The 144,179-nt window shown below is 40.8% G+C and overlaps 4 protein-coding genes and 1 long non-coding RNA gene across 7 annotated transcripts; 4 read left to right on the top strand and 1 right to left on the bottom strand.

Moving 5' to 3' along the window:
• The first annotated feature begins 11,808 nt into the window (after positions 1-11,808).
• LOC127628419 (uncharacterized) lies at positions 11,809-12,758 on the top strand. Its single transcript, XR_007968663.1, has 3 exons — positions 11,809-11,896; positions 12,030-12,202; positions 12,328-12,758. It is a non-coding gene; the product is annotated as an uncharacterized LOC127628419 (long non-coding RNA).
• Positions 12,759-30,721: 17,963 nt separating this feature from the next.
• Positions 30,722-44,857, top strand: LOC127628964 (sodium-dependent lysophosphatidylcholine symporter 1-like). 2 transcript variants are annotated; one of them, XM_052105962.1, is made up of 14 exons: positions 30,722-30,849; positions 31,181-31,296; positions 33,125-33,249; positions 37,727-37,859; positions 38,211-38,289; positions 38,849-39,021; positions 39,474-39,564; positions 39,737-39,858; positions 41,471-41,554; positions 41,693-41,776; positions 41,966-42,078; positions 42,726-42,869; positions 43,108-43,284; positions 43,864-44,857. In XM_052105962.1, the coding sequence occupies exons 2-14, from the start codon at positions 31,228-31,230 to the stop codon at positions 43,901-43,903; spliced, it is 1,434 nt and encodes a 477-aa protein (XP_051961922.1). In that variant the 5' UTR covers positions 30,722-30,849; positions 31,181-31,227; the 3' UTR covers positions 43,904-44,857. The 2 variants fall into 2 exon arrangements, with proteins under 2 accessions (XP_051961922.1, XP_051961921.1); XM_052105961.1 differs by having other exon boundaries at positions 30,738-30,849; positions 31,177-31,296.
• Positions 44,858-52,833: 7,976 nt separating this feature from the next.
• On the top strand, positions 52,834-59,412 carry LOC127628613 (peptidyl-prolyl cis-trans isomerase FKBP1A-like). The gene is made up of 4 exons (XM_052105388.1): positions 52,834-52,952; positions 53,073-53,120; positions 56,910-57,022; positions 57,462-59,412. The coding sequence occupies exons 1-4, from the start codon at positions 52,916-52,918 to the stop codon at positions 57,588-57,590; spliced, it is 327 nt and encodes a 108-aa protein (XP_051961348.1). The 5' UTR covers positions 52,834-52,915; the 3' UTR covers positions 57,591-59,412.
• Positions 59,413-67,286: 7,874 nt separating this feature from the next.
• Positions 67,287-89,387, top strand: LOC127628612 (syntenin-1-like). The gene is made up of 9 exons (XM_052105387.1): positions 67,287-67,452; positions 79,511-79,562; positions 79,649-79,745; positions 82,016-82,116; positions 85,280-85,438; positions 87,293-87,468; positions 87,779-87,950; positions 88,148-88,239; positions 88,484-89,387. The coding sequence occupies exons 2-9, from the start codon at positions 79,512-79,514 to the stop codon at positions 88,536-88,538; spliced, it is 903 nt and encodes a 300-aa protein (XP_051961347.1). The 5' UTR covers positions 67,287-67,452; position 79,511; the 3' UTR covers positions 88,539-89,387.
• A 1,885-nt stretch (positions 89,388-91,272) lies between these two features.
• LOC127628610 (syntaphilin-like) lies at positions 91,273-119,440 on the bottom strand. 2 transcript variants are annotated; one of them, XM_052105386.1, is made up of 5 exons: positions 119,295-119,440; positions 100,668-100,822; positions 95,862-95,969; positions 95,601-95,750; positions 91,273-94,906 (listed from the first exon to the last, which is right to left on the bottom strand). In XM_052105386.1, the coding sequence occupies exons 2-5, from the start codon at positions 100,709-100,711 to the stop codon at positions 93,259-93,261; spliced, it is 1,950 nt and encodes a 649-aa protein (XP_051961346.1). In that variant the 5' UTR covers positions 100,712-100,822; positions 119,295-119,440; the 3' UTR covers positions 91,273-93,258. The 2 variants fall into 2 exon arrangements, with proteins under 2 accessions (XP_051961346.1, XP_051961345.1); XM_052105385.1 differs by lacking the exons at positions 100,668-100,822; positions 119,295-119,440 and adding an exon at positions 97,480-97,644.
• Positions 119,441-144,179: the final 24,739 nt, after the last annotated feature.

Genomic DNA, 144,179 nt, shown 5'->3' with positions numbered 1-144,179 from the left:
GGGGCCAACGATATCAAACATTTTCAACAACAGTGGTGTTGGAACAATGTCAGCGGGGCTTGAAGTTGGTTTCATATTTCCTATTAATGTCTTCACATCCTGTAGGCTAACAGGAGTAAAAGACGACCAAGATAACACCATTGAGCATTCAGTAAAACACACAGTGATTAGGGGGCTTTGACACTGGCCCTAATGTCGTGTACTTTGTTTACAAAAAATGACAAAAAGTTGTTACAGTCTTCATGTGTGTACACAGGCACAAGAGGAGCTGAAGGTGCAGTTAGATTTTCGATGGTGTCAAACAAGACTTTATGATTTTTCTTATTTCCTGACATAAGTTTGGAAAAATAAGCTGAGCGAGCCTGCTGTATCAACTCATTCAGATCCAGTATCATATATTTTAAATGGAGTCTGTGTACTTCTAATTTAGTTGTTTTCCACAGACGCTCTGTCTTACTGACATTTTCTCTTAAAACTACAAATGTTATTATTCATCCACGGGAGGGCTTTTTTATGTGACCCTGAAATGTTTTTAACAGGCGCTACCGTATCCAAAACTAACCGACAGTGGTTGTTGAAACTTTGCACAAATGAATCAACATTCTCACAATCAGCAAAAGGGCGAGAGTCAAAGGAGGCAGAGAAATCACTAAGTGTTGTCTCACTAATGATGCGTTTTTGTGTTATAACATTGCAGACAGTAGGCATCATGATAAGTGACAAATTAAACGATATACAACAATGGTCACTAATATTTAAATCCTCCACACTCAATGTATCTATGGTTAGGCCACAAGAGAAGACCAGATCTAACGTGTGACCTTTTTTATGTGTGGGGCCAGAAATATGCTGTACAAAATTGAACGAGTCCATGGTAGTCAACAATTCAGCTGCAATCAAACAAGTGGGATCATCAATATGCAGATTAAAGTCCCCAAGGACTAAAACGCGATCTAGTTTTATAATAGACGTTAAAAACTCAGAGAAATCATCAAGAAATGTGCGTGCAGGACCCGGAGGTCGGTAAACTAAAACACAGTAATAGGGGTGTGTTTTCCCAACCTTACACATCTGCATCTCAAATGAGTCGAAAGAAGCTGTGTCCGTCAAACTGCAGCAAAAATAGTCACGAAAGACCAGCGCAAGACCGCCTCCACGTCGCGCGAGCCGAGGAGTCCCAAACACGGAGCAGTCCGGAGGGCATAGTTCTTTAAGATGGAAGTGTTCGTTCTCCCTCTGCCAAGTCTCCGTAATGAACATAAAATCCAAGTTCTCATTTGTGAAATGGTCATTTAGAGTAAAAGCCTTGTTCGCAATGGAGCGGCGTTAATAAGTGCAATCCTGATAGAGCGCGTGCGTGACGAGGGCTGTCCTGGGACGGGCTGGATGGCATGATCCGTCCGACAGGTAACCGGGCACAGGGTACGATGACGGGGCACACGATGGCAAGCAGGCCGGGTGGGAAAGATCCGGTCAGAGGTGCTCCACACAGGTGACGACGCACAAGCCGCGTCCCGATCTGACTCGCAGACCGGAACCGGCCTCAGGCACCGCTCACTCCCGGGAGCTCTGGATCCGTTTGGCCCAGGCGAAAATCCACGGGATCGCCACTTTCTCCTCCTGACTTGAACCCCAGCCCTGGATCCTCGTTTCCTTCTCCTGCCGCGGCGCCGGGTAAGCAGCAGGTATTCTGACGGTGGCGCTTGGCATTCCAGTTTTGGAGGGAGAAACTCATAACATCTGTCCCAGGTGTACAAGTTCTGCATATGTTCCTTAATGCAGAACAGTGCGGCCCGATCATATTGTATAATTGCAGAGACATAGCTGGTAGTTGATAGGGTTGACACAAGTAAAATCACGATGAGGATTACAAATGTACGTGAGAGCAGAAAAGTGACAGACGCGTCGCCAAGCACAGGCGCCATCTTGCCACTATACACTTGAAACAAACAGGATGACAAAAAAAGAGGCTACTTTTGAGGGGAAAATACTATTTTTGAGCATCACAAGCTTATTATGAGACACAAACCATCACAATTCTAGTAAAATATAGCTGAAAATGAGTTTTCCCAGCTAATTTCAAGATCACTCTTATCTTGTAAGGCTTAAATATAATGTCTTATTTCAAGAAATCTTACCAAGAGAATTTTCACTTGTTCCATTGGCAGATTTTTTTGCTTATTACAAGCAAAAATATCTTGTATTAATTTTTTTTTGCTTATTTTTGGAGAGGCCGTTTTTCCAGTGTACGCTATGGGAAAACTCCGTTTCTCGAGAAATATTGAAGTCTTTATGTAAAACGCATTGCAGCTGCACAGCAGACAGCAATGAGTGAGGCAGCTCGGTCATTGGCTGTGCTGCAGCAACTTGCTCGAACCAATGACGGGGCGACTCTGAACTTCGCGCTCGCGCACTCAGAGCCCGCCAAGATCGGCGTGGCTTAGGGCTATATATTAGGCGCCCCGTCATGAGAGTTCTTTAGATTTAATCTCCTTCAGCAAAGACCTGTTCTTCGCTGGATCCTACGGATTGTTGGAGTCTTTCGCCCGCCGTCGAAAATCCTAAAGCAGGACCACTAAAGAGGATGCCGGCGCCTTCAGCCGCCTTCGAAGCCTTCTGCTACGCCATCCGGCGCGCAACGCTATATCCTTTTACTGCAAGCGCTTGCCTCTGCGACGCTTTTTAGTAAAGAGTAATTTTCAAGGCGTTGTTGAAAATGCCTTCAGCCTGCGCCTCGTGCAGAGGCCCTCTTCCTGATGGGGATCGTCACATCATTTGCACTCGCTGCCTGGGACCCGACCACGCAGAAGCTGCTCTCATTCAGGGCGGATGCCCCGAATGTGACTCCCTGGGCCTCGCCGAGCTGCGCGCTCGCTTTGCCGCTTTCGCCGCAAACGAGCCTGCTTCCACCGTGCTGCCGCCCCCTCCGTTCGAGCCGCGCAAGAAAAAGCGCCGCTCACAGAGGCTGCCAGAGCACGTAGACTTCGGTGACGTCACGCCGGCCCAGTCCCCGCGTGCTTCACCGCTACCTGAGATCTCCCCGCCGCCAGTCCATTTTATGAAGGCGGACCAGCACCCCTCCAGCAGAGCGGTGGGTCTCGTCTCGTTCGGCACGTCAGGGGACGACGATGAAAAGGATGACAGCCTCTCTATTGACGCTGCATCCGACGACTGGCCGGGCTCGAGTTTCGACCCCGCGCCATCGACATCAGCGGACACGAGCACGGGCACCAGCATGGACTCTGAGATCGTCCGCATCCTGTCCAAAGCCGTGGAAGACCTCGGGCTCGACTGGTCTTCTCTGGAAGAACCCGCCCGCAGCCGGCTGGACGAGTGGTTCCTGCAGAGGCGCCGGCAGGCCCCTCGACAGAGACCCTCTCCTTTCTTCCACGAAGTGCACGACGAACTCACGAAGTCGTGGAAAGCCCCGCACTCTTCTCGCCTGAAGCCTTCTTTTTCTTCCTCGCTCTCCTCAGTGGACTGCGCAAGAGAAAGAGGCTACGAGGGAACTCCGCCCCTCGAGGAGGCTGTGGCCAACCATCTGTGCCCACCCTCCACCGCCGGATGGAAAGCCAAAGCTTCTCATCCCTCGAAGCCCTGCAGATCCACCTCAGCTCTCGCCGGTCGCGCATACGCCGCCTCCGGCCAAGCTGCGTCAGCGCTTCATTCAATGGCGGTTTTACAAGTTTACCAGGCCAAACTTCTCTGCACCATGGACAAGTCTGGACCTGAACCTGAGGCTTTCAAGGACCTGCACAGCGCCACTGACGTAGCCCTGTGAGCCACGAAGGCCACCGCCCAATCCATCGGCCGGGCCATGGCTAACTTGACTGTCCTTGAGCGCTGTTCGGATCAGCGGTAAAAGAATTTGCTGAACGCTTCACTGAGGCCTGGAAGGATTCGCAAGCTATGCGTCACTTCCTGCCCAAGCGCTCCAGCTCGTCTCACCAGAGACCGCCTCAGCAGCAGCAGCGAGCCAGGGCGGCCCCTCCCGTCTCCCAAAAGCCAAAGAGCAGACCTGAAACGGACGCTCGACGCCGCTCGCATTCCGCTGGCCGAAGAAAGCCGCCTGAGCAACGAGGTCCTCGGCCCAAGATCGTGCTGAACCCGGAGCCTCGTAAGTCTTCCTAGCAATGGGAAGAAAAAGAGAGAGTACGTGTCTCGCAAAGGCCGGACCACTCTCTCTAAAACATGTAAAACATTACCCAGTCCCCTTACAGGTGGTTGGAAATGTCTGTACAGCAGTCAATGGGCCAGTCACAGAACTCGCTCACCTGCAATCAAACGCCGTTTTAACGGCGACACACAGAAATCACGAAAAGAGTCATTTTCTGCCTGTGTCACTAAGGGTTCACATGTCCACACTAAAGTGCGCATTCCCACTTACCAATACTGTCCAAACAGTGCCAAGTACTTCCCCAGCTCAGGCTGGACGTCCAATAAATGTAGATCGTGTGCCTATTGTCATGTATGCACCACTACACACAAGCACTGTTCCCACAGTTATAAACACTTCCCCAGTAAAAGCGGGAAATACTATAAATGTAGCGCACGTGCCTGCTGTCCTGCATGCACCCCTACACACAAAGTTCTCTGTCTCATGCTGCAAACATCAAAGATGCGATGCGCGAGCCAAGAGACTCCCCGCTAAAAGCGGGAAGCTTCATGAATGTGGCGCCCGTGCCTATTACGATGTATGCACCCCCACCCGAAAACTCTGTCCATACAGTTTCAAGCATTTCTCCGACTCATGCTGCAAGCATTTCGGAGATAGCGCGCGTGCCTGTACTCTCACACGCACCTCTGCACTCGGCACTCAACACGGCTGCTCAGCGCGCACCTGCGCCTCTGAGAGCTGTAAACTCAGTGTTAGCACAAGGCAATTTGCCGGTGGGGCCCATACGTCACTGCGACATGCCCCCAGCCAGCATTCAGCCCATATCTGTGCGAGCAAAAGCCTGGGAAAAAATCCCCGACATGCCGAAATGGGTTTTGAACATAATAAAACACGGTTACTCACTTCAATTCGCTCGCAGACCACCCCGCTTTTCAGCGGTGGTCGAGACGAAAGTGAGGAAAGATGTGTCACATGTTCTACGCACCGAGGTGCTCAAACTGATAGAGAAGGGTGCTATAGAAACTGTTCCTCCCTCTATGAGCGAGGTGGGTTTTTACAGCCGCTATTTTCTCGTCCCGAAAAAAGGACGGTGGCCTCCGCCCCATCCTAGATCTCAGACATCTGAACAAAGCTTTAATGATTCGCTCGTTCAGAATGTTAACAACCAAACATATCCTCGCGCAAGTTCGCCCCGGGGATTGGTTTCTATCAGTGGATTTGAAAGACGCTTACTTTCACATTCCGATAGCGCCTCATCACAGGCCTTTTCTGAGATTCGCTTTCGAGGGACAGTCATACCAGTACACAGTACTACCATTCGGCCTATCATTGGCCCCCCGTACATTCACGAAATGTATGGACGCGGCACTTTCCCCCCTGAGACAGCGGGGAGTGCGAATACTGAATTACCCTCGACGATTGGCTAATCATAGCACAATCAGAGGGTCAGTTAACGACGCACAGATCTTGGATTATCAGCCATCTAGAATGCCTGGGTCTGAGAATCAATTTTGCAAAGAGCGTGCTATCCCCCAGCCAGAATATCTCTTTTCTGGGAATAGTGCTAGACTCAGTGCAGATGACAGCGCGCCTCTCATCAGAGCACACGCCCCCGTCAAACGATTTCAAAGAATGCTCGGTCTCATGGCCTCGGCATCGGCGATACTCCAGCTAGGATTGTTGCACATGCGTCCTCTCCAGCGCTGGCTCAAGAGCCGTGTCCCCACTCACGCGTGGCGCTCGGGCCACTTTTTGATCAGAGCGAATCACGGCTGTATAAAAGCCCTGACGCCCTGGAAAGCCGTCAACTGGTATCAAACCGGCGTGAGTCTGGGCGTAAATACGCGGAGAAAAATGATCACGACAGATGCCTCCAAAATAGGATGGGGGGCCCTTTACGAGGGCAGGCCTGTCTCCGGCTTTTGGTCAAACCCGGAAAAGCGCCTACATATAAACTGTCTGGAAATGAAAGCGGTCGCCTTGGCTCTCAGAGCCCTGCTTCCGTACCTGAAAAACGAACACGTCCTGGTCCGAACGGACAACATGACGGTAGTTTCGTATATAAATCGCCAGGGTGGACTCAGGTCGAGCTCCCTGCACTCTATGGCCAGGGAGCTCATCTTATGGTCACAACACCACCTGCGCTCGCTGAGAGCAGCGCATGTGCCAGGCGCCCTGAACCAGGGAGCGGACATGCTGTCCAGAGACAAGGTTCTCCCAGGAGAATGGTCTCTCCACCCCCTGACGGTTCAGTGGTTATGGCAAACCTTTGGCGAGGCAGAGGTCGACCTCTTCGCCTCCAGAGAAAACGCGCACTGCCCCCTTTTCTTCTCAAAGAGCACGGACGCGCTCGCCCAAGTCTGGCCGAGCCGCCCCTTGTATGCTTTTCCCCCGATCGCGATGCTACCTCAGGTCATCAGTCGGATCAGGGAAGTGAAATGTGCAGTGCTCCTGGTAGCCCCACTCTGGAACAACCAGACGTGGTTTCCAGAACTGATGCAGATGATGCAATCTGCCCCATGGCCGATTCCGTTGAGGCTAGACCTCCTCAGGCAGGCCAACGGGATGATTCTTCATCCCCGCCCCGATCTGTGGGCCCTCCATGCATGGCCCCTCAACGGGTTCCCGAGAACCTCCCCAGTGGAGTTTTGAGAACCATCACTGAGGCGCGAGCGCCCTCTACGAGGCGCTTATATGCCCAAAAGTGGAAAGTGTTCAGTGACTGGTGTGATACCAAGAGCTTGAACCCCAAATCGTGCGAGATACCAAGTGTACTCGCCTTTTTGCAAGAGCTGCTGGAGGCGGGCCGCACACCCTCCACGCTCAAAGTCTATGTGGCTGCCATAGCGGCGTCACACAATCCTGATAAAGGACGTTCATTAGGGAAAACGACCTAATCATTCGTTTCCTAAGAGGCACTAGGAGGATGAACCCTCCTCGCCCCCTCTCGGTGCCGATCTGGGACCTGGCCACGGTCCTGGACGCACTCAAGAGTGCCCCGTTCGAACCTCTCCGAACCGTGCACCTTAAACAGCTCTCGCTCAAAACTGCGCTCTTGCTGGCGCTCGCCTCAGTCAAGAGAGTGGGCGACCTGCACGCGCTGTCATCAAGCGCTGCTTGCCTGGAATTTGGACCTAACGACTGCAGAGTTGTCCTTAGGCCAAAGCACGGGTATATTCCTAAAGTGCTCTCCACACCCTTCAGAGTACAGGTGATATCTCTGGCAGCGCTATCGTCCCCAGCAGACGAAAGCGACGCTAATTTACTCTGCCCGGTCAGGGTGCTCAGAGTATATTTGGAACGTTCTGCCCTGTTCAGACAGACGGAACAATTATTTGTATGCTTTGGCGGCTGCACTAAAGGTCTCGCAGTCTCAAAGCAAAGAATATCGCGCTGGATAGTGGATGCTATAGCGCTAGCTTATGAAGCCAAGGGCCTTCAATGCCCCTTAGGCGTCAGAGCTCACTCTACGAGGAGCATGGCCTCCTCGTGGGCGTGGTCGAGTGGGATACCCATTGAAGATATTTGTGCGGCGGCGGGCTGGGCCTCGCCTTCGACATTTATCAGGTTTTATAACCTACAGGTCCCCTCATTGCATTCCAACATTCTATCAGCCTGACTGTAGAATGGACTGGAGTATGTATATGCTGAGCATTATCTCCTCCCTTATAAGGTCCATCTCTGACCGACTTAGAGGATTTTTTATGCATATCAGTACATAGAAAAATGCATTCCAACATTCTATCAGCCTGACTGTAGAATGGACTGGAGAATGTATATGCTGAGCATTATCTCCTCCATTATAAGGTCCGTCTCTGACTGACTTAGAGGATTTTTTATGCATATCAGTACATAGAAAAAATGCATTCCAACATTCTATCAGCCTGACTGTAGAATGGACTGGAGTATGTATATGCTGAGCATTATCTCCTCCCTTATAAGGTCCGTCTCTGACCGACTTAGAGGATTTTTTTATGCATATCAGTACATAGAAAACTCAGTACATAAGATATGTGCTTGTGTTTGTACTATGAGCGCCCCACCGTGGACCACCTTGGAAGGGCGCTCTATACTATCCCATTATGTAGCTTGCCGTTGGTCGGCTCGTGGAATAATCACTTTGCTTTAAGGCTCAGGCATCTGCCTCTGGCTTTATAGAGCGAAGTCAGCACGCACAGCATTTTACATGGTGTTCCCATAGCGTAAGCTACTTACGCAATAGGAGAGACCTCTCGATAGGGAACGACTCGGTTACTAACGTAACCTCGGTTCCCTGAGAGGAGGGAACGAGTATTGCGTAAGCTGCCGTGCTAGTGCTTGGTCAGTTTCGCTTCAGTCGATTGAACCTAAAGAACTCTCATGACGGGGCGCCTAATATATAGCCCTAAGCCACGCCCATCTTGGCGGGCTCTGAGCGCGCGAGCGCGAAGCGCGCGCCCATTGGTCGCGCGTTCAGAGTCGCCCCGTCATTGGTTCGAGCAAGTTGCTGCAGCACAGCCAATGACCGAGCTGCCTCGCTCATTGCTGTCTGCTGTGCAGCTGCAATGCGTTTTACATAAAGACTTCAATATTTCTCGAGAAACGGAGTTTTCCAATAGCGTAAGCTACTTACGCGATACTCGTTCCCTTCTCTCAGGGAACCGAGGTTACGTTAGTAACCGAGTCGTTTTGTCCATGTGTCGATGAAGTAGATAATCGGCCAATCAGGACTCGTTTTAGGGTGCGAATAGCCGTGTACAGAAGAGGGAGTGCTGAATGGCAAAAAAAAAAAAGATAATCTTGTAGCAGAGCACAAGTATTGTCCATGCCCTGATCATGCAGGAGATCAGTACTCGGCATCAGGTGCGATGACGTGTGCAAAAGAGGAGGTGCTATTCTGTACACCGAAGAATCCCATGAAGGTAATCATACAGTTGAATAATTAGGCTAATATCTTTAAGAATGACAAATTGTGAACGAAATTGCAGAAATGTGCTTCAGATGTAACATATTTCGTTTTAGAAACAAGTGTTTTTTTCTCTCTCTTTTAATCGCAGGTTAATATTCATGTGTTAACAGTAGAACGAGAAGAAATCCCCTCGATATTATCACTTTTTTGAGGTAAAAAAGTTTGAGGTAAATATTTTTCCATTGTCACTTATTTATATTCAAATATGTTCATAATCAAAATGATGAGGGTTTCTTCAAACACATCATTGAATAAAGCTAAAGTTATTTGATAAAAATACATTTAATGAAACATCTGTGCATGTACAGCTAGGCATTTTGTAAACTGTGTGTTTGAAGGTTATTAAATGTTAAGTAATCTGTCTTATCAAAAACTTGGTCAACCAACCCTAATCATACGTTTTCTGCACATGATATTAGTCCACTATTATTTGTAAATCTTATATCAAAATAATAATTATACTAATAACTTTTAACTAAAATTAAAATTGTTATAATCTTTCTCTGGTTTATTATCTTCACCTAAATAGATTGTAACATGTAAATACCCTGACAGAATCAATGTAGAGCAAGAAACTGAGCATTTATTTAGATGTTAAATGTCTGTAAAATTAAATAGAAAATAACAAAGAATTAAATCTGTTCCAACCAACCTCAATCTCTCTTACTCAGTCAATTTTTAATTTTTTGTCTATAGAATATGGATCCCGCATCATACCGTGGTATTGTGACCTACAAAACAGGTGGTGGTTACCCTCAGGGATTGTCCAAGGATCAAAAGTCAAATTTTCTAAAACAAAGTTGCTCTTTATGACATTGAAGGTGAGTAAACTTAATCAAAAAACTCTGTTAAAACTGTATTATTATTTTGTAAACTTTTTACAGAATAACAATATAGCAGTATATTAGGATAAAATTTTTATGGATACATTAGTCTTTCATGAAGGCCTACTATTTTAATTTAATTAATCATTATTATGTTGTTCTTTATAATTTACCAGGTTTATTCAAAGGACCTGATGGAGATGTTAAGTTTACCATCGCACTACTGCAAAATTTTGCATGATTATTTATAAAATTGATTGTGGTACTAATTCTACATTGTACAGTACAATCAAACATATTTAACAATTTAGGGAATCTAGTTTCATGACACTTGGGGAAAAAAACATTACTTTTTACTTACAAAAACAGGATAAAAAGAAAAAATTAAAAGAGTATTACATAAACCTTTAACATTATATAGCACAAAGTTACACTTTAAGATTCTTTTTATTCATAAAAAATGTGGTTATAGATAAATATTGAATTGCACAGATTCAATATTTTGTCATTGGAAATTAAGTTATAGTTGCATTTGGTCATACAATTTACCACTTTGTCTTAAACATAGCTAAATATTATATGTAGATGTCTGGAATCAGCACTGTCCCCTCCCACTTTGTTCATAAATAAGACCTGCCAAAAAGAGTATACTGAGTAGTGTTGTATTGGAGTAAAGTGGTAACACAGCAAACAGTGCCCAACTCATGCAAGTTTAAACCGTTATTATCAGTTTAAGCATAAAGACATGATAGCAAATGTGTCTTGTCCAGTTTGGACTTAAACAATTTAACATGATGAATAAATTAAGTGGTGGCTCAGCTGTTAAGGCTCTGGGTTACTTGACAGTGCTGGTTCAAGCCCCAGCACTGTCAAGATGCCACTATTGGGCCCTTGACCCTAACTGCTCCAGGGGTGCTGTTTTCATGGCTGACGCTGCTACTCTGACCCCAGCTTGGGTGAAAAAAATAATTTCAAAAAACTAAAATGTATGTAAAATAAGTGACCATAATAAAGGCTTCTTCTTCACATACTACTACTAATAATAATATTTAATTTATTAAACTTATCTTGCAGATGGAGAGCTCTACTATACTAGATATAAAGGCACTTCACATAAACTCAAAGTGAAGGTTGTTTGTGGTGCAGAGGATGCAAACAAACTTTTTTTGGAGTTCCATGCAAGCAACATTGGTGCACATTGTGGACAGAAAAAACCCCAAAGATGCCATATCAAAAGATTTTGCTGGCCAGGGATGTCAATAGATCTTGACAAATGGGTAAATACACTATTAATTTGTTTTATAAAAATTAATAAAAATTGTATTCTATCTTGTAAATGTAAACTGTTCTCCTTTTTATTCAGGTGGCTGAATGTGTGTCATGTCAGACTGCCAAAGCATCAATTAAAGAGGGAGTACAATTTACACCTATACATGTACACTGTTTCTCTCTGTTTCTTTCTTTCTGTCTGCACCACCACCAATTGACATTCATAATGCTCTAATAAATTATAAATACATTTCATATTCCTTTCAAGGTTACACAGCCCTTTAAACTTTTGGGTATGGATCTGATTGGGAAACTCTCACTCACAGACAGTGGCCATCAGTACATATGTGTAATGATTGATTACTTGACCAAATGGCCACAGGCATATCCACTTCAATCTAAGTCGGCAGAGGAGGTCACAAACTGCATTATTAATTTTTTTTTATCAGTTTGAGGCACCAAAACGTATACTCACAGATCAAGGGAGGGAGTTTGTTAATCAGGTAAGTTGAAATTGTACACTGCTCTACAATAACAGCCTATAAAAGTGGTAAATGCAACTACAAATTGTTTTTCATTTTTAAATAATTGTACCAGAATTAATCATACAATTTTGTTTTGTAATGACAGATCAACAAAAATGTTTTTCAGAATTCTCAGAATCAAAAGGAGTTTGTGTTCACCTTATCATCCGCAGACAAATGGTCTTGTTGAAAGAATGAATGGGACAATACAGAGGTACTGTACTGTAATTATACATCCGATTTTATACATCGGTACTTTGCTGTATTGGCATTTGAACCAAAATGAAACTAATGTTATATTTACACTATGGATGTAAAATCATTGTAATGTATTAAAAATGTTATAGGGCTCTCTGCAAATTATTTTAAAAAAAAACCCAAAGAAATGGGATAAACATCTTGATGCTGTCATGTTCGGACTGGGGACCAAAAAACAGATGACCACAAAGTTTTCCCCCATTTTACATGATGTTTGGTCAGTGAGGCATGATACCCATCTGAGGTCCCTGAATATTAAAGGGTGGGCATGCATTGTCTTTTGTTGTTTTGTTTCTTTGTCTTGCATTCAGTGTGAAATTATCAACATGAACTTGAGATGCAGATATTTAAAATTAGAAATCAAGTAAATAAATTGTATTTTTTCAGATCGACAACACTGTTGAAGCTGTCATGGGGATTGAAGAAATGACTGAGAGTGTCCTAAAACTTGATGAAGTTATTCAAACTACCCTGACCCACACTGCTCAGGTCCAGAAACAAATGAACAAAAAAGACAAAAAATCACAAAAAAATTAAATTCTCTGTGGGTGACAGGGTGTGGAGGTTGAATGTTCGGAGCCAGCAGAGAAAAGGAGGAAAACTGGATCCAGATTTTCTAGGCCCTTACACTGTTAAAACCATAGAAGGAAATAGTTCTGATCTGGCAGATGAGAGAGGGGTAATTTAAAAAAAAAAATATTGACCACATGAGGCTGTATATTGAGGAGACTCCACGCATTCCTCACAAGATTGTATCTGGGATGTCCACAGCAACACCTGTATCACAAAACATCTCTCCTGCATCACCTGCAAATGTGTTATCACCCACCACCTCAGCATCATCAGTGCCATCACCCACCACCTCAGCATCATCAGTGCCATCACCCACCACCACAGCATCATCAGTGCCATCACCCACCACCACAGCATTATCAGTGCCAACACCCACCACCACAGCATCATCAGTGCCATCACCCACCACCACAGCATCATCAGTGCCATCATCCACCACCACAGCATCATCAGTGCCATCACCCACCACCACAGCATTATCAGTGCCAACACCCACCACCACAGCATTATCAGTGCCATCACCCACCACCACAGCATTATCAGTGCCATCACCCACCACCTCTGACATGGCTGCAATATCTTTCACCACTGCTGCATCTGTGTCATCCCCTACCGCCTCTGTAGCATCTGCAACACCTGTAAATTCAGTTGCAACCTTGCCATCACCCACCATCTCTGCCACAGCACAATCACCTATAACCTTAGCAAAATCTGTGCTTTCTCACTTCAGCTTAACAGCAGTTGTGGTATCAACCACCACCACCACCACCACCACAGCAACAGCAGTACAGGACAACCTCAACAGCAGTACCTCAGCAACAGTATTAACAGTTGTTAACCAATGTAAGTTAGAAATCTTATTTGGTCACATATGCTGACTGATAGTGCTTTAAAATGTTTATTTTTGACATCCATCATTACAGGTATCCAAGAGGCTTGGTCAGGAAAAAATGTATATGTGTTGCTGTCCAGAATTGGACCATACAAAATCTTCTTTGCAGACATTAATATAACTGATCCAAATAATGAGCTTGAAAGTTTAAAAGTTTTTTTAAATGTCAGTGATTTAAATCATAGACAAGGATCATCATAGTATCAAATGTTGACTTTAACTGTTAATCCCTCATTGTCTTGCTTAAGGTCATAAATGCATACATGTCTCTTCTTGTAAAGAGATTCAATGCACATTCAGAAGTACAAGCATTCCAATTTGACACATTTGAAATGACAAAAATCTGGAATGGAAAAAGATCAAAACTAAAGGCTAGTTTATTCAGGTTAATGTATGTTGCAATTTTGAAATGTAGTACAGAAATGTTATAATACTTTTTCTGAATTTCAGGTTGATCCCACAATGTACAAATATCTCATTGGCATTGTGAATGACCATCACCACTGGATAGTTGTGGTAAAAAAAAAAACATTTGACTTTACATGTAAATAAGACACTTGCAGATATTGAATTATTAATAAGATTATATAACCTTTTATAGTTTTTCTAAAACCAAGTGATGTACATTGAATTACTTTAAATTTGAATTTACTTTGAATGAATATAATTATTTTCTTTAACATAATAAAAGAATAAAGTATCCTTATCTCCTAAATTTTCGTTTCTACATTTAAAAGATTATGCTGCCATCCCAAAGGAGGGCTTTGTTCCTTGATCCCATGGGAGAAATTTCTTCCAATCTAAAAAGGTGTCAGGATGTAACAAGGTACCAGAAGTTGTTAGACTACAAAATGTGCTTTTAATGTGCTAAATTGATTTAAAATAAATAAATAAGTTGTGTTTCAATGACAGAATAATGATGATTTTTATTTGTTAAGGGCTTTTTTGCGACACAAGGGATGCCATGTGTCAAGGTGGTCTTGCCGTACGCTGCCTCACCCAAAGCAAAAAGATGGCACATCATGTGGTGTCTTTGCTTTTGAAAGTAAGTGATGTAAAATATATTTTTTATGCTATCCTCCTAAACTGACAATGTCCTCAAGCATGATCTTGGAAAACACAATGAAGACGATTTATGGAACATATGGTTGATGTGTAACTTATGTTTGATTTCTCTATATTATAAAATTTATTTATTGCTTCTTTTATTGCTTTGCTCTTTTTCAGTTTGCAGAATGTGTACTCCGAGAGGAGCCAATTGTTTTTCTTAATACAGCAGAGGAATTCTTCTCTTCTACAAAACAGTGGTATGTTTCATGTAATGTATTTACATAATATTTGTTATTACACTTTGATTTTCAAGTCTGCATAGGATTCTTTAGAAACATAACTTGCTAATTTTAATTTTAAAAGGATGCAAAATTGAAATTCTAAATTTTCTTTAGATGACCTGAGCCAGCTGTGCCATGCCTGTGGAGAAGAAAGTGGAGATTACAGGTGAAACTCGAAAAATTAGAATATCGTGCAAAAGTTCATTAATTTCAGTAATTCAACTTAAAAGGTGAAACTAATATATTATATAGACTCATTACAAGCAAAGTAAGATATTTCAAGCCTTTATTTGATATATTTTTGATGATTATGGCTTACAGCTTATGAAAACCCCAAATTCAGAATCTCAGAAAATTAGAATATTGTGAAAAGGTTCAGTATTGTAGGCTCAAAGTGTCACACTCTAATCAGCTAAACACCTGCAAAGGGTTCCTGAGCCTTTAAATGGTCTCTCAGTCTGGTTCAGTTGAATTCACAATCATGGGGAAGACTGCTGACCTGACAGTTGTGCAGAAAACCATCATTGACACCCTCCACAAGGAGGGAAAGCCTCAAAAGGTAATTGCAAAAGAAGTTGGAAGTTCTCAAAGTGCTGTATCAAAGCACATTAATAGAAAGTTAAGTGGAAGGGAAAAGTGTGGAAGAAAAAGGTGCATAAGCTGCAGGGATGACCGTGAGCCTGGAGAGGATTGTCAGGAAAAGGCCATTCAAATGTGTGGGGAGCTTCACAAGGAGTGGACTGAGGCTGGAGTTACTGCATCAAGAGCCACCACACACAGACGGGTCCTGGACATGGGCTTCAAATGTCAAACGTCTTACCTGGGCTAAAGAAAAAAGAACTGGTCTGTTGCTCAGTGGTCCAAAGTCCTCTTTTCTGATGAGAGCAAATTTTGCATCTCATTTGGAAACCAAGGTCCCAGAGTCTGGAGGAAGAATGGAGAGGCACACAATCCAAGATGCTTGAAGTCCAGTGTGAAGTTTCCACAGTCTGTGTTGGTTTGGGGAGCCATGTCATCGGCTGGTGTTGGTCCACTGTGCTTTATTATGTTTCCAGAGTCAACGCAGCCGTCTACCGGGACATTTTAGAGCACTTCATGCTTCCTTCAGCAGACAAGCTTTATGGAGATGCTGACTTCATTTTCCAGCAGGACTTGGCACCTGCCCACACTGCCAAAAGTACCAAAACCTGGTTCAATGACCATGGTATTACTGTGCTTGATTGGCCAGCAAACTCGCTTGACCTGAACCCCATAGAGAATCTATGGGGCATTGCCAAGAGAAAGATGAGAGACATGAGACCAAACAATGCAGAAGAGCTTAAGGCCGCTATTGAAGCATCTTGGTCTTCCATAACACCTCAGCAGTGCCACAGGCTGATAGCATCCATGCCACGCCGCATTGAGGCAGTAATTAATGCAAAAGGGGCCCAAACCAAGTACTAAGTACATATGCATGATTATACTTTTCAGAGGGCCGACATTTCTGTATTTAAAATCCTTTTTTTATTGATTTCATGTAATATTCTAATTTTCTGAGATTCTGAATTTGGGGTTTTCATAAGCTGTAAGCCATAATCATCAAAATTATATCAAATAAAGGCTTGAAATATCTTACTTTGCTTGTAATGAGTCTATATAATATATTAGTTTCACCTTTTAAGTTGAATTACTGAAATGAATGAACTTTTGCACGATATTCTAATTTTTCGAGTTTCACCTGTATAACTGGGTAAGTAGTTACAAACTGTTCAGTGTTTATCTTTAGGTCTCAATCACTGAAGGTGTGGTGGTCACTTATTTTTGCTGGTATTATAATTTATAAAGTATTATTGTTATTATTAGGGTTTATTATTTTATTTTTATTTTCATAGTTTTGGGTGCTTAGCATGCTTAAAGAATTAAGAAAGTTGGAACACATATCTAGTTAACACATTGGGGGTGGGGGGATTTTCAGTGCCACCTTTTAACTAAAGTAGTGGGGTCAGTTTCACTTACTTGGTACATAGATTGTTCTCATCAAGCTGGACAACATTCAACAGGATTCATGTGACTGGCAACACATTTTGGCAACATTATGCCAAGACATTGTAGATGCGATGGCAAGGCAAAATACCTTAATAGCTTAGAATATATATATATATATATATATATATATATATATATATATATATATATATATATATATATACATACATACATACATATACATACATACATACATATAAGCATCCCAGGGTGATACCGCAATAAGTTGTTTGAGAAAATGTCAAGAGTACATTTCTGCAAATTCTAGGCAAAGGGTGGCCACTTTGAAGATGCTAAAATATAACACCGCTTTTATTTAGTTTGGATTTTGTTTAGTCACAACATAATTACCATAGTTCTATTTATGTTATTCCATAGTTTTGATGACTTACTATTATTCTAAAATGTGAAAAATTATAATAAAAATGAGTGTTTCAAAACTTAAAAAAGAACCCATGGTGCTTGGGACCATCACAGCTATATTTCAGTATTGTTCACTCATTTCATCTAGAGCAATTTTACCAACTCTGTCCTTTTTATTGCTGAAAGATAATAAGTTCTTGCTTAATTTTAGATTGCCTGTGACCCATGCAACTGTTGGTACCACCAATCATGCGTCGAGGGGAAATCAAATGTGCATTTTCTGTGTCCTGCCTGTTAAAATTCTGATGACATGAAGAACACATACAAAGAGGCTTGTGTAAATGACATAAAAAAAGAAAAAGAAAACAGAAAGAAATACTTTTTTTTGGTTTTTTCTTGTTAATTTAATACCCTTGTTTTTTTTAATATTTATTTAATAAGTTACATTGTTCAAACACTGGCTGCTAATTGGATATTTGTACATATTTTGTTTCTTCTGATGTTTATTTAATTGGAATGCTTGGGTAGAAAATACCCTCTACAGTGCCATTGGCTAAATTTGTTTGTTTGTATTTCTCTCTATCTCTCTCTCTCTCTCTCTCTCTCTCTCTCTCTCACTCTCCCTCTCTCTCTTCAATATATTTATATATATATATATATATTTATAATATGCTATTGTTAATAAAAGCATTCTACGTGTTGATAAGTATTCTGTTTCTCCTGAAAGTGGGATAATGTTAAATGTTTGGGCATAAAATAAGTGTTTAAGTTAATAGAATCCAGTGTGTTATGAGACATAGAGTGCTTCTTGTGTCAATGCACTGTACCAATTTGTATGGCTTTTTGAGCATCCATGCAGAATAATGAGGGAGGTAGAATCCAGGCAGAGGTGTAAAAATTGCCCTGCCTAAATAATACCCCCCTGAATTAAATAGGTGTTTAAGTCAATAGAATCAAAAGTGTTCTGAGACATAGAGTGCTTCTTGTGTCAATGCACTGTACCTATTTCTATGACTTTTTTAGCATAAATACAGAATACTGAGGGAGGTAGAATCCAGGCAGAGGTGTAAATAATGTTCCTACCTATATAATACCCCCCTAAATAATATATGTGTTTAAGTCAATAGAATCACATTTGTTATGGGACATACAGGATGACCTTTTGGGCATCCATGCAGAATAATGAGGGAGGTAGAATCCAGGCAGAGGTGTAAAAATTGTCCTGCGTAGATAATACCCCCCTGGATAATAAGTGTTTATGTCAATAAAATCACATTTGTTATTGGACATACAGTGCTTCTTGTGTCAATGGACCATACCTATTTTTATGATTATTTGGGCATCCATGCAGAATAATGAGGGAGGCAGGATCTAGGTGGGCTTAATTTCTTTATGATTACATAAGTGAATAAACCTCTGCCACACGACATATATGGTTTATTTATGCATGGTCTCTAAATTTTTTTTATTTATTTGCTTAAACAACAAAGTGTGAGTATTTGTTGAATGCCATATATAACAAATTCATATTATTCAAAAAAATACATAAGTTGAAACAATTTTGTAAAAGCATTGGTTTCCATCATCTTTTACAAAGACACACCCCTTCCCTTAGGTTCGAATCCAGCCAGGATCGCATTCCGATGTTATTCTGTATCTCTGTCCACTACTTTCCTGCATGCATTATCTGTCTTATCAATTACTGTTTTATCAGTGAAGGTTAAATATTTAAAGTATATATATTTATATAAACTATATATATATATATATATATATATTAGGGCTGTCAATCGATTACAATTTGTAATCAAATTAATTACATGGTGTCCCGATTAATTAATCTGGGATGCAGATGTTAATGATGATATTTACATTTGTTCAGTGAGATGTTTTGTTCACCTGCCATCCTACGGGCCAACATGAAATTATATATATAAAAAAAATATCACAAATTTAATTCAAATAACATATTTACTGTTTTAGGTGCTTCATGTTATAAGTGCAACATACAGGGTTTTTTGGGAGAACGTAACATCAATTATTAGTTGGAAATTACAAAGTATATTCAATATCATTAAACTTAACATTATTCATTTGTACTGCAAACATAGCTAAATAATTACAACAAATGCATGATACTCTTATGCTTTCAATCCTTAATGTAAACATTGTCAGATTCAGACTTTTCTTATTTGCATGTCCTGAGAACATAGTGAGAGTGGAAAACTCTATCTATCTGCAGCTGGACAGATCTCCACACTACTATTAGTGACCCGTTCTCAATACCAGCCTTTCCAGAACTGAGTGTCCTTCCTTCCATGAGTGAAATGGATAAACCCCAGGTCAATAGTCTTTAAAGACGTGTCATCTGAAATATAACATAAAAAATACAGTGAGAATTAGGTCAATCAATAAGCCTCATGTGTTAGTTTGACTATTGAGGGATAATTAGACATGTTTGGATAGTTTTCTGTCTTCTACTCACTTCACTCCATGGCCCTTTATTCCACTGTTGAAAGACAAATTTTTCAGGCTGAAATGTACTGATCAATTCCTTGTTCTGGCCAAGCAACTGAAAATAGATCTGACTACCACAGTCCCAACGTGGGGCATACCTGCACCAGACAAGAAATCAAATGTGCTGTTCACATTTGCATTTTGTCTAATGTGTACATCAGACTTGTACAATAGGGTTGGCAGTGTTTGCTACTGGCATTTTCAGATTTCATCTTAAACTTCAACATTTGTCTTTAGCAGCCTGCTGAAGTAAATGTGACAAACACAATTTCAGGATATTCCTGTAAACAAGCATCTGACAATAGCATAAATGCAGAATCTATATATGAACCACCTATTACTTTGGGATTACAACCACAATTCCAGTTCAGGGCATATCTGGACCAGATGAGCAGGTCACCAAAATAAATTAACCAATCCGAAATGAACCACCTATGGCTGAGAAATGAGACTGCATTCTGAAATGAGACCAGTCTGATATTTTGATATCAGGTTGTAAGTGATCCATGAAAGCAGGACTGTAGCCTTCTTCCTGCAAGTTAATTAGCTGTTGCTTTAAACATAACCTGAGAATAAAGTTTATGCAAAATTATGTACAGACAGAAATCTTAAATTGGGTTAGCTTGCTAACTGATTACATTTCAATGGGCTTTTTACTGAAATGCAAATTAAAAGGGTTTAACATTTTCAGAATAATCTGAAATATAAAATGTACACATATGACGTAACAAAGTATATATGCCTGTGTTACTGTGAATTTAGTTTTTTTAATAGATGTCTCTATGGCCCAGCAGTCATCACCATCCTCTACAATCTGCCATCAACAGAATGAATGTATTACACAAGAAAGGATACATTACCTGAAGCTGTGAAGCTTTTTTTTTTTTTTTTTTTTATCTAACAAGGGTTTATTAACATCTAACAGTTTAAACCCTTACAGCATGTTGTTGGTGCATCTCAATCACTTACACTGAATTAACCCTGCTGAGAAAAACAAAAACAAAATCTAGCTGGTTTCCACTAGTCAGGCTGGTCTGGTTTGATTTTTAGAGTGTTTCTGGGCACTTGTCAGCTGGTCAGGCTGTGAGACCTGCTGAAGACCAGCTTGGCCAGAATGGGAGATCAGATTAAACCAGATAAGACCAGATCATTGTGATCAATAATACTGAATCAACACCAAAAACAAAGGATACTGTACTGCTGGTACAGAAAAGGGCCCTTCCCAAAGGGTGTCTGTTTGTCTTTGGAGATTGCATAGCTACAGAATGACTGTTAAGAGTGTAGCTGAACTCAAGGAAAAACATTATCAGTAGGGGGTTTTCACATTCTTGGCCATGTGGTGTAGAGTCATCCACAAAAATTTCTGATTGCATAGTTTCTGCTTAAATTCTTGTGGGAGAAAATTCCATATTAATTGGCCATTTTTTAGATTCAAGTCAAGTCTATTAAATAGAGTCATTCATTTAAATAGAGTCACAGTCACCTTCTGCTACCTGTGAGATTACTGAGCAAGTTACGGTGTTTCATACACATTAGGTAAAACAACTCTTGCCGGGAGTCTGGAGGCATTTAGTTGGAATCTTTCGGCCACGTCCCAAATGGCATTCTTCATGTGGAGATTGAGGGCTTACGAGGGTTCTCGCGAGCGCCCCCGATGTTCCTCGAAGCTCTCACTGCTCCGGGCTCTCGGCACTCCGCGCCCCAACAGTCCTTGCGACAGACCAATCAGAAGGACTCTAGTTTCTGAGACTATATATAATCTGATGTGTAGAACTTATTCAAAACTGTGTTTTATTTAATTTTCCAGAATATTAATTTCACCATTATGGAATTACTCTAATTTAATGTATTGTTATTGTTGTTTCAAAGAGGATTTTAGAATTATTGTGAGTCTCTAAAATATTAAGACAGGAAAGAATAATTTAATGCACATGGCTGTAGCTTGTAAGATTGCTTGTATTTATTGATATAGCAACATTAGGTCTAACAGTTCTATTTATACCTGCAGAAGTGTGGCTGTGTGTATTTTATAACTATTTTTGCGACATGTTCGTTCTGTACATTTTACTGTGTTCAAAGATTTAACCATCCATGTGTCTGAATAATGTTTATCTGTTCTCTAAAGATATAAAACAACAAGATTTTGTTGCTGTAGTCATATGTGCACTTTGATTTTCAGAGGTTCTTTATTATCTGCTTTATTGTCAGTGTGTTGTTTGAAATTATTTAATAAAAAACAATATTCAATAGTTAGTTTAAAGTGTGTTCAGTTACCCTATAGATCAATGCCATTACTTTTTTAAATAATAATTTGTAAAACTGCATGTAAATAAAATGTGATGTAAATAATACGTTATCCGATTGAAGTCTTAAGTCTGTCCCAAATGCTCACATTTACCAATCATGCCCCTCAAGGACTTGCTGAGTGACCCATCGGTCTGCACTCTCTAAAGTCATCAAAGTCTGCACTCAGAGTAAGGCCGCAAGGGTGGAGGGTGCTATTTGAGCCAGTTTTCAAGATCTACCTCAAGAATTTAGTTCTGCATTGTGTGAAAAGCAGCGCTATAAACTCTGAAACAGGATACTAATGCAATACCTAGACGGTATGAAACGAGATGTAATTACGTTTGCTGTTAAACATGGTAGGTGGTGGTAGGTTTCCGTGTTTAGAATAGTAACTGGAAACAAGTTCGAGATATGGTCAGTTTGGGAGAAGTAAACCGAATTTCCCCATACAAGCGTGGGTAAAGTTGCAGCGGAGTGTCGGATAGGCTAAATATGAAATGGTTTGACTATTTTGTTTTACACATTTTACTGTATTTAGTCAAGCCATTTCATATTATTTAATAAAATGTTGTTTTATAGACTAATGCATTTTAAATGGGGTTTCTTGACTATATATTAACTAATATATTTGTTGTTGAACGATCCTCAGTGTATTGAACTGAACTCTTGAACCCCACATGTTACACGTAGTTTTGCCCCCTAATTGTAGGCCTATGACATTTTAGCTACATCGTCGTATCAAAATAACGTCATGATTCATTTTTGTAATAACATTAATGTTTATCCGACACTCTGCTGCAACTTTGCCCACGCTTGTATGAGGGAAATTCGGGCTACTTCTCGCAAATGTAGGCTACCATATCTCAAACTTTTCCGTGTTCCCTCTCGAGAGGTCTCTCCTATTGATATATTAGGCGCCCCGTCATGAGAGTTCTTTAGATTTAATCTCCTTCAGCAAAGACCTTCTCTTCGCTGGATCCTCCGGATTATTGGAGTCTTTTCGCCCGCCGTCGACAAGCCTACAGCAGGACTGCTATGAGGACGCCGGTGCCTTCAGCCGCCTTCAAAGCCTTCTGCTACGCCATCCGGCGCGCATCACCTAGATATCCTTTTACTAAGCTACTTTGCAAGTGTTCGCCTCTGCGACGCTTTTTTGTCATTTAGTAAAAGAGCAAATTCGAGGCGTTGTTTCGACCTGCGCCTCGTGCAGAGGCCCTCTTCCTGACGGGGACCGTCACATTTTCTGCGCTCACTGCCTGGGACCTGACCACGCAGAAGCTGCTCTCACTCGAGGCGGATGCCCCGAATGTGACTCCCTGGGCCTCACCGAGCTGCGCTCTCGCTTTGCCGCCTTCGCCGCGAACGAGCCTGCTACCACCGTGCTGCCATCCCCTCTGTTCGAGCTGCGCAAGAAAAAGCGCCGCTCATGGAGGCCGCCAGAGCACGCGGACTTCAGTGACGTCACGCCGGGCCAGTCCCCGTGTGCTTCACCACCACCCGAGGAATCCCTGCCGCCAGTTCAATTCACGCAGGCAGACCAGCACCCCTCCGGAGCGGTGGGTCTCGTCTCGTTTGGCGCGTCAGGGGATGACAGTGAAAAGGATGACAGCCTTTCCATTGACGCTGCATCCGACGACTGGCCGGGCTCGACCTTCGACCCCGCGCTGTCGACATTAGTGGACACGAGCAGGGGCACCAGCATGGACTCAGAGATCGTCCGCATCCTGTCCAAAGCCATGGAAGACCTCGGGCTCGACTGGTCTTCTCCGGAAGAACACGCCCGCAGCCGGCTGGACGAGTGGTTCCTGCAAGGCATTACCCAATCCCCTTACAGGCGGCTGGAAATGTCTGTACAGCAGTCAATGGGCCAGTCACAGAACTCGCTCACCTGCAATCAAACGCCGTTTTAACGGCAACACACAGAAATCACAAAAAGAGTCATTTTCTGCCTGTGTCACTAAGGGGTCACGTGTCCACACTAAAGTGCGCATTCCCACATATCAATACTGTCCAAACAGTGCCGAATACTTTCCCAGCTCAAGCTGGACGCCCCATAAATGTGGATCGTGTGCCTATTGTCATGTATGCACCACTACACACAAGCACTGTTCCCACAGTTATAAACACTTCCCCAGTAAAAGCGGGAAATACTATAAAGGTAGCGCGCGTGCCTGCTGTCATGCATGCACACCTACACACTATTACAATGTATGCACCCCCACCCGTAAACACTATCTATGAAGTTTCAAACATTTCTCCAGCTCATGCTGCGAGCATTACGGAGATAGTGCGCATGCCTGTAATCTCACACGCACCCCTGCACTCGGCACTCAACAAAGCTGCTCAGCGCGCTCCCGCGCCTCTGAGAGCTGTAAGCTCAGTGTTAGCACAAGGCAATTCGCCGGCAGGGCCCGCATCCAGCCAGCATTCAGCCCATATCTGTGCGAGCAAAAGCCTGGGAAAAAAATCCCCGACATGCCGAAATGGGTTTTGAACATAATAAAACATGGTTACTCGCTTCAATTCCCTTGCAGACCACCCCGCTTTTCAGCGGTGGTCGAGACGAAAGTGAGGAAAGATGTTTCACATGTTCTACGCACCAAGGTGCTCAAACTGATAGAGAAGGGCACTATAGAAACGGTTCCTCCCTCTATGAGCGAGGCGGGTTTTTACAGCCGCTACTTTCTTGTCCCGAAAAAGGACGGTGGCCTCCGCCCCATCCTAGATCTCAGACATCTGAACAAAGCTTTAACCAGACGTGGTTTCCAGAACTAATGCAGATGATGCAATCTGCCCCATGGCCGATTCCGTTGAGGCTAGACCTCCTCAGGCAGGCCAACGGGATGATTCTTCATCCCCGCCCCGATCTGTGGGCCCTTCATGCATGGCCCCTCAACAGGTTCCAGAGAACCTCCCCAGCGGAGTGTTGAGAACCATCACTGAGGCGTGAGCGCCCTCTACGAGGCGCTTATATGCCCAAAAGTGGAAAGTGTTCAGTGACTGGTGTGATACCAAGAGCTTGAACCCCAAATCATGCGAGATACCAAGTGTACTCGCCTTTTTGCAAGAGCTGCTGGAGGCGGGCCGCACACCCTCCACGCTCAAAGTCTATGTGGCTGCCATAGCAGCGTCACACAATCCTGATAAAGAAAGCTCATTAGGGAAAAACAACCTAATCATTCGTTTCCTAAGAGGCGCTAGGAGGATGAACCCTCCTTGCCCCCCGTCGGTACCGATCTGGGACCTGGCCACTGTCCTGGACGCACTCAAGAGTGCCCCGTTCGAACCTCTCCGAACCGTGCACCTTAAACAGCTCTCGCTCAAAACTGCGCTCTTGCTGGCACTCGCCTCAGTCAAGAGAGTGGGCGACCTGCACGCGCTGTCATCAAGCGCTGCTTGCTTGGAATTTGGACCTAACGACTGCAGAGTTGTCCTTAGGCCAAAGCACGGGTATATTCCTAAAGTGCTCTCCACACCCTTCAGAGTACAAGTGATATCTCTGGCAGCGCTATCGTCTCCAGCAGACGAAAGCGACGCTAATTTACTCTGCCCGGTCAGGGCGCTCAGAGTATACTTGGAGCGTTCTGCCTCGTTCAGACAGGCGGAACAATTATTCAGTATGCTTTGGCGGCCGCACTAAAGGTCTCGCAGTTTCAAAGCAAAGAATATCGCGCTGGATAGTAGATGCTATAGCGCTGGCTTATGAAGCCAAGGGCCTTCAATGCCCCTTAGGCGTCAGAGCTCACTCTACGAGGAGCATGGGGATACCCATTGAGGATATTTGTGCAGCAGCAGGCTGGGCCTCGCCTTCGACATTTATCAGGTTTTACAACCTACAGGTCCCCTCATTGCATTCCAACATTCTATCAGCCTGACTGTAGTATGGACTGGAGTACGTATATGCTGAGCATTATCTCCTCCCTTATAAGGTCCGTCTCTGACTGACTTAGAGGGTTTTTTATGCATATCAGTAAATAGAAAAATCAGTACATAAGATATGTGCTTGTGTTTTTACAATGAGCGCCCACCATGGGCCACCTTGGGGCAAAGGCTCTGTATTATCCCATTATATAGCTCAGCCATTGGCCGGCTCGTTGAATAATCACTTTGCTTTAAGGCTCAGGCATCTGCCTCTGGCTTTATAGAGCGAAGTCAGCACGCATGGCGTTTTGCATGGTGTTCCCATAGCGTAGCGACTTACGCAATAGGAGAGACCTCTCGAGAGGAGCGACTCGGTTACTAACGTAACCTCGGTTCCCTGAGAGGAGGGAGCGAGTATTGCGTAAGCTGCCGTGCTTGTAGCTTGGTCAGTCGCTTCAGTCGATTGAACCTAAAGAACTCTCATGACGGGAGCCTAATATATAGCCTTAGCCACGCCCATCTTGGCGGGCTCTGATAGCGCGGCCGGCGCTCATTGGTTGCTGCGTTCAGAGTCGCCCGTCATTGGTTCGAGCAAGTTGCCGCAGCACAGCCAATGACCGAGCTGCCTCGCTCATTGCTGCCTGCTGTGCAGCTGGAATGCGTTTTACATAAAGACTTCAATATTTCTCGAGAACGGAGTTTTCCCATAGTGTAAGCTACTTACGCAATACTCGTTCCCTCCTCTCAGGGAACCAAGGTTACGTTAGTAACCGAAAAACGCACAAAGTACATTTCTGAGTGCTAAGACACCACAAACCACAAAGTGACACCACTAGACAAAGAGGATGTGCTATCTAACGACTCGGTTAGCAGTCGCATCGAGGTAGCATCGCGATCGCGGGAAAAGCATACAAGGGGCGGCTCGGCCAGACTTGGGCGAGCGCGTCCGTGCTCTTTGAGAAGAAAAGAGGGCAGTGCGCATTTTCCCTGGAGGCGAAGAGGTCGACCTCTGCCTCGCCAAAGGTTTGCCATAACCACTGAACCGTCAGGGGGTGGAGAGACCATTCTCCTGGGAGAACTTTGTCTCTGGACAGCATGTCCGCTCCCTGGTTCAGGACGCCTGGCACATGCGGTTGTGCTGTGACCATAAGATGAGCTCCCTGGCCATAGAGTGCAGGGAGCTCGACCTGAGTCCACCCTGGCGATTTATATACGATACTACCGTCATGTTGTCCGTTCGGACCAGGACGTGTTCGCTTTTCAGAGTACGGAAGCAGGGCTCTGAGAGCCAAGGCGACCGCTTTCATTTCCAGACAGTTTATATGTAGGCGCTTTTCCGGGTTTTACCAAAAACCGGAGACAGGCCTGCCCTCGTAAAGGGCCCCCCATCCTATTTTGGAGGCATCTGTCGTGATCATTTTTCTCCGTGTGTTCACACCCAGACTCACGCCGGTTTGATACCAGTCGACGGCCTTCCAGGGCGTCAGGGCTTTTATACAGCCGTGATTCGCTCTGATTAAAAAGTGGCCCGAGCGCCACGCGTGAGTGGGGACACGGCTCTTGAGCCAGCGTTGGAGAGGACGCATGTGCAACAATCCTAGCTGGATGCCGAGCTGATGCCGAGGCCATGAGACCGAGCATCCTTTGAAATCGTTTGACGGGGGCGCGCACGCCCGCTCTGAATGATGTTGCAAGGTGCCGAATAGCGAGCGCGCGCTCTGATGAGAGGCGCGCCGTCATCTGCACTGAGTCTAGCACTATTCCCACAAAAGAGATATTCTGGCTGGGGGATAGCACGCTCTTTGCAAAATTGATTCTCAGACCCAGGCATTCTAGATGGCTGATAATCCAAGATCTGTGCGTCGTTAACTGACTCTCTGATTGTGCTAGGATTAGCCAATCGTCGAGGTAATTCAGTATTCGCACTCCCGCTGTCTCAGGGGAAAGTGCTGTGTCCATACATTTCGTGGAATGTACGGGGGCCAATGATAGGCGAATGGTAGTACTGTGTACTGGTATGATTGTCCCTCGAGCGAATCTCAGAAATGGCCTGTGATGAGGTGCTATCGGAATGTGAAAGTAAGCGTCTTTCAAATCCACTGATAGAAACCAATCCCGGGCGAAATTGCGCGAGGATATGTTTGGTCGTTAACATTCTGAACGAGCGAATCATTAAAGCTTTGTTCAGATGTCTGAGATCTAGGATGGGGCGGAGGCCACCGTCCTTTTCGAGCGAGAAAGTAGCGGCTGTAAAAACCGCCTCAGCTCATAGAGGGAGGAACAGTTTCTATAGCCCTTCTCTATCAGTTTGAGCACCTCGGTGCGTAGAACATGTGAAACATCTTTCCTCACTTTCGTCTCGACCACCGCTGAAAAGCGGGGTGGTCTGCGAGGGAATTGAAGCGAGTAACCGTGTTTTATTATGTTCAAAACCCATTTCGGCATGTCGGGGATTTTTTCCCAGGCTTTTGCTCACACAGATATGGGCTGAATGCTGGCTGGGGGCATGTCGCAGTGACGTATGGGCCCTGCCGGCGAATTGTCTTGTGCTAACACTGAGCTTACAGCTCTCAGAGGCGCGGGAGTGCCCTGAGCAGCTTTGTTGAGTGCCGAGTGCAGGGGTGCGTGTGAGATTACAGGCACGCGCGCTATCTTCGTAATGCTCGCAGCATGAGCTGGAGAAATGTTTGAAACTTTATAGATAGTGTTTACGGGTGGGGGTGCATACATTGTAATAGGCACGCGCGCCACTTTCATAAAGCTTCCCGTTCTTAGTGGGGAGTTTCTTGGCTCGCGTGTCGCATCTGTGATGCTCGCGGCATGAGCCAGAGAACTGTTTGAAACTGTATGGGCAGCGCTTATGGGTGGGGGTGCATATACCGTAGTAGGCACGCGCGCCATTTTCATAAAGCCTCCCGCTCGCGGCGGGGTTTTTTTGGGCATGCATACAGTGTGTGTGTGTAGGGGTGCATGCATGACAGCAGGCACGCACGCTACCTTTATAGTATTTCCCGCTTTTACTGGGGAAGTGTTTATAACTGTGCGAACAGTGCTTGTGTGTAGTGGTGCATACATGACAATAGGCACACAATCCACATTTATGGGGCGTCCAGCTTGAGCTGGGGAAGTATTCGGCACTGTTTGGACAGTATTGATATGTGGGAATGCGCACTTTAGTGTGGACACGTGACCCCTTAGTGGCCCGGCGTGACGTCACTGAAGTCCGCGTGCTCTGGCGGCCTCCGTGAGCGGCGCTTTTTCTTGCGCGGCTCGAACAGAGGGGATGGCAGCACGGTGGTAGCAGGCTCGTTCGCGGCGAAGGCGGCAAAGCGAGCACGCAGCTCGATGAGGCCCAGGGAGTCACATTCGGGGCATCCGCCTCGATGAGAGCAGCTTCTGCGTGGTCAGGTCCCAGGCAGCGAGTGCAGAAAATGTGACGGTCCCCGTCAGGAAGAGGGCCTCTGCACGAGGCGCAGGTCGAAGGCATTTGAAACAATGCCTCGAATTTGCTCTTTTACTAAATGACAAAAAAGCGTCGCAGAGGCGAACACTTGCAAAGTAGCTTAGTAAAAGGATATCAAGGTGATGCGCGCCGGATGGCGTAGCAGAAGGCTTTGAAGGCGGCTGAAGGCGCCGGCGTCCTCGTAGCAGTCCTGCTGTAGGCTTGTCGACGGCGGGCGAAAAGACTCCAATAATCCGGAGGATCCAGCGAAGAGAAGGTCTTTGCTGAAGGAGATTAAATCTAAAGAACTCTCATGACGGGGCGCCTAATATACAGCCTTAGCCACGCCCATCTTGGCGGGCTCTGAGCGCGTGAGCGCGAAGCGCGTGAGCGCGAAGCGCGCTCATTGGTTGCGCGTTCAGAGTCGCCCCGTCATTGGTTCGAGCAAGTTGCTGCAGCACAGCCAATGACCGAGCTGCCTCGCTCATTGCTGTCTGCTGTGCAGCTGCAATGCGTTTTACATAAAGACTTCAATATTTCTCGAGAAACGGAGTTTTCCCATAGCGTAAGCTACTTACGCAATAGGAGAGACCTCTCGAGAGGGAACTGGTGTAGCCTATTAGGGCTGTTCAGATAGAACGCGAAGTTGTGCTTAAAAAGCTTGACGACTCAACAAATAGATCAGAACGCTGGTGTTGCAGGAAATCGCGCTTTTTAAGGTGCAGTCGGTTTATTATTATTATTTATTTGTCTTGGACGTACAGTGACACCAAGTGCTGTAGATTGAGCATATTTCAAAATAAAAATTTTCAGTTACAGATGCCATTGTAGAAATGCACTATTCAAATTCGGCCCATGATTAATTTAATCCATGGGTGAAAGTATCTAATAACAGGGCAGTTACTGAGATTAAGCCGGTAGTATTCGGTTGGTCACGTGATTTTAACTTGGCAGCCACCATGAGGGGACCCGCTCCATAGGTAAAACAGCTTAGTTTGCTGAAATGAGTCCTCGGTGCTCATTATTTTATACAACATTACAAATGCTTTAGGAGTAAAACTTTTGAAATGAGGAAAAAATGACCTTTAGTGCCCCTTTAAAAGTTGACTTAATTAAAAAAAAATATATCATTTTTTACCTGACATGGCATGTAAAAATGCTGCACTTCTGCGAAAGACGCATAAAAAAAGGAAACAAGACTCATTTTTACACAGAAACACAATGGAAAAGAGCATGATAAAAAATACACCATTGACATTTTAAATATTTAACAGAGACAGCTTATTTATAGTAATGAAATAATAGATCATTTAAGAAAAGAATTTAACTGCGATCACACCAGATGCAATGTACTTTCACTTTCTCTAAAACCCGCTCTCTATATTGTGCATCAAGGATCGTAGGTTGCCTCATAGACGCCTACATGTTTTGTTCTAACAGAAATGAGAGAAAATTAGCACCACGCCCATTTTGGTACTATAAGAATTAGTAGAAAATAATGGGCAGCTCATCTACTCGATTACTGGGGTCGAACGATGGCCGAGAACAGTGGGAACATGCTGGACAACCAAACATATGAAAATATAGTCTGTGCGACGGAAAATGACAACAATCAGACGGTATATTATATATTTTTTTTTGTAGCGAATTATTTGTGAACTTCCGTGGTTTGTTTTGATGCTGTTATATTGGAGACTATAGTGCAACTTACAATGGCTCAGTATTGATGAAGCTGTGAAAGATCATGCAAATGTTGGAAATTTAAAATAGTTATTATAGGAGCTATTATTTTCATTTAGGAGCTGGTGTCATAGACAGTTGACAGTTTTTTATGCATGTTAATATGTTAAACAAAAGGTGCTTTTAAAGTTAACGTAGAAATATAACATGAAAGAGGAAAAATAATTTTCATGCCACACTGATGTTTTGCTGTTGATTTGTTTAAGAAAGCTCCAGGCATCCCTTTGTCCAAGAAACTGTGCTATGCCATTGGAGGAATGCCTTATCAAATGACTTCAAATGCCAAGGGCTTCTTCATGCAGATCTTTTTGCTGGATGTTGTGAAGGTGGGTGTGACAGTCTTTAAAGTGTGGTCTTTAGCGGTTGTTGTTTAACACCACAATTATTTGTAGGATTAGTCTATGATGAGGGCAGATGCAGGGCTGGATTGGTAATCTGGTATACTGGGCATTTTCCCAGTGGGCCGATGCACTTTGGGGCCGATCAGAGGCAGACTGGCCATCGAGAGAACCGAAACGGGCCGAATGTGCCGGGATAAGATGTAATGACCCCTCCAAACATCTTTTGGGCCAGTTTTTCTTCCTAGTCCACCTCTGGGCAGGTTATTTACATTGACCATAATATTGTGGAAGTTCGGAGGAAATTTTGCATTAAAAATTTGCATGGAAATGCATTTGGTTTTCTAACCACACATTAATTTGTGTTGTGATCCAGGAAATTACCCTATACGACTGTTACTTGTTTAAATATTTTTTGCAAAATGCACATGGATTTAATTACATCAGATGCATCAGCTTTTTAATTGTGTACATGTTCCACATGGTATTCTTATTCTTATAATTGTACATATGCGATGAATATAATCCAATTTGCTGTAACACTTCATTGAGCTTCACTTTCCTTTAAAATGTAGAAAACTGAGAGTTATAATACGAACAGTTTTTACACAACATCTTGATTTCCCCCCAGCCAAACAGTAGAAAGTGCATTAAAATATTTTCCAATCATTATCAATATTTTTGTTAATGATAAATCAAAAATGTATTAATATTCGTTAACAATTTGATCGATTAAGCGTATCGATCGTCGATTAATTAATTTCATATATCTTAAGTATCTCAAGATATAAGTTACTACTAACATTATTTCATTAACAGTAATTAAACAATTACCAAATTCAAACTAAACAGTCTAAATGTGTTTAAATACACTGAACTGAGCATGTAATACTCTCATTACTTAAGTGTATTCATTTAAATTATATCTAAACAATGGGCTATTTGCACATATTACTTGGAGTCCTCCATGTGCGTTTTGCTATATTAACGTTAACGATTAATCAATTGGTAATTTCCACAACGATCGATTATGAAAATGTCTGAAAATTGACATCCCTATTTGCTGAAATTTCTTTGCGCATTAATGTTCTTTGTGTAATGAACCATTTGTGTGTAACTATAAGGAGCAATCACTGTGTTGGTTGTAGTTATAAAAACATTGCACTTTCACAACTGAGCGATTATAAAACAAGGCTCCATCGTGGTCTAGCTCAACTCTTCTCCAATTTGCATGTTATGTTTCAAGCCACATTCAACACTACTTTTCTAAACTGTTAGCACAGGAAGTAAAAAAACAGGCCTGTTAAAGATCCTGTGAAAGTTAATGCATTGACTATAACAGATTGTCAGAACTTTCTCTCTTTCTTTTAGCTACTTTTTGTAGTACAATGATGGTAAACAAAATTGGGACTGTAAACTTGATCACATTCCACAAGAAGTATTTCTAATAAGGTTCAAATGGGAAAGGAGGACGTGGGAACTGCGGATGGCTGCGGCTGCTCCTTTGGGTGGATGGTAGTGGCAAGGACTCCACGACAGTGCATACCTCCTCCTTCCCGGGTTTCGGGAACAATGTAACCAGGTTCAAATGGGAAAGGAGGGGGCGAACAATCAAAATAATATTTAAGTTAAACAAAGACACACAACACAAACGCACACATGGCAGCACTTATCCCTCTCCTCGGCTGATTGGCCCAATTGGGGGCCGGGTGTGCATAGTCACGGCCCAGCCCCGCCCTCCTCCTCGTCACAGTATTTTAAAAAGAAATCAGTGAATGTCTACATTTTCATTTTCCAAGTAAATGTGTTTGTTCAGATGGGGCCCTTTTCTGCATCCATCATTCTCTTCCTTGGTCGAGCTTGGGATGCCATTACTGATCCGCTTATTGGATATGCCGTGAGCAAGAGTGGCCGGACCAGAATAGGCAAACTCATTCCCTGGTGAGTGACAGTAGAAGGCTGAACCTATGACTATGAAAACATTGGCGCTCATGAGAGTTGGGAAAGTATACCAATTAATATCAGACTAGGTGTGAAGCACATCCTAAAATCTCATTAAGATTTCACAGTTAGGCCAGAGGTATCTTACACTCATGTCAGGGGGTATCATATAATTATTTTAGTGAAAAATGCGTTAGATGTACTGTAAACATTTTGTTTAGCATTCAAGTAGAGTAAAATTTGGACTTACATTTCAGTTTAAATTGTAGACTTTTCAGTTTAAAGTAAAGGATCTATGGAAGGTGCAGCTCTATTTGGCTTAACAAATTTAGATAGATGAATGGGTCATTTCTGCCACAGCAATTTCGACCAACTCTGTTTTTACCTACAATATAACAATAATCCATCTTAATTATGAAATATACTTTTATTTAATTTTTTGGAGTTGCATTCAAAATATACTTGGCTCAAAAATCTGAGTGTGCACATTTTTCATTTTTTCCATAGGGGAGATGATTTTACATATTTTAAGCTCTGAGGTTGTTTATCAATTGTATATGCTTCTGTTGAACCATCATTCAGCAATATTTTAACTGTAAGAGCAAATTTGTGGTCAATAACTACACTAGCCATGATGCTACCGAGAAATATCTGCCACACAAAGTGCGATAAAAGAGCTTTGCAGTGGCCGCCCATTTCCAGTGCCGTAATTTTTAACGTAAAGAGCCCAGTGCAAAGCACCAGTTGGGCCACATGTCATTTTCGCCTGCTATCACCCTTTGGCCTGGTTGATTTGGCTCCCCCTCTGGCCCCCGGCCCCAGTGTGACTGCACCCTGCACTGCCTATAGTTACACCACTGCCCCACTCTCTCAATCTACTTATACTGTTAGGGTTACCTTGTCTTGTTTTACCGTTGCCCCTTTGTTTTCCATTTTTGTCCCTTTTGTAGCTCCACAGTCTTGTTTTCCCTCGTGTTCACTGTTCATTGTTGTCACCTGCCCTTGTTAATTTGCCTTTTGGTTTCTGTTAATCACCTTGTCATCTAGTTTGTGTTCTGTTTGTTCATTGGCCCCTTTGTCCCATGTTTTTGTATTTATATCCTGTTTTTTTGGTTCAGTCCTTGTCTATCGTTGAATGTTGTTAGCCCGGTGTGTGTTCCCTGCCTGTATTTTCTGTGTTATGTTTATTTCCCCATTGAGGGTTTTCCTTTGTGTTTTTGAGTTTCAATAAAGTAAGCTTGCACTTAAATCCGCTCTCCTCATCTGCCTTCGCTGTCTGCATTCGTAACAGAATGATAGAACCATCTATGGATCTAGCAGCTTACCTCATGGAACTGACCCAGGCGGAGTTGACCATCCGCGAGTTCTCCCACTTCTTTTCCGCTGTTGCCTTCCACACCGGCTTCGACGACGCATCCCTAAAGACCATCTACCAGCTCGGGCTACCAACACACCGGCTGAGGGAATTGCCGAACTCTGGAGACCTCACGTGGAGGGAATATGTGAGTTTAGTCTTGGAAGAACTCGCTGCCGGGGAACCACCTCTCTCGATCCCGGTTTCCGCCTCTGGGCTTTCCGTGCCTGCCACGGCCAACGAGCCAGCGTTGCCAGCTTCGTCCGCCCGGCGGAGGAGGAGAAGAGGAAAGGCTTTTGCTCCCCAGTCTCCGCCTGCCATGGCCAGCGAACCAGAGCCCACGCCTGCCACGGCCAGCGAGCCAGTAGCCTCCGACGTCAGTGAGCCAGCGCCTGTAGCCTCCGATGTCAGTGAGCCAGCGCCTGTAGCCTCCGACGTCAGTGAGCCAGCGCCTGTAGCCTCCGACGTCAGTGAGCCAGCGCCTGTAGCCTCCGACGTCAGTGAGCCAGCGCCTGTAGCCTCGACCGTCCCTGAGCCAGCGCCTGTGGTCTTGTCCGTCCCAGTGCCAGTAGCCATGACCGTCCAAGAGCCAGCGCCAGTAGCCATGACCGTCCAAGAGCCAGCACCAGTAGCCATGACCGTCCAAAAGCCAGCGCCAGTGGTCGTGCCCGTCCAAGAGTCAGCTCCTCCCGAGCCTCCCGAGCTTTCCAGAGCTCCGCCTCCCGAGCTTTCCAGAGCTCCGCCTTCCGAGCCTTCCGAGCTTTCCAGAGCTCCGCCTTCCGAGCTTTCCAGAGCTCCGCCTTCCGAGCTCCGCCTCCCGAGCTTTCCAGAGCTCCGCCTCCGGAGCTTTCCAAAGCTCCGCCTTCCGAGCTTTCCAGAGCTCCGCCTTCCGAGCCTTCCGAGCTTTCCAGAGCTCCGCCTTCCGAGCTTTCCAGAGCTCCGCCTTCCGAGCTCCGCCTCCCGAGCTTTCCAGAGCTCCGCCTCCGGAGCTTTCCAGAGCTCCGCCTTCCGAGCTTCCTAGAGCTCCGCCTTCCGAGCCTCCCGAGCTTTCCAGAGCTCCGCCTTTCAAGCTTTCCAGGGCTCTGCCTCTCAAGCCTCTCGAGCCATCCAGGGCTCTGCCTCTCAAGCCTCTCGAGCCATCCAGGGCTCTGCCTCTCAAGCCTCTCGAGCCATCCAGGGCTCTGCCTCTCAAGCCTCTCGAGCCATCCTGGGCTCTGCCTCTCAAGCCTCTCGAGCCATCCAGGGCTCTGCCTCTCAAGCCTCTCGAGCCATCCAGGGCTCTGCCTCTCAAGCCTCTCGAGCCATCCAGGGCTCTGCCTCTCAAGCCTCTCGAGCCATCCAGGGCTCTGCCTCTCAAGCCTCTCGAGCCATCCAGGGCTCTGCCTCTCAAGCCTCTCGAGCCATCCAGGGCTCTGCCTCTCAAGCCTCTCGAGCCTTTCAGGGCTCCGCCTCTCAAGCCTCTCGAGCTTCCCGAGCCTCCCAGGGCTCTGCCTCTCGAGCTTCTCGAGCCTTTCAGAACTCCGCCTCTCGAGCCTTCCAGGGCTCCGCCCCTCAAGTCTCTCGAGCCTCCCAGGGCTCTGCCCCTCAAGCCTCTCGAGCCTTCCAGGGCCCCGCCTCTCAAGCCTCTCGAGCCTTCCAGGGCTCCGCCTCCAGAGCCTCTCGAGTCTTCCACGGCCCTTCTCCCCGAGCCCCCTACGGCTCCACCTCCAGAGCCCCCTACGGCTCCGCCTCCCGAGCCTCCTACGGCTCTGCTCCCAGAGACTCCAGAGCTTTCTAGGGCTCCGCCTCTCGAGCCTCCTACGGCTCCGCCTCTTGAGCCTTCCTCAGTTCCGTCTCCTGAGCCTTCCTCAGCTCCGTCCTCAGAGCCTTCCAGGCCTCCTGACCCGACCCCTGTCCTGTGGCCTCCTCCCAGGCCCCCTGACCCTGTTCCTGACCTGTGGCCTCCTCCCAGGCCTCCTGACCCGGTCCCTATCTTGTGGCCTCCTTCCAGGCCCCCTGACCCAGTTCCCGTCCTGTGGCCTCCTCCCAGGCCTCCTGACCCGGCCCCTGTCCTGTGGCCTCCTCCCAGGCCTCCTGACCCGGCCCCTGTCCTGTGGCCTCCTCCCAGGCCTCCTGACCCGGCCCCTATCCTTGCCCTGTGGCCAGCTCCCATGCCTCCTGAACCTATCCTTGCCCTGTGGCCAGCTCCCAGGCCTCCTGAACCTATCCTTGCCCGGTGGCCAGCTCCCAGACCACCTGAACCTGTCCTTGCCCTTTGTGCCCCCCAGGACTTCCTGCCTGTCCTCTGTGCCCCCTAGGACTTCCTGCCTGCCCTCTGTGCCCCCTTGGACTTCCTGCCTGCCCTCTGTGCCCCATTGGACTTCCTGCCTGCCCTCTGTGCCCCCGGTGCCGTCATTTTGGTTCCTTTTTGTCTTTTGGTGTTTTTTCTTTTAGGATCGTCTGGGATCCGATCCTTAGAGGGGGGGCTATGTTAGGGTTACCTTGTCTTGTTTTACCGTTGCCCCTTTGTTTTCCATTTTTGTCCCTTTGTTACTCCATAGTTTTCACTTTTGTCCCTTTTGTAGCTCCACAGTCTTGTTTTCCCTCGTGTTCACTGTTCATTGTTTTCACCTGCCCTTGTTAATTTGCCTTTTGGTTTCTGTTAATCACCTTGTCATCTAGTTTGTGTTCTGTTTGTTCATTGGCCCCTTTGTCCCTGGTTTTTTGGTTCAGTCCTTGTCTATCGTTGAATGTTGTTAGCCCGGTGTGTGTGTTCCCTGCCTGTATTTTCTGTGTTATGTTTATTTCCCCACTGAGGGTTTTCCTTTGTGTTTTTGAGTTTCAATAAAGTAAGCTTGCACTTAGATCCGCTCTCCTCGTCTGCCTTCGCTGTCTGCATTCGTAACATATACAGTATATTTGAGTATACTGTATCTGAATATTTTACAATACATTTAAATTATATTGTTCTATAACTCTTTTATGAAGGATTTTATAAGACCCCTATGGAAAAATGAATAGGAAAAATACTTCTGGAACCAATATAGCTGAAAAAGTGGGCAGTCATTTTTATTTAGCTGTATTTGAATGTGCATTATTATGTATCGCATGTGTTCTCTCTGCTCAACTATGCTCTTTACACAGGATTGTGTTCTCAATGCCATTTGGGGTCCTATCCTACATCATGCTCTGGTATACTCCACAAGACACTATGTCCCCTGCATTCAGTTTCTCCTGGTACTTCACATGGTGCTGTCTGTTTGACACCTTCATGAGTGTAAGACCACTGTCACCAGTGTCAATACATGCCCACAGTTACCAATTTCACACATCCAACGTAAAAAATGCTCAACTATCATGAAAATCTCCTGCATTGGGGGACATCCATACAGAAGTAAATTTTTTAATAAATTTTTTTTATTACTGCTTTGGGTATTTTTACTTTCGAGTTAGACAGAATTTGCATTAATTTTAGGTTGCATACAAATATACAGTGTCGCTGTGGTGCAAATTTCTTTCCAGTGAAGTAGTCATTGTGAAATGTACTTAACATGTTTTCAGTATTTGTTCTTATCAATGGTTATGGTTCATACATGATTCCAAAATGTTTTCTCTCTCTCTCATTCAGTGCTACCATGTGCCATATTCTTCCCTAAACATGTTTCTCGGGGGGAATGAAAGAGATCGAGACTCGGCCACTGGCTACAGTAAGAAATGCTTATTACTAACATTCAGATCCTCTAAACCACTGTTTCTCAACTGGGTTTTCCTTTAGAACCCAGATTTTATTTTGGCCATCAAGTGATGACCAGAAACAGCACCAAACCACCAGTTAAGAACCTCTGCTCTATACAGTTTTACAATATTTTCCTAAACACAAATAATTGAGTAACTACTGTAAATATAAGTCCAGTAGTGCAATAATACAGTGGTAGATTAGAAGTAGTTCCAGTAAATACACTTCCTTTATAAATAAACATTCCATACTCCTGGAAAAAGTACTATCTTCCAGCAATAATAAAAATATTGAGCTGATGACAACCCCTGTTAAAACCATTGTTGGCCACACTTTAGCTTCATCATCAGTGAAAGAAACTTCCTCTCTCTAGTCTTTTTTATTATTTGGAAGAGGTACAGTGAAAAGCAGAGGCAGAGATAAAGCAAACACTTGTATGTATAGGATGTAACCTTAACTGTAGTCTATTTCCTGTATGAAAGAGGAAAAGAGAAACAATAGTCCAGAGCTGTGTTCTCTCACGATCTCAGGGATGGGAATGGAAGTGTTTGCTACACTGGCGGGGGCCACCATTCAGGGTCAGATAGTTGGAGTGTACCACGCCAGAAGATCGCATGCCTGCAGCTTGCAAAATGAGACCAAAGTGCCTGCTGGAAACCTCACGGTCTCACTTGACGACATTTCTGAAACCCTACTGAACACAGTGAGGCTTCGAGGACTTGCAACACTGTTTCAAGCACATTAACCAGAGTGGATTTTTGTATACTTTTGGAATACCAACACATAATAGCTGTTGATTCTGTAGATGTTTTCTAATTTTGGTTAAATTTCATACTTTAATACAGTCAAAATAATAAATACAAGATGTTTTGAGCACACTTATGGCATTTGTCTGGAACTGTAGTCTACTGTAGCTTACTGTAAACTTGTGCAGCCAAATATATAGGCCAAAATACACACCATATATCTAATTTTGGAATACATCTATGATGTAACAAGTTGTTTTACCCTAAAGTCAGAGTGCTAAACTTGATGAAAACACATTTACTAAATTTACTTTCAAGTTTTCTTATTTTATACTTGCCTATTTTTATGGATGCTGCACCATTTTAACTGAATATATATTGCCATTCATTTTGTCTTTTAATTCCGTAGAGAAGAGCCTATTTGACTGCTGCACTAGTATTAGGAATGCTGTACTTACTGTGCTGTCTTGTGCTTTTTATTGGAGTGAAGGAGCAATTGGGTAAGTTCAAATGTATTAATACCATATAGTTTCTGCCATTTCATTACCTTTCAGCATTGGCTAATAGCAATTTTTAAATACATACATACAGTAGATTAAATTTGTTCAGTCAATGCACTGTATGCAGTGTTCTATTTTACAAAATTTTTGGTGTGCCTACTTCTCACCCTAGCTCCTCTAAGTAAATTGGACCGAATAAATATTTCATATTTAACTGGAATGAAGATGGTGGTGTGTCACATTCCATATGTGTGGCTTGTATTTGGCTTCCTCTTTGCTTCACTTGCCTTCCAGGTAAGATATCTGATCTTTTAGAATTATCAATATATATTAAAGTGTTTTGGGATGTTAAACCCAAATACAACAGAAGAGGTTTATATTTAAATGTATACATTTTGGCAGACAATTTTATCCAAAGCGACTTACAGTCGCTTACTTTTTTGTGTTTCCTGGTAATTGAACCCATGATCTCGGCATCTCTAGTGCCATGCACTACCAGTTGAGCTACATGAACACAGGGTTTGAAAGTTGCTTGCTTTTATTACCAAAGAAATTGCCAAAAGATCAATTATATATCATAGTTTTGATATGACTGGTGTATTAGTCAGTCCAGTTTTGGGTAGATTATTTCTGAATTTTAATTTGTTACTAATTACAAATGACACAACTAAAATCCAAAACTAATCTAATTAAGCCCCCCCCCCAAGTCTATCAAAGTCAAGAATAATAAGTCATATAATTAATAAGTAATCATGTAATCCTAAACAATTTATTGTAATCTGATTACACACAATCAGCCCCCGCCCATTTTATTACGTAATCCAGATTATTTTGTATGTTGTAGTTTGTATTTTTACCAATCACTAATCAAAAAGTTTTTTTACATCTGAAAGTCACATGTGGTGCCTGTTTATTTTCACTTTCCACAAGTGGAGATTTAGAGTAAATGACTCACCCACAACTATTATATTGCTTCTGAAGATATGGATTTAAACACTGGAGTCCAGTACCATCGCTACCTATTTGCATATTACGCAGTCTGCATTAGGCACCAACTCCCTAATTAAAAGAATGGTAAATCTCAGAATTGTATTCAAGTACCCCCATTGTCACCTCATGTACCCCTAGGGGTACGCGTACCCCAGTTGGGGAAACACTATCTTAGAGGGACACAGTTGATTGCCTCATGCTCGCACTTTCTCACCGCGCCTTCACACCGTCATATGGATTACTTTTATGTTTCATCAATGTGATTTTTGGAGTTAAAAAACTGATCACCATTCATTTGCATTATAATGACCTACAGAGCTGAGATATTTTTCTAAACATTTTTTATTTGTGTTCTGTTGAATAAATAAATTCATATACCTCTGGGATTATGATGAGAGAATTTTCATTTTTTGGGGTGAGCTATCACTTTAAGAATAAATTGAATGGCATGGGTAGATCTTTGCCCATTACACTGAGTTGAATGTAAACACCTTAACCAGTGTTCTTACCGGCTTATCCAATGTGTGGACATGTTGTGCAACATACCTCTTCACAGTTTAACATAAAAATTATTAATTGAAATTAATAAAATCTTAAAAGCCATACATAAACTTTCTTCTAGTTTTGTTCTGCTCTAAATATTTAATCATCAATAATCAACAAAAAATCATATTGCTCTTGTGAAAAGCTTGTGTTGAGTACAACTTTCTTGCAAGAACTTGATATTCGATTTGTGCGCAAATAATTCTTTTGAACTCTAGTGATTAACCAGTAGGTTTTTAAACTCCATATCTTGTAATCTGAAGTGCCTGGAAATGTAATGGAAATGTATTGTTAAAAAGGGAGGGGACCCTGCAAATTGTTTTCCAAAATATGTTGCCAGCAGTAGTCCTGATAATGAAGATGTTTGTTGCAGATGGCTCAGGGAAATTTTGCCTTGTTCTGTACTCATGCAGCAGATATGGGAGCATATTTCCAGCACCTTGTTCTCATATTACTGGTGAGAGATCCATTATTTTGAAATTACATTTATTTTTACAAATAGCCTTTTAAAATATTTTCCATTTCAAGAAACTATTAACAATGTTTTGAGGGCTTTTTAGTTACATACATTACAATCTTCTCTGCTTTTGTGCAGACAGCAGCCACATTGTCCATTCCATTATGGCAGACACTCTTGGTCAAATTAGGCAAGAAGACCACCATATTCATCGGCCTATCAGTGAGCACCACTCCTTAAACCTTTTTCCTGATTTATTTGTGGATACAATGAAAAATAATTGGAATGCTATTAGAAGTGTAGCTGTATATTGTTAACATTAAATGCAGCCTACTAGCATGCAATGTAAATGCAAATACTTGCATAACATCGTTGCCTTTGTTTCATCACTCTTTCTCCTCTTCTATGCAGTCTTACATCCCAGCTTTAATTGTAATATCCCTAGTGAGGAATAATTTACCCGTCTTCATCATTATGTCTGTGTTAGCTGGCACCAGCCTGTCAGCCCTCTATCTGCTCCCTTGGTAATTTAACCCTCATCTAATATATCTCCATTGTTCAAACATCACTCCACCAACACATACTCCACCCAAGCAAATGCACTTCTCTTGCAATTATGAAACATTACTCAAGCCAGATAGTAGTCTTTTGGGAATAAATTGTATGACGTTTGGCAACACTCAATTCAGAATGAATGATGTAATACTGAAACGCGACTCGGAACAAGAAAGCATATCCTATGCTTTAATGCACAAATCTTGAAAATATAATTCATATTAAAGTTAGATGGTTCATATATGGCATATACTGTATGTTGATATATTTCCTAATCATTCTACCCTGTTAAATATAAAACAGCTTAAAACAGCCTAGGATGGTTTGCTGGTCATAGCTGATTTAACATGTTCTTAACTTAAACCAACCAACAGACCAGACTTACTAGGCTGGGAGACCACTTAAGACCAGCAAACCAAAGTTTATGGAAAAACTTGTTTAAAAAAAAAAAAAAAAAGTTTATGCTTTTCCCAACTTAGCAGGGTAAAGAGAGTTTTAATCTCCTCATTAATTCACCCAAACACTCAATACTTAAATACACAACAATAATAGTTCAAAAACAAATATAATACAAAAAATCCATGTCATACTACCATATATTGTTTATATATTTTAGGTCCATGTTGCCAGATGTGGTGGATGACTTCAAGGTCAAGAATCCTTCTTGTCAGGATCTAGAACCGTTGTTTTACTCATGTTATGTTTTCTTCAACAAATTTGGAGGAGGATTATCTGTTGGAGTCTCTACATTGGTACTACAGTAAGAGCTTCCTCCAATCCAATTGTTTTATAGCTGGTGATACATCCAGAATAATTCAAAACATTGAATAAAATGCGGAATGAGAACACTGGCAGTGGAAAGGATGTTATTGCAAATGCCATTGTTTTCCTTTTCAAACATCTCCTGTGCATCATCTCTTTTTAAGATGCTAAAAGTTACTGCTTTTGTGATTTCACACTGCTTTATGCAATGTTGTCTTCCCTTCTGCTTATCTCAGTTTTGTAGGGTACAAACCTGGAGCCTGTAGGCACAATCCTGAGGTTATATACTCACTGCGGATGCTCTTCGCTCCTGTGCCCATATGTCTGCTGCTGGTGGGCATAGTGATCTTTTACTTCTATCCTATCAATGAAGAGCGACGACTGCAAATCCAGAAAGCATTAAGAAAAGCAGGGTGAGTTTTTGTGTATTGTATATCCCATGAATATGTCATATCATGTGCATGACATGCTTGATTTTTTCTGTATGTAGTTTACAGAAAGAACATGTGCTATTACAGAGGTTATTGTTTATGGTCGAATCCCTGAAATGTTATACATTCCATTAGCCATCAACAAATAAAATAAATACAATTTTGATTCCAAATCATGATAATAATAATAAGAAGAAGAATAAAGAGTTTTCAGCTGTTAATTCAAAGCTAAGTCTCTATTACTGCAAGGAATTTGGTCTGGGATAGATGCTTTTAAGTTGTTGGAAGACCAGATATTAAATTAGATGAAAAGAGAGAATGAAAGAGAAGCAATGTTAATAAAAACTATGAAATTATTTATTTTTGTCTGTGGCCACTACTTCCTTTTTTTTATAGAAATAAATTCTTTAAAAAAAAAGTCTTTACACCCATGTTCGCCACAACGCATGGCCTATGATGTCTTCATCCACACACACTGTAATCCAGTTTTACATAAGATGCTTAATAAGTTGCAATAGCTGTTTTAAATGTGCCTTCATTCTCTTGTCTTGATACATGCAGGGCAGAAAACAGCATAAAAGAAGAAGAACTGAGCCTGTGAAGTAATCCGTATTTCACATACGGGTTGCACTATATTTATAACATTTACACATTCTGCAACTGAATCATCAATCATGTTTTTTGTTTTTCATCTCTGTGTAAAGATTTTGTCTTGTACAGTGTTTTTCAATCCTTCTCTGTGCAGTTCCTCAACACTGCATATTTACGAGTTTTCAAGCCCACCACACCCAATTTAGGCTATGGGGCACTCTATAAATAAGCTGATAAATTGAACGAGGGAGGCTTCCAGTGCAGGGTTTACAAACAGTAATAGTTACTTAAAGGGGTCATATCACGATAAATCAAATTTTCCTTTTATATTTTGATATACAAATTTGATGTACTATGGATACATAACAGTAATTTTAAGCTGGAAGTCTTCCTTCCCTGTCAAAAAAAGTCCATCTACTGAGGCTTAATTGCAAAAATGGCACATGTGGAAAACGTTGGCTTTCTGATGTCAGAATCCTGAATACATGAACAAATACAATGACCGCCCACATTTACACATAAATGACGTCTGTTTGGTGGTCTGAAATTTGGCCACTTGGTCTTGGTGAGGTTATAAGAAGTACGATAGATACTTTTATTTCTAAACACCAGAAAAACGGTTCCTGGCTCTGTGTTGCAACTGCCGATTTGCCTATCCTTCTGACGAAAACCAACATTAGAAGCGAGCTGACGTCTGTTTTCAAAGCAGATTGTTTTGTTAACCTGTATTATCCTAGGCAAATGCAGCCTAAGAAGCTGTTATTGAAGAATAATTTCACATGCCATGAGAGCATTTAGAAATAGAGGGTGAAAAATTTAAGAAATTGAAATTGAGATTGAGATGAAGAGGTCAAACGAATTAAATTACATAATAAAATGTATCATATGACTCGTTTATAAAGTATTTGTAACAGCACTTATACAACAGTTGTGATAATGATGTGCAATTGTATAAATAAAAACCGCATTGTGTAAATGTATGCATCTGCATTGTCTTTGGGCAATTGGGACCCTCACTATTAGCACCACTGTCAAGCTCCTGAAGTTTGCAGATGCCACTAGTCATTGGCCTCATCCTGTGACGAGTCTGCATACTGCTGTCTGGTGCCCCTCCCCCTCACCATCCTGAACAGCACTGTTAAAGCAGTGGTGAATCAGGTTCCTTGGCTCCGCCATCTTTCAGGACCTGAAGTGGGCCACCCACATAGCCTCCATTGTGAAGAAGGCACAGCAGGGTTTGTACTTCCTTTTCCAGGATTTAGAGGGTGTATTAAAACCTTTTTTATTTTATATACAATTTAATTTACCTATATGACCTTGAGATTGAGCTTGCAATTTGACTTATTGAATTTTCTTATGAATATTTTCTCAAGAATAAAACTTTAAAGCTGTCCATTTAAAAAAAAAAAAAAAAAAAAAAAGATGAAATTGCAAGTATAAACACTAGATGCCTGCAGAGAGCAATTTATTCATCCCTGGTGAAGAGAAGATGATTGAAGAAGATTTTGTCACAAGTTCTGCATTTAGAAATATATTTAAACATTATCAAAGACTACTTTTGTCAAAGTTCAACATTTTGTTTGAGGTTATTTTTGTCAGTTTTTGCATACCTGAAATGAGTAGAATAAAAAGTAATGATCTAATTTATTACTGGTTGTAACAAGATGATGTGTGTGTGTGTGTGTGTGTGTGTGTGTGTGTGTGTGTGTGTGTGTGTGTGTGTGTTCAGTATTATAGATGTGTTATGGTCTCACCAATTTATTTAGGTGTGTGTGCTCTGTTTTGTGGCTGATTTATTTTTTAATTTACACATTTTAAAATAATAGTTCTGTTTTATAGTCTGACAAGTTAGGTTTTGTGTATGTGTATGTATGTGTTTTGCACTCTTGATGTTTGGTGGTCTCACCGCTTAATGTCTGTGTGTTTCTGCATTGTGGCTGTTTTTTTTTTTAATTTAATATAATAAATAATGAAAAATGTTTCCCATTTTCCCCTAAGGCGGTCACTTCTGAGCAGTACAAGTGTAACTTTTTCTCCTTCTACCACTTACACTGATCGAATCAACTCAAATTATTTGTGTGTGTTCAGATACCAAATGGACGAGACGTCACCAAGTCTCGTACCCGTCAGATAAAGGAAACCAGTTTTATTGAATAAACAACATTTATTTCGGTCAAAAATGACCGAACAGTGCATGAGGGTTAAGCTCTATGTATTTGTAACAGCACTTATACAACAGTTGTATTAGTGATTATGATGTACAAGTGTATAAATAAAAACAGCAGGCTGTAAATATATGCACATCCATTGTCTTCCGTTGCAGAGCAAAAAACGTCACCTAAGTATACTTGTTATGCTGATAGTTTCTTTCCCCATCAAGGTAGAGACCTCTAGCGGCATGTAGTCTAATGTTCCATTAACATGCGATGGCTGAAATTCACGCAAGCTACGAGGTGGGTTGGAGGTGGAGGGATTTTTCTTGTAAGTGTGCTGCTCTGTTCACCCACACTACAACACTACAGATGATGTGAGTGCTCAGAGCATGTTATGTAACAACTACTTCACAATGATCTGGTGGCTTGGGAATTTAAATATAGGAAAGCCACGAAGAAACATTTTTACAGATTTTCAAGAGAAGTGAAAATCTGCCAAAAACTGCCTGCCTTTTCCTGTCATGCTACATAACAGATACCATAAACATAACTGATGGCAATGAAACATTTACATTTTATGGCATGTTATATCATTATATATTTGCAAGGTTGTAGACATGGGACGGAAATCCTGCATTACATAATAATGGCGAATTCCTTGCTTCTGTACAACAGTACAAGTCCTAGAAACTGATTGGCAAAGCAGCGTTACAACAGCACTGGGATGTTTCACTATTTGTATCACTCGGCTTGTCTGTGTTTGTGGATTTCCAAATAATGATGGGGATTTTGATTTCTTTCACTTAATTATTCAGTAAGCATTTGTGCAGATTTCATCTCTACACCAGTATGGGTTGGGGAGTAACGGAATACATGTAACGGGATTACATATTTAAAATACAAAATATAAGTAACTGTATTCCACTACAGTGACAATTTAAATCATTGGTATTTAGAATACAGTTACATTCAAAAAGTATTTTGATTATTGAAGAGATTACTTTGCATTTTATTGTAATTTGTTTCATTTCATATTTAGTCCTTTCAGATGGAAGACATTTATATAAATGATGCGATCCAAAGTGCATTAAACAGCGGTGAAACACTTTCTTATAATGTGTTACATTCATACCAGCAGACAGCAGTGGCGTAGCCACGAGGGGGCCTGGGCTTACATGTCTGGCCCCCTCAGATTTCTGATTCCTTAAAAATAAAAATAAAAATTGTTGATTTGTTAGGATTGATAGATTGACCAATCAAAATGCTGCGCGGTAAAATGCGGCTGTTTTCAAACTTGATTTGTTTATGTCACGTGTTGTGCGTAACGTACGGCACCTGAGGCTTCTCAGGACACAGAAACACAACGGCCTATTTCATCACAGGAGTGTAGCGGTGAGACTTCCACACAGATCGGCACAATGCCCAATGACTTGTCTGCAATTGATGAACCGCCTTCACAACCAGTGATGACCACATTTCCTTACACTGAGTTTGCCGGAACGAATTGTTGCTTTTCCCCAAAATGGTACAGTGAATTCACATGACTTGAATATAGTTCAACAAATAATGCTGTGTTTTGCAAAGCATGTCGGCATTTTCCCGATCCATGCGCAGAAAAAGCGTTCATCTGCGATGGATTCACAGACTGGAAACACCTTCGCAGGTCATGCATCAGACACCAAGCCAGCAAATCTCATTCTCTTTCCATTTGTAAATATGAGGCATATAAAGCAACCCATAAAACCCAGGGTACTGTTTTAAACCAGCTCTTTCGGGATGACCGCACATTTGTGGAGAAAAACCGTGAACACGTGAAAGTGGTCATTGACATTGTTATGTTCTGTGCATAACAAGGCATTGCTTTACGTGGCCACAGGGAAAATGAAGAGGCCTTATTAAGGGCAATTTTTTGGAACTGTTTAGCTTAATTGCCAAGCATGACCCAAACGTGCAAAATCGTCTCCAGGAAATACCAAAAAACGGCAGACTAATGAGTGCAGAAATTCAGAACGAGTTACTTGAATGTGCAGCCTCACTACTTCTACGAAAGATCAAATCTGAGTTGCATGAGACACCATACACCTATTACGCAATTATGGCTGATGAATGCAAGGACATTTCAAAACGCGAGCTGGTGGCTGTGTGTGTAAGATACATTCATGCAGGCAAAGTTAAAGAGAGAGCGGTTGGATTAGTTGAAACGAGAGATATGAGCGCTAATGGGATTTCTTCTAAGATTTTGCAAGTCATTGAGCCATTACAGTTGGATCCATCAATTCGCGTTGGCTTTGGCTTTGATAGGGCTTCTTTTATGTCCGGTAACAAGGGTGGTGTGCACTTGATTCTAAAGCGTACTTTTCCAAATGCCTTTTATGTGCATTGCATCTCGCACAGGCTGAATTTAGTTCTCTGCACCACAACGAAGGTATCTGGCCATGTCAATACTTTTTTTGATACTGTGAACTCTTTGCACACTTTCATGACTGGTGCGCACAGGCATGCCCATTTTTTAGAGATCCAGAAGGAGCTTTATCCTCACAGAAGGTGTCTTGAACTTGAACGATCTACAGATACAAGGTGGAGCTCGAAATCTGGCTCCATCGGCAAAGTACTGACGTTATTTGATGTAATTTTAGAAATGCTGGCGGAGTTCTCCGAAACAAGTGGCCAAACGAAACTGGAAGCTGATTCACTCATGCATCAAATTCAGACAAAAAAATTTGTATTTCTGTTGGTGACATTTGGGAAATGATTTGATACCAGTGAAGTTGCTACCAGGGCTTTACAGAGCAGCACAATATCAGTCACCGACTGCCTATCGCTGATCAAAAATCTAAGGGATATGTATACACAGTTCAGAGAAAATGTGCAAAATGATTTCGACAAAGTTTTAAAGTTGACTGATGAACTGATGGAAAAGAATTCAATTTCCAACTGGGATGTCACCAGCACCAGAGTAAGAAAGCTACCGGCCTGACTGAAAGAGTCTCTGGCTTCATGTAGTTTAGGCAAAACCACAGCCATAAAGGAGAATGCTGATCTCAACAAACTATGGGTTGATATTTTAGACCGTCAAATCGCCGAACTGAACAGCCGCTTTCAAGAGGATCAATGCGGATTAATGCGTGCAGCAGCTGCGTGTTTGCCCGGCTCAGATTTTTTTTCAAAAGGCCAGCTACTGAGGATGCCCTGCGAACACTATGGCGTTTCATTTGAAGAAGCCGAACTACGCATTTTCTTTCAACTTCTGTGCAGGAAAATAGACGATGGCCACTCTTTCTCTTCCCTCATGTAGGTTTTGGACACCTGCCCCTCTGATGTCTTCCCAAACATAAGTAGAATCTTAAAGATAATGGTCACACTGCCAATGACTTCTTGTAGTGTCGAAAGACTTTTCTCAAGAGTAGGAAGAGTCAAATCATCTTTGAGATCACACATGACAACTTTGTGTTTAAATAATCTTTCCCTGCTGTCTTTTGAACGGGAACTGGTGGATTCTTTGGACTATGATGACGTCATTGACATTTTTAATAATCGCCCCCGTAGACTCCGCCTTGTCATGTAAAAGGTAATCCCATGGTTTGAATAGCTGCTGAACTATGTTTTTGTTTTGCTGCTAAAAACAGTGAAGTAAAAATGCTTTAATTTTATGCTGTATATTTGCTTTTCAATCTTTCCATGCTATTTTTCGAGGTAATAAACACAGCTATGTTGTAGGGTGTTATGTCTGTTCTGCTGAAACGGTGAAGTAAATATGCTGTTTTAAATGAGTGCAGGTGTTAAGCTGTTTTATTTATAGGTGTTAAGCTTATATATATATATATATATATATATATATATATATATATATATATATATATATATATACACTCACCTAAAGGATTATTAGGAACACCATACTAATACTGTGTTTGACCCCTTTCAGCCTTCAGAACTGCCTTAATTCTACGTGGCATTGATTCAACAAGGTGCTGAAAGCATTCTTTAGAAATGTTGGCCCATATTGATAGGATAGCATCTTGCAGTTAATGGAGATTTGTGGGATGCACATCCAGGGCACGAAGCTCCCATTCCACCACATCCCAAAAATGCTCTATTGGGTTGAGATCTGGTGACTGTGGGGGCCATTTTAGTACAGTGAACTCATTGTCATGTTCAAGAAACCAATTTGAAATGATTCAAGCTTTGTGACATGGTGCATTATCTTGCTGGAAGTAGCCATCAGAGGATGGGTACATGGTGGCCATAAAGGGATGGACATGGTCAGAAACAATGCTCAGGTAGGCCGTGGCATTTAAACGATGCCCAATTGGCACTAAGGGGCCTAAAGTGTGCCAAGAAAACATCCCCACACCATTACACCACCACCACCAGCCTACACAGTGGTAACAAGGCATGATGGATCCATGTTCTCATTCTGTTTACGCCAAATTCTGACTCTACCATCTGAATGTCTCAACAGAAATCGAGACTCATCAGACCAGGCAACATTTTTCCAGTCTTCAACTGTCCAATTTTGGTGAGCTCTTGCAAATTGTAGCCTCTTTTTCCTATTTGTAGTGGAGATGAGTGGTACCCGGTGGGGTCTTCTGCTGTTGTAGCCCATCCGCCTCAAGGTTGTGCGTGTTGTGGCTTCACAAATGCTTTGCTGCATACCTCGGTTGTAACGAGTGGTTATTTCAGGCAAAGTTGCTCTTCTATCAGCTTGAATCAGTCGGCCCATTCTCCTCTGACCTCTAGCATCAACAAGGCATTTTCAGCCCACAGGACTGCCGCATACTGGATGTTTTTCCTTTTCACACCATTCTTTGTAAACCCTAGAAATGGTTGTGCGTGAAAATCCCAGTAACTGAGCAGATTGTGAAATACTCAGACCGCCCGCCTGGCCCCAACAACCATGCCACGCTCAAAATTGCTTAAATCACCTTTCTTTCCCATTCTGACATTCAGTTTGGAGTTCAGGAGATTGTCTTGACCAGGACCACACCCCTAAATGCATTGAAGCAACTGCCATGTGATTGGTTGATTAGATAATTGCATTAATGAGAAATTGAACAGGTGTTCCTAATAATCCTTTAGGTGAGTGTATATATATATATATATATATATATATATATATATATATATATATATATATATATATATATATATATATGTATGTTGCCCCTCATTTAAAGATGGGACCCCCCAAAAATAAAATTCTGGCTACGCCCCTGGAAGACAGTGAAGTAAGTTTGAAGTATGTTTGAAGCAAATTGTCAGCTTTACACTAAGCTAAAATTATATTTCTAGCCATTTTATATCCATGTTACCAGGCCAGATCAAATTTTTTTATCAAGAAAATTCATGTTAGATCATAAATAATTTTTTTAAGACCTTTGATATTAGGGAAAAATCTTATTACTGATAATCATTTTTGTATTGTTTTCCTGTAAAAATATCTCTTAAATCCTTAAAACAAGATCAGTTTGAGTTATCTTGTTTTAGAAACAACACTGCATAAGATATTTAGGTTTTTCAGATAATGTATTTTTAACATGTGTATTTTGTCTTACTATACTGACAGAGTTTTTATAGTCAAAACAAGTGAAAAAATCTACCAGTGCTGAAGAAGTAATCCAAAGTATTTAGAATACGTTACTGACCTGGAGTAATCTAATGGAATACGTTACAAATGACATTTTACAGCATATATTCTGTAATCTGTAGTGGAATACATTTAAAAAGTAATCCTCCCAGTCCCAACCCTGTATATTTATATTTTTGAAGTCAAAGAATAACGGCCCACTTTGGCTATGCCATGCTGATAAGATTTGTTCAAAAACACAGATTCTAGTGATAGCAGTGCAGAGAGTAGAGTTGAAATATTTATGAATTAAAAGTCAGACCATTTTTTGAAATGTAAGAACTATATTAAAATAGTAGTTAAATATTATTTGAATATAAATTCTTTGTAATATAGAATTTTAAAACACTGCAAAAGCTTTTGTATGGAGGACAAAACATGCAAAAATAATAAATAAATACATAATTAAATAAATGTAATAATAAGAAAATAAATGAAGGAATAAATGTCTTGATAAAACAAACATAATTAGTTTTTAATGAAAGTTATTCCTGAATTTATTTTTGTATGACTTTTTTTCCTTTATTTATTATTTTCTCTTTTTATTTATTATTTTCTCTTTTTATTTTTATTCTTAAAAACATTTTTTATTCTTTCATTTGTTTTAGTTTTTTTTCTCCCTCATTTCCATGTTGCACACAGAAAAGTAAAAATAAATGCATGTATAAATAAATAAATATATATGGGAATATATAAATATGGAAATAAATATATGTGGGAATAAATAAATATAAAAAATAAATTAACACATAAATAAAAAAATATGCAAAATAAATGAATAAATAATTAAAAGTTCAAAAGAATAAAAAATAAAGTTAAAAATAAATATAGAAAATAATAAAGGAATAAAGTTATACAATTATAAATTCAGGAATACATTTAATTAAAAACGAATTATATTTGTTGTATTATTACATTTATTTATTTATTATTTATGCAGGTTTGGGCCTCCATACTTTTGAAGATGACTGTTTAGCATACAACGCAGTAGGCCTACTTATATTTTTCATTCTTCGTTGGCCATTGCGAAACGGGTCCCATTGGTCATCATCTGTAATATGGCTTTTGTTAGTTAGTGATGGCATTGGATCCTCTCCCCCCTCTTGAGTTTCCAATGGGTTCGCTCAGCGCGCCTTCTCGCTGCGGTCATGTGACCCGACAGCATCACTTTCTTCTGCCTCAAACAGCTGCTGAGAGACACGATACAGAGGGGCTCTTCTGAAGGATACACGAGCGGGACAAAATGGGAGTGGAGATCGAGACCATAACCCCCGGCGATGGTAAAATCATCCTAAACAGCATCTACCTTTAAAAACAAAACAACAAATTTTGTCACTCACGTGTTTACCAGCATTTGATCAATCTCATGTTCCCTGTTTCTCATCGCGCTGCTTTTACAGGAAGGACTTTTCCCAAAAAAGGACAGACATGCGTGGTGCATTATGTTGGTGAGTTGAATGTATGTTTTTTGCTCGTTTTTTTTTTTTAGGTCAGTTTGCTGATAGTTTAAAACTGCACTGTTCGCATATTGTTAGTAGTTAGTAGGAGTATATATTTAGTATTATAAGTATTAGTATGCATCATTCCTATCAACGTCCAAATACTTTGAGTTTACGAGGTTATTAATAATGACGACGTGTCTTACAAGAGAAGAAATGCGGTAAAGATAAATACAAATTATATATAGGAATAAAAAGAAGGCAATCATGCACCATTTGTTGTGTATTGGGTGCACGCGCGCATTTGTCCTCAGACATGATTTCCATTTGACAGCTGAGACAGAACAGAGATTTAAAAAACCCTGGTCTGACGCTGGATCGCGAGGTGGGCGGCGTCGGATAGCCGGATTATCTCTGTCTGGATTTAGTCGACCCCTGGGATGTCCCCATCTAACAATTTGGTTCCCATAACGTTCTGGGAAGGTTAGTTTACGGATGTACCAAACAACGTTCAAAAACAACGTTTCTTGATTCTTGAACGTTAGGAGTTGGGTCCAAAAACAAAATCAAATAGGGGTTGTTAGTTATTGTCTTTTAATCGTTCAAGTCAAGAAGTCGCTCTCAGCGCTCAGTAGTTTTTTCGTAATTTAAAAGGTTTTACTCCTATATAAATTAATACAATTTTTGAAACATAAGTATAAAATTATGACTTTGTGAATTATAAAATTATGAAAGTGACTCCTGTAACCATATCAGTACCCTTATAAAAGATGTTTTTGTTTTACATGAAGAGAGTCATGAAGAGGGCCGCTGTGTTTGAATCACATGAACAGCCGCATGCTACTCGCTTAATCTCAGTAACCACCCTGTTATTGGACACTAGATTAAATTAATTGTAGCTGACTGTGAATAGTGAATTTCTAAAATGGCTTTAGTAACTGAAAATGTATGTGTTTGTTTAATTGATGCTGCATCCACACCCCTAGGTGTCAGTGTATGTCCAAGATGACAAATTCAAAAAATTGCTGAGTGCACCTTCAAGTAAGTAACTAAAGAAATTGAAAAGTTAGAACGTCAGTTTACAAATTCGGACTTAATAAACCATCTCTCTATGCAAGAACTGACATTCTTCTTTATTACCAGGGTTGGGAGGGTCCAATTACATCGATATGAAAGTAATTTAATAAGATTACTTTTGGATTACCACAAGGGCAAATATGTAAATAAGTCAAGATAAAATCAATATGATCTAAAACTTTAAATTATGCCTTGAATGCAAACAGAACATGTTTGAGTAATAATATGAGTTCTGTTGTAGCTGTTATTATACTGTATCTGATTTCTATGTTTATGTTTCTTTAGGGATCACAGTGATCTTACAATTGGTATTGTTTGCATTAACTATGTTATTAACATTTAAATATACATTTTACTGCCTGAGTGAGTAATTTATTAATTTGTGTCCACATATCAAAATATCAAAGCTAGAGTTATGAAAAAGAAACTGTTAGGAAGACGCATGTACCTATTCAATGATATAATCTCCATATGAGTTGTCAATAGCAGACTTCAGAGAACAACATCCAATAGAGCATTTAGTCCAACAGTGTGCTAATTCCATCAAAGTTTGATTTCGTAAGTTGATTTTCAAACCTCTACGAAGCTAGAAGCACAAGTATGTACCAAATATGGTGAAGATAAAGAGGAAGTTATGACATCATGCATACCTTAGTGCCCACATGACAAGGACTTCCCCATCCCAGACCATAGTAGGTTAAATGACTTATCAAGCATAAAACTAATCACTTATTGTAAATAAATAGATGATTACAAATGGTTTGTCTAATATTTCCAAATGATTATTGTCAGTTCTGTAGCAGTTCTGTAGCTGTAGATGAGCTGTACACCTGCTATCATCTTCACCTGCCAATAATCTGCTTTCTGCCTCATATGATTGGAATCCACATGAGATTATTAAAACACACTGCTATAACAACTCGATTATGATTGGAAGTAAAATAAGTGCACAAGATAATGTTTATTTTATAATGTTTACTATTCTGTATTTAGGCGCTAATCTAATAGCTAATGCTATTTGCGGCCAGAATCACAAGACATGGTCTTGGAAAGTGATTAATATAACTAAGAGTTTTAAAGTTATCCTCCTCAAATTTGAAATAAAATCAGACTTGTGACTTCACTCCATTATGTTTCAGTGCATCAACAAGATCAGTGTCATATATTATTTCATATATATTTATGGAAAAAAAATAACTGATCATTTTATAATAAATGTGAGCTTTTCTAACAATTTCTTTTCATGATTTTTATTGATTTGTACTTTTTAATAACAAACTTCCAAGTGTCTCCTTTCAAAAGTGACCACAATTATGCCTGTAAAACAATGTGGGGTTGAACTACAGCCATTGTATTTTGAGTATGGCCTTTTAGGCTTGTGCTGAAAACAAGAGGGTGCTCGGAATCAGGTTAAGGAGGATTTTAAAGGAGAAATATGTTTTGATATATAGTTTTAAAGAATAGATCAAAACAGATTTAAACTTTTAGTGTTTCTTTTCAATTACAGTACTTATACCTAATTGAACATGTTACATTTGCAAGAATGTTTCCCTCACCCAGACATTTGAACTGTTCTCAATAATTGATCAAAATCAGATACATTCTTCATTGAACTTTCTTTCCTAAGAACTTAAAACACTTTTTCAATTAATTTGGTATTGATGTGTACAATTTGGATTTGTTAATAATGATCAGGGATGCAAAATCATGAGAGGTGAAAAATGAGAGAAAGTCTAGGAGTATGTTTCAGTTAATTTTTGTATTGTTGTTGTATTCCAAAATAAATTCTTAAATGATGATTTAAGTACTGTTTACCTGGGGGATTGGTCATTATTTCAGCTTCAATACGGAATGGACATACAGGACGTCCTGGCTAATATAGTACAGTTCACATTTGCAACCATGCAAACTAGGGATTACTATGTTGTACCAGCAATGATGTGCAAATTGTGTCAGTATTGGCAGCTATTCCTGCTCCAGCCAAATGATGAGGGCCACGGATTTCTTTTGAGCACTAAGGCTAACCCATATTTATATGAACTCATTTTAGGTTACCTAGCTAATGTGATTTCTCTGTGGCTCTTATTACCTTCAAATTCTCAGGTCTTTGGATAATGAGAGAATCTTCACAGCTAGAAGGCATAAATTCTGCTGAACTTCAATGTTGTTTCCCTTTTCTCTTTTAAAGAGTGAATAATAACGAAATTTCCAAGAAAATAATGCATGTTTTTCCATGGCCATCACGATGAAGCAGCTGTTTGCCTTGAGAGCAGAGTGCTGATGTGAGACAGGTGTTATTTGCGACAGTAGGAGATGCTCCTGACTCAAATGAGTCATGAGAGAGAACCCGAAGAGAACGCACATCTACACATCTCCCTCTCTAATCAAACAGCAGTTTCACTTTATGTCAGGAAAATTCACAATTTCTTTTGACAGAAATTAAAACTTGTAATCCTGACAGTAATCTAATTTTTTAAATGTAACTGTAATCTGATTACGATGGGGTTTTATGCAACTGTAATGGATTACGCCTTTTATTTACCAATTTCAGGTGCACATCTCATATCCTGACAATTTACTGGTATAAAACATGGGTTAGAGGGATAGAAAATCCCCCCAGATATATCAAATAAAATATAAAAACAATAATGACATTTATCTGATGCTCAAACCTTATTTCCAGGTTTTTCTGGCCTTGTCCTTTTTCTCTCTAATCTTCAGGCTCTCTGACAGATGGACGGAAGTTTGACTCTTCCCGTGACCGTGACAAGCCATTTAAGTTCAAGATCGGTAAACAGGAAGTGATCCGTGGCTGGGAGGAAGGTATTGTGCAAGTGAGTGATACTCTAAGGTAGTGCTTTTTAACATTCATTATTTATACAGACAAAACATACTTTTACATTTGAAATGTATACTTGAGAATTCTCTCTTTGAGAGAGAATTTTGTTAGATACCTCAAGCCTAGATTAATGTACCGGTAGTTATACAGTATTTCAATAATACTGTGTTGTCCACACAGTAAAATGAAATAAGAATGAATTGTTTGCCTTGCTGACATTATTGCAAAAGCCAATGACACCAGATAACAATAGAGCTTAATACATCTAACAACACATTACAGGATTAACTTGAATCACGTTTGAATTTCATTAGTATTTTTTCTATAATTAAATATTTTGCAGTGTAACAAATTCAGTGCCAGGCTTCAAAATGTGTTTGGTACTGATAATATAATGGAAACATTTGACCTCTTTATGTTTGTGTATCATTAAGATGAGTGTGGGCCAACGTGCAAAGCTGACCTGTTCACCTGACTATGCCTATGGTAATAAAGGCCATCCTGGGATTATTCCTCCAAATGCAACCCTTATCTTCGATGTGGAGCTTCTCAGTTTGGAGTAATTTAATATTCTTCACTGCCTTTTGTTAATTTTTTTTATTATTTTTCAATGTTTCAAGTGTCAAAATGTTAAGTCCTATAATAAAGAACTGACCGCAGTATAGAGACACTAGAACTAAATCAGTTTTCTCTTTCTGTCAGGCCATATTTGCAGTCATTCTTTTCAGAACTAGCCTTATTCAGCATTAGCATCCATACAGTTTTCCTCCTTTTTTAGACATTTAAAGAGAAGCCAGAAAGATCTGTACTTGATTTGTATAGGAGTCCTCCCATATCCTATTTCTTATTCTTGAGCCTCTTTTCATTACAATTTTGTACATTTCTTTCGTCAATGATAAAAGAACACCAAAAACTTTGCAATGTCCTAAATCTTAAAGGATTTCTGCATGCCAAAATGATAATTCTCTCATTATTTACTCACTCTCAAGTTGTCTTAAAGTCGTATGACTTACTTTCTTCTGCAGAACATGAACACAGATATTTTGAAGTATGTATGAGGTGTTTTTGTCCATACAATGTTTCAAGCATAAAAGTAATGCAAGTGAATAATCCATACCTTCTGAAGCGATATGATACCTTTGGGTGAAAAACAAAACAAAAATTCAGTCCTTATTCACCAAAACTCTTCAATCTTCACTGCAGCCCAAATCCTAAGTACATTAGAAAACAAGTCATATGAGTTTGATATGGCATGAGGATGAGTATATTATGAGAATTTTCCTTTTTGGGTGAACTATTCCTTCAAACCTGAACCTTTGAATGAACCCTTAATATTTCTATAATTTTAGGGCTTAGCTATTATAGTTATAAATTACAACATAAGTTACGACTCAGTAATAGTATTTTATCACACTGTGACTTGTGGTGGCTTGAGACCAAGTACTAATGTGACAGAAATTAATTTGACAGAAATGAATGTTAACACATTTATTTCAGAATCCTATTTTCTAAAAACAAACTAACATGTATTTATTTTAAAGATGTTATGTTTGGGGATATACAAATTACAATATTTGTTGCATTTAATAAAGCAGTAACATTTGAAATATATCATACTAGATTGGAATAAGTATGACATTTTCACCCATATTTGATTTGTTAGGTTTAAACAGAAAGACAATGCTCACTGGTTTTGATTAGTATAATGAAGCAAAACTTGTGCCTCCTTGTGTGTTTGACACCTGCCAGAGTACCACTGGTTTTGTACTTTTAAAAAGTGTACATATTAACTGAGAAAGTGCTGTCAAATCAACTGAAATTATGATAGTCCAGGCTCATATTAAGTGATAACATACTACATAAAGTGAGAGTACCGAACAATAATTTGTGTTTTTAATTTTATTTTTGCTGTATTTTAACTAAAAGTATTTGGAAGTGTTTTTACACATTTGACACAGCAGCAATGCATGCATGGCATTCTTAGTGCTTGTAAGGATTTTGTGATGCTTTCACCTGACAGACTGAAAGACAAAAAGGGGCTGTGGGAGGATTCTTTGTATATTGTTGCCTACCCTTCCATATTTTCAATACTCTAATTGCCACTGTAGAACGTGCTGCCTAGATAACTGATGTGATTGTATTGGATGCAGAGACAGAGACAGTGGCAGTGCTGTTTTTATGGGTATGAAAATTAAGTTTTAATTTAAAGGAAATTCGCAGACATAAATACATGAGTCTATAAGGACTGTTTCTGTGATCACAGGTTATGTATTTAATCTATGGCTTTAATATTTCTTTACTGCACTGTATATGTATGTATTGACATGCAGAGGCAAAATCAATAAACATACAATTTGTTGTTACAATAAAGTGCTTTTAACATGCTTTGGGAAATGCTGCTTGCTTTCATTTCATTTTGTCATGCTAAATAATTACCTCAACTGTTGTTTTTATGACTGTTTTTGTTTACCAATAATAATTTTTTTGCCCACATACAATTCACTATAATAAAGTATATGAAAGTTTAAAGGGATAGTTCACCCAAATATAAAAATGATCTCATAATTTACTCACCCTCATGCCATCCCAGATCTGCATGACTTTCTTTCTTCAGTAGAACACAAAAGAAGACTTTTAGGAGAATAATTAAGCTGTGTAGGTCCATACAATGCAAGTGAATATTTACCAGAGATTTGAAGCTCCAAAAAGCAGATAAAGACAACTTTAAAGTAATTAATTCGACTCCAGTAGTTTAATCAATGTCTTCTCAAGTGCTCCAGTCGGTTTTGAGTGAGAACAGACCAACATATAGCTCTTGTTTTCACTGTAAATTTTGCCATAGCAGTCTGTTTGCATGATCATGATTTCAAGCTCGATTACGCTTCCAAGCTTGAAAACATGATCGGCAAGGAGACTACTGTCAATATTTAGAGTGAAAAAGAAGTTACATTTTGGTCTGCTCTCAACCAAAACCGATTGGATTGATTCAGATGACATTGATCAACACACTTGAGTCATATGGATTACTTTTATACCATCTTTATTTGATATTTGGACTTTCAGTGTTCTGGTCACCATTCTCTTTCATTGAATGGACCTACAGAAGTGAAATATTCCTTTAAAAATCTTAATTTGTGTTCTGCAGAAGAAAGTCATACACATAGGATGGCAGGTGAGTAAATGATGAAAGAATTTTCATTTTTGGGTGAACTATCCCTTTAAGAGCGTTATACATTTTAATTAAATAGTATGTCTGCAATATACAGTTGAAGTCAGAAGTTTACATACACTTAGGTTGAAGTCCATCCATCCATCCATCGTCAACCGCTTATCCTGTGTACAGGGTCGCGGGGGGCTGGAGCCTATCCCAGCTTTTATTAACCACTCCACAGATTTCATATTAGCAAACTATGTGACAGGGCGGAGGGCTTCCTGCTGCCTTCCTTATTCCTGGAACCTTTTACAGTGTCCTACACCATAACACTGGAAACATATTGGCTTGCCATCATCTGTAAACCTTGACTGAATCTTGGGTTGTCGATGATCCATATGTTCTGACTTAGTGCACTAAAAAGTGAGTTTCTTGACAGCTTGCGTTAGCTCTCCTATAGCTTTCCTTGTTCTGCTACAATTTTTAACACTTCTTCATTAGTGGAGGAGGTGGAGGAGACCCTTACCAGCCGCTGAAACGCGGCAGGGTCTGAGACCACGAATGGGGAGGGGCTCACTGCTGACCGGGCGGGGGTGTACGTCATGCCAGGAGCTTATCAAGATTATTAGGCTAATCAAGCCTAATACAAAAATGTAACTGTTTGGCCATAATGAGCATCGTTATGTTTGGAGGAAAAAGAACACCATTCCAACTGTGAAGCATGTGGGTGGCAGCATCATGTTGTGAGGGTGCTTTGCTGCATGAGGGACTGGTGCACTTCATGAAATAGATGGCATTATGAGGAAGGAAAATTATGTGGATATATTGAAGCAACATCTCAAGACATCAGCCAGGAAGTTAAAGCTCAGTCAAAAATGGTTCTTCAAAATGGATAATAACCCCAAGCATACCTCCAAAGTTGTGGCAAAATGGCTTAAGGACAACAAAGTCAAGGTATTTCAGTGGCCATCACAAAGCCCTGACCTCAAAAAAGCGTGTGCGAGCAACGAGGCCTACAAACCTGACTCAGTTTCACCAGTTTTGTCTGGAGGAATGGACCAACATTCCAGCAATTTATTGTGAGTATCTTGTGGAAGGCTACCCAAAACGTTTGAGACAAATTAAACAATTTAAAAGCAATGCTGCTAAATACTAACAAAGTAAACTTCTGACCCACTGGGAATGTGATAAAAGAAATAAAAGCTGAACTAAATAATTATCTCTACTATTATTCTGACATTTCACATTCTTAAATAAAGTAGTGGTCCTAACTGACATACGACAGGGAATTTGTTCTAAGATTAAATTACAGAAATTGTGAAGAACTGAGTTTAAATGTATTTGGCTAAAGTGTATGTAAACTTCTGACTTCAGTGTATGTATAACCAATGTGTGTTTCAGTAATAAAACCTCTTTTATTGTACTTTTTTCTGAAGCCTCCATAATCCAGAACAGCATGAACCAGATTAAGACAGAAACAGCTAAAACGTGCAGGTAATACTTTAAATATTTACATTAGTCAGTCAGACCTGTAATAGTTGAAAAACTTGTTCAGTTCTTTATAAACCCTTTAACAATTTGCCATAGTAACCTAATTTCGACAATACACCATTAGTTACTATAGTAATTGTTATTACAATAAAACTTTGATGAGCTGAATTGATGGACTTAAGAAATTCTTCCTGCTAAAAAGTGCCCCAAAAACAATCTAAAACCAGAAGAAAAAAATATATATCATTCTAGGAGACCATCTAAGACCAAACCATCTTAGGCTGGTTTGAGATTTTATTTTTATTTATTTTTTCAGCAGAATCTGCTTAAAGGAGATCCCAGTCTATGCATAAACATTTTACAGTAGGAAGTAACTAGAGTAATCATGGCATTTAGGTTAAAACTGTTCCCTCTCGAGAGGTCTCTCCTAAGGGAGGACCCTTACCAGCCGCTGAAACGCGGCAGGATCTGAGACCACGAATGGGGAGGGGCTCACTGCTAACTTCTCCGCACCATGGACGAGTCGGGACCTGAACCTGAGGCTTTCAAGGACTTGCGCAGCGCCACTGACGTAGCCCTGCGAGCCACAAAGGCCACCGCCCAATCCATCGGCTGGGCCATGGCTAACCTGACTGTCCTTGAGCGCCATCTGTGGCTGACGCTAACAGAGATGAAGGATGCGGATAAGGCGCCATTTCTTGACGCGCCTATCGCTCCAAGCGGCCTGTTCGGACCGGCGGTAAAAGAGTTTGCTGAACGCTTCACTGAAGCTTGGAAGGATTCGCAGGCTATGCGTCACTTCCTGCCCAAGCGCTCCAGCTTGTCTCAGAGCCGCCAGAGACCGCCTCAGCAGCAGCAGCGAGCCAGGGCGGCGCCTCCTGTCTCCCAGCCAAAGAGCAGACCTGAAACGGTCGCTCGACGCCGCTTGCATTCCGCTAACCGAAGGAAGCTGCCTGAGCAACGGGGTCCTCGGCCTAAGATCGTGCTGAACCCGGAGCCTCGTAAGTCTTCCTAGCAATAGGAAGAAAAAGAGAGAGTGCGTGTCTCGCAAAAGCTGGACCACTCTCTCTAAAATGTGTGAAACATTACCCAGTCCCCTTGTGTGTACAGCAGTCAATGGGCCAGTCACAGAACTCGCTCACCTGCAATCAAATGCCGTTTTAACGGCAACACACAGAAATCACAAAAAGAGTCATTTTCTGCCTGTGTCACCAGGGGGTCACGTGTCCACACTAAAGTGCGCATTCCCACGTATCAATACTGTCCAAACAGTGCCGAATACTTCCCCAGCTCCAGCTGGATGCACCATATATGTAGATCGTGTGCCTATTGTCATGTATGCACCACTACACGCAAGCACTGTTCCCACAGTTATAAACACTTCCCCAGTAAAAGCGGAAATACTATAAAGGTAGCGGCGTGCCTGCTGTCCTGCATGCACCCCTACACACAAACACTGTATGCATAGCCAAAAAACCCGCCATGAAGCGGAGGCTTTATGAAAGTGGCGCGCGTGCCTACTACGGTATATGCACCCCCACCCATAAGCACTGCCCATACAGTTTCAAACAGTTCTCTGTCTCATGCCGCAAGCATCACAGATGCGACGCACGAGCCAAGAAACTCCCCGCTAAGAGCGGGAAGCTTTATGAAAGTGGCGTGCGTGCATATTACAATGTATGCACCCCCACCCGAAAACACTGTCCATACAGTTTCAAACATTTCTCCAGCTCATGCTGCGAGCATTTCGGAGATAGCGCGCATGCCTGTAATCTCACACGCACCCCTGCACTCGGCACTCAACAAGGCTGCTCAGCGCTGCCACGCTTCTGACAGCTGTAAGCTCAGTGTTAGCACAAGGCAATTTGTCGGTGGGGCCCATACGTCACTGCGACACGCCTCCAGCCAGCATTCAGCCCATATCTGTGCGAGCAAAAGCCTGGGAAAAAATCCCGACATGCCGAAATGGGTTTTGAACATAATAAAACACGGTTACTCGCTTCAGTTCGCCAAGAGACCACCCCGCTTTTCAGCGGTGGTCGAGACGAAAGTGAGGAGAGATGTGTCACATGTTCTACGACTGAGGTGCTCAAACTAATAGAGAAGGGCTTATAGAAACTGTTCCTCCCTCTATGAGCGAGGCAGGTTTTTACAGCTGCTATTTTCTCGTCCCGAAAAAGGACGGTGGCCTCCGCCCCATCCTAGATCTTAGACATCTGAACAAAGCTTTAATGATTCGCTCGTTCAGAATGTTAACGACCAAACATATCCTCGCGCAAGTTCGCCCCCTTGGATTGGTTTCTATCAGTGGATTTGAAAGACGCTTACTTTCACATTCCGATAGCGCCTCATCACAGGCCTTTTCTGAGATTCGCTTTCGAGGGACAGTCATACCAGTACACAGTACTACCATTCGGCCTATCATTGGCCCCCCGTACATTCACGAAATGTATGGACGCAGCACTTTTCCCCCTGAGACAGCGGGGAGTGCGAATACTGAATTACCTCGACGATTGGCTAATCATAGCACAATCAGAGAGTCAGTTAACGACGCACAGAGCTTGGATTATCAGCCATCTAGAATGCCTGGGTCTGAGAATCAATTTTGCAAAGAGCGTGCTATCCCCCAGCCAGAATATCTCTTTTCTGGAAATAGTGCTAGACTCAGTGCAGATGACGGCGCGACTCTCATCAGAGCGCGCGCGCCCCCGTCAAAGGATGCTCGGTCTCATGGCCTCGGCATCAGCTGTACTCCAGCTAGGATTGTTGCACATGCGTCCTCTCCAACGCTGGCTCAAGAGCCGTGTCCCCACTCACGCGTGGCGCTCGGGCCACTTTTTAATCAGAGCAAATCACGGCTGTATAAAAGCCCTGACGCCCTGGAAAGCCGTCGACTGGTATCGAACCGGCGTGAGTCTGGGCGTGAACACACGGAGAAAAATGATCACGACAGATGCCTCCAAAATAGGATGGGGGGCCCTTTACGAGGGCAGGCCTGTCTCCGGCTTTTGGTCAAACCCGGAAAAGCACCTACATATAAACTGTCTGGAAATGAAAGCGGTTGGTTTTGGCTCTCAGAGCTAGGCTTCCGTACCTGAAAAACGAACACGTCCTGGTCCAAACGGACAACATGACGGTAGTATCGTATATAAATCGCCAGGGTGGACTCAGGTCGAGCTCCCTGCACTCCATGGCCAGGGAGCTCATCTCATGGTCACAGCACCACTTGCGCTCGCTGAGAGCAGCGCATGTGCCAGGCGTCCTGAACCAGGGAGCGGACATGCTGTCCAGAGACAAGGTTCTCCCAGGAGAATGGTCTCTCCACCCCCTGTCGGTTCAGTGGTTATGGCAAACCTTTGGCAAGGCGGAGGTCGACCTCTTCGCCTCCAGGGAAAATGCGCACTGCCCCCTTTTCTTCTCAAAGAGCACGGACTGGCCGAGTCTGGCCGAGCCGCCCCTTGTATGCTTTTCCCCCGATCGCGATGCTACCTCAGGTCATCAGTCGGATCAGGGAAGTGAAATGTGCAGTGCTCCTGGTAGCCCCTCTCTGGAAAAACCAGACGTGGTTTCCAGAACTGATGCAGATGATGCAATCTGCCCCATGGCCGATTCCGCTGAGGCTAGACCTCCTCAGGCAGGCCAACGGGATGATTCTTCATCCCCGCCCCGATCTGTGGGCCCTCCATGCATGGCCCCTCAACGGGTTCCCGAGAACCTCCCCAGTGGAGTTTTGAGAACCATCACGGAGGCGCGAGCGCCCTCTACGAGACGCTTATATGCCCAAAAGTGGAAAGTGTTCAGTGACTGGTGTGATACCAAGAGCTTGAACCCCATATCGTGCGAGATACCAAGTGTTCTCGCCTTTTTGCAAGAGCTGCTGGAGGCGGGCCGCACACCCTCCACGCTCAAAGTCTATGTGGCTGCCATAGCGGCGTCACACAATCCTGATAAAGGACGTTCATTAGGGAAAAACGACCTAATCATTCGTTCCTAAGAGGCGCAAGGAGGATGAACCCCCCTCGCCCCCCCTCGGTGCCGATCTGGGACCTGGCCACGGTCCTGGACGCACTCAAGAGTGCACCGTTCGAACCTCTCCGAACCGTGCACCTTAAACAGCTCTCGCTCAAAACTGCGCTCTTGCTGGCGCTCGCCTCAGTCAAGAGAGTGGGCGACCTGCACGCGCTGTCATCAAGTGCTGCTTGCCTGGAATTTGGACCTAACGACTGCAGAGTTGTCCTTAGGCCAAAGCACGTGTATATTCCTAAAGTGCTCTCCACACCCTTCAGAGTACAGGTGATATCTCTGGCAGCGCTATCGTCCCCAGTGGACGAAAGCGACGCTAATTTACTCTGCCCGGTCAGGGCGCTCAGAGTATATTTGGAACGTTCTGCCCCGTTCAGACAGACGGAACAATTATTCGTATGCTTTGGCGGTCGCACTAAAGGTCTCGCAGTTTCAAAGCAAAGAATATCGCGCTGGATAGTGGATGCTATAGCGCTGGCTTATGAAGCCAAGGGCCTTCAATGCCCCTTAGGCGTCAGAGCTCACTCTACGAGGAGCATGGCCTCCTCGTGGGCGTGGTCGAGTGGGATACCCATTGAAGATATTTGTGCGGCGGCAGGCTGGGCCTCGCCTTCGACATTTATCAGGTTTTTATAACCTACAGGTCCCCTCATTGCATTCCAACATTCTATCAGCCTGACTGTAGAATGGACTGGAGTATACTGAGCATTATCTTCTCCCTTATAGGTCTGTCTCTGACTGACTTAGAGGATTTTTATGCATATCAATACATAGAAAAATCAGTACATAAGTTATGTGCTTGTGTTTTTACAATGAGCGCCCCACCATGGACCTCCTTGGGGCAAAGCCGCTTTGTATTTTCCCATTATATAGCTCGCAGTTGGCCGGCTTGTTGGATAATCACATTGCTTTAAGGCTCAGGCATCCGCCTCTGGCTTTATAGAGCGAAGTCAGCTCGCACGGCGTTTTGCATGGTGTTCCCATAGCGTAAGCTACTTACGCAATAGGAGAGACCTCTCGAGAGGGAACGACTCGGTTACTAACGTAACCTCGGTTCCCTGAGAGGAGGGAACGAGTATTGCGTAAGCTGCCGTGCTTGTGCTTGGTCAGTTCGCTTCAGTCGATTGAACCTAAAGAACTCTCATGACGGGGCGCCTAATATATAGCCTTAGCCACGCTAATCTTGGCGGGCTCTGAGCGCGCGGGCGCGAAGCGCGCGCTCATTGGTCGCGCGTTCAGAATCGCCCCGTCATTGGTTCGAGCAAGTTGCCGCAGCATAGCCAATGACCGAGCTGCCTCGCTCATTGCTGTCTGCTGTGCAGCTGCAATGCGTTTTACATAAAGACTTCAATATTTCTCGAGAAACGGAGTTTTCCCATAGTGTAAGCTACTTACGCAATACTCGTTCCCTCCTCTCAGGGAACCGAGTCGTTTTCCATAATATTTTATTTTTATTTTTTATGTTTAATGTAGAAGTGAAGTTAATGAGTAATGAGAGTATAAATAGAATATGAGTGTATAGTTTCAGCTCAGCCTCCTACATCAATGAGAGGTGGTGACTAGCGGTAAGAAACAAGTTGAAGTTATGAGTAGGAAGTGAATTGAGCTGCGCACACACATCTCCCCTCCTCTTGCGCCGTAATCACTTCAGTTCCAGCGCAAAAGTAAAAGGGACCTGTACACTGTGCTGGGCTTGTTTACGTTCATTCGCATTACATTTAGCTAATTTCTTCAGAAGTCGCACCTTTGAAAGCAGAAAGGTAAGCTGTGACTCTCTCAAAGCGGAGTATTGTTGTCTTGAGTATCGTCTGGGTGATTTTATTATTTAGTCAGTCAGGTGAATGAGACCTGACGGGACTCGCTAACCGAAGCTAAACTTAACCAGGCTGTTGCTAACACGCACGAAGAACAAAGACCTGATAGCGTTTACTTCTCTGAGCTTGTGTTTTAGTTATATCTAATTCATATTTATGTTTTAGGAATACTTTGAGCTGTATCACCCGGTTAGTATGTAAAAGAGACAGGAGTATAACTTGATGTGTATAATTAGCACGATTGTGCGGTTGCTAACGGAGTTAACGTTAGTAGCTCGAGAGCTAAGCAAAACTAATACAGACTGTTTTAGTAAATCTGATTTTATAGTGCATTAATTTAGATACATTTTGGATAAAACCTCGAGATATACAGTACTGTGCAAACGTTTTAGGCACATAAAATGTTTCACAAAAGCATTTGTCTTAAGATGGTTATTTATGTCTTCAGCTTTAGTATGTCAATAGATGTGTAAATGATAGACTTCCAAAACATTACTTTTGCAAATAGAAAATATTAGAATAGAAGAACAGGGAGCCTTGCAACAGATGTCATGGCCCACACAAAGCCCCCCCACTGAACATTGTGTCAGTTTGAGATTACAGAGATAGAAGTAATTTAGACAGCCGAAATAGATAGAAGAAGAACTGTGGCAAATTCGCCAACCAAGAAAAACTGTGTCCGGGTGACATGGGAGAATTGGTGCTATTGAGTTATTTATTTTTTTATGTTTAATGGATTTGTATGATGTTAATTGATTAATGAGAACCATATTTTTTTTTTTAAAGAAATCCTCACTTTGAAAGTGCCTAAAACGATTGCACATCACTGTATGTATGTATATATATATATATATATATATATATATATACACAAAATATATGCTAAATATGTTTTTTCCTCATATGGTATAATAACATCAGTAATCACAAAAAAGAAAAATCAAACAACTGTTTTGTTTTCCTGAGAAACAAGGGCTTTACCTTCTGTTTTAACTGGGCTGTATATCTATGCCATGGGCTGTTCTAACAACAAATTCATAATAGATTGCATGACTTAATTATTGATTACAGAAAAACAGATATCAACTAATAACAAACTAAAATCAAAAACTTAATGAATGCAAAGTATCAGAACATTTAAGATCCTATAGCCTATTTTGTTTTCTGGGGGTTATTGATATCTTTACAATACTATCAATTATGTCACAAGGAGAAAATTACTTCAATGTATTTAGATTATCACTTTCAATGCCTTTGAATGCTCTCAAAATCTGCAGGGTGGATATTGCCACATGGATCCTTTGCTGGATTCTTGCTGGACTCAGTCTATAGTTACAGACTGTTGTCATGGGAGAGTCGTTTATTATGCTCAGCGCTCATTCAGCCTGCCTGAAAATTAGCTTTGCCCATTTCTCCCCCATACCAAAGGCCCCTCACCCTCTTAACCAGACAGTTATTCACTGTCTCTGTGCATTTGAAATGTTCTAAAGTTTGAATAGAATCCACTTTAAAGAATCGTTGTTGTCTTAACCAGATTTAAAACAATGTAAAATCATTCTGTTGCTCCTACAAATCTTATTTCATGTCAGATGACATTCTTCAATAATGAGATTCCCAGTTGTCCTGTTTCCTAGTTTGATTTATGGACACACTCTGTGCTGTCAATTGTGTGGTTCCATATAGAGCTGAACTTCAAAATAATGTAGGCACACGTGTGAGAAGATTGCTTACTGTCTGTTTCCGTCATTTGGAGACATCTCTGCTTTATTGAAGTGCTCTTGACAGGATATAATGGGGCTTCAGTATGATACAGACATTTTTATGGGATGTAAACAGTGTTTGTCTGGAAGTAGCCTGTCAAATAGTATTTTTAGTGCCTCTTTCTGACATCATGTTGCTTATGGTTGAATACTCAGAGAACGACATATTTCAGTGCATGTGTTTGCTCTCTCATATTAGGGTCTATGTGTGGTGCAAAAATATGTGTTGTCTGCTTGAGCTTTTCTGTGTACACCAGTGTGGGAGTTTAAGGATTAATACGATTTTGTGCTCATATCTGTCTGAGAGTGTTTCGCATATTTGTACGATATGAGATGTGTGGGAGCATGAATGCTTTAACTGTTGTAAATCTGTTTTGTTTTTCCTCTCATCTGACTTTATGAAAAAACTAGCTCCTGTTTTCATCCATTTTCTCTCTGCCTTATCATATCAGATAGCTTATGCCACTCTTTAATCTGGTTGTAAACCTGTATGCTCACGTATGTTGTGTATTATAAAGACTTGACGAACTACCAAGGCTGTTTGTTTTATTCAATAGCTAATCTTCACTAAATTATTCACTTCCTGTTTAATCTTTGTATTTGTTAGAGCTGATCTGGTTGGTACATAGAAGGTCTCTTTAGGGAAGTAAAGCAGTCTGCCACAGTCCTGACTGTGATGACCCAATATTTCCCAACAATTTGGCCGAAGCATATATTCCAAAATTTTTAATGTAGCCAACATTTACACTTCCGTTTCTTATTAGAAGCATTAATACGTCAGCTTTTAAGGGCTGATGATATGATCCCCTGTAGTAGAGGTTGACCGATAGTGGATTTTGCCGATATGATAGGTGAATAAGGCCTATAACCGGATTTTATAGCTAATTTATTTATTTAATGTAAAAAAATACATATCTTTCTTTACTATGATGGGCACATAAGTTCAAAATGAATACAGTTCCAGATGCAGTTTGTGCAACCAAAATCCCAATAATAACAGGAAAAAAATATCTGGTGCATAATGCAGGACTTTTAACTATGAAGAAAGCCTGCAATACAATGGGGACTCTTTTATTTTGCAATGTCTGTGCTCCTAGCTTACACAGATAGATGAGGGAAACGAAATATGCACTCTTACAATCACCTACAATGTATTACAAATATAAACACAATAAACTAAAAGAGCAGAAATTCATTAACAGTAGATTATCAATAATCAATAGTAAACCATCAGTTTTTGCTTGTTTTAAATGTCAGATATTCCAGAATTATTAAAAACTACATTAAATTTTCTCTAGCGACACCAGTTGTCAAAAATTAACACGACCATTAACGTGAACTTTATGATTAAAATACTGCATATCTATTTAAAGGTGCACTCAGTATTTTTTCCTAATTTAAAAAGATTATATTCTAAAGAAATGAATAGTAATTTTGAAATATATGTTTAAAATCATGATCATTCACATAAGACGAGGACTCTAGTCGGATCAGTTACCTTATAAAAGCTGTTCTATTCTACATGGAGAGGGTTCCCTCATGGGCAGCCATGTTAGGATCACATGACTACCGAATATTACTCTCTTAGGGTATGTTCACACTTGTAGTTTGGTTCTCTTGGTCTGGACCAAAAAATAAAATTATTAATTTAGTCCTGGCATTTCTAACACTGAACAAAGTATAAGGTCACAACCTGATTGGACAGCTTTTATGACGTATATTTTGCGACGGAATTTGTTGAACATCCAAAACAATGCTGGCAGCTAGGCAAAATGCGCTCATTGGTATTTTTACCATCTGAGAACAAACAAAGAGCTAATAAAATGTGTAATGGACCACCAGGAATTCCTCTGTTGCACACACAAACGAAGATATGCTTTAAGTTATCAAATCACATGATTTTTAGGGTCGCATCTTGTGACATCACATCTTGTTATTGGTCTGTTTAGATGTCTTTGGTCCATGCTGCATACATTTATCGGTCGAATGGCACCAGAGTTAATTTGGAAGCGGACCGAGACCCCACTATACAGGGAGTCTCGGTCCGCTTGTTTGGTGCGCACCAAGGTTAGGATGGCAGCATTCACACTTGTTCAAATGAACCACACTAACAGAGCAATCACACCAGAGTTCGTTTTAATCTAAACAAACCTGCCAAGTGTGAACACACCCTAAATCTCAGTATCTGCCCTGTTATTGGACACTTTCACTCATGGATTAAATGAATCATGTCCAACTAGTGAACTGCTGTTCACCTCTAGAGAATGCTGTTAAATGGTAGAACCAATGAGTCCGTAACTCGTTGAATCACTCCAGCACTGGAAACAAAGGAATAATAATAAAAAAAAAACATCTTCGTTCAGTTTTGCCAGTAACCGATACTTCCAAAAAGCAAGAAGCAAACTGTTGTATTGGTCGATTACCCTGTAGGTCAGTCTATGCTGTAGTCGAGACATTGACATTTGAGGTGTCACTATATACTTAATGCTCGTCCTGTTGAGCAGGGTTTCTGTCTTTTACTGAATCTGATGTTGGTTTCTCGTGTTGTGACGTTTACAGTAAACTGATGATGTTTTCTAGTTCTACCTCAGCCGGCTCAACAGGCGTGGTATTGTTGGCTGAAACATTTAGTACGTCATGTTATCACTGTCATGTGATTGTGACTAATCATAACTCATATGCCTGTATTATTGCTCTTTTTGGCCTTTCCTCTAGTACCTTTTATAGCCCAAGTCTTAGCCCATTTTCCATTCATTGTCCTCCTTTGTCTTTTATTTTAGGAACTTGCATTCAGAGCCCTTGTGCTCTCTGTTAATTATAAACTCTATTCCTGATGGCCTGCTTTTATTATTGTGTTATTACAAATGAGTTGATAGAGCAAACGCTGGACATAAGATCACATAAATATCCAAATTGTGATACATCACTCTGAAATGTATTTGTTTCACTGGATGTTTGTTGTTGAATTCACAGTTCAGATGAGAAATGTAGGAAATTTAGAAGCCGGACCATGCTTAATAATAATAATAATAATACCTTTTATTTATAATGCGCTTTTCTTGCACTCAAAGCTCTTGAGTGTAATTGTCTCTTCATGCTGTGTACATTTGATGCTGCTATTGTTTTGTACCCCAACATAACTCTGATGGGTTTGTGTGTTGATTTTTCGCCTTATTGAGTGCTTTTCATAGGGGTTTTGCAAGAGCCCCTTCTGTTGCTAGGTTATAGTTACTGCTTTGCCTTAAAGCAGGGCTCCAGTCTAACATTTGAGAGCGGTAGTACCGGTGCCACCAAGTTCTTGGTCGCAAAGGATGGAGGGGTTCCTATCGAGACGCGATACCACGATATTCATACACAAATTATTTTAAATAACAATAAGAGCAGATGTTACAACTAGGGATAATAATAAAAATCAATAATTTGGTATTTGAATATTTAAGCTCATAAAAAATTATATTTGAATATTCTATTATTTAAATTAAGGTAATTAATGAGAGACGTTGTAAAAATGTTTTTGTCATAAATGTAAAAAAAACAAGCTACTAATTATAATCAAAACAATCATGTCGATATAAGTATAAACACTTGGCATATAATAGTTATCATGTTTATATTGTATCTCATGTCATGTTTTTGTTGAGAAAAACAAGCATATCCACATGCTCAGTAAACTATTGTCATTTATACACACCAGTTTAAATGATGGACTGTCCCTTACCTCAGCTAGCATAGTCTTTCTCTGATGCCATATTGGTGTTTACAGTAGCGTTGCTGAAATTACTTTGCTATGGGGACACTGCTTTTTGAAGAGCTGCACATATGAGAGTAAAGTGTACACCGCTTTTCCAGTACATTTAAACAGGAACCTAGCTTTCTCACAGTAAGCCACATATTCGCAAGAACCCGCTTTTCTGGTGTCCATCTGAACGTACTGACGTATCTGAACCGTTTGCTCAACAAATGTGATCAACTTGTGTCTACACTCACTGTTTTGAGTGTACTGACTGGCACATGTTCAGGGAGGCTGCAACATATGGCGATTCTACCAACTTGGAGGAATACACAGCATCAGTGACCAGCTACATCAGCAAGTGCATTGATGATGTCACTTTCTCCAAGACCATCACCACACGCTCCAACCAGAAGCCGTGGATGACTGCGGAGGTGCGCACGCTGCTGAGGTCCCGAGACTCCGCCTTCAGAGCAGGCGATAAGGCAGCCCTAAGAACAGCTAGGGCCAAACTGTCACGGGCAATCAGAGAGGCAAAGCGCGCACACGCCCAGAGAATCCACAGTCACTTCCAGGACAGCGGTGACACGCGGCGCATGTGGCAGGGCATCCAGGCCATCACCAACTACAGGACAACATCAGTTGCCTGTGACAAAGATGCCTCCCTTCCAGATGCGCTGAACGACTTCTACGCTCGGTTTGAAGTGCAGAACGACGTGATGGCGAGGAAGTCCACCCCTCCTCCCAACGACCAGGTGCTCTGTCTTACCACGGCAGATGTGAGGAAAACTCTACGTAGAGTCAACCCACGGAAGGCTGCTGGACCAGACAACATTCCTGGCAGAGTGCTCAGAGGATGTGCAGACCAGCTAGCAGATGTTCTTACCGACATCTTCAACATCTCTCTGAGCAGCGCCGTTGTTCCAACGTGCTTCAAGGCCACCACCATCATCCCCATGCCAAAGAAGTCTTCAGTGTCCTGCCTCAACGACTACCGTCCCGTCGCACTTACACCCATCATCATGAAGTGCTTCGAGAGGCTCGTCATGAGGCAGATTAAGACCCAGCTGCCCCCCTCACTAGACCCACTGCAGTTTGCATATCGTTCAAACCGTTCAACGGACGATGCCATCACCACAACCCTCCATCTGGCCCTCACCCACCTAGACAATAAGGACTCATACGTTCGAAGTGCTGTTCATAGATTTCAGCTCAGCATTCAACACAATCATTCCCCAGCACCTGATTGGAAAGCTGAACCTGCTGGGCCTGGACACCTCCCTCTGCAACTGGATCCTGGACTTCCTGACTGGGAGACCTCAGTCAGTCCGGATCGGGAACAGCATCTCCACCACCACCACACTGAGCACTGGGGCCCCCAGGGCTGTGTGCTCAGTCCACTGCTGTTCACTCTGCTGACTCACGACTGTGCAGCAATGCACAGCTCGAATCACATCATCAAGTTCGCCGATGACACGACCGTGGTGGGTCTCATCAGCAAGAACAACGAGTCAGCATACAGAGAGGAGGTGCAGCGGCTGACGAACTGGTGTAGAGCCAACAACCTGTCCCTGAATGTCGACAAAACAAAAGAGATGGTTGTTGACTTTAGGAGAGCACAAGGTGAACACACTCCGCTGAACATCGACGGCTCCTCTGTGGAGATCGTCAAGAGCACCAAATTTCTTGGTGTTCACCTGGCGGAGAACCTCACCTGGTCCCTCAACACCAGCTCTATCACCAAGAAAGCCCAGCAGCGTCTCTACTTTCTTCGAAGGCTGAGAAAAGCACATCTCCCAACCCCTATCCTCACTACATTCTATAGAGGGACTATTGAGAGCATTCTGAGCAGCTGCATCACTGCCTGGTTTGGGACTTGCACCGTTTCGGACCGCAAAGCCCTGCAGAGGATAGTGAGGACAGCTGAGAAGATCATTGGGGTCTCTCTTCCCTCCATCAAAGACATTTTCAAAAAACACTGTATCCGCAAAGCAACCAGCATTGTGGACGACCCCACACACCCCTCACACAAACTCTTTACCCTCCTCCCGTCTGGCAAGAGGTACCGAAGCATTCGGGCCCTCACGGCCAGACTGTGTAACAGCTTCTTCCCCCAAGCCATCAGACTTCTCAATACCCAGAGACTGGTTTGACACACACACGTGTCCTGAGTTGCACTTTAATAACTGTCACTTTATAACTGTCTGCTACCTCAATAACTGCTATGTGCATAGAACATTATCTCATAGTATGTTATGTTTACATTTTTAGAAACTGTCATCTTTTTGCACTACTGAGTACTGGTCGGCGCTGCACTGTCTATTGTCCTGTTCATTGTCAGTAATTTGTTGTACTGTCCTGTACTTTTTGCACGTTTGCACGTGCACTTTATATAGGTATATATAGGTAGTTTATATAGGTATTTTATTTCGTTGTGTAGTCTCATGTGGTCCTATGTTGGTCCTTTGTTGTTTTTATGTAGCACCATGGTCCTGGAGGAACGTTGTCTCGTTTTGCTGTGTACTGTACTAACTGTATATGGTTGAAACGACAATAAAAACCACTTGACTTGACTTGACTTGACAGCGCCACCAAGTGCATTCTGTTATAACTGCCAGTTTTAGTTTGTGTGTTCAGGATTTAACATGTATCTCACTGTATATATGGCCAGCAAATCAAAACATTGCAAAATTCGAATAATTATTGCAGAACGAATATTCGAATATTCGACTACTCGTGCACATCCCTAGATACAACCAGTACTGCCGCTCCCTATACGTATATTACACAGTCTGCGTAAGGCACCTACTCCCTAGGGGGGCACCAGAAACTCTACCAACTGCCCTTACTCGCATGTTATACGTTATTCAAGGACTTGTTAGCAATTGCAGACTACTCCTACAAGTGACCAAAGGTAAAACCATGATTACATGGACGGTAACCATAAAACAAATGATGCCATTTTTTTATAAGAAAAACACATGCAGAATTTAATTGTTTTCCCTCACTACCCTGATATATTTATATAAGTTCATGGTAAATATTTATTTTATGTCTGTGATGTATGGATTGAAAGCTTTACAGTGTCTGTCTGTTCATGGTACACATTTCTCATTTATTCCTTTTCAATGCTGTTTAGAATGTTGGGGCCATTTAATATGATTTTAAACTGGTTTAAAGCGCTGTTTATGATGATCTGCGCTGCTGAGCACTTGAGACCGTTCCATGTGTAAATGCACATCTCTGCACTGATCAGTACATTGAGCTGCATTGACTGATTCTGGTAGAGCTGTTTTCATTTCTCATGTAAATTCACATGGTGTTGCTCTTGCACTGAATCCACAGTGTATTACCCCAGACTCAAGCTTCATAATAACAAAGTGCAACATTGTTTTTTTTTATTCATTACAGTTGTATGTAGGATAGTAATATTCCCATACTGCAATTGTATTCGGCTGAACTTGGTAGTGAAGCAGCTCAGACTATGAGCACAGGCCAGGGGCTGTTCAAACCGATGGAACACAAAAGAATGGAACTAAATGTGAGGATCTCAAGACACACATTTCCAAGTACTTCCACCAACTGCAAGGGGCTGTTCACCACCTGTTACAACCATCCATTTGCTTTTCTATGTAAACGCACGCTAGACAAACTTCTTTGTTTTGCTTTGTTTTTGTCTATTCTGCATCTCAATCATTAGCGCAGTTTTTTAGATTCTGTGTCTAATAATTAGAAGACACATACCTCTGTTTGTGTGATTTACGGCAGAAGTCAGACACATCGTACAAACGCTATTGATCACGCCATTAACAACTAGGTGTTTGGTTCTGTACACACTGCGTGGAATTTATGAAAATATGTTTGTCACTACGTCAATTTTTTTATTCTTGTGTAGAATGCAGTTGTCACTCCCGTATTTTATCGAACTGTGTTTGTACAGAACAGGATTAAACATTAAAAGGTGAACTGACAACGGAATTTAGCTGTAATGTGTATGTGGGCTACAAGTTAAAGGTTCACTCAGTAACTTTTTGTTTGTGTCATCTTGGACATACAGTGACACTTAGTGGTGTGAACGCAGCATCATTCAAAATCAATAGTTTTCAGTTAGAGATGCCATTGTAGAAATTAATTAATTCACAATCAGCCATAATTAATTTAATCAGAGTGAAGGTGTCCAATAACAGAGCAGTTACTGAGATTAAGTGAGTAGTATTCAAGCTGGTCATGTGAAGCTAATATGGCAGCCCCCATGAGGGCGCCCCTCCCCCACGTAGATTAAAACCGCTTTTATAAGGTTACCGGTATGACTAGAGTCCTCATCTCATGTGAGTGGTCATGATTTATACATGTTTAAAAAAATTACAATTAATTTCTTTAAGAGTAAAACATTTTTAATGGGTGAAAAAATTACTGAGTGCACCTTTAAGCTCAGTCAACCGCCTTTGTGACATAATGTTGATTAACACAAATTTATTAAACTATTTATTTAGACTCATCCCTCCATTTCTTAAAAAAAATCGAGGTTACAGTGAGTAGGGCTGGGTATCGTTAAAAATTTGTCGATATCGATACCGTTATCTTAATTCCTAAACGACTTTTTTTACAGACTCAGACTCATCTCCTGAGTCTTCTGGTCTCCTCATGCCAGGGTCGGCAGGGCAGGGGCAGAGGCTATAACATTAATGTGAAGAGGAAAAAACCCCAAGAAAGCTGAACTGTTAATTCAGCCAACCCTAAGTATAAGCACTGTTTAACAAGATAACTATTTTAATGGGAGTTAAACTTGATCAGTTACTGTCAACCTTAAAGCATTTTTAGTATCGATTTAGCTATCTATCTATAGCCATACATCCAAACAATATTTAACGTTATGTAGGTCCCAGTTCATAGTACTATGTCACTGTGCATAGCAACGTTAATTTAACAAGTACACAAACATGTACCACTACAAGTTAGACAGTTTTGTTTGTTGGTTTGTTTGCTAAATGTAACCTTATCTGTCGGAGTCCCAGTCATAGTGCCGCTGCATTCATCAGTAGTTATGGAGGAGGACTCGTGTGGTGGGCATGTTGAAGGAGGCTCTGTGGCAGGAGGACGCTTAGAGGATGACTGCACCAGCTCGGTCTTCTTGAAGTTGAAGACGGAGCAACTTTTTATTTTTTTCCGTGCACTGTCAAGTGCTTAATCACATTGTCCTGCTGCAGGTCTTGGCAGCAATTATCAAATATTGCATTGCGCGCTGTTGGCATCAAGCCTGGTGAAATGTAGGAACACTTTTGATCTTTTCCACATCTTTTACATCTATGGGGGTTGGGACGCATACACACTATAGCCTCACGTGTGAGCCGCATCTCTGGGCGTAAACTAGCATTTTTCCTTGATGCCTAACCACAGCCGATCACCAGCACTTTTAGATTTGGGCACATCTAGCATACTACCTGCTTATCACTGACGTTGATGAGATGAACCCCTTAGGTATCGAAATTAGGTACAGAACGACAAGACATTTTTTGATACTCATTTGTTTAGAGGCAATTCGGTCGGTGCCTAAAATGTATCCCGATACCCAGCCCTAACAGTGAGGGACCTGAATGTCCCTTGAAGTGAATGTGGCCAATATTTGGATGGTTTAAAAGCAGAAATGTGAAGCTTATTATTTTCTAAAAGCCCTTTACAACAATTCTTCTGTTAAAACTAATGCTGTCGATTGAGCTAAACTTGTATTGAATCTGGAGTATTCCTTGAAGAGAGATTATAATTTGTGGTGGTTTATCAGAATGTGTTTTGTGGGATATCGGCGTGAATGACTGTGTAGTGTTGATGATCGTGTGACGCAGATGGACTCGCAGGCGGATCGTTTTATAATGTGAAAAAAATCACAAGAACAGAGCAAAATCAGTGGACTGTGACACATCCATTTTTGATTTCCTGAGAATCACTCAAAAGAACAGATTGAGGTGTCGTTGATAGTGGAGCAGCTTAATTAATTCACTATGGTGTTGTTTCAGTTTATGAAACTTCTGTTCAAAGAAGTCGTCTTGGCCTGTGTACTCTTAAAGGGGTAGATCACTCAAAAATGAAAATTCTGTCATTGGTTCATCTTCATGTCATTCCAAACCTGAAATACTTTATTCCATCAGCAAAGCACAAAAGGTGACTATTCACATTTATTGCATCTTTTTACCATAAAATGAAAGTCAGTGGTCATTGATGCTATCATTCATTCTAACATCTCATTTTGATTTCCAGAAAGAAAGTCACATGGGTTTGGCCTATCCCTTTAATAAAGTCCATCATCTGTCTTGTTTAATTAACATAAGTTTCGATTCCTGATGGAGTCATGTGGTTGTTAGTCAGCTGAAAAACAAACAAAGGCAATGTGGCAATGTGGGAACTCACCAAAAGTTGGATTTCCTTAGTTCTTGCTCAATTCAGTTGTATATCAATAGCAATAGCTGCATACTGCCACATTTGATCCATTTTCATGTTGTGTCAAATGTGTTCTTTCCAGGATGTCATTGTACCCATCCCTAGAGGACCTTAAAGTGGACAAGGCCATTAAGGTAAGTAGCTGTCCTCCATGATCAATCAGATGGTATAGGACATTTTGGAAAGACACTCAAAGTTCACATCTTGTCTCCTCTTCTAGGCACAATCCCAGTTTGCTAATGCCACTTCTAGTACTCCAGCCATCACTCCGGGGGTCTACCAGCCACAGCCTGCTACACAGGGGATGCCAAGCTCAAGTGAGTCCTAGGCTTCGTTTGACCTACTCTAAACACTCGATGTGATGATTTGTTTAAAAATCTACCATCAACAAGCTTTTACATTTACATTCCTTTACATTTATCATTTACTCCTGGACAATCCTTTACTCTCTTCCCTTCATGTTCCTCTTCATCTGTCTGTTAGGGATAGTACATCTTATTGATTAGGTTGATTCAGAACAGGGTCCGAAATTAACACCCGGCAAGCAAGGTGAATTTCGCATATTTTGACCGTTTGAAAATGAAGTTGGCATTTTTCCAACTGTAATTGTGCATATTTAAGATGACATCATTGCTCGTGTATTGAAAGCTAATGCTAGAAAATACACACTGGCCTTTGTATGTTACAAACTCACCCTGAAGCTGCAGTTCTCTGGCGTGGTGAGCGGATTTTTTCTAAAGTATAATCGTATATTTATGACGTATAATATATTTCATGTGCAATATTTTAGTCAGTCCTCACCCTTAGTTCCCAGAGTAACTGCCTTCCTATGCACTCAGAATATGCACTCAGAATACAAATAAGCCTATCCCTGTTTACATGAAGGCTGTTAAAAAGTTACCCCATACACACTAATTTAGGCACTCTTTTTACACAGATTAACATACAATGGAATTCAGGAGTCCACTTGTGTAAATATTGCATTTTTCTTTGGTAAACGTTTTCTCATTTTTCTCAGCATGATTTTAAAATGTTTCAAAGAGCATCTTGTGTGCTTCATTGGAAGCTAGAAAATCAGATTTATTTTGTTCAAAAATGTTAACATGGTCAATGTCAAACATTTGCTTATTTGATTAGTGAACTTGAAATTGTGCAAAATATGAAACATTTCTTATTCAGTTTGTCTTAACATGTTGTGCATTTTAAAATATTAAAACTTTATTTTCATTTAAATCACATTTTGAATACCCTATTTTCAATGTGGACTCATACTTTTGAACCACACTGTATTTCTATGTATGTTTATGAAGTGGGGTTTTCGCACTACCATCAGGTCCAGTGTAGCCGTCCAGCCTGTGTTTGTGTTGGAACATGTTTCACAGGCAGACATTTTCCTATTTGAGCACTGGAGAAGTCAGGAGGAAGAGACAGGCAAACATTGTAGCCATGACTCAACCAGGAAATAATTACTTGATGGAAACATTCATGGTCTGAATGTGAAACCAGTGACTGTATGATGGCTGAGTGTCGACAGAACACTTGCAAACCCTGTTCTTCCCTGTTCATTTTAAAAAAATATATATATATGTTCTGCTTTTTTAGTTTTAAGTTCATTCTTGTTGCTGTCATAAATCAAAGTAATAAAGCAGAATAATTCAAAATTAATAACTTTGAGTTGACGGTTAATCATGACTACCTACACGATCAGCCACAACATTAAAACTAGCTCCCCTCTTGCCGCCAAAACAGCGCCAAAACGTATTTCAGAATAGCATTATGAGATTACGTTATTTTCCCCACAATTGTACAGAGCAGTTATGTGAGTTACCGTAGACTTTGTCAGTTCGAACCATTCTGGCCATTCTCTGTCTACCTCTCTCATCAACAAGGCATTTCCGTCCGCAGAACTTCCGCTCACTGTATGTTTTTTGTTTTTGGGTCAATTTGGAATAAACTCTAGAGACTGTTGTGTGTGAAAATCTCAGGAGATCAGCAGTTACAGAAATACTCAAACCAGCCCATCTGGCACCAACAATCATGCCACAGTCCAAATTCTGATGGTTGATGTGAACATTAACTGAAGCTCCTGACCCGTATCTGCATGATTTTATGCACTACACTGCTGCCACATGATTGGCTTATTAGATAATAACATGTATTATTGTTTGTGCCAGACGGGCTGGTTTGAGTATTTCTGTAACTGCTGATCTGAGATTTTCATGCACAACAGTCTAGAATTTACTCTGAATGGTGCCAAAAACAAAAAACATCCAGTGAGCGTCAGTTCTGTGGATGGAAGTGCCTTGTTGATGAGAAAGGTCAACAGAGAATGTGCAGAATGGTTCGAACTGACAAAGTCTACATTAATTCAGATAACTGCTCTGTACAATTATGGTGAGAAAAATTGTATCTCAGAATGCTATTCAGAGATGTGGGTTGGTGCTGTTTTGGTGACACGAGGGGGACCTACACAAAATTAAGCAGCAGGTTTTAATATTGTGGCTGATCTGTGTATGTTCCTTTTTTGTTTTTTCTTTTTTTCAGAAACTGAAATAAAACATGAAATGGTCTCTCTCCATCTCCTCAGGTCTTTATCCAAATCTTGAGGAGCTGGGTGATTACATGGGCCTTGTCCTGAATAGTGATGAAGTTCAGAGAAATGTTGCACTTGTCCCAGTGGCTGATAATGTAAGTGTGTTTTTCTGTGGAATAAACATACCACAAGTACACTTGCATACTAATAATTCTAACTGAACATGCATGTTTGTCTGTCTAGTTAATTTTCTCCTCCCTGCTCCTTCAGATGGGATGTTGAATCGAGGTTCTAACTCTCTGTGGTCATTCAAAATCCCAGGGCACTTCTCGTAAAAAGAGTAGTGGTGTAACCCCAGTGTTCTGGCCAAATTCCCCCTTTGGCCCTTATCAATCATGGCCACCTAATAATCCCCATCCATGTCCTGGCCAAATTCCCCCATTGGCCCTTATCAATCATGGCCACCTAATAATCCCCATCCATGAATTGGCTCAATCGCTACTCTCTCTTCTCCACCAACACTACACTCACCTAAAGGATTATTAGGAACAACATACTAATACTGTGTTTGACCCCCTTTCGCCTTCAGAACTGCCTTAATTCTACGTGGTATTGATTCAACAAGGTGCTGAAAGCATTCTTTAGAAATGTTGGCCCATATTGATAGGATAGCATCTTGCAGTTGATGAAGATTTGTGGGATGCACATCCAGGGCACGAAGCTCCCGTTCCACCACATCCCAAAGATGCTCTATTGGGTTGAGATCTGGTGACTGTGGGGGCCATTTTAGTACAATGAACTCATTGTCATGTTCAAGAAACCAATTTGAAATGATTTGAGCTTTGTGACATGGTGCATTATCCTGCTGGAAGTAGCCATCAGAGGATGGGTACATGGTGGCCATACAGGGATGAACATGGTCAGAAACAATGCTCAGGTAGGCCGTGGCATTTAAACGATGCCCAATTGGCACTAAGGGGCCTAAAGTGTGCCAAGAAAACATCCCCCACACCATTACACCACCACCACCAGCCTGCACAGTGGTAACAAGGCATGATGGATCCATGTTCTCATTCTGTTTACGCCAAATTCTGACTCTACCATCTGAATGTCTCAACAGAAATCGAGACTCATCAGACCAGGCAACATTTTTCCAGTCTTCAACTGTCCAATTTTGGTGAGCTCTTGCAAATTGTAGCCTCTTTTTCCTATTTGTAGTGGAGATGAGTGGTACCGGTGGGGTCTTCTGCTGTTGTAGCCCATCCGCCTCAAGGTTGTGCGTGTTGTGGCTTCACAAATGCTTTGCTCCATACCTCGGTTGTAACAAGTGGTTATTTCAGGCAAAGTTGCTCTTCTATCAGCTTGAATCAGTCGGCCCATTCCCTCTGACCTCTAGCATCAACAAGGCATTTTCAGCCCACAGGACTGCCGCATACTGGATGTTTTTCCCTTTTCACACCATTGTTTGTAAATCCTAGAAATGGTTGTGCGTGAAAATCCCAGTAACTGAGCAGATTGTGAAATACTCAGACTGGCCCGTCTGGCACCAACAACCATGCCACGCTCAAAATTGCTTAAATCACCTTTCTTTCCCATTCTTACATTCAGTTTGGAGTTCAGGAGATTGTCTTGACCAGGAAATGCATTGAAGCAACTGCCATGTGATTGGTTGATTAGATAATTGTATTAATGAGAAATTGAACAGGTGTTCCTAATAATCCTTTAGGTGAGTGTATATGCACCATAGTTGCTGTCACAACATCCAGGTGGACGCTGCCCACTGGTGGTGGTTAAGGAGAATCCCCTGTTCACTGTGTAAAGCGTTTTTAGTGTAGTGCCAGAAAAGTTCTATATAAATCTAACTTTCAACTTTCCTGAGAATTGGCATTTACAAAGACATAGACATTAATATACGAAAACAATTATATTTCTGTCTTAAATATTCCCTAACATAGATTGCACTCTTTCCTTATTTAGTTTGCTTTACAGTTAGTATTTTTTCCATCCCTGTTATTGCTGCCTTATACAACATTTTCTCTCTTAATATAGTGGCAGCCAAGAGTAATTGTGTAAGCTTTGAAAAAGGTGTGAGTGTGTGAGCGAGTGTGGTGAGTGTGTGAGTGTGTGAGTGAGTGAGTGCTCTTTTTTTTTTTCTCCATTTTCTTTTTTTTGCTGTGAAAAGCTCAAACTAGCCTCAGGGTGTCTTCGTATAGCCCATAAAGCACTTCAGAATATTTCTTGGAACAAGAGCCCAGGAATGACTCATGCTTCATAAGGCCTGTGTTGGAGTGTGGTTAATGTAGGCTGCTTTGTGTCAGTATCTTAACCCTCTCATGCATGATTTTTGATACATTAATAAAGGAAAAGTATCTATGGGATATTTCACCCAAAAGGAATATTCTCGCATCATTTACTCGCATCATACCATCCCAGATGTGTTTGACTTTCTTACTACTTATTAACACAAAGATTTTAAGAAGAATATTTCAGCTCTGTAGGTCCAAACAATGCAAGTGAATTGGTACCAAAATGTTGAAACTCCAAAAAAAGCACAAAAAGGCAGCATAAAAGTAATCCAGATTACTCCAGTGGTTAAATCCATATATTCAGGAGCAATATGATAGGTGTGTGTGTGAGAAACAGATCAATATTTAACTCCTTTTGTACTATACATTCTTCTCCTTTCCCAGTAGGTGGCTATTTGCATGAAGATTGCAAATTGGCAAAAAAAACAAGAAGTATGTGAAAGTGGAGATTTATAGTAAAAAGGACTTAAATATAGATCTGTTTCTCACACACACCTATCATATCATTTCTGAAGACATGGATTTAATCACTGGAGTTGTATGGATTACTTTTATGCTGCCTTTATGTGCTTTCAAAGATCTTCTTAAAATCTTTGTCTTCAGCAGAAGAAAGAAAGTCATACACATCTGGGGTGGCATGAGAGTGAGTAAATGATGAGAGAATTTTCATTTTTTTGGTGAACTATTCCTTTTATGGTTATTCGTACTTCAAAACAAGAGTGTAAACATTCTCTATCTTTTTTCTCCGCCCAAAATTATGTATTTTAATTGGATGTTACATCAAACCCTTAAGGTCTGTCAGTCATGGTGAACACCATGCACCAGAGCGTTAAAAATATCTTTTTAGTTCTCAGTTTCATGACATCTATTGTCCATAGCACTGAACATTAGAACATATGCATGGGCTTCAGTTTTTATTTTAGAGAAGTAACTGTTTTCATCATTAAATGTGTCTAGCATGTGTCTCTAACCACCCATGAAAGTGAATAAAAATTGTTTTCTATCTCTGCAGCAAGTGGCAGTGCCAATGGGTGTTGGCAGCATGGTGCGGCCCGTCACTGGTGCCGACATGGGCATCAAGAGGGCAGAGATCCGTCCGGGTCTGCGGGAGGTCATCCTCTGCAAAGACCAGGATGGAAAAGTCGGCCTCCGTCTCAGAGATATCGATAATGTGAGTAAAGCTGCTCAACTCAGGAATTTACATTTAAACATTTTAGCATTATTGAGAAGTAGTGAGTTCTAAAAAGAATTTGGACCCTTAAAAGGTGCTGTTAGCGATTTTAGCTTTCACTTAATTGAGCCGTTGAATTAGCCACGCCCCCTCACCCAAAAACTCCGCCCTCCACAGATAATATTGAGCACAGAGCAAAAAAGCAGCACTGTTTGTTCCTGTGGCTATCAAATTCAACAGTGGCACAATAGCGTCCTCAACTGACAAACATTATGAACCATAGCCTCAATGATCCTCTTCAATTCAACACAATGAGAATGAGCAAAATTATTGACAGGAGAAAAACATCAATGTCTGCAGACACATTTTTGTTTGCTGTCTATAGCTGTCACAGAGACCGGTTAGATATCTCAGAACACTTATTTAATTAATATCTTGTGAGTAGGACATTTTTTTTTTGCATGTTTTTCCATGAAAAAATCTCTTAAAGCACCTTTAAGCCACACTTTAAAAAGTATGAATATTATGAATTATGTAACATAATCAAGTACGCTACCTTTCCAGCACAACATTTCACAAAGACGTTTAAGTTTAAAATTATAAAACAATAGAAGCAAAGTTGTTAAAAATTTTAAAACATGTTTGAACATAAATACGGGATAAAACATTCTGGCTGTCAAAAATTAATGGCGTGTGTCCAAAGTTAATGTGGCGCTACACCTGTGGTTACTCTGTTAGGATACCTGTGTGATCTTAAGGGGTTGGTTAAAAGGAGTGATAGGCCGATATATTGTCCAGGCCAAATAATTGGCTGTTATTTGGCAATTTTGCAATTATGGGCAAACTGCTGTGTTCACTTGGTCGATTAACAAGAGTGTCTACTTTCCCTTGTGTCAGAACCAAAATCTACCAATATATTTTTCAACGGATAGTCAACACGTTCTGTTTTCAAAGTTTTTTCCCCTGTAAATTGAATGCAAATTTTAGTAAATATTAAATAAGTGTTTGTTTCCCTTTAGAAATGTTATTTACATATGATTTGCTGCTGTTAAAATGAATTCTGTTTATTGACAATTATATCGACCACTGGCTATCCTCAGAGACTATTTAGCAGATTTATCAATTAATATGAATGGGCGAAATTAGAACAGTCAAATGAAGTAGAAAAAGAAGACCTGCCTTTCAGGTAAAAGAGCAAATCACCTAGATATAGACATCGCCTGTCAATCAACTCCAGAAAGCGCATGCACATTAGCTAGACAAGCCGGAAAATGTATTTATTTATTTATTTTTATGCTTAATCTGAGGTAAAGGAGGACACTTTATGATAGCAGTGATGTCAGATTTTACTGCTGATTTGAAATAGCTTCTTTGATCATAATTTAGACCAATCGTTATGGAGATTTCGATCTTTCCCCAATCAAGTAGATAGGAGCTGCACTTGTATGCTGCTTGGCCGCCGTATGGCCGCCGAGTGGACTAACTTGGTAAAAAGACTGCTATCCTGCTCTCTGGGTATTTGTATTGTCATCGGCAATTGATAAACCCATATCGGTCGATAACTAGTTAAAAGGACATGAAAACTGAAAACTCTGAATAGTGAAGTTTGATTTGAGAAAAGCTCTAGCATAATTTATTTGCAGATGCCACTTGGTTTGATATTTTGTTTTTAATGCAGTGACATTCAGACATTTTTAAATGTGAATTAAGTCCAAATACTTGTGTGTCCTCTGTTGTTTGTGTTAATATTTTGTAAGTCAGCAAACCCTCATTCACAAAGAATCTGTCATCATATTAGCAACAGTGAAAAGGTGTAATTATCCTTCTTTAATTTCCTTTCCTCTCTCTGATTAGGGAGTGTTTGTCCAGCTGGTGCAGGTGAACTCTCCTGCGGCGTTGGCTGGCCTGCGTTTTGGAGATCAAGTTCTGCAGATCAATGGGCAGAATTGCGCCGGCTGGAACGCGGACAAGGCCCACAAAGCTCTGAAGGCAGCAGGTGATCAACGCATTGAGCTCATCGTTCGTGACAGGTCAGACATTTCTACCTACCTGTTAAATTTATGTAAATGTATGTATAAAGATCAAAATTAAGAGTTTATTCCATTAACTTTGACATTGTCTATATGCTTTTGAACTCTAAATGTTGACAACTCGCATCATGCTCAATATAATTTTGGAATTGTTTATGAATATGACCGAATCTTGCTGCCTCCTGGTGGTTATTTGCTTTAGTAGTTCCTTGTGCCAATTTAAATTCTTTACGTCTTAACCTGAAAGATTTCTTTGTTTGACCAACACTAATAAAAAGTTTCATATAAAATGTATCTTTCTCCATTCTAGACCGTTCCAGCGTACAATTACCATGCATAAGGACAGCTCCGGCCATGTGGGCTTTATCTTCAAATCTGGACGGATTACGTCTCTAGTGAAGGACGGTTCTGCTGCCCGTAATGGCATGCTCACTGATCACTACATCTGTGAGATCAATGGCCAGAATGTCATTGGACTTAAGGTAATAGAGTTTAAGTGCTGTCAGGATACACCTATAGAAATGTACACCAACTTTAAAGGTATTTAGTTCAGAGTCAGACTCATAAAATGTATTCAATCCAGGTTGCATATGGTCTCCCACAGAAAATAATCAAATTAGTTTACAGATTTGAGATTAGTGCAGCTAAGTTTTAATGTTTGTTTGTTTTTGGTCTACAGGACACTCAGATTAAGGACATCCTGACCACATCTCCCACTGCCATGACCATCACCATCATGCCCAAGTTCATCTATGAGCACATCATTAGGAAGTGAGATCAAGCTTTCTTTTTATACTGTGATTTTTGTAAGATAAAAAGCAAAAAGATAATATGTAAAATTGTTAGAATCGCGGAAGATTATAGGAAACCTTTCTTATAAACTTTTTTCTTAAAAATGTCTTACAATTTTTTAAAGATGATTTTTAACAACTAATTTGATGCATTTTACTAAATGGTCTTAAGGCATTTTCTTTTTCTTATTTTATTTATGAACACATTACCTGTGTTATTCCAGGATGTCAAGCGGCCTGTTGAAATCATCAATGGATCACTCTGTGCCCGAGGTGTGAACACAGGACACTGACCACGCACATCTTTCCACAATGCCTACAATCTCCAGCCTTCCCATTGGAGCCTTTCACCACATGCGTTGTCTATCACTTATTGGATAAACCTCCTCAATCATGTTCCTTTTATTACATGTAAAAACAATTTTATTTCACTTATTCAATTTTATTGTTCAACTTCTAGTTCTTGTTTCTGTCATTGTTGCCATTGTTTAATTGTTGTCATATTACATGTTGTATAGTAATAATCCATTGTCATTATTTAGTATTATTATCCAATTGTTTTACTTTGGATGGGGAGCAAGGGTTTGAGAACCAAGCTACCATTTTAAAAAGCATTAGCCTAAATACTCCCAACTTTAGAAATCCTCCAACTATGCACAAACACCCTTATTTTTATTTTTCCAAAAATTCAATAGAAGCATCTAAATGCCAAGACAGCTGTACTCTGCCAGATTGTATCCTGGGCCAGATTTTTGTAATGTAACTCATTTGTTATTTTAAGCACATGTTTTTAGGTGTTTAATCTTTTATAATATTCTATGCCATTATCCTGTAAATGTTAGTATCTCTAAAATTTATATAAGAATTTAACCTTAAGATTGAATTTATTACAGAAATAAATAAGCATAAGAGAATTTTTTTTTTTTTTTACAGTTTAAATGTTTCTTAATGTGGTCATGGCAAATCCATTTTTGTTGAGGTCCACTAATAATATTAAGTCAGTACTTGCTAATAAATCAAGTAGGTTAGTGTTGTTAGGAAGTTTGTTTGTATTTGCACCAAAAAGTAATTTAGTTTTTCTTAACAATTTTTCCACCCTCTTTCATTTCTACTCATTTGATTCCTAATTATATGACCCTTTTAAAATTCAGCTGACAGTATTTAAAACACTGCAACTATATTTTGTGTTGATATGCTTGAAATAGAGACTGAAAACAAATGAATGTTCAACATGCTGTTTAATATTGATCCTTTGACAGAGCAGTAGGGGTCAAGAGCTGTTGCTGTGATGTCTGAACACTAGTTTTATCTTTAAAATATTATTCTACATGAAATTATTTATAGAAACTGATACATTTATCACTTACACAACTTATTCCACTTAGGGTGTTGATACTGACTATACAATGAAAGCAAAAGTGGCAGATGAAAAATGTAAACCTTATTAGAATTGACATTTTGAAAATAAAAATTAAACCAAACGGGCATAACAAATTTACCCCGTGTGAGATGTAGGCACACAATCATAAAATCCTGCTTAACAGATACAGAGCTACTGCTGTAACTCACTTTTACAGTAAATCTCAAATTGCTTTCTTCATACATTCCTGAAAGTGTTTCATTCTGAAATTCCAAATGAGATGGCTTATGGCTTTTGATGCTAAACATTTACCGGATACTAAGTGACTGTAACCTAAACGATATACAGAACATAAACAGTATTGATGTATTCAAATCATATTTGGATGTTACATATATTGGTAAAGTAATTTGATTCCTAGTATCTAATACATGTATGCAAGTGGTATTTGAGTAATGATTCTACAAGAGATCCATCATTGTAAACTTATGTGAGGATGCATCAACTAGGACACATTTTGTGTTCACAAAACTACATTCTAAATTAGTGGTAGCCCCAAGCCCAGTTCACCATTAATCAATGTAGGAACTGCCAATGCCTAAACCCAAAAAATTGATTGAAAATCTTTTAGAGAATATACACACACAGATTTCCTCTCTGATGAATAAATGAAATTACTATTATGTTTAAATTAAATAAAATGTATGTAACAGAAATATTATTACTCCGATTTACCAGCATTTAGGGCATACATATACAACTCTGCTTATAATATGGCTTCATAACATTCAAGAACATAGTATCAAGGCCTTACGTGTATCTTCAACAGGTTTACAAAGCTTTAAAACAACGTACAACATAATTTGTCATTTGGCCAAATAACTAATGTTATTCACGCACAATTCATTGAACAAATGCACAATGGACGTTTTATTGGAAGCAAACGTCCTACTCTCTGAGTAGCTCAGCTTTGTAACCAATTAATCTCAAAGATAGCTTCTGATAAACCAAGAGACCAAACAATTTATAGCTTTGACAATCAAACAAAAAAAGTAACATGTATGCCTTCATATCTTGTACTGTAATATAAAGTTATCTTTAATAAGTGCTTAGTTGAAATGAGGTGAAAAGTGCAGGGACTACAAGACTATAAAGACATCTTGACATAAAGCACTAGCAAAAAAAGATTGTCAAGCAGTTAAATGAAAAAAAAAAAGGATGCCAGAACACCCTGCAGACACCACACAAATTCTCTAGATAAGGCAGAAAATTAATAGAACAAGAGAAAACTAAATAAAGATGACATACACTCCACACAGTATCAGAGAGAGGTAGAAAAGAAGCTGTTCTTAATTGTTTAGAGGGACAGAAAATAAGACAATGTGTGAAATGCAAATAACTACAGGAAGTGCATGCCAGCACAAAACAATGTGTGTTCATCTGGCTGATTATCTGGTGCTCTATTTTCTGGTAAGTCAACCCAGCTGTCACTGACACAGTTTTATACACAGTATGAATATTAATGAGAATTTAAAAATCAAAATGTATCCAGCTGATAATTCTTTCAAAATGGTGAAACCTAACCCTATACCACAAATCCACATGTATGCATGGCCTTTGGATAGACAGAAACACAAGCTCAAGTACACTTCAATTAATTGCTTATAAAGTGAACTATAGTGCACTCAAACTGCTAAGTGTCAGTCAGCATAAATGGTCAACATGTATAAATATCAGGGAATATACAGTCGTGGCTAAATGTTTGGAAAAAGCAGGAAACAGCATTTTCAAAAGGTACTACAATGTTTGTGTTGCATGATTTTTTACTCTTCATTTGCTTCGCATACTTACATTTTAATTTAATTGATTTGGTTAAAGAATCTAATCAATTATGTATATCATGCAACTTATTTACTTTTTTTGCATTGCATTGCCTGTTTTCATGCAATTCTGTCTAACAGTATTTCTAAATTAGCATATAAAACATAGCACAGAAACAGCATTTATTTAATGCTAAATTAAGATAAAATGCTAAATTCAAAGTTTTCCTTATATGACAGAAACTGATTGTGAGCATAAAAATGATTATAAATGCTTACATTTTGCCTCTTTTTTCTCCTAACTTTTTAACTACGACTGTATTTCTAGATGGTTGGAAAATCATGAACACAAACCACAGTGAAATCAGACATCAGATATTTACAGCACATTAACAAGGGAAATTAAGTATTTATTTTCTGGTGAGAAAGCTGTCATGACCTCATTAAAGTCCTTTAACCCTGATCATTGTCTAAATGCTGAATCTGTCTCACTCATAATATTATTAAGATTTATTTAGCCTTTTCTAAAATAAATGATTTATCATCCAGCTGTACAGAGCATTTCCAAACCAGCATCAAACCTTCCAAATGACTGACTTTAGTCAAGAATAACATATAATTTTCTAAAAGACTCCAGATGGACATATCATTTTGTGACAGAGTTTATCTAGGACACTAGTGGTATATGCAAAGCATACTGTATAAATAGCTCGGCTATTAGTCTCCTTAAAGGTGCAGTAAGGGGTTTTAGCCATTCTGGAACTTCTTGAGACATTCCCATTGATTAGCCACACCTCCTCTTTCAAAACTCTGCACTCCAAAGGCATGTACACACACAGACACACTTGGAGACCATTGTATTAGAGCAGTTGAAGGGGGGGTAACCCCAGAGCAATTCGCCATCTGACTATATGCGTTTTATGGGAGCAGGATACCACACCGGCACTTATACGATTTTATGTGGGCTGCCTTGTGAACATACACAATGACTGACAGGCAGAAAGTCTTCTGTTTGGCTAAACAAATGTTCTGATCGCAGCCCGTGCACATCTTTTTCAAGTCTAGGGCTTTTACAGAGACAGGTGTGATATTTCATTCCACCTATTTCAATTATATTTAATGCTATTTGACAAGTATTAAGGATGCTTTCTGCATGTCATTTAATAAAAATTACTTCAAGCACTTTTAAGGGGAAAGACAACTGCCCAGTGTCACATAGTGCAGTCACACAGGATTAAGTAATGGGACATCTAACTACATCTAACTAACAGCTTCAACAATGATGGCCATTAGTAATCAAGGTACTTTGGCTGTACATACACACATACAGTACACCCACCCACTCCAGTGACAGCGAGAGGGACAAGCTAAAGGACATATCCTTCCCATCATTTATTGTGTCCCTTTACACAGAAATAGGGTAATACAATAATATTAAAGGGCGATTGTATAGTGTCACCAACAAAGCTGAGTCAATGTAATTTTGTGTCAGTCCATCATTCAGAATACAGTACATAAACTTGCTTTCTTACTTAGGGCAGCACTTGTGAGGGAAAGAGGGGAAAGTTTTTGATCTATAAGAGTGCAATACTTTTAGTTTTAGTATGCTACTCATTCTCCTCATCTTGTGTAGAGAAGTGTATAGAGGACTACAGCTCTGATTTAGAGCACTTATTACAGCAATGGATTGTTGTGTTCACACTGTATCCCTCCAATGATAAATTCCTTTTAAATTTATTAACCTCCAACTGATTGCACATTAGATAATGTGACCATAGTTTCAGTAGCTTCCAAGCTTCCCAAGGGTGAAGAACTGGTCTCATATGTTCATTCCCCCCGGACCCCCTCCTCCAGCGGGGTAGTGCCTAAGACCCCCTCCTCGACGTAGCGAATGTAGAGCCACAGTGCAGCAACCCCGCAGTAGAGAACCAATATGGTACATTTGTTGACCGTCACGATGTGGGCCCCGACACAACCACGCAACTGTGGGGACCACTGGCACAACCACGGCTAGCAAATCCACTAAGAAGTGGCGGCTCCAGTAGTTCTTGGCTGGTAAACCGCAGCCAGATGACTTTGACTCATTGTCCGTAGCACTCTCATCGACTTCATCTTCATCATCTTCATCTTCACTTATATTAATAACATTATCCCCCACAATCCATGCCTCTGACAGTGACAGTGGCTGACTTGTTTGTGGGAGGGTCTCTTCTTCAATTCCAACCGATGACTGTGCTGAGGAGGGAAAATTTCCAGGACTTGGAAAAGGGTCTCTGCAAGGCTGAGGTGGAACAAAGTTGATAACTGGGGATCCAATTGTCTCTGTGGTCAGAGCTGTTGTGGCAACTGGTAAAACTGGAGAGGACTCTGAACCAGCAGACTCAATGACACAGGTCTTGGTGGTGTTCAGTGCTAAGGACGCAGTTCCATTTGCAGTAGATGTGGATGGTCCCCAAGACTCCATTGCATCAACCCGAGCAGGCTTAGTGGAAACAGAGTCCATGACACTGGATGCTGTGAGGGCAACTGTTGCTGTAACAGCTGATTCGGTTGCAACTGATTCCAGGTCATCCCCTTCATCAGACATCCAGGTTGAGGTTGGGCTGATGGCCTGAGAGCAGAAGGTGCGCTCAGCAATAGTGTCCAGATCAGAGTTAAAGGATGTACTGGGTCCATGAGCAGGGGCCGAGGCTGGGGTGTGATCATAGTCGGTTTGAATTGCTTGCTCCCTAAGGTGGTGCAGGTATAGGTGATGGTGCGATAGACAGGGATTACTTAGACTTACACTGGCCCCAGTCCCGAACCCGCTACATCGGAGTGGCACTACTCTGGGCTCACTGTTGCATAGCCCCTCATAGGTGGAGGAGTGTGGCAAACGAGAGTACGCATTGAGCAGCAAGGCTGTCTCTTGAGACAGAAACGCAGCTTCCAGAAGTAGGTCTGCCTTGCTGGCTCCTCTTCCGTTTTCTCCACAGCAAACAACCCCACTATCTTGCGTGCCCTCACCTGACAAACATGGAATTTCACAACTGTTTTCGTTACCGCCGCATTCCAGACCACCCTGGTCACTAAGCTTGGTGTAGGTAGAGCTGCGGGTTAGTGAGGGAGCTGGGGAGCCTTCGGATGACTCCACCAGACCCTCGCTGACCTCCAGCCCTGCCCCCACCAACTCCCCACCTCCTGTGGCTTCTCCTACTTTGACAGCCCCGGTTTGAGCCAACTCCATGTTCTGCAATAAAGTCTCCAGCTTGTGGTTCTGGAGGTTGATGTCTTGGAAGCACCTTTGCACCCCTGTGTCCGTGTCTCCCAGACTGGATCGGACAACATCGACAACCTGTTTAAGCTGCTGGATCTCCCTGCGAGCTTCTTTCAAAGCTAGCTGGGCCTCCACACGGTGGCACTCCTCCTCAATCCAGTCTTCTTGCATACGAGACAACTGAGAACGCAACTCATTGATCACAGTATCTCTATGGAAGGAAGAAAAAAGAAGAGGAGTGTGAGTAACAGGCAAGTGAAAGAAAGACCATAACCAGAGAAAAGCTGAAGTGTGTAATTTTTTCATGTTAAAATACTCCCATCCCAGCATATTATGAATATACACCTGTAAGGAAGCTATTTATAGGCTTTTTTTCTTTCAACAGTGAAAACACTCAACCAATGAAGTTTAGGGCGGGATTACCCATTTGCCTGCAGAGTGGCTGAAAAAGGAAGTGTTTGGGAATTGTCTTTAGAAGCAATCATTATTTTTGTATTTTTGCAATTCGTTTGGTGCCACTAGTGGAATAGATATTATAAACAGCAGCATCAACACTTTTATGATAATTTGCCATTAGACAAATGGTTGCTGTCAATCAAACAAACAGCTTAGAAGTAATAAATAATTACATTAGACATGAGTGTGCTTGCATGACAGGGGCTTAAACGACAAATTGCAAAAAGCCTAAATGCAAATATCTGCTATTTGCAACTTCAAAGGCAGATAATCAATCAAGTGCAAATTTGCATAATGCAATTTAAAACTAGAGGATTTCTAAGTAATTTAATAAACTGCCTCTCAAAGCAGCTGCTTAAAGATAAAACCAATATCATATACAGATGATATCATCAGTGCATGGGCCCTCATACTACAAATGATGCATTTTAAAAGGCTTTATGCCTCACCTGTCCTGCAGTCTGTCGATTGTCTCTTTGAGCCGTGCTCTCAGGTGTCTGATACACACTTCTTTCTGTTGCAGAGGTGTAAGGTATTGCTCAGGTGGAGGAGGCCAGATACCATGGTTATCATTGCAGGATGTGTGTTTTAAGTTACGCCTGATATAAAAAGAAAAGGGGAGACATAAAGGTCTAATCACATGAAAAACATACATGATCAAATAGAGATGCTGTTCATCAAAGTGGCATTGCTTAACAGGCTTATTTTACCTATGGGTTGGGCTTCCATCACTGCCCTTGCATGACCCTGAATTGCTACTGCTGCTGAGAGAGGCATTTCCATAGGGATCACGGTTACTGACAGGAGCTGGACTCCGTCTGTACCATAACAAAATGTTACAGCAAAGCCACCGAACACATCACAGGCAGGTACATATACAAGACCGACACAAACACACTCACATGAACAAACAAAAATTAGCTTATGAAACAGGATAACAAACATGCCCACCAATAATACAAAATTACTAACATGCTACTATACACAGAGTCAACAGTCTTTATGGGGGAAAACCACAAATTGTACAGAAGCTTGCACCTTTTATAAACACAAACTACAAGCAAAAAAAGATGTCATGTAAAAACTGACAAACTGCAAAGTAATAGAGACAGTTGTAGTGTGCACTGAAAGAAACGGATGACAAAATGTTACAAACTTAAATATGCTTCATGGATCAATTATGAGAAAGAAAACAAAGCAAGGCCAAAACAGCTTATTAAGCAGAAACAGACAGCAGTATTAGAGCCAGTATGCAGATGAAAGACTAGATTAACTTTTGACACCACAGACATTGAGTCATCAACCTTCAACTTTGAACTTTGACACAAAATGTGAGCTTCTAAACTCCAATCAAACAGCTGAAAGCTTGAAGAATCCATCCAAGACTTTATTGTCACAGCCATAAACTATGATTTGCCATTTGCTAGTAGGTTGTAGTACATTCTCATTTTAGAGGGCATCTTTGTGGGGGGCTAATGCAACATTAGACATCAATATTTTCAATGTTTTCCTGGTCGAAAAAGAGTGTAAATTTAACATAATGTTTTCATGCTTTCTTTTAGCTCAATTGTTAAAGGACAGAGTGCTGTAGTTGAAGAGCTTGAATCCATGCTCAAAACAAAGCTACAAAAATAAAAAATAAATTGAAAGTTGAAAAGAGGAGAAGTGAACGAAAGAGAAAGAGACCAGGGACTAAAAACATTTCTTGTATTTTTTTTGGTTCATTCTGTGCAGAAACTGTATGTTTTTTGTTTTGGTTCTGTGTTCTCAAAATAAAGGACTTGTCTCAAACAAAATGAAAATAGGCAATAAAACAGTTTTTCCCATGTGGGGGATTTATCAGCATAGAAATCATAACAAGCAAAGTATACAATAGCCTATATAAAATAATGTCTTTTCAATATATGTATTCTTAATATCCCCAAAAATATAAATATATATTTTTTTAAATAACTCTGGCCATCTAAAATCTATTAATAGCCAAAATCTCTCTCTCCTGCACACACTACTAGGGTGTGTTTAGACTACACGTCATATGCGGGCCAAATTACTTTATTTTAAACATTTAATAATTATTTAAAAATGATTAAAATATATTATTTTAATTATTTGTTTTAATTGCAGATCTGCTAACCGGCTATGTTTATTAACATTTAAAAATAATGTTTTCAGTATGGAACAATTGAAAGGTACATTCCTGTTATTGGATACATTCAGCAAAAAAAAACCTTTTTTTTTATTTCCTAAAAATGTTCATGTTCCTTGGAATGTTTTCAGTCCCTGAAAGAGACAGAACTGAGGAAAACAGAGGGATAATGGAGTGCTGACCGATAGTGGCGCTCCGGGGACTTTGGTGTCAGAAATCCTCTGCTCTGTCTCATAGAGACCATAATGCCTGACTCCATGGGTGTGTAGTCTAGCTCTATAAACCTGCAATAGTCAAAACTGACCCACACACAAGAAGGCATCATTACACCGGGCAGCACACTCATTTTCCTAAGCCTAATTCGGTCTTCATAATATGTTGACCTGCGTTTCAGCTGTGTAAATACTCAAACAAATGTTTCTGTGGACATTTTCAGTGCTTCTTATCATGGAAAGAATATGGGTAGAAGTTGTTCAAAAGTGCATTTAAAACATACTGTACAATCGAAATTTGCCACAATATAAATCCAATGTGCAAATTATACAATAATTCACAGCGGGCGTTAATCCATCTTTTCTCTTTGCTGAACTAACTATGAACCCTAACCATGAAAGCAAGCATGTCATGGTTAAGGTGAGAGCACAGCAGAGGAAAGAAAAGGAGAGTGAAACAGCAGAAGCATGCTTGTAGAATGTGATAAGTGACAGCACTGCTATTATTACTGATATCAAAGACAAGGCAGAAAAAGAAAACAGCAGCCAAGGTCCATTATGTATCCAGTGAGACGGAATAATTGAGGGCAAGTCAGGTAATGCAGTGTAGTGAATATGGAGCTATTTTATGTGCACTGCATTACCTTTATGAAAACTACATACTGTAATGCCAGACACATTCATTAGAATCGCTAATGAAAATTGGACAATACTGCATTTATTGCCTGTCTCACACATTCTAAATTCCGCAAGGGTCAAATTGTTTCTTAGGGGACAATTTCCCACTCAGCGCTTTCTACAATCCTCAGTCTAAGACCTGAGAGGGCAGCATAATTACTAGACCTGTGTCAATAAAAATAATGCAGACCTCTCAAATCCTGAACAAAAACATTATTCATTATGTTTACATGCACAGTTATAATCAAGCTACAGTGGATTTTGCATAGTTGAGCTTCAGTTTTTATCTGTCTGTCCAAATATACATAGTTTAATGTGTAAACAAATATTTCAAGGAAGGACAACAGCTGAGGAAGCGTTAAAGTGTCTTTTGGAGCATGTATGTTCACAACGCCAAGGCCAGTTGCGATCTCATTAACAAGAATACATGGTGGAAAATGTTGAGCTACAATCACATTATCTACTGTACGTCTGTTAGTCTGACGATTTCAGTCATGCCAAAGCATTTACATCACACAAGACAAATTATTATTTTTGGTCCAACTAAAATCGCAAATATAAAAATAAAAGTGCATGTAAACAAATTGAGTTTTAGTAGGTAGTGGTTTGGGTTTATATTGGGGCTGAGTGTGTATGCCTAGTGCAGCGGTGTATTCTACAACAGTCAAGCCCAACTGTAGGGTACTGAATCAGAGTCTCACACAGGAGATGCAGTGGGAGACGACACCATTTGTTTCAAACGATGTTTAGGCTGTAACGCTTTCAGCAGGTTGAACCTGAGGAAAGAGAGATGAAACAGGCACAGAACTGGGCTCTACTGCAATATTACTATGAACACAAGAAAGAAAGAAAGAAAGAAAGAAAGAAAGAAAGAAAGAAAGAAAGAAAGAAAGAAAGACAGACAGAAAGAATGGAAGGAAGGAACAAATGAATGAAAGGAAGAAAAAGGTTGGAAGGAAGGAAAGAAAGGAGAGAAGGAAAGGAAGGAAGGAAGGAAAGGAAGGGAAGAATGGGTGCTTCTCATTTCTTTAATTGTGCAACCTTCTTTCCTTGCTTCTCCGTCCTCAAGCCTATGACCTGCAAAAGTCCTCCATCTTTAAGGACATATCAATTCTCTAAATGCATCATGAGGAGTGAGGATTGAGGACAGAGGAAGCTTCCCGAAGAGGCTTCAGTGAGGAAGCACCCGTGAATACTCTTTTTGGAAGTCTCTTTTTTTTTAGGACATGAACCACGCATAAATCCTCTTCCCCTTCACATCTGACACACCAGTTTTAATACACATTTTACCTTTACGGTTTAAATAAACCATAATCTTCGCATACTTCAACAGTGCATCTTGAGGCCTGGGCAGCTCAGCAAGTATTGACGCTGACTACCACCCCTGGAGTCGCGAGTTTGAATCCAGGGTGTGCTGAGTGACTCCAGCCAGGTCACCTAAGACACCAAATTGGCCTGCCTGGTTGCTAGGGAGGGTAGTTTCACATACTCGTGGTCCCGATTAGGGTTTCTCGCTCTCAATGGGGTGCGTTGTAAGATTTGCGTGGATCGTGGAGAGTAGCATGAGCCTCCACATACTGTGAGTCTCCGAGGTGTCATGCACAGCGAGGCACATGAAAAGATGTGCGGATTGACTGTCTCAAAAGCGGAGGCCACTGTGACTTGTCCTCCGCCACCTGGATTGAGGTGAGTAACCGTGCCACCATGAGGACCTACTAAGTAGAGGGAATTGGGCATTCCAAATTGGGAGAAAAAGCGGATAAAAAAAAAACACTGCTTGAATTATTAGGATTTATTATGAATATATTTATAAATCAAGTTTCAACAACATAATGGAAAGCGCAACGAGGTAATAAAGCTGAGCAAAGACGGACCTCTGAAGTGGCGCTCGAGTAAGGACATTTTATTTTACATATATCTTGCTTTGTTTGCTCTGTCCATGTTTCCTTTCCCTGCAACCATTTCTCGTCTCTGAAGAGGGTGGAGTGAAAGTATGATGATGGAAGGAAGGATGGATTGAAGGAAATGTTAAAGACAGAAAGGAAGGAAATTAAACTTTGACCCTGTACAATTTGTCCAACAAAAATAGTGTTGTCTTCCATCTGTTTAGAATATGATAGCTACTGCACATTTAGCTGTTGCATTAAAAATCCTTGTACAGTAATGAGCTTATAAAGCTTCTGAACTGGCCATCCAAGCAGTTTTTATACAACCTGGCAGTTGTTGGGTGAAATAAATCTTGACAGAAGAGAGAAAATAAAAAAATCTAAACAGCTGATGCAGTGATGACGGCAAAGAAACAGAGAGAGTTAGGATCAATAAAGTACTGTTGAGGCTCAAAAAGGTCATTAAGCTGGAGCAAAAACAAACAAAACAAAAAAAACAATTCTGTGTTCAAAAGTGTTATACAGCTGCAGGGTGGGTTAGATAACATAGCATCAAACTAAATCCCATTGAAAGACAAAAGGAATGTGCCTTACTTGCTTGATCCAGAACCAGATCTTTTATTTGAAGGCGAAGACATGGAGTCAGCAGCAGTCTACCACTTTTCTCCTTCTTCAACTAAATCTCTTGATCTGTCTTTCTCTCTCTTCCTCCCGCTCAACACAGCTTGAATGGCTTAGCTGTAGCCAGCCTGAATAAAGTACAAGAAAAGTTGGAAATGACTGTCCAAATCAAACCATATATTAACTCTCTTTTCATTCATATACACAACCAGTCAAAAGTTTGGATCAGTTGACTGTATGTGTTTCTCATGGTCTTTACCTTTTGATCTAAAGGCTTATGCTTAAATGCTGGAAAACACTTTTGTAAACAAATCGTCTCTGTTACTGTCGTAATCTCAGTTCCCTGATGGAGGGAATGAGAAGTTGTGTCGATGTAGTGACACTAGGGGTTTCACTTGAGAGCCTCGTTACCTCTTATCTTTGATAAAAGGTCAATGAGAACAGCATTTGCATGCCCCTCCCCCGGACATACGGGTATAAAAGGGGGGAAGCGTGCGTCTGTTCAGACAGGTTTTCAGCTAGTAAGAGTAAGGTCCCGTGCCCGGTTGCATAAAGCACCTAAAGTTTTTCCGTTAAGTGTGGGACTTAAGGCGTGATTTCCCCTTAACTAAGGGAATGATTTAAGGGTGTTGCATATAATCCCTTAAACAGTTCTCTTAGGTAAGGGAAACCGTTAAGTGTTTCACAGCAGCGATCCAGGTTTGCCGTTATAAAAATCTATTGTTGCCATAGATACGCTACTATACAAATTTTTTCTGTTCACATACTGATCTTCCTGCATGCGGGGCGCCTGAATTCTGACATGTGTGCCGTCAGTTACACCACTTATTCGAGGAAACCCCGCTTTCCGAAAAAAAAGAGGTTTGAATGACATCCAGTTCAACACGAGATGGAAACGTCACAGTTTGGCTTAAATGACGGCAAAGGGCCCCTGCAACCCGGTGAATAACTCTACTGACGGACGACTTATGAAAATCTTATGAAACATCTCCCACTACAAACTGGAAACTCCCAGTTGCAAAGAACCGAAGTGCTATAAGCAACTGAAGCACAGAGGGTAGTGAGTGGTTGCGCTGGGTAACATGGTCAAGGTCGCCTTCCAGTTTGTCAGCAATTTCATAAATTCCGCGGCGATCAAATCGACATTCTCGAAGCAGTTTTTCATCGCTAAGATGGTCCAAAGGGTTCTCCCTATCCCTAAAAATTCTTCTTGGCACATAATGATCTTCAGCTGGTTCCATAAATTCAGCCATGTCGTCTTATTTTTGTCTGCATTACTCTTAAGATAAAGTTTTCCTAACCTTAAACTGTACTTAGGAAAATGACAGTTAAGGGCCTTTATGCAATACTTAACGGTTTTTAAGGGATTACTTAAGTAAAAGATAGACACCTAAGGGTAATTCTAAGGGTGTATGATGTTTCAGTAAAAAAAACCTTAAGTAACACTTAAGGTTTTTTTCTGCAACACCCTTAGGTTTAAGGGAAACATAAGGGCAAACTTAAGGGAAAATTACACTTAAGGTGCTTTATGCAACCGGGCACCTGCCCTTTCAGAGGCTTAGTACAGTGTTGTGGCAAGAGGGACACAATGTCTCATTCACTCATCAGGGAATGGAGGTTATGACAGAAACCAAGATGTTCCCCTTCTGTCACTAACTCAACGTTGTGTCGATGTAGTGACACTAGGGTTCCCTATCTAAAAATGCCACACCACTGCAAGTTATGTAGACTGCTGATGCAAGTGCAAGTATACTGCTGCGTGTGAAAATAGCAGGTGCATCAGACTGCACGTAACTTTCCCCAACGCCCCAAGAGACGTCATATAATTCCCCACATCCCTGAGGGAGGGAAGCGACGTAACTAGCCTGGGAGCAGGCTGCGCCAGCCACTGCCTTTTCTCTCTCTATGTTTCTCTCCATAGAGTGTTAGATGCGGCTGGGGCCATCTAACGCTATAACACGCATCGGGGAATGCATTCTTTTCCAATCCTATTCTTTCAGGGGAAAAAGACTCCACGGAGACCACATCCTGCCCAACAGGGTAGGTTAACATGTGGCACATACGTCACATGGGCTTACCAACAACACATGGAAGGGGAGGAGCTCTACAAACACAGCGACCGGGGCAGAGAGAGCTCTGCCCAAGGGAGATGCAGGTCCGCCGACAGGTGGACTGTACCGCAGAAAATTAATCACAGGAGATATTGGACAAATCAGAAACTGTGGAGCACCTATTCCAGTGCAGGCAAGTCAGTGCCTGCGGTGGGTCTGGCTGCGAACTTCCTCCACTGAGTTTGGAGCCAGAGGGCTAGGGAGGAAGGGTCTGTGACTTGTGGACTCGACTGGGAGAGTAGAGCAAACATATTCACCTCAGGGGAGTGGAAAGGAGCTATGCGCAAGCGATGCACCCGGCCAGCTGTTGTCACCGTATTACCGAATTCTATTGGATTCTATTAGCCCCCGGGGCCAGCTGTGTGCCAGCAAATCTGTGCCAAGTGGGGCTTCTGTCAGAGAGTACCAGAGCGGGCAATGCGGTGCGCAACCCACCGCCTTTCTTGGGTACGATGGAGTAAAGGCCTGGTTGGAGGGACAGGCTCTATCGCGTCCTTGCGCAGAAGGGTTGTGATCTCCGCATGCAGGGTGGAGCCGTTTTCACCCTGCTCCGAGGTAATGCGGAGGCCGCTGAAATGGGGCGGGCACCTGGCAAACTGAATCGCGTAGCCGAGTCGGATGGTCTTGGCCAGCCACCGCGATGGGTTGGAAAGCGTAAGCCACACGTCCAAGCTCCGGGAGAGGGGCACTAAGGGGACGATCATGTGTGACGTACCTGGAGGTGGGGCCTCGCGGCGGGGGAGAGCAGGCGACATCACGTCGGGGAGCGTTGCTTCGTCCCGAGGTGGTTGTGCTGAGGAGAGGCTCGAAGCACTTACCTTGCTCCAAATACCCGGCCTGGGGCGGGGGTTCTGTAGTGACGTCGTCTAGACTTGTCACCACCTGCCGCCCTGAGGTGAGAGTGTGGTGCAGTTGGGCACGTGAAGGCGGAGGGTCCGCGTTCACAGGGGCCCGACTTCAAGTGCTCGGTGTCTGATTGCCGTGAGAATGGCGGTTGTGGGCTAAGTGACCCAGGGAGTGAGGAAACTGCTTCCTTTGTGACAACATGGGTACCTCAGCCCGTTGGGGGTGTGACAAGCAAAGGAAAGGAAACAAAATATTCTCTACCCGGCCCTCCACCGGGGAACAGCGTTGTCTGGATACCAGCTCCGTGGCAGACGTCTCTCTCCCTGGGTTGCCCATCTCTGGAGTGTTGGGAGCCTTCTGGGTCCAGGAGGTGGTCCTTGAGACGGGGGGAATCCGCTTCCTGTGGGGAGCTCTACTCTGGGGCTTAGAGTTGGGCCCAGGCTGGGGCAGAGCTACCTGGGTTTTCACCGCCGCAGGGAGACGCCCTCGGCAAGCAGACGGAATGCGGGATCTTGAGCCGCGTCAGGGCAAATGAGTGTGCTGGGGAACGGATGGTCCGTAGGGATTTAGCCGGTGAAACCGCGCCCATTAAATTCCCAAAATTGCCTCCAGCGCCAGCCCTATACCCGTGGATAGAGTGGCTTTCCCTCGGCAGGAGAACTGTGCCCGCAACGTTGCCATGGTCATGTTCTAGCCATCAGCAAACACTGCCTCTGTGTGATCTCTGCCCAGACACAAGAGGCAGCACCTTTGCCCATCAGAAGCGGAAAGGTAATGACCGCATCTATAATTGACACAAAGATGTTAGGGGATCTTTAAAAAGACATTCAACGTCACTGTTTTTACTCTTTTAGAGAAATATATTCTCTTTTAGACGGCTGTCAAACCGCTCAGGGGTGTAGTCTGCACTGGCATGCAGAAGAAGAGAAAATCCACTGAAATGCACCATATTTCCAACAGCATACGCTCTTTAGAGGTGAGTGGAACAGCAGTGGGTTTTAATCAGCTCGCTGAAACACAACTGCTCGAAGAAGAAATCTGTCTGAACAGACGCACACTTACCTCCTTTTATACCCGTATGTCCAGGGGAGGAGCATGCAAATTCTGTTCACCAATTCTCATTGGCCTTTTCTCAAAGATAAGAGGTAACCGAGGCTCTCAAGAGAGGCCCCAGTGTCACTACATCGACACAATGTCGAGTGACAGAAGTGGAAATAAATTGTGCCTATGCATGATTTTCTGTTGGAGTGATAGTGAAGGAAAAGCAGCCAACAAGTGTCCAGCATACATGGGAACTGCTTCAATACTATTTAAAAGCATCCCAGGTAGCAACTTTTTCAGAGCTGTAACTACACAAACAGTGGCTAGTTTGAAGAAGCGCTAAAATATACAGTCAGGTCAATAAATATTGGGACATCGACACAGTTCTAATCTTTTTGGCTATATACACCACCACAATGGATTTGAAATGAAACGAACAAGATGTGCTTTAACTGCAGACTTTCAGCTTTAATTTGAGGGTATTTACATCCAAAATATATCAGGTGACTGGTGTAGGAATTACAACAGTTTGTATATGTGCCTCCCACTTTTTAAGGGACCAAAAGAAATGGGACAGATTAACAATCATAAATCAAACTTTCACTTTTTAATACTTGGTTGCAAATCCTTTGCAGTCAATTACAGCCTGAAGTCTGGAACGCATAGACATCACCAGACGCTGGGTTTCATCCCTGGTGATGCTCTGCCAGGCCTCTACTGCAACTGTCTTCAGTTCCTGCTTGTTCTTGGGGCATTTTCCCTTCAGTTTTGTCTTCAGCAAGTGAAATGCATGCTCAATCGGATTCAGATCAGGTGATTGACTTGGCCATTGCATAACATTCCACTTCTTTCCCTTAAAAAACTCTTTGGTTGCTTTCGCAGTATGCTTCGGGTCATTGTCCATCTGTACTGTGAAGCACCGTCCAATGAGTTCTGAAGTATTTGGCTGAATATGAGCAGATAATATTGCCTGAAACACTTCAGAATTCATCCTGCTGCTTTTGTCAGCAGTCACATCATCAATAAATACAAAAGAACCAGTTCCATTGGCAACGATATATGCCCACACCATGACACTACCACCACCATGCTTCACTGATGAGGTGGTATGCTTTGGAAGCAGTTCCTTTCCTTCTCCATACTCTTCTCTTCCCATCACTCTGGTACAAGTTGATCTTTGTCTCATCTGTCCATAGGATGTTGTTCCAGAACTGTGAAGGCTTTTTTAGATGTTGTTTGGCAAACTCTAATCTGGCCTTCCTGTTTTTGAGGCTCACCAATGGTTTACATCTTGTGGTGAACCCTCTGTATTCACTCTGGTGAAGTCTTCTCTTGACTGTTGACACACATACACCTACCTCCTGGAGAGTGTTCTTGATCTGGCCAACTGTTGTGAAGGGTGTTTTCTTCACCAGGCAAAAGAATTCTTCGGTCATCCACCACAGTTGTTTTCCGTGGTCTTTTGGTGTTGCTGAGCTCACAGGTGCGTTCTTTCTTTTTAAGAATGTTCCAAACAGTTGATTTGGCCACACCTAATGTTTTTGCTATCTCTCTGATGGGTTTGTTTTGATTTTTCAGCCTAATGTTGGCTTGCTTCACTGATAGTGACAGCTCTTTGGATCTCATATTGAGAGTTGACAGCAACAGATTCCAAATGCAAATAACACACTTGAAATGAACTCTGGACCTTTTATCTGCTCCTTGTAAATGGGATAATGAGGGAATAACACACACCTGGCCATGGAACAGCTGAGCAGCCAATTGTCCCATTACTTTTGGTCCCTTAAAAAGTGGGAGGCACATATACAAACTGTTGTAATTCCTACACCGTTCACCTGATTTGGATGTAAATACCCTCAAATTAAAGCTGAAAGTCTGCAGTTAAAGCACATCTTGTTCATTTCATTTCAAATCCATTGTGGTGTATAGAGCCAAAAAGATTAGAATTGTGTCAATGTCCCAATATTTATGGACCTGACTGTACGTTTTTTTTTTTTTGGTCAATACATAATTCCTATCAGGGTCGTTTCTATCATATCTATCATATCATAAGCGCAACTACAAGTCAGTAGCAGAAAAAGAAAAAGGAAGAGGAACATGTGGGCCTCCAAATATGATTTTGCTTGGGGCCCCCATATGCTCAGAAACAGCCCTGATTCCCATATTTAAATTTGTGGTATTTTAATAGTTTTGATGACTTTTCTACAATAAAAAAATTTGAAAAATATTAGCCTAATAATAATCTATCCAAACTTTTAACTGGTAGCAAAACATAACATGCACTGTTTTATAGGACGTACAAGCCAATGTAATAATTTAATTTGTTTCCAGATTACAAACATTGTTAAGTTACATTTGTGCACATATTTTCATTTTTATCTAGTATCAAGTGTGTGATAAATCATGACTACTTTCAGTCGATTCAAAGTTGTACTGAAAACAAGAATGTTTCTACTTAATCCATCTGACCTCTTCACTCTCAGCAGAACTGGCAACAGCAGTCCGTGTTCAGCTGTAATATATCTTTGTGCTGACACAAACTGCCTGGTCTCTGACTCTAAAGCCAGACATCAGTGATGATAGAACTTTAACTTTCACATTTAGCCAGACAACGAAAAGAGCTACAGTAATTTTTTATGCTTGCATAATAGCTTTTTTATATATTTTGACAGAGACAGACAACAAAGGAACAAGATAACAAACAGTTAATATCTTCAACAGTGAGCATCCTGACACATGGTGAGGGGAAGAAGGGATTTTAGATCTAAATAATTCAACACATAAGCTGGCACAGCTAAGTATATGCATTGCACAACAATCTGAAGTGTATTCTTCCCCCTGTAGAAATTCAACCAAAATTCTGTAAGCAATTCTATTCTTCATAATGACATGAACTTTCCACCAAGATGTCTTTTGGCATGCTGCTTCTTTAGGTGTCTCTTTTAAATTCTTCATACACTGTAAAATATGTTTTCATTATTATGCTATCACATCATCTTTGTTTTCGTATCACAATATTTCTATAATTTCAATTAAATTCTGTCATGGTGCATGTTTGTTCACGAGAATCAATGCAAACAACTAAGGATTGATATTATTGACATAGGTGCAATATTTAATTAAAGAGTGAATAATGAGTTAAATCTATTCATGTACTTAGCACTAAGTGAAAGAACTTGGAATATAGTGCACAAGTTGTATTGATTTTTTTTTCCTTTGGTTAAATGTTTTTTTTTGTGCTTTTTCTAGCTTCACAGACTAAAGGCACTATTCACTTACAGTTTGGCAAATATATCAGGTGAAAAGAGAGTCATTATGGTTTGGAACGACATGAGGGTTTATAAATAATGACAGAAAAATAAAACTTTTATTTGTGGGTGAACTATTTCTTTGTGTTCACTTTTATTTTACAGTGTGTGTTTGGCTGGGCAAAAGCTTCATGGGTTTAGTTGGGTGACACAAATTTGCACAACCGAGACCAAGCACATTTTGCTGGAAAAATGTGAAACCACTTAGTCAGTATCTGGACAGTGTGGTTGCCCTCTGACGCAGTGTGAGTCATTATGTGGACTGCAGCTGATAGACCTGAAAACAAACCCCCTAACTTTGCACCAATGCAATAGTCTAGAATCTCAGTCTTGCCAACGTTCTATTCCTTCTACACTGTTAACTTTTTGTTACAACCAGGGGCAGTGTGTTAATTAGGGCGATATGGGCGACGCACTGCCAAACGTGAAAAGGAGGGATTTTTTTTCTAACCAATTCTATCACGGCAACAGTCGTTATCAGTGTTCTAATCTAGATGTCTGATCTGCCAATCAGGCTAAAGTCGTGCTTAAAATGATCCCGCCCCTTTTTGGGCGATTTCAGTCAGGTTGAAAATCGCCCCAGAAGTCTCCCATAGACTCTCATGTAAAAATTTTTTTTCAAATATCAGAGCTCTCAATACAATCTCTATGGGTTCCGGGAGGGCTTGCACTTACGCGCTTTCGTCATACGTAACGTAACCATGAACAAGAAAAGAGCGGGTAGCAGCGTCAATCAATTCACATACTACTGTCAAGATGGCTAGTGTTCAGTGCAACTCGAATGTTCCTTTGAAAGAAGTTCCTTTTAGTCGGCGAACGAATCAAGATAAATTGTCAACGAAACAATTAGGACCTCCCAGACCAAATTTAACCATTCAACAGGTTTCTACTACAGGGGGAAAGTCCTACACTCGAGGATTTTCAAAAAATTGGTATGAACGAAAAACCTGGCTAGCAGGCTGTGACGTAGCCAATGCAGTCTTCTGCTACCCCGGCCTACTCTTTCACCCTGAAGGCGGCTCGGCAGAAAGCACTGCTTGGACGGCGACTGGTGTAACAGACATGCACCATCTTTCAGAAAAGATCAAGAAACATGAGCTGTCAAAGACCCACATGGATAGCTGTTTGAGATTGTCTGCTTTGGGGAGAGTGAACATTGCCACTCAACTGGATGAGGGATACAGGCTAGCTGTCCGTCACCACAACCACGAGGTTAGCAAGAACCGCCACATTCTCAACCGATTAATCCAGTGTGTGAAGTTTTGCGGAGTGTTTGAGTTAGCTTTGCGAGGCAAAGATGAAACCGAGGGCTCCACCAACCCTGGTATTTTTCTTGGACTGGTCAACTTTGTGGCACAGTTAGATGAGGTGTTTGATGAGCATCTAAAAAATGCAAAAGTTTTCAAGGGCACATCGAAGACAATTCAAAATGAGCTACTGGAGTGTATGCTAGCGGTCGTGAGGGAACATATTGTTGAGGAGGTGAAGTCGGCGAACTTCGTAGCCATCCAAGCTGACGAGACCACAGATTTTTCTACACAGACACAGCTGGTGCTTGTGCTGAGGTACATCGATCCCAACAATAAAGTGCAGGAACGCTTTTTTGAGTTTCTTCCCATCTCGGAATCAACCTCAATCTCAATTGCCAGTGTGCTTTTGGAGAGACTGAACGGTCTTTTTGCCGACGACGAGAAAGTCAAACTTATTGCGCAAGCTTACGATGGAGCCAGTGTGATGAGGGGAGAGAAAGCATTTCAAGAATGCCCATTATGTGCATTGCTATGCGCATCAGCTGAATTTGTTCATGCATCAAGCTACTTCTCGCATCAAAAAAGTTAATATTTTCTTTTCCGATCTGAGCGGGATTGCAACTTTTTTTTCCCGGTCACCCAAACGGACCAGCATTCTTGACCAGACTGTTGCACGAAGACTGCCCAGAACTTCATCCACACGGTGGAACTTCAACAGCAGAGTCGTGAACACTGTCTACGAGAATCGAAACGACCTCATACAATGTTTTGAAGCCATCAGGACGGGTTCATTGGGTTCATTTGACCAGCCCACCGTGAGAGAGGCATCTGGCTACGTGAGGATGCTACATGATGAAGATTTCATTTTTTTCCTGTGGCTTTTTCACAAAATCATGCCCCACGTCGATACTCTGTATCAGAAGCTCCAGAAGAAGGACATCGATGCTGTCTTCATCAAACGTGCCCTCGACAGCTTCACAAGCAGTGTGCAGGCCATAAGGTAAGATTAAACAATATCATTCTATTGTTCTCAAAGCAGAGATTTGTCATTTGAAAATGTATGCAGGAAAGGAGACTGCATTTGTGTTTGAAATTACATTATTCTCATTATATATGGCCAGTGGTTTAATCTAGCTCACTTTATATACTGTATACTGTGCTGAACATCCAGTCTAGGTGAGACACAAAGGCTAACTTAAACACTAAAGACTTTATGCATCCCTGCCCATTTTTAGTAGAAATGAAATATTTGTACCATACGTAGATAAATTGCATATACCTGTGCATCACATAGACTACAGTACTGTACATAGCCTAACAAACACATTGTTCTGTTTGCCTTCAGGGACTCCTCTCAACAGCAGCTGCAAGTAGCAACAGGAGCCAAAAGACCCAGAACGTCTTTGAGAGAAGAGGAGAAGCAGAGGCTGTCTGAAGAGGTCTGCGACACCATTCTGGAACACACCAAAGCAAGGTTCTCTTTCACTGGCCACCTTGTGAGTGCTACCTTACTGCTAGCAGATATGTTTGAAAGGTACTGCCATTCATTTCCTGATGAGGCTCTGAATGCCACTGTGAACGCATACCCCATGCTGAACAAGGCAAAGCTCAAGACAGAACTCTCTCTGATCTATGAGAATCCTGAATTCAAGGGCTGCTGTGGTGCACTGGCACTGTACCAGGTTCTCATGAGCTACAACCTCCAGGAGACATTCTCTGAGACTGTGACTGTTGAACATCATCATAACTACTCCCATGACAACAGCTGAAGCTGAGAGATGTTTCTCAACTTTGACACGAGTTAAGACATTCCTGTGAAATTCAATGGGCCAGGAACGTCTGAATGCACTGGCCATGCTTTCCATGGAGAGGGAACTAGTCCTCAACATGCCTGATTTCAATGAGAAAGTCATTGACCGCTTTGCTTCATTGAAAGAGAGAAGAGCACAGTTTCAGTACAAATAATGTAACCTCTCTCCCTGTCTGTCTCTTTAACACACACACACACACACACACACACACACACCAAATCAGTTCACAGTTGATGTTGTTTTAAATGGTTATTTTTCATTCATTCAAAAAAAGTAAAAAAAAAAAAAAATCTGTTCATGTTCATTTTTACAAATCTATACAATTAGCCAGAATATGGTTGTTCATATTTACAAAGCCATACAAATGCTGTGTTTACCTTTCTAGAAATTATTTTCAAATGCTGTTTTCAGGCAAAATGTCTCTGTTGACTGTTCTTGTTCATTTTCACAAATCTATACAAGAGGACAGAATATGGAAGTCTATACAAATTGCTTATTACCAATAACTTGCATCAATATTTTCAGTAGCCTCTATCAAAAGCCCCTGCTCGCTTGCTGTGAATTATGCTCTGGTGCACATATTTCCAATTCAACCATGAGGCATTTTTGAAGTAAGTAATTAATGTGTATATCAGAATTCTTTAGTTAAACTTGGCAGCACCTCATCATTCTGGTTTGGTATTCAATGTGTAAAGCCAAGATGCACAGACCACACTAGGTCAAGCCTCACTTGTTCATTCACTTATTTAGGACAATGTTACTTTGCTTTTATTAAGTAGCACATTGATGATATCCTACATTCCAGAAAATGTAGTTCTAAAGATCCACTTCTCTCAACAATTTGTCTACTTGTATTTTCAGCTGATATTTCATTTGTTTATGGAAATGCAGATTGTTTATACAGTGTTGAGGAATGTGAAAGAACACCCATGATCATTTGTACTGTGATAACTTATTTTGCTTTTGTAAGCCAATACTTTTTGAGATCAGTCAATAAATGCTTCTGGTATTGACTTATATGCTGCCCCTGTCTTTATGTTGTTGCTGGACATATCTTTTTAAAAATGTGTCCTGTTTAGCTATTTTACATCACACAACATTGGATTAATGTAAGTAATGAATAAGTAGAATAATTAATTGCGGAGCCATGACATTTTTGCTTATGAAGGCTCCTAGATGCTAATTTCTTATATCGCTTTCCACCTGTAACTTATGTAGCTAGAGGGGAAATCGGTACCCATTGAATGGGTCACCTTAATCATTATCAGAAAAATTGCCCCCCCTGAGAATTTTTTCAGGAGCCGCCACTGGTTACAACTGCAAACCACTTATGGTTAGGCGATCGAGTGTTTGAACATTCAGATGACTAATTGAGAAAAGAGATGCAATGACTGGACCCTAATACACTGTACTTTTACTAAAGTGTGCAGCATAAATAACTGTATTGTACATAGTTGCATATAATGCATAGAATATTTGCATATAATGTGCAATAGCTGTGCAGTATCTAGCATGTATCATGGTAATGTTTTTTTTTTTCTGTGTGGATCTTGTGTGGCTCATAAATTAAACAAAATGTCTAAAGGAAGACACTTACTGTATGATGTCATTGAAAGACACAAGGTAAAGGAAGCATGAAGCTGAGACAATTGTGCCAGAATGTTCAATTTTGGGTGAACTGTCCCTTTACACACTTCCCGATTTGTTTGAAGCCACGCTGCCTCAGTTTAAGTCTAGACTAATGACTCATCTATTTAGCCAGGCATACACCTATTTATCCTCCAACCCACAATTAGGCTGCTTTAGTTGGGTCTGCCAGAACCAGAAACCAGAAACATTGATCATGATTTATATCTCTGCAATAAATTGAATGGCATCTATGCTTATATTATTTTATTTGTTTCGCTGTCTCAACCTCGGGACTCCTATCCTGAGGTCACCAGAACCGGCCAGATCCAGCACCATTCCTGCTTCGTGTTGGACTCCACTGCTACGAGTTGCTGAATGATGATGACTAAATGAAACCGGTGCCAGCCAAACATCACTTCAGTCTATTATGATGGACTTCAGAGGATGAACTGATGCCAACTCCAACCGTAAGACATGGGATACATCATATGCCATTGTCTGAACCTTGGATTTAGGATGGACCACACCAAACCTCACCGAAATTACCGGCCAGGTTGAACTGCGTTTCACATCCCTGATCTCTGCCTGCATCACCTTGGTCTAATGATGGACTACGATCTTGAAATGGAATGCATAGACTAACATTTGCCAACAAAAGCCTTCATCAGCCAATTAACAAGGACAATTAAATCTATGTGAACTTCTGCAGTTAATCAAGGACGGACTTCAAAGACAGTCATTTATCTTACAGTTCAAACACAATCGATGTTTAAACACCGACCATTAACACTTACTTAGTTTAATAATTTTAAACCATGACTTTATCTATACATTAGTAATATTTACATTATATTAATGATGTTGGCCAGAGGGGAACTGGCCCCCACAGTGAGTCTGGTTTCTCCCAAGGTTATTTTTCTCCATTAATAAACATCTTATGGAGTTTTGTGTTCCTTGCCACAGTAGCTTTGAGCTTGCTCACTGGGGTTATTAATAAAATTATTATTTAATTACTTATTTTTAAACAGGATAAACAATCGTATTTTATCTAATTACACAATGATGATTCATCGACATTATAGACATTAGTTTATCGTCTGTTAATGTCTGATCTTCTATAAAGCTGCTTTGAAACGATGTGTGTTGTGAAAGGCACTATACAAATAAAATTGGCTTGTCTTGACGCCTCTGTAGTTGCAATTAGTCTTAATATGTTACATTCAGAGAACACCTAGAATGTCAAAACAAATGAAACAATTACAACCACAATAAGGTTCTGCATTATTCAATGTGTTTGAAAACCCATGAAAATACAAAGTTTAATTCACAGCATGTGTGCTTTGCTTGATACAGTGGTTCAATTAGTAAAAGAAGATAATAAGCCATAATAGTGCTAAAGTGGTCTGCTGATGCAACACTTACAAAAAGGACACAACATCATAGTTAAAAGCATTCAATTATCACAGCATCCACACCAGAATATGTGCATTTAACACGTTTATACTACAAGCAAATTTGACAGCAAGTGGGTCAATTAAAAACAAAACATAATAAAAAACAAACGAACACAACATTTACAAATTAAGCTTATTTATAATTTTTCTGTTAAACAAACAAAAAACCAGTTCTTATTTTTGCCTATTTCTTTTGAAATAGAAAGCAAACCTTCAAATTAGGGTTGTCACGATACCAAAATTTCAGTAGTTGGTACCAATACCAGTGACATTTCACGATTCTTGATACCGATTTCGATACCATGCTAATAGCTCCTTTAGCCTATTTAAAAAATAATATTTCAATGTAAATAATAAATTCAAACAAAAGCATGTGTTCAAGTTTTTCTTAATGAAGTATGCATTGCTTAAGTGTTTTTAAAAGGATCCTACTGAAATCTGTTTTATTTTTTTCAGAATTCAATGTTTTAAAGTTTAAATTAATTTCATAATTAAAATGGTGTCTAAGGAAATTAATTCCTAAAACTTTAACAACTGAAAATAGAATAATTACTTTTCAACATACCATAACATTTTTTTGTAATTTTTTTTTACCAAACTTTTATTCAGTACAACAGCACTCTTTTTTTCTCTCCCCCTATATCTCACCAATTTGGCATAGCCAATTCCCAATGCGCTCTAAGTCCTCATGGTGGCATAGTGACTCACCTCAATCTGGGTGGCGGAGGATGAATCTCAGTTGCCTCCACATCTGAGACAGTCAATCCATGCATCTTCTCACGTGGCTAGTTGAGCATGTTACCATGGAGACATAGTGCATGTTGAGGCTTCACACTATTTTCCACGGCATCCACGCACAACTCACCACGCACCCCACTGAGTGCGAGAACCACATTATAGCAACCACGAGGATGTTAAACCATGTGACTCTACCCTCCTTAGCAACCGGGCCAATTTGGTTGCTTAGGAGACCTGGCTAGAGTCACTCAGCATGCCCTGGATTCAAACTCGTGACTCCAGTGGTGGTAGTGAGCGTCTTTACGCGATGAGCTACCTAGGCCCCCGTACAACAGCACTCTTGCTTGTGATACAGTATATTGCTTTATTATTTACTATTATTATGACTACAGTGAATATTCCATTTTAGTATAAAGTTGTAATATATTTATGTTGCAATTTCTTCAATTGCAGTTGCCTAGCTTTTATTTTGAATCAAACGTTTATTTTTTTACATGAGCTTTTAATTTGATTTGTGTTTTGACCGAAGCTTCACACCTAAGCAGTTTGCTACATGGCCCAGTGTGATCATTAATGTGCAAATGCTGTGATTTAATTATATATACAGTATATTACATGTGATTTGCGCTTCACAGTGGCTTATTGGTCTACTCTGTCATCTCACACAACACACAGAGCACGTTTCTCAATGTCTAATGAATTTCCAGTGTAAGAGCGGCTTCACATATTCACTTTAAAGCATGCAGCTCCTGCAGACTAAGATTGCAGCCTTTTCTTGGTTTAATAGTCACACTAGGACCTATCATGATGATTCTAATTAGATTAATTGTATAATCATTTTCCCCCAAATATGTCAAAATCATGTGTGAGCATTTGGAAGCAGTCGTATGTCAGTTAGACTGCAGAAACACTGGTATCGTGAATTTTTTATTTTAGAATCAACTTGGTACCGAAGTATCATTATTTTTGACATCTCATTGTAATCGTGGCCAGCTGATAGATAGCTGTGCAATGTGTATAAACCTCACTCTCCTGACCTCAAGCTGTGCACTAGCGACTGGCGCTAGGGGCTGTAGCCTTTAGCCTCCTTGTTAGCGCACCCGCCTCCCATCCCGGAGACGCCAGTTTGAGTCCCGTATGGAGCAGGTAGAACAGGAGCGTCACACAATCAGAACTAAGTTATTATGAAGTCATCCCTCATGAGTCATAAGAGAGCTGCGATCACTCCATCAATGGATATAACTGAATGTCCAGTGTGGATGGAGGAATGCACTGTAGCTTATAAAGCATGCATGCTCTCAAGTAAATGATCACAGCATCTGTACTTCAGGAAGTCTTCTGCATGTGTGCTTTGATGAAGTGTCTGCAAAGTTTATTGAGTTGTAATCAGTGCAATCAGCTAATGGAACCTGTACACCAGTGGTTCTCAACCGGTGGGGCGCGCCCGGACACTCTCCTGGGGGGGCACGAGTAGGCTACGATGGAAGGAAAAAAAACTGGAAAAAAAATTTTTGGGCACATTTTTTTTTATCACTAAACTACTGTCATAAAAAGTTACAGTTTTGTATATACATAACTCCTGAATAAAAATTAAAATGTGTTTGGACTGATTTAAAAAAAAAGTTTTGAACAAATTTGATTAGTTTGTCGATAGTGAGCGCACATGCAGGTGATAAGCGGTTTCATTACGCGAGTCATTGAGTCGTTCATTCAAACGATTCGTTCAAACGGCCGATTCATCAAGAATGAGACAGATGTTTGTGAATGGGTCATTGAATCTTTGACTCAACCGATTCGTTCACAACACTGAATCATTCAAAACACGATTGAGTATTGCTGTGAGATGCGCTATGGCTATGCTGTGATCTTTGTTTGGATTCATCGGATCTATTTTCGCTGCTAAAATAGACCAAAACAGTCATTATTTCGTCTAAATGTAAGTGACTTAATATTATTAACTTGTTTGTTGAACTGTCATATGAAATCAGTGTCACATTTTCAATCGTGAGGTGATGGTAAATTAAGTGATGGTCAATTGTCAGCTCTCTTGGTCGTCAGGTCGATGTGATGTATGTTGCTGAACTGTAGAAATATAAAACGGGTTTTATATTCAACATTTAAAACGGGTTTTAAACTCAAATGTTAGAAATATAAAAACACCACATTTTGAAATTTAACTGAAGTATGTCAATTTAGTTTATTTGTGTGTGTTGCGCTCATAGACTTTAGAAAACGGCGCTCATTTGTTTGATTTCAACCTGTCTTTGCAAGGCCGTGAAATATTTTGCTCCTTGCAGACAAAGTGCACGCCTTCACACAAAAACTAGACCTCTGGCGTGGCCGCATCAGTCGAGGGAACTGCGACATGTTCCCCAGCCTTGCAGACTTTATCACTAATGCAGGCACGTCACATGATTTCTCCTCCCTATTTCAATCAGCGTCTGAGCACCTGTCAGCAATGAGAAAACAATTTGCGACGTACTTTAAAGAGGATTATCGCTCTTTTGCGTGGGTTCGAGATCCGTTTGTGTGCACAGCAAACGAGCTATCAATTGATATGCAGGAACAGCTTATTGAGCTGAAGAGTGACAGTAGACTGAAGGAACTCTTTAGCTCCTGCCCTCTTTCGTCATTCTGGGCAGCATTGATGCAGGAATACCCTGAAATCTGTGACGTCGCCTTGAAGATTCTCCTTCCTTTCGCGTCGACATATTTGTGTGAGGCATTCTCAAAAATGACTGCACTCAAAACAAAATACCGCAATCGTGCACAAATCGAGGATGATTTGAGGCTATGTTTATCAAACATTGAGCCAAGAATTGAGGATCTTTGCAAGGCAAAGCAGGCTCAGGTCTCACATTAACATCACCTACCAGCAAGCTTCTGTAAAAAATGCAGATGATGCCTACTATTAGGTCTAGTAATAATAACAATAATAAAGCATAAATTAATATCAGAGGTCTGGTGCCAATTCCCAATTATAGCAATAGCCTAGTAATGATAATAGGCCTACTGATGATGATAATAATAATAATAATAATAATAACAACAATAAAGCATGTAACCTCATATAATTATATAGCAATAGCCTAGTAATGATGATAGGCCTACTACTAGTGGTTGAGGAGATTCCCCCTATACTATGTAAAGCGCTTTGAGTGCCTAGAAAAGCGCTATATAAATGCAAGGAATTATTATTATTACTACTACTCATAATAATAATAATAATGCCTGCAAGCTCACATTAGAAGTCTGGTGCTACTGCCAATTTTAATAATAATAATAATAATAACAACAATAAAGCATGGGGCGGGGCGGGGCAGGGGGGCACTGGGGCCCCAACTGCAATGCACCAGCTTTGGGGGGGCCCAGCTTGCAAAAGGTTGAGAACCCCTGCTGTACACAATGGTTGTAATCAAAAGTAAACACTTCACCAGCAATTACAAATAAGGGAATTAGACAAACAGTATAATACCCACATGCAATGGCCCCATGTTTACTTTCTGCACATAAAGAGTGAAATAGAATTCAATATTAAGAGGCAGATGCACATCTGGCTGTCAAGTTGAAACCATTGTGGTAGGGAAAAGCTTTGGCGATTGATTTGCATGATGAGAGGATATGGCAGAGTCGCCATGGAGACAGCCATTCAGCCACTATTCTAGAATGTGAGCTCCACAAGTGGTGCGATTGGCTTTCTTTGCTTGTGTGTATGTGGTGAGACAGACAGCATGGTGACATTAACCACAAGGCAATTAGGTTCATAGCGCAATACCGAGAAAGCTCAGAGGAGTCTAACAACATCCTGTGAAAAGAAGGGAGTGATAATTGTTGTGATACCAGAGACGGTAAAGAGATGAATAGTTAACCATCATCAAGCATGTACTTGGAAATATTGCTTTTATGGGAACATGCTTTTTGTGATAAAGACAGCAAATGATTATCTGTCTGGCTCCACAAAATTTCCCTTCTAAGCACACTTTCTCCGCAATCGGTAAGTCCTTATGGGGATGCAAGGTCATACTGCATCCTAGGCCGTACAACGCAAAACACAAGGTCCCTGTCACGACTCACAGCGCAAGAGAGGTGCTGAAAACAAGTCAGACATTGAAGCAGTTATAATAACACGACGACCCAATATTGGCAAAACAAACGCAAGATGCATACGCATACTCGCTGCATCTGCTCTGCGTACATAGACCTGAAGACCGAAAACCTTATGCAAATAAACATTATTTAACGTTCAAATATAAGAAATTGAATTATTTCCAGATATCATATCCACCACCGGTTACCTGGCACGTCACAGTCCCTGGCGTGTCCTACACACGCGGGAAATGTCGGAGTCCTTCGCTACAAAGATGCACCACGAAAACAACGCCAAAAAACAAAAAAAAAACTAATTTCCTCACCTGCTTGGCATGCCGAGAATCTGAAAGTCTTCATGAAAGCAGCGGTATTTTGTCGTGTTTACCCTGGAACTCGTCCACATCAAGGACTCCGCCGCTGCAGGGAAGGCGAGTCGACGGGGCTGGTGCAGGCTGTTGATGAGAGGGAATTCTGGCGCGTGAGGGAAGACGAGCAATGAGATGAAAGGAGATGCGTAATATTACGATGATCTCCATAAAGTGCACCGCAACTCTAGGAGTTGTAAGGATATTACCATATAGGAGGTGTTTCTAGATATGATAATATGAGTTCAAAATGCAGTTTTACCAAGGCAAAACCTTTTGAGTTGGTGCAAGCTTACATTTTGACATTATTCATAGTGGCGCCATATTTTGTTTTTGACGAGGCTCTTAGGCATACACGTAAAAAAAAACTGTATAAAGGTCTTAATCACATTTAATTGAAAAATAATTTTCTGCAGTTTTGGTTAACGGAACGATCACAAACAATTTTAACACCAGTACAACTCACTGAGTAGTCTGTAAGGATCCCTCACAGCCTCGTTTTCAAAAATGTATTATAGTGCTACTCTGAATAAGGTCCATATTTGAGGTTCCCAAATATATATATATATATATATATATATATATATATATATATATATATATATATATATATATATATTTAGAATTTATGGATTTCCTTTGCTGAAAACTTTGCACTTTATTATGAGATTTGTTTTAGGGACATTAGGCGTTTCCAAGTAATTTCCCACTTTGGATTTCACCACACTCGTAATACAGATCAAAGTGACCCTCAAAATAACCACCTCAAACTAAAAATAACAAGGCATTTCCAGGCATTACTTTCCCAATGTAGTTTGTTGCAAACCTCATACGGTATCATATATCCAAATCCGACTCTCTCAAGAGTAACATGGGAAAATGTATTGAAAGGAGATTCTCCACTCCCTCAATACCATGGACAGCGCTCTTCTGTCTCTTCTTGATTGATTGGAGAATTCTTTATTTGATCAGACTGCAAAAATGCTCCAGCATTTGAACTGTGGAAACAGTGTTCTATATTTTATGCACATTAATTTTACAATAAGTGATTTAGTGTTTTGTTGAGGGTTTTGTTTCATGTGTCAATTTGTAAGGCCAAAATATTTAATTAATACTAAAAATATCATCAAAATTATTTGTTGTAGTCAGTGTACCACATTTATAAAACTCAGTATGATATTAAATCTATCAATCAATCAATCAATCAATCTATCTATCTATCTGTCTGTCTGTCTGTCTGTCTGTCTGTCTGTCTGTCTGTCTGTCTATCTATCTAGTTGTCTGTCACAAACTGCCTTGGGTTTTTCCCTCACCTTCAGTTCAGTTTCAGTGACTATTTATTTCTTCCCCTTGTTCATGGACTACATTTCCCAGTATGCACCTTTTTTTATTACATTCACCCGCCCTCCATCTTCCACAGCTGTTCCCTCATTATTCATCTGTGTATATACCCTCTTGTTTCCTTCACTCATTGTCAGTTCTTGTTCGTATGTTAAGCTGTAGTGTTGATGTATATATTTAGTTATTTTGTAATCTTCCATGTTTATTGAATTACCTTCTTTCTTGTTATCATTAAAAGAAGCTGCGATTAGATCCTAAGCCTCTTTTCTAAAAGATCATCACACACAGGGGCACAACTGCACATTTGCTGAGTTGTATGCAAGATCAATGTTGGTACCACCAAATCTCAATCCCCTTCACCAATAAGTGAAATATTATTTAGTATTTGGGGTAAAAATCCCCCCTGTTGCAGGGGCTAGATATGGCCTCTATAAAACAAGTGGCACAATGACTCATCCAATCATAATAGAGATTAGTTTTTTTATATAATACTTGAGATGTAATAAAATGCCAAATGTGTTTGAAATGAACAGGAAATTGTTATTTTGAGTAAGCATCATCTTAATTTGTTACTCAAAAAGCGTCTTGCTCTCTTATTATTATTAGATATGGCCTCTATAAAACAAGATAAGTGGCACATTGACTCATCCAATCATAATAGAGATTAGTTTGTTTATATACTTGAGATGTAATAAAATGCCAAATGTGTTTGAAATGAACAGGAATCATCTTAATTTGTTACTCAAAAAGCATCTTGCTATCTTAAAATTATTTGCATTAGTTGACAAATTGTGCTGTATAACTATTGCCCCTATATCTGCACAATATCACTTTAACCCCCCCTAGGGACCTTTTATCCCAAGTGAGGGAGCCCTTTACCCCAAGTGTGGGGTAAAAGGCTTCCTCACCACCTTTTTTTAAAAACTGAATTTTAATCAAACAACCTTCTGTTATTATTTCTTTTGACATAAATGATGTTGCTCCATCAATTTTCAATGATTTTTTTTTTTTTTTTACCATAATACATTTTGTGACCAGAAAAAAGGGGTGCCTTAAGGGGTGCCATTAGCCCCATTGTACCCTAGATAATATAAGCATATGCAGAAATGTGTATATTACAACTATAATAAAACAAATGGTAGTTCCCTTTACAAAAAGCTTCACTATGATGCTGCGCTTTGCTAAGCACTTTGGGAACACGTCTCAGTGTGACCAGCTGTGAATATGTATGCAACACGTCAATGAACATTGACTGGAATTTATAGCCTCTGCCGATGTAATCATTGGATGCACCTGGCGCAGTGGCGATAAATATATGCGTCACAGGTGCACCATCACACATTTCGTCTTCAAAGCCATTCTGTGCTGTGTGCTTTCACAAACGGTCAAACTTTCTTTCCTCTGTTAGAAGTTAGATTCTGTTAGGCAGTGTGCAGTGAACCTTTTCTCCTTTCTGTTTCCTCTGAAAAGAAAAAGAAAAAATATCTATCTGTCGTTTTAAGAAAAAATTATTGAAAACCAGTCCCACCCTGGTCCTGTTAGAAGAGAGGCTCAAAAACTGAGCGTGGCAAACCGTGCTCCTCCTCGTAAGGTCTGGGGACAGGCTCGTCCCTCCGACAGCCTCCAAAGCAAGAACCTCAGGGCAGTTATTTCAAGGAGGAAAAAACCCTGAGGGTCTTGCACTCAACCTGGTGGGGGTAGCTCCCCTTGGGACGGGGCGCGTGTTCTATTCACTACGCCCCTCCCGGTACCCTCACGAATCCTCTCCTTTCCTGCCGCCTTTGGTGTTTTGGGAAGCAGAAAAGTTGGGTGTACCGCTGTTTCCTGCCTTATTCCAGGACTCGGAACATCTGACATCCCCTCAACAAGAAGTTCTGAAATTAGTATCCATCCTAGAAAACATGGCAGCGTGGAAACTTCTGCCTGTTATTTCTATGTGGGCTCTAAGAACAGTAGAAAGTGGCTACAGAATTGAATTCTATAGCCTTTTCAGCGTTTCAACGGCGTTGTCGCCACTTCCGGGAAACCGGATCAGTCATGTCGACTAAAAAAAATAAATTAAAAAACTGCAAATCTCCTGGTTAAAGGGGCCATAGAACGTGTTCCCCTTCCAGAGAGAGAGTCAGGTTACTAAACCATATACTTCCTGGTTCCTGTGGAGGGTGAGGGGTTGCGTCTGGCATTAGAGCTTAAATCCTGAGCTACCCAGTCTGGGTGTTCAAGTCTAAGATGCTGCCTATCAAGACGATCGTGTCACAAGCCCAACATCATGTTTGGCTGGTCACCATTGGTCTTATGACACACTTCTTCACTTATGACACACTTCTTCACTGCTCCTGAGGGTCGCTTTCGGGGGCGAAGCCTTCCAGTATTGGGTTCTTCCATTCTGCCTAGCCCTCTTAACCCGCACATTCACAAATGCATGATGTAGCGCCGGCTCATTTGTGACTCTGGGGCATCTGCATTTTTAATTACATAGACGACTGGCTGATCCTAGTGCAGTTCCAGCAACTGGCAGTTCAGCACAGGGATACCGTCTTAGCTCATCTAGTTTCTCTGGGGTTGGGACTCAACGCCATGAAAAGCATCCTCTCTCCCACTCAGAACACTGTCCATTGGGTACGGGGTTCGATCACTATGCGGGCACAACTGTCTCCCGCTAGAATCGAGTCCATTCAGTATACCCTGAGCAAAGTCAGGCTAGGTCAAGGTTCTACTAGGTCTCAGGGCGACTGTGTCCTCGGTGATCCCTTTGGACCTTCTGCACATGAGACATTTTTGTTTTCTACCTTGGGTTCCACTCTAGGTGCATCTTGTTGTCGCAGGCTGCTAACGACAGACACCTCCCTGACGGGCTGGGTAGCAGTCGTCCAGCTTAAGGGGATAGGAGGGTCGTCAGCTCGGTTGTCACAGTCACTGTCTCGAGTTGATGGCTGTATTTCTGGCCCTGAAATACACAGGGCTTTCTCCTGAGGTTATCGAGACCATTTTTAATGCTCGGGCTCCCTCCACTTGGAGCAAATTTTGGTTGTGATTGTACAGGGCAGAAGAGGACCTCTTCACCTCTATGAACAGCGCAATGTCTCCTCTACTTCTCCCTGTGTCACCCAGCCCCCTTGGGTCTGGACGTTATGACACACACATGACCCAGAATGCATCTGTATGCGTTTCTTTCCCCGGTTTCTCTGCTCCCGGGAGTCTTGGCAATGTTTGCCAGCAAGTGTCTTGCCTCCTACTGATAGCGCCGCACTGGCCGAACAAGGTATGGTTCTCGGAGTTAATATCTCTCCTCCGAACAGGTATGACCTTCTTTCTCAGGCTCAGGGGACAATATTCATCCCTGGCCCGAATTGTGAAACCTTTCATGCTTGGCCCCTGTAGGGTACCATCTGAGGTACACAGGGGTTTCTCCTGAGATTATCGAGACCATTTTAAGTGCTAGGGCTCCCTCCAATTGGAACTGATCTGGGTAGATTTTACAGGGCAGAAGAGGACCTCTTCGCCTCTGTTAATAGCGCAATATCTCCTCTACTTCTCCCCGAGTCACCCAGTCTCCACTTCAGTTTGCCATGCCTTGGTGGGCGGGGTGCCCTCTAAGAGGCATCCTCTACTCGCATGCTTCATTCATGAGGCATGCGACTGCGGCCTTCTGCTAGGACTAGGACCTCTTCATAGGACTGAGCAAGTAGTCCTTGAGGGACTGATTAAGACCCCCCCCCATTTTAAACCTCAGGAGTTAGCGTTTGGTAGACTTCTGACTCTCAAGATGGTTTTTCTTATGGCAATTACATCTCTAAGGAGACTTGGGTACCTACAGGCTCTGTCTCTGCCGGCCTGTTTAGAGTTTGCCCCAGGTATGACCAAAAGCATTCTTTGCACCCTCACCCTGACTACCTGCCCAAGGTGCCTTTCGCGGCCCTTGACCGGTTACTCTCTAAGCCTTCTGCTCCCTGCCGTTTGTAACGCCGGAGCAGCTAAGACTTCTCAGGCTTTGTCCAGTCTGTACCCCTCAGACTTATGTCCACCGCACTAGCCAGTGGCGTAAGTCAGGGCAACAATTCTTTGCCATGGAAGCCGCAACCGAGGGGCGGCCACCCACAAGCAGACTATGTCGCATTGGGTGAGGGACGCTACTGCCCTGGCCTTCGAGGCGCGCGGTCAAGCTTCGCCAGTAGGTATCAGGGCTCACTCCACCAGAGGGCTCGCCTCCTCTAAAGCCTTGGCTAGAGGTCTCCCTCTGCAGCAAGTTTGTGATGCAGCAGGTTGGTCCTCTCTGCACACATTCATTAGACTTTTATGGTATGGATGTTCTTGCCACTCCGGGTTTCTTATGCCCTTGAGTCGACATCTCGAGCTAATGTCTGAACAAGTTTGTGCGCTTTTTTCAGGGAACAAGGGTTACACATGTAACCCGAGACGTTTAGCCCATTTCTGTGTTTTCCGTAATTTAAATACATTTAATATCTGAAGATTGCAGAGGAATAGACGGAATAATCCAAACTGCTATGAACAGAGGCATTATGCCCATTCAGACTGAGGGATTTTTCAGGACCTTAGATTTTTAAGCTAAGAGGATTTTGAATGGATTATTTGAACTTCCAAAATGTATTTGTACCTTTAATAATTTTATGAAATGATTAGTGAATGTGAAAAAGAATGTCTGTGGCAGAAATTGCATTCATGTCTAAATTTTTTCATTCTAAATCCAACACAGTCACATATATTCTGCTATACGTGGCATCCTGTGTCTGCTTCAGAGATTGCATTCACAGGGAAGGTTTAGAACCAAGGGAAAGTGCTGTGTTATGGTTATAATGTTTTTGCATTTAAGGGATAGTTAACCCAAATATTTTACTTTTCTCATTTACTCACCCTCCTGGCATACCAGATGTGTGTGCCTTTCATCTGCAGAATACAAATTTAAGATTTTTAAAAGATTATTTCAGCTCTGTTGGTTCATAAAATGAAAGTAAATGTGTGACAAAATTGTTAAGCTCCAAAATCCACATAAAAGGTATCATATGATTCCTGTGGTTAAACCCATGTGTTTAGACATGATATAATAGGTGTGGGTGTGAATCAGACCAATATTTAAGTAATTTAGAAAAAAAAACCATTTACCTCTAAATTACTAAACAACACCATTAATTTTTTATATAAAATAACATTATGATAAATTCACTTTCACACTTTAACTACATGTTACAATTTTAATCAGGAACTAATTGTCATGCACTGGGGGCAGATTACTGCCATCTGTTGGTGAGAAAACAACTTTAGACATGAAATTACAACGTGAAACTAGATGGGTACATTTCCTGAAGAAAATGTGAGTGGTGCTTGCCGTGGCAAAACTCGTCAAACAGCATGCTGTAACTCGAAAAGAACAAAAATCACGGTCGTAAATAAATCAACCCGGAATTCTGTACGATTTTCTGGTGCAGAAATATGTGATTTGTTACTCGGTTGCTAGGGTAAGCCCGTGTGTTTGCTATGCAGTTACCAAGGTAATACAATACGCGGCTCCTTTCCATCCCGAGCGAAATAAGTCAACCCGGAAGTCTCTACGTTTTCCGATGCAGAGATATGTGATTTGTTACTCTGTTGCTAGGGTAACCCCATGTGGTTGATAGGCAGTTACCGTAGTGATACTTATGAAGTGTCCTTGCCATCCTGATTGGAATAAATCAACCCAGAAGTCTCTCGATTTTCTGGTGCAGAGATATAGTTGTAGCTAAACGGTTGCTAGGGTACTCTGTTTAGTTGCTAGGGAGTGGCTTGGCAGCTGCCAATCGTGAAACTTCAAAGGCTGCTTGTCAGTATGAGTGATATAAACCAACTCCCATGCCTCTGTGACATTCAGAATCGAAGATATGCCTCTATGGATTTTGGTTGCTAAGGTGCTCGACAATGGTTGCTAGGGAGGGGCTAGGAAGTGTTGAGGTGATTCATGATTGGCTGTTTGCTGCCCCGAGTCAAACGAGACCACCCTTGTGTTTCTATGACGCTTCTATCCGGAGATATCCCTTTGATGTCTTTCATTAGAAGTCTATGGGACTTGTTGCTAAGGTGCTTTAAATTGTTGTTAGGGCGTGGCTTGATAGCTTCACAATGATCCCGAGAGACTGATTGGTCGTCTGAGTAAAATGAGCCCACCCCTTGTCTCTACGACACTGTGATCCAGAGCTATGTTCAATACAAAATCCCTATTTCATGGTCCGTCCTACACCATTGTAAGTCAATGGGGGCAACTTTGGGCTGCTCCTGCCCCCCAGGGGTGCAACTTTTACCCCATATTGAGGCATGCTCTTACAGAGCCTGCCAGCCTCTTTAAATGTAGCAAATCACACGTTTCTGCGAAATCCTCGCTCGGAGCTGTGATGCGTCAAAGTTTCTCGCAATGTTAAGTCTATGGGATTTTGCGGCCGCTTTTTTGCCCCTGGGGCAAATACCGTACCCCCGATCGCTTACAAAAGTCATAGCACATGTCCTCAATAGGCCGTTCGATTTGATACCTCATTCGTGGGTCTACGCCAAACGGTGCGGGACGAGTTAGGTGCCGAACTTTTGTACGGAGATATAAAAATAAAAATACAAATAAAAATAATAAGTATGTGAGATTACAATAGTGATGCTTTGCAAGCACCACTAATTACAACCTGAAATTACAACATATAACCAGCAGATGGCTGCAGAGGTCAACACATTTACCTGAGCAAACGGATCTTTGTTTTCACGTCTTATGTCTTGTTATGAATTTAGTCATATGTTTAGACATTATCAAAGACATTAAAAAACTATTATTCTTTGTCAAAATGTAGTTTTGAAATGTCAGTTTTTGCAATGATGCCACATTATGTCACGGACTACGGTGTTACAAAGACAAGACTTAAGAGTAAGATTTTAGTCCTCTCAGTAGAAAAGGTGAGCTGCCTCAATATGGGATGATGAAAGGAAGTCTCAAAATCCAAATGAACAGAACACGATCGATTCGAACAAGATGTCAATAAATGCACGCGTGTCTTCTGATCCACAAATGCACGTATTCATTTTTGCATGAGCAATTTTTGATTTATTAATGTAGAACAGAACATGTTTATTTGCAAACATGTCTGTATTTGTACAAATCGCTGCACAATCATTCAATCCCGATTTCCACAGATTCAAATCAAATGGCATTTGTTTGTGGTTAGTAAAATACATTCACAAAATGTATCTAGTACATGCATAATTGTGTGTGCATTCATCAATCATATTGAGATTAAAATCATCCCATACCTCAAACTCTGTGTTCTGTGTGTGTGTGTGTGTACTTCATTGTGGATGTGTAATGTCTCACCCTTTCATTACTCTCTCTCTCTCTGTGTGTGTGTTCTTCATTGTGGATGAAACAGCTATAAAAAAAATACTATCTGTTATATTCTCACATATTCATTCCTGTGCATGTGAGTTCAGCATTGTGGATGTGTTATAGGATCACTCCTTCACTTTTTTTTCACACCACTACAGCAACAGAATCCAGTCCAGTTTTTTGTGCATGTGTATAGATAGTAAATGTAGGAAAAGTCGCCAAACCTCATCCCACTGAGATGAAGAGAACCGAATGCTATTCTTGCATACAATGATGTGGGATCATTTCAAGTTATGCAGTTATATCATATCTAGCATTCCCATCTCAATCGGTAAGCCATTTATTCAGTATACATATATGATTAATATAACATTTACAAAACATGAAAAAATATAACATGTTTAATATAAGGGAGTTGTTTTACAAAGATAATTGTGTTAAACAGACATATTTTCAAATGACCTTGTGTGAATTTTATCTATGCTTTAGAGAGGGGCCAGTGGAGCCAGTAGTGGATTTGATGTAGCTCCATCTTAGTTGGGTGAAATCAGGTGATCGAAAAGGTCAGAATGGGATACCACATAGGCTGATAAGAAGTGCCCCACAGTTCTTAAACTATTTACTGAGAGTTTCCAGGAAAAAGCAGTGCATACCCATGGAGTGATGAAGGGCAGTGGCTATTTTCATACCCAAGGAACAGAAATTGACCAACATTGGTCAGCTTAGGAGTATATAGGAGATTTTATTTTTGGGGTAGCAAGGAGGATATATGTCTACCTGGACCTGAAGAATGGATACATAAACACAAGCTGCCAGAAGGTAGGTGTACTAGATTTTCTTGGGTGTGTGGGTCATGCATCGATGATATATGAGCAGATCCAGTCTGGCAAGAGAGACAATGAAGACCTCCATTTAGTCTGGCTAGTCTTGGATCTATGGATCATTTCCACACCAGCTATGCACTGGAGTTTTCCATGTACCAGAGTATATTAGGAGCTTGGTAGACCTGAAAATATGTCACACAAATGAGGTGTCCACAACCGGCTGATAGCAACTGGAAAATGTAATTGTGATGGGATGCTCAATCTCTCCCATTCTGTTCACAGCTGCATTTGAGGTCATCCTAATTGGGGCTAGCAGTCCCGGCGCCATGGGCGGGCATTGGGGGACCTGGCCCGCCCTGTGAGTCACTAGTGCCCGCCCTGGACGATCCTGTCTCCGTTCATCAACTCTACGTCACGTCTCACATCTCATTTCATCGCGATCTCACAAAGCTCTTTTATTATGCTGCATGCAGAATTCAGCACTGAACAAAAACTCCAACGTTTTGAGCGGTGAGTGGATTTTATCTGAAATGCATCTGATTGGCCATTTGCACAACGCTGCAAAAACACGTTATAATGAGAACATCTACTTATGCTTGCGACTGTAAATCATTATTTTGTTTAGATGTTCTTATTGCTTTTGTGCAATAGATGAATAACAATGTATTTGTTTTTGGATGTTTTATTTAGATAGGGAGTCCCACGAATCGTTTTATTCTCCCGCAACCCATTACCGCCCGCGACCGCACTTGTCGTAAATGTTAGTAGTCCTGCGGGAGTCGACCATTTGGCATGAGCCAGGATGAAGATTAAGCCAACGACACTGTGAAGTCTTTCTATTTATAAGGGAGTTAGGTATGACCAGATATCATTTGAGGTGGATGGAGAGAGTGTCCCGGTGCTGGCAGAGCAGCTTATTCGAAATCTAGGGAAAGAGTGCACAGCAGATATTTCAGATAAACACGTGGCAGGGTCGGATCTGAAGCAGCTGAAAGAGGGCCTGAATAAGAGACCATCACATACATCACATACAAAGTCATGCTTGCCAGGGGTGTTGGAACTATCTGAAGAAAAAACAAAAAAACTTGGGGGGCACACATTCTAAATATCATCGCCCTCTCTTCACAATAAGACAGAATACTTTTTGAGAATATGTGAGAAGAATGTGATTTTTTATTATTATTATTAATAATATACAATGATGATGACCTTTTATAGCACCTTTTAGCAAAGTGCTTCAGAAAACATAAAATTAAAAAAACCCGTAATTAATTAACATATTCACATAGTAATAAAAGCAAGTTTATACAAATGAGCTTTTAAACAAGACTTAAAAACAGACACGTATTCATCAGATCTAATATCCCAGGGCACGCTGTTCCATAATCGTGGTCTTCACTAAAAAAGCTCTATATTACAGTAAATGTTTTATCTTTTATAAAGAATATGTCATAATTTTAAAGAAAGTACATTATATCAACTGAACTTTTAAGAAACATCAGCGTTTTATGATTGAACTTTAATAATTAGTACTAAAATGTTGAAACCATGTATGAATGAATTTTCATAAAAAAAAAAAAAAAAGAATTATCATATAATTTAAATCTGAAATATGTCATTTCTGTGACACACAGAACGTATAACTTTACGGTACATTGCCAGCTTAAATGCCTGGTGAACTAGCAAGCTAGCTTGCAAATGACGTAATGTTAGGCTAAAGTTATTAACGTTAAATATTTCCCAAGTTTGGCAGATCTGCGTTAAGATAACTCACAATTTCTACTTTTCACATCCACCCATCTACCTTTGCAAAGGAGTTAAAAGCACCATCCTCACTTGAGGAACCAGCCAGATTGAGGAAGAACGGGATAAAACCTATTTTTTGTCGTTATAGAGTTGCAATCTCTAGAAATTACTGACATTATGCATTTGGCAATCATCACCGCTGGATAGTTGGCCGAATGAACCCAGCGCTATGATTGGTCAAACTCTTCTTCTTCTTTTGCATTTAAGCAGGCTAGATGCTGCTGCCTCTTGCTGTTAGACTTGAGTACTGCACATGCACAATTGAACATAAATGAGTCACCGGCTTTTTGTGTAGTTAAAGTGACAGATCGTACCAGCGTACTTTGATGTCAAAATGCGTACTTGCTTCGCAAAATGCTTATAGGTTGGCAGGTCTGGCAGTGATGAACATCGCAAAGCATGCCTCTCATATCTTGACATATTTCTTTTGGTTCAGGTATTGAACCTTGATAATCATTGTTCCCCAATTCACTGACCAAACCTGTAGATCATATTCAAAATTAGATTATCAGTTGATGACAATAAAAAGGCAAGTTACTTTTTTAGATAATTTAGATTGTTAGGTAACTATATATATATAGCATTTCCCTGCTGTTCATGGTAGAATGTTTAACTATTATCACTTCATTTTCACTTAGCTTCAAGCCTAAACACACTTAGCATGTTAATCCTTAGTAGGCAAACTGTTAGTAATGTAGATTGCTAAATTGATGTTAGACAACATGTAGCCTATTGCATTTTGGAAATTGTTTAACAAATAAGTGCAAACCCTGCCCGCAGCTGATTTCATTGGTCAATTCAATCATGCAGCAGTCAAAAAAAACTTCTGACAAATCATGAATGGATCCACTGATCAGTTTAAATCATTTTTATATAGCTGTCAGTAATGTATAACAATCAAGAAGTTACATCTAGTTCACAAACAACGACGAATAAATAATTAAATTACATTTTGTCACTCTATCTGAAATATTTTAACTAACAAAACATAAATGTATAGTTCCTTACAGAAAGTCTATCAAACACCAAGTTAAGTAGCTTTATTAACCAGCTGCAGTTTCTGCAACTCTCGGAACTGAAGTGAAGTGAAAATGGCTTCTGGAAATTGCACTGGACTGCAAAAAAAACTTGTACGTTTACGTTTGATTGGCAGGGCTTCCTCTTGCTCGTTTTGCCACTAAAATATGGAATGAAGTAGAAGCGTTGATCTGATTCTATGGACAGTGCACTAAAATAGCCTACAGAGGACATAAATGCAGTGTTAATTTGAAATTATTGGTTTAGACACTGTGTGAATTATTATTATTTTTTTTATGTAACATACACAACTGTTAATATTTGGGAAAATGCTAAACACAGCTACATAATACACTCACATATATTAAAATCCCTTTAAAGCACATTTTAATAGCTGTCAGTAATGTAATCAAGGACAGTTTTAGATATTTTGGTGCACTCCAAGTCAACAACTACAAAAACGACAACAAATAATCACTTAAAACTTACATTTGTCGCCGTTTCTATAATAATTTAACAAACAAAATATATGTATATTTCCTTACAGAATTTATATCAAATGCTAACTTTTAAGTAGCTTTACTCACCCACTGCTGTTTCTGCAACTCTCTGAATTGAAGTGAAGAGAAAATGGCTTCTGGAAAATGCACTGCAGTTAAAAAAAACACGCCCGTTTACGTTTGACTGGCGATGTTTCCCCTTGCACGTTTAGCCTCTAAAATATGGATTAAAGTAGAAGTTTTGAATATGCTAATCAAGGCTATATAATACACTCGCAGACATTAAAATGACTTTAAAGCACATTTTAATAGCTGTCAGTAATGTAGTCAATGACAGTTTTAGATCGTTTGACGCACACCTAGTTACACTCCTACACATCCGTTAAAATGTACATTTTGGCACTCTGAAATATTTTAACTAACAAAACATAAATGTATAGTTCCTTACAGAAAGTCTATCAACTGGACTGCAAAAAACATGTACGTTTACGTTTGATTGGCGGGGCTTCCTCTTGCTTGTTTTGCCACTAAAATATGGATTATAGTAGAAGCGTTGATCTGATTCTAAGGACAGTGCACTAAAATAGCCTACACTGGACATAAATGCAGTGTTAATTTAACATTATTGGTTTAGACCCCATGTGGAATTTTTTTTTTGTAACATGTCCAGAAATACACAACTGTTAATATTTGGGAAAATGCTAAACACGGCTACATAATACACTCACATAAATTAAAATCACTTTAAAATACATTTTAATAGCTGTCAGTAATGTAATCAAGAACTGTTTTAGATTGTTTGGCGCACTCCTAGTCAACAACTACACAAACGACGACAATAATAATCATTTGTCGTCGTTTGTGTTGTACAAACTGTCAGCTAGCCCTGCCCCCAACTAAATTTAAGTGGTTAATTTAGTAATCATGAATCTAGATTAACTAAAAATATAGTAGCAGTGTGAAATCTCTCTTCTGATTCACAATTCAAAGCCTGATCAAGGCAGTCACATGCATTCAAACTTTTTTTTCAAATGTTTGCACAAGGCCAAATCTTGAATGCTCTGCTGAATACAAAGAAACCAGCATAGAAACACTTGGCTGCAAAAATCTTTTACAAAATATAACCTATACCCTTGAGTGGTGGGCTGAAAAGCTTTCCTACTGAGTCACAACAGAAAAGCTGGAAAGTGGTGTTAGGAAAGGAACATGGCTATAACATAGTTAGGCAATAACATTGTGAAAGCACATCATGAATTTATGCGCTTCATGTCAAGTTTTCAGTTTGAATATCGAAGGATCAATGGAGAGCCAATAGTGAGTGACAACATTTGGTTCCCTTTACCCTTTTCTAATGTCACCCCTGCTGTACATTGTATATTATTATTGTGTTGTGTAAGTATGTGTAATTTTGATATGTAAATTGTGTTGTGTAAATATGTTATTTATTGTAATTGGTATATGTCTCGTCACTGTCATGACTGCTATGTTGCTCGGAACTGCACACAATGTAGTGTGACAATAAAGTGATTTGATTTGATTGTATTTGATTTAATGAAGCCCCATAGATTGTAAGAATAACCTCTTTGATCACCTGCATTGACAGAGAACTTTCATCTGTCTCTGTGGTTAATTGTGGCTGTCTAATGTTATCGGTCATTGACTTGCCAGCATTTTGAAGGGAAAGCTTCAGGAATTAAGAATTGGTGAAATGAAGGAGAGGGAAACTCAGAAGTGTGTACAATATTCTGTCAGACAGAGCGTGTTAAAATTAAAATGTAGTCGTGACGAAGAGGTCCATAATAATCTTGTAGAGGCATAATAATTGCTTCTTTCAATCTCACATTCTCTTCTCCTCCACTCCACTCTTCTTTTGATGTCAATTGCTCAAGCCCTGTTGAAATTCACTCATCTCAGTTTTATTCAAATTATTTTACTTCCCTTCTGTTGTCTGTTGGCTGTACAATGGCTCTACTGAGTGTTTGCATTCTTATTAACTCAAGGGAAAGAAAATTGCAAATCTAGAGGCCTTCTAAAGTTATATAATGGAAATCTGTGTTTTTGCTTTATTTTTTATGTCACATCAAATCAATGTATATTATTATAACTTAGTAATATTTTCTCCACAGAAGCTTTTTTTGGGGTTTTCGATTTCTTAGTTTGACTTTGCTTTGACAAGTTTGACTTTGATATATATATATATATATATATATATATATATATATATATATATATATATATATATATATACACTCACCTAAAGGATTATTAGGAACACCTAGTTCAATTTCTCATTAATGCAATTATCTAATCAACCAATCACATGGCAGTTGCTTCAATGCATTTAGGGGTGTGGTCCTGGTCAAGACAATCTCCTGAACTCCAAACTGAATGTCAGAATGGGAAAGAAAGGTGATTTAAGCAATTTTGAGCGTGGCATGGTTGTTGGTGCCAGACGGGCCGGTCTGAGTATTTCACAATCTGCTCAGTTACTGGGATTTTCACGCACAACCATTTCTAGGGTTTACAAAGAATGGTGTGAAAAGGGAAAAACATCCAGTATGCGGCAGTCCTGTGGGAGAAAATGCCTTGTTGATGCTAGAGGTCAGAGGGGAATGGGCCGACTGATTCAAGCTGATAGAAGAGCAACTTTGACTGAAATAACCACTCGTTACAACCGAGGTATGCAGCAAAGCATTTGTGAAGCCACAACACGCACAACCTTGAGGCGGATGGGCTACAACAGCAGAAGACCCCACCGGGTACCTCTCATCTCCACAACAAATAGGAAAAAGAGGCTACAATTTGCAAGAGCTCACCAAAATCGGACAGTTGAAGACTGGAAAAATGTTGCCTGGTCTGATGAGTCTCGATTTCTGTTGAGACATTCAGATGGTAGAGTCAGAATTTGGCGTAAACAGAATGAGAACATGGATCCATCATGCCTTGTTACCACTGTGCAGGCTGGTGGTGGTGGTGTAATGGTGTGGGGGATGTTTTCTTGGCACACTTTAGGCCCCTTAGTGCCAATTGGGCATTGTTTAAATGCCACGGCCTACCTGAGCATTGTTTCTGACCATGTCCATCCCTTTATGGCCACCATGTACCCATCCTCTGATGGCTACTTCCAGCAGGATAATGCACCATGTCACAAAGCTTGAATCATTTCAAATTGGTTTCTTGAACAATGAGTTCACTGTACTAAAATGGCCCCCAAAGTCACCAGATCTCAACCCAATAGAGCATCTTTGGGATGTGGTGGAACGGGAGCTTCGTGCCCTGGATGTGCATCCCACAAATCTCCATCAACTGCAAGATGCTATCCTATCAATATGGGCCAACATTTCTAAAGAATGCTTTCAGCACCTTGTTGAATCAATGCCACGTAGAATTAAGGCAGTTCTGAAGGCAAAAGGGGGTCAAACACAGTATTAGTATGGTGTTCCTAATAATCCTTTAGGTGAGTGTATATATAAATCTATAAAAACTACATAATTTTCAATAAAAAAAAAACACTTGTTCACTGAATCATTTCCACAGCAATCGCCTGTTATTAAAAGCGGCCATCTCTTCTACTCTTGTCTAACTGTTGGGCCCTTGAAACACAATATTATATCTGTCTCCACCTGTGGCTCATGGTCCATACATTCTTGAAGAACTATCCACTGGGACATTGCTTTGTTCCAAAGAGTCACATGGTCTTTGGGGTGCTGCTAATTTCAGTTCAAATGTATCCAAAACAGGAAAAACTCTCTCTTGATTTGCTTCTCTCTTGCTACACTCTCTTGGAACCTTCGCTTGGTCTCCTCTCTTCTGCTCTCTTGCTTCTTCCTAACCCTCTGTGCCATGTAGAGTCCAAGAAAAACTCGGGACACAAAAGTCCAGAGGAAGCCTCTAACTCTCTTCTCTATGGTTCACACACCCAATGGGAGTCACGAGTCGTCCTTGCAGAAGGCCTCGCTTCAAAGCCCACTTTATCATCCATCCAGACAATAACTATCCACGATCATAACAGAGTCCAAGACATCGACGGAACAAACTTTCTTCAAATGCCAAAGAACCAAGCAACACAAGGAAGCACAATGCAAGGAAACACAACAACACGCAAGTACATCTCCAGACTTTTGCTCAAAGTGCTGGTGTATTAGTTGAATACATTGGGTAATCCAATTGCAAATTGATTTAGACTCAAAGAAGGATAAATGGTTTTTAAGGCACTGCCAATAGACTCCATAAAGTTCATTTTCTCTGTATTGATCATTCTGTCACTTTACTCACCAACCTGTTCCATGTTTTGTGTGTTAGATTAGTTTATGATTAGAATAGCAATACATTTTGTCTACATTCAAAAATACTTTGACTGTGGTATATTTTGATATATAATCTCATCTATATAATAATCTATAAAATCTAATAATCAATCATAATCTCGTTTTTTTTTTTAAGATTTTGCTTAAAAGCTACACCTAAATATGTGTGATATTATTTTCAATAAACCATGAGAATAATATTACTCCAATAAGTGAATTAATCCTAATTCCCTTATTAAAGCAAATTCCTCACAATAGAAATTGTGAGCTGATACAACGAGTCTGTTACGGCGCCATGCACTCTCGGTCCCGTGCTCTCTCTCCTGAGTACTAAGTGTCTCATACTTCAGCGCAGTATGGATCGTCATGCTTTGATTGCTTCCCAGCTGTTCCGCATTAACTCTCGTCCCTAGACTATATCTACCTCATTAACTCGGCGTCCTGTGCGAAGTATTGTTTCACCCCGTGTTTCATGTCTGAGCATTCTCAAGTTATTCTGTTCTACCGATCCCAGCCTGTTACTAACCATTCTGCCTGTCTGCAGCCTGCCTAACGACCTGTGCCTTTTACTGGACTCTGATTTCTCGCCGCCCGCCCTGAACTAAGCCTGTCTCACGCCTCCCTGCCGTTTGCTGCCCATCTTGGATCAAGCCCGACCTTGCCGCTGAGTTGAGCCCCTCCCTGGTCACCAGACTGGACATTTGCCTTGTGTTTACCCTTTCTAGAGCTTTATGTTTGCTTGAAGCCTGCCCATTAAATTGTTGCAAATGGATCTGCCTGACATGTCTGATTCTTTACAGAGACGTTGTATTACGATTTTAATGGTTAATCTAGTTATTTGTCATTTATCTTTCTTATAATGGTTGTCAAACGCGACTAATTCCATTATAAATTTCCTTACATAATAATGATGTAGGATAAAGACAGTTTAATTGAATTCCTAGCTCACATACTGTTCCTACATATAATGGTGGAGAATTGCGGCACTTAAATCCGTACCGTGTACATCTACATCAACTGAAATTTGTGACAGTTTGTAGCTTGGCTTCATCCATTGCGATTGTGGCCTCAGCATTGTGCACTTTCTGACATAGAGATATCTTGCAAGTTGGATACAGAACTACTGCACATTTTATTTTATTTTTAAATGTGTTTTTTATATACTTCTTTCAATACTTGAAAACATGAGCTTTTATGAATTTACAAAAACAGCACTAATGCCCATTTTTAATTCAGTAGTGACTTGTTAGTAACTTTTGTTTAAGTGCACAACTGTTTAAAATTTGCATTTAAGATATTATTTTATTCGCCCAATGTTAGCTGGGATAGGCTCCAGCCCCCCGCGACCCTGTACACAGGATAAGCGGTTGACGATGGATGGATGGATGGATGGATGGATATTATTTTATATACTGTAATTCATGTTGTAGAGCAAAATGTGAAAGTCTCTTCAAGTAATATAAACCACAGACCTTTTAGCTACTATATATATTTTACATTCTAAATTCACATGGATCTCATGGTTTAAAAATGTTAATTCTCATCTGGGTTTTAGGACTATAAATGGGAATCCTAAAATGTTGAACCATATGCTCAAAGGATCTCAGCACTCCACTCTCTTATAGGTCACCAAATGTATTAACCTCCCTCACAATCCACTCTGACAAGCAAAAAGGAGACTTATTAATACATAGTTTTGGGTTCAGCCATTTTCTTGAGGCAACATTTAAATAAATGTTCAAATTAAACACTCTTCTCTGGTTAGTTTAATAGAAAGGCTTTGCAATGGCAAAATAGGGGCAAGAACTTCCTGTTCAATACAAAACCAGGAAGGGGCTCACTCAAATGGAGGTGACCAATGAGCCAAATATCTGAGATCGAATGCATAATAATAAAACAAATTCTTGGGAAGGGCTAGCCCGCCTTTTTCAATCGGCCTATGCAACTTATTGAAATGTAATCTGGGATGCTTACCATTCCAAATTAATGCTATCAGATTGCAAAGAGAGGGGGACATCTACAGAGAGAGATTATAGCAGGTAGTTGAATTTTGGAATACAATTCATTTTAATAAGATTAACCTTCCCAATCATAGATAAATTTAATGAAGCCCACCTGCCCACATCACTCAAAATCCTTTTCATTAAGGGGTCAAAATTAACTTAACTAAATCACACAGATTTGCTTGGAAAAAAATGCCCAAATACTTAATGCCCTGTTTGGGTCACTTCAAGGCACCCGGCTAAAAACCCGTTACTGGGCAGTATGCTGTCAGAGACAAAGCTTCGGATTTAGACCAATTGACTCTGTATCCTGAGAACTTAGAAAAGGAATTGATCATTGTGTGGAGGCAAGGCATAGATCTAGTGGGGTCGGAGACGAATAATAAAATATAATATGCGTAAAGCAAAAGCTTATGAGCCATACCTCCCGCCACAACCCCTGCTAATGGTTCCAGGGCAAGACAGAGTAAAATATTTCCCGTGGCAATAGGGAAAGAGAGCCACCCTGACGGATGCACCAATCCAGAGTAAAATATTCTGAAATTAATCAATTTGTTTGTTCCGCTGCTACCGGGTGTCTATAAAGGAACTTAATCCATCCAAGTATTCCCAAACCCATATATTTCCAAAATCTTAAAAAGCTAATCCTTTTCGGCATCAAGTGAGATGGCAGCGACCGGAGTCTGATCATTCGCCACTGACCACATGATATTGATGAAATCCCTAATGTTATCAGAAGAGCTGCGGCCCCAAATAAACCCCACCTGATCTATATATATAAATAGATGTCAAAACTTTACTTAATCGGTTAGCCAAAATTTTGGACAATATTTTTATGTCTAGCTAGGGAAATTGGCTGATAACTCTTACACTCGCTTGCATCTTTGTCCTTTTTAAGAATAAGACTGATAGGAGCTTGTGTTATGGTTGGCGGAAGCTATATAAACTTCTATCAAAAGTGGAGCCAGTTCTGTAGCATAAAAAAAATTCAGCGGCAAAGCCATCTGGCCCCGGAGCCTTGCCTGTAGGCAATGCCTTAATTACCTCGCCAAGCTCCTCTAAAGATATCTTAGAATCAAGAGAATTGTTTTGCTCAGTTGTCAGTTTAGGGAGTCCTAATTGTTCCACAAATTTTCTAATATCTTCATCAGTAGATGAAGATGTGGAACTATAGAGATCAAGATTCTTTAAAAGCATTATTAATATCAATGGCTGAGGTTAATATTTCAACACCAGCAGATTTCACTGAGGGAATGGTAGGAAAAAGACTCTCTCTGCTTTATGTATCTAGCCAAAAGCTTTCTTTCTTTGTCTCCGGACTCAAAGTATGACTGTCTTGCCCTGAATAGCCAACACTCCACCTTCCGCAACAAAATTGTTTTATATCTGTATTTCAATCAGGTCAGTTCTTTGAGGCCAACAGATGGCATATGGTGTTCAGCTCTGCCTTGGCACTTTCAATATTCCCTTCCAACTCCATGAGTTCTTGTGCTTTGGATTTTTTGGTGAATGAGGCATACTGTATGATCTGACCCCTAAGAACTACCTGAAGTTCCTCCCAAGCCATGCCCACATATGATACTGAGGACAAGTCTCCATATAAACATGGATTTCAGCCTTTAACATTTGTTGGATTTCAGGATTTTTTAAAAGGGATGCATTAAAGAGCCAACAATTTTTCTCTAAATGTGGCAACACCTCCAATATCACCAGGGCATTATCTGAGACTAAGATGTTTCCAATTGAGCAATCAACAACAGATGAAATGAGGGACTAAGTTATAAAAAAAATCAATTCTAGAATAAATCTTATGGACTGATGAAAAAATTTATAGTCCTTACCAGATGGGTTCAAAAGTCTCCAAATATCTGTAAGACCAAGATTTGTGAAGCATCCTGTGAAGTTTCAATGATGCTCTAGGGGGGCTTACACACATTTGCTTCACTATGATCTAGAACAGAGTCCATAAATAGATTGAAATCTCCTCCCAATATTATATCATGAGGGGTCTATAAAAAAAAACCCCTGATCATCAGCGTTAGGTGCGTAAATATTAGCAAAATCAATCTTTTCTCCTGAATTTCTGCTAAAACAATAATGACTCTTCCTAATTTATCTTTAATCTGTTTTAGACATTTGAATTGTAGATGCTTACTTATCAGTATAATGACTCCCCTGCTCTTACTTGTGCCAGCATAAAAGAAAACATGTCCACCCCATATCTTCCCAAATGTTTCAGCTTCCTGTGGGGAAAGATGCGATTCTTGAAGAAACACTATATCATATTTCTTATGTTTTTTATTTATGGGGTGCTCCAACCCATTCGCATTCCACGTGGAGAGAGACAATCCACTCATATTAACATTTTACATTTTGACATATTAGGAAAAAATAGATTGTGTTTAATAAAAAATTATAAAGACCACATTCCAACATTAGTGCAACAATCAAACAGGCATATATTTTTAAATAGTATATCAATGGATGTGCTTAATCCTGGTACAGTGAACAAACATAGTGACATGCAAGGGGACAGCTTACGTACATGTGACTTTTATTGTCATAGTTTTGGTCCGTTTTGAAATGTTGCCTTGTGAAAGCAAACCGAACCAAGACAAAAATGCAACATTGTAACAATTTAGTCCCCGTTTTGGAACAAAGCATATGGTCTACATATCTGAAAATGCCCTTACATGCTTGATAGTCAGTAAAAAGGTGATGACATTAACTCCTAACAGAAAACAATTTGTGGTCTACATCAGACCTTTATGACAGCTAATTCTCGCCAGACTGGGCATTAGTCTTAATAACAAATGTTTTGTGTAGCTGGGGGTTGAAAAAAGCTGCCATTTAAGCTTGACCTTTTTGTAGGGGCCTTCTAAGATGGTATTTTTTTGTTTATAGAGTACATGAGCTTTAGTGATGCTCTGATTGTCTTTGTCTACAGTTATAATAGATCCTTGTAGGATTACTGGATCTGGTGTTTCTTTTGAGTTTAGAATGAAAATGTATTATTTTCCAGTATGTGTATTTCTCAAAGAGATAGTTCACCCCAAAATAAAATCTGTTATATTTACTCGCCCTCATGTTTTGTTAAAATCTGTCTGACTTTCCTTCTTCTGTAGGACTATGTCAGCCTCAGTCCTCAATGAAAGTGAATGGTGACTGATGCTAACATGGAAAATGACAGTATTATGGATTTGGAACAACACAAGTGTGTGTAAAAGTAAATGATGACAGGACACCCATCCCTTTAAAACTTTTGTTGTTTTCTGGAACTGCGAGCATTTATTCCCAAATGTGCTCTCTACATTTTTGAAAGAAAATATTTTCAAAGAAAACATTGAATTTTAAATTTTGCAAGTGTAATCCCAAGTCTTATTTCTTTCCACAGCCCATGCATTGTGACTATAGCATGACAGCACATCTTTCATTTGTAAAGGCACCACAGAGGCTAAACCAATAGTGCTGTAATTAAAACCCAGGTAATGGAGTGTATTTTCTTGTTCCTCATATTAATGTGACCATGGCACAATTTCATGCCAATCATTAATCAAACCCAAATTGTTCCTGCCCACTCCCATCTCTAAATGCTTATAGCCCAAAATAGCCTCATTCTTAGAAAATAGCCCTCTTTCATGTAATTATTTCCTTTGTTTCTAGTGGCAGTGAAAAGGCCTTTTTTTATTTATAATTTCTCAGGGTAATTGGCAGTATGAATTAAAGCAGCATAGCCCATTGATGCCCTTTGATTAATGCTGATGATTTTGTTGCTTTTTCAGAGTAAGGTTATTAGATGCACATGAGGATGTGCACCTCTTTGCTGTCTGCTCTAATTCCCTCCTTGATGGGCCCTTTGAGACCCTTTGAGATGTGTTTGGGAGAGTATGTTGTCCTCTGCTTGTGTGGCCCAGGTTATCATGGGAGAAAATGGAGATTGGAGATAACATAATGAGGTCGGGAGGCTTCTGATCTCGATTGCATTGTTATATGGACTTTGCTGTGGTTAGTAATTGGTATTTGTCTCTGAGGAGTATGAAGAAGCTGGGGATCAGCTGTCTCTCCATTCAGTGAAACCAGCCCTTATATGACCCAAAGGTGCTTTTGAACATTCTGTAAATGTGTGACAGTAATGAGATAGCGATATGCATGCGTAACAATGCAAGTTGCCCATTGCATATGTATTGTAATTTCAGAAATTTCACACAAGATGGACGAAATACTCGGGTTTCCCGTTGAAGACAGGGGTCTCTATTGAGCACCCAATCTCTCTGAATGATTTTCCATCACAGCAATTTCATTGGCAGATGTCTTTTGAAGTCCTGCCTTATATGCTTGGCAGGCTGAAAGACAGCTTCCTCATGACATTTGACTGAAGAGGTGAAATGAATCTCTAAAACCTTTTCAGCCGCAATCAATATTGTGGCAAAGCTACATAATGTCTCGTTTCCTCCTTTCAGGGAACCAGGGTTACCATAGTAACCTAGATGCTTCCTTTCATGTCAGTCACTCAAATGTTATGTCGATGCTTACACTAGGGGTCCCTATAGCACAATGCCACAATACTGATTTGACTTCGATTGCTACAAAAAATGTGGTAGAAGCTTTAAGAAAGCCCGCTTCCACACCTAAGAGGGGAAGAGCCCGGGATATAAGGTGACAAACCAGTGACACTAAATAACCAAATCTTGCCCGAATGGGAAAGATAATAGTCCAAGGGTTGTCAATTTCTCCACAGAACCCATGTCAGGTGAGGTAATGCGCTGTTTGGAGGGAGGACAAAATTCACAGTCCTTTAATCATGGTGAAAGTGACTGCCAGCGGAGGACCTTATACTGATTGGAGGAAGAGTTGACTAATCCTAAGTGGAATCTAGGAGAAATTCACTGGAGTAATGGTCACCTTAATTGTTTTATCAACACTGGGAAGCAATTGAGGTGATAGGAAAAAGGCTCGCCCATGGGGAGTGCTTTTAAAAATAAGAGACAAGAAGGGAAAGCTCCCTGTGTGTAATTTAGGAAAAATTCCATAGAATAGAATAATTACAATAGCTATATTTCTGAAATGATAAACATCTGTGGGTAGCCTCTTTCTTATAGCAGAAAGAAGCTTAGACTTCTTTTTACATGTAGTCTAGGAATAATCGCTAGACTGGAATAATTACAATAGCTATTATTCTGTAAAGGTAATAATAAAAAAAGGGCTCGCCCATGGGCGATCTACATTCTTTTAAGAAATAGAAGAGACTTCTTCTTGCGTGTAGTCTAGGGAAAAAAATCACTAGATAAAATACTAACAGTAACTGTTTTGCCATTAAAACCTTTCCTAATATATAGGATTAAAATAACGGGATAACTGGCGTACAACTGGGAGGCAGTTAACACATGTTTCCAAGGACACACTGTCCCACAGACACTGCATGATTTGAGATAGGATTGATTTACATCAAATGGAGTCAAAACATCACAACATCACTTTAAGTTGGACAAAATGCATAACAAGAGGTGTTTGTCAAGAGGGAAAACTTATTTTGTGCAGGTACAGAAGGTGTTAACCTTCTGAAGTTAGTTCTCAGTGTGACTAGCCAAACAGGTAGTGTACAAAAAGATTGGTGCCACTAGAGCAGTATTTAACTGTTATTGTGCTTAACACTTGAGGGAGAGGTTTTTTTTCCCGAATGGAAAACAAACTTCA

The sequence above is a fragment of the Xyrauchen texanus genome, chromosome 35 (assembly GCF_025860055.1).
Source record: "Xyrauchen texanus isolate HMW12.3.18 chromosome 35, RBS_HiC_50CHRs, whole genome shotgun sequence".
Lineage (NCBI taxonomy): Eukaryota > Metazoa > Chordata > Actinopteri > Cypriniformes > Catostomidae > Xyrauchen > Xyrauchen texanus.
This window is presented reverse-complemented; position numbering and strand designations above follow the sequence as displayed.

What these genes read in the sequence shown, in the direction of transcription:
- LOC127628964 (XM_052105961.1), top strand. Translation starts at nt 30,766, where the DNA reads ATGGCCGAGAACAGTGGGAACATGCTGGACAACCAAACATATGAAAAT. An exon ending in ATAGGCAAACTCATTCCCTG is followed by an intron (nt 33,250 to 37,726) that starts GTGAGTGACAGT and finishes CTCTTTACACAG; the next exon opens with GATTGTGTTCTCAATGCCAT. An exon ending in ACCTTGTTCTCATATTACTG is followed by an intron (nt 41,555 to 41,692) that starts GTGAGAGATCCA and finishes GCTTTTGTGCAG; the next exon opens with ACAGCAGCCACATTGTCCAT.
- LOC127628613 (XM_052105388.1), top strand. Translation starts at nt 52,916, where the DNA reads ATGGGAGTGGAGATCGAGACCATAACCCCCGGCGATG. An exon ending in GACCATAACCCCCGGCGATG is followed by an intron (nt 52,953 to 53,072) that starts GTAAAATCATCC and finishes CTGCTTTTACAG; the next exon opens with GAAGGACTTTTCCCAAAAAA. An exon ending in GGGAGGAAGGTATTGTGCAA is followed by an intron (nt 57,023 to 57,461) that starts GTGAGTGATACT and finishes TGTATCATTAAG; the next exon opens with ATGAGTGTGGGCCAACGTGC.
- LOC127628612 (XM_052105387.1), top strand. Translation starts at nt 79,512, where the DNA reads ATGTCATTGTACCCATCCCTAGAGGACCTTAAAGTGGACAAGGCCATT. An exon ending in AAGTGGACAAGGCCATTAAG is followed by an intron (nt 79,563 to 79,648) that starts GTAAGTAGCTGT and finishes CTCCTCTTCTAG; the next exon opens with GCACAATCCCAGTTTGCTAA. An exon ending in TATGAGCACATCATTAGGAA is followed by an intron (nt 88,240 to 88,483) that starts GTGAGATCAAGC and finishes GTGTTATTCCAG; the next exon opens with GATGTCAAGCGGCCTGTTGA.
- LOC127628610 (XM_052105385.1), bottom strand. Translation starts at nt 97,643, where the DNA reads ATGAGTGTGCTGCCCGGTGTAATGATGCCTTCTTGTGTGTGGGTCAGT. An exon ending in TCCCCGGAGCGCCACTATCG is followed by an intron (nt 95,970 to 97,479) that starts GTCAGCACTCCA and finishes GTTATGGTACAG; the next exon opens with ACGGAGTCCAGCTCCTGTCA. An exon ending in GATGGAAGCCCAACCCATAG is followed by an intron (nt 95,751 to 95,861) that starts GTAAAATAAGCC and finishes TTTTTATATCAG; the next exon opens with GCGTAACTTAAAACACACAT.